Here is a 108,135-nt window from a genome sequence, read left to right on the forward strand (position 1 = left end):
TTTGGGAAGCTAAGATCCCACAAGCCACTAGGCACTGCCGAAAAAGAGTCAGGATTCTTTGATGGATACAGAATAAGCCACTCTGACAAGATTAGGCAGAGAAAGTATTTATTACAGCAAATAATGTAGCTGACAGAATGGACGAGGGTGCTGTAAAAACAGTCCTAAAGCAATGTCCAGATCTGGCTGATTCTGTGTAAGAAATGCTAGCAACAGGATTTTTCTACAGCTGCTGGCTGTCAGGAAGTCTAGAAAGCTACTGCTAAACTGCACCCCCAGAAGCTGTACATGTCTGGTGCCACACTGCCAGTAAAAATGGGAACAATGCGGAAGCAGCTCCCACGTGTTACTCATCTCCAAGTGATCAGAGGGTTGATATATAACTGACCTAAACCATAAAAGGACAATTCTGACTGCTGGAAGGAGAACATAATGCAGGGTCAGGGGAGGAAGCAAGCAGACTGCTGGGGAGATCATCACCATATTCCAGGTGAGAGGTAAAGATTGACGGGTGAGAAGTGGTTGAACTCTGGGTGTATTTCAAGGGTGACTCCTATATCTTGACCTGAGAATGTGGAGGCCTCGGCTGTAGCATAACTGAGACAGGAAAGATCGTAGGTAGAAATCATAATCGAGCAATGTGCTGGGGTGTCCGCAGTGCAGAAAGTCAAACTCTGATGACAGGTGTTTGCGGCAAACTTCCCTGGTGGCTCAGACAGCAAAGCGTCTGCCTACAATGCGGGAGACCTGGGTTCAATCCCTGGGTCGGGAAGATTTCCTGGAGAAGGAAATGGCAACCCACTCCAGTATTCTTGCCTGGAAAATCCCATGGACGGAGGAACCTGGTGGGCTACAGTCCATGGGGTTGCAAAGAGTAGGACACGACTGAGTAACTTCACTTTCACTTTCAAGGGTTTATTGCAAGTTGACTTTGCAGAGCTGTGTGGTCTTATGTAAGGCAGTTGTGGGCAATTGACAGTGAAGTGTGAGTTACTAATCTAATTTGATATGGTTTGCTCTGCTTGAGGAAGAAAACACTGGTATCTTGGGAGGAAGCAGTCTACATTGTTGTCAGCTGCCTCTCTCCCTAATCAATTTGATCTGTTGGTCTCCAACATTTGTACCAGCTGCTGCTGCTAAGTCACTTCAGTCGTGTCCGACTCTGTGCGACCCCATAGAGGGCAGCCCACCAGGCTCCCCCGTCCCTGGGATTCTCCAGGCAAGAACAATGGAGTGGGTTGCCATTTCCTTCTCCAATTCATGAAAGTGAAAAGTGAAAGTGAAGTCGCTCAGTCGTGTCCGACTCTTCGCGACCCCATGGACTGCAGCCTACCAGGCTCCTCCGTCCATGGGATTTTCGAGGCAACAGTACTGGAGTGGGGTACCATTGCCTTCTCCGATTTGTATGAGAGCAGATGTCAAATGAAGTCTTTCTCTTGAAATGTGTACCCAAGGCTCAAGCCCCTGAAGTCTGGTCGCCGTCTAGGTAGTGGGGGAGGGCTTGGTATGGTCCCTTTCAAGGAGATCAAGAGCAGTCTTTGTTCTTACAGGTTCCAAATCAGAAGTGTGGGGGAAAAGTCAGAACCATTAGTTTGGAGAATCCAGACATCTGAGGAAATTAGAATTCAGGATTCAGTCCAGTTTACAGGTACATACAAAGTCTCAAAGACAAAATTAACAGGATTAGAATCTAATAGAAAGATACAAACATAAATTTTCTCTATACTATCATCCCCATTTTTTATCAAAAATAATCCTAGTAAAACTAATTTGTTTTCACTAAAGTTAGCCTGATAATTTATAATGACTATATAAGATCTTTTTAAGACTGCTTTGCTGAAGCAAGGTGCTGGGTTGACTTTTCCAAGAAGCTTTATTGGCTCCATTAAGTGAAAGTGAAAGTGAAGTCACTCAGTTGTGTCCTACTCTTTGCGACACCGTGGACTGCAGCCTACCAGGCTCCTCTCTCCATGGGATTTCCCAGGCAAGAATACTGGAGTGGGTTGCCATTTCCTTCTCCAGGGGATCTTCCCAACCCAGGGATCAAACCCAGGTCTCCCTCATTGCAGGCAGACGCTTTAACCTCTGAGCCACTTTATTGGCTCCATAAAGCTAACCTCAATTCCTTAAAGCTGTCTGGTCATATCTGAGTTTATGCTTCTCTCTCTCGAGTATGACAATCCAGTCAAACCCTTGGTAATTAAACCACTTGGGTCATTTCAGGGGCTCTGAAAAGTTCTGGTACTGTGGTCCTTTATGTCTCAGTGCAGAAAAGAAATCAGAGGGAGGCAAAGTGATAGATAAGAAGTGATTTATTAGAGCAGAATGCTTGTGAGGTTTACAACTGCCACGCCCTGAGAACTTACCAGGCTATAGTTTTATAATCAAAGGAAAAGTGGGGAGGGGAGGAGGCCTTCTTTGTCTTTCTTTTTTTTTTCTTTGTCTTTCTTGAGCAGAAGTCATGCTTTCATTAACAGCTCCTCCTCCTGATTGAGCAGAGGCGTTTTCTTTTCTGCACATGTTGAAGTTAGGTCCACAAAGTATCGTTTATCATGTGTGCAGAGAGCATGTCCCAGGGATCATTAACTTACTGAGCTCACTGGGCAGGATGTGGGTCTTGCCACCATTGCGTTATTGTTTGGGGTCACGTCTCATGCTTCCTTTGCGTGGTTTCGTTGCTAAGCAAGCCCGCTTGGTTGTGTGGTAAAGCAAGCCTGCTCTCTCGAGCCATCGTTTAACTTACAGGTAAACTTTTCTACTTATAGGCCCCTGATGGGATTAACTAATCACCTACTTTGTCCCTTTACTCTGTCCTTGTCAGTAATACAGCAAATATTTCCAACTGTGTCCTGTTAGAAAAGACCAGATGCTTAATGAACTTATGCAAATAACTTAACTCTATTGCCATGAAAAGAATACTTAAGGGTTTCCAAATTCAAGAGGGATCAGGTAGAGAGAAAAAGTAAATATTTCATCTTTGTTTACTAGGGTATACTTTACCAAAATGCTGCAAGACATAGATAGCTTGAGAGAAGTTTCCTTAACTTTGGAAAAGCATAATATAAAAGAACTGGCAAAGTTTAAAACAAAATGTCATAAAAATTATAATCATCCTCCCAGTTTGCTCAGTCTGATGTAATTAATACTTGTTCTGCTTGAATCTGGTTTTTTCATTAGTTCTGGCAAGTTTAACCCAATTTAATTTTATGATCTTAAGCTTCACAGAAGCCAGTACCTGTCAAAATCCTTTCCATGAATTTCTCTGAAGATGAAGTATTTTTGCAGAAACACTTTTACAAAAGCACCTGAGTAAAACAGTAACTTTCTGTAAATGACAAAAGACTTTGGGTGCATTATAATGGAATTTGGAGGGTATTTTGTTTTTTCGGTGACACGTTTATGATAATATCTGATCAATTCTCCCTAGATGGTTGTTCACTTGCGCTCTGTACATCCCCTGCTCTATCAGTCTCTGCTTTACCTTCACCCTACTCACAGGACTGATCTTTCCTCTTGCTGCTAGATCCTAATCCGTGCAAGCCTACATACTTGCCCCAGGCCCAGACTATGATAGCTCTAAAGATTAGGAATACCTTATCCAAAGGACAAAGAGAGGTGCTCCTCTGCTGGTTTCCCTGGTAACCAAAGAGCCAACCTGAGGTCAGTTCCCTTTATAACTGGTAACTTCTCCTCCTCCCACCAATCCCTCACCATCCCATAGCAAAGACTACTGCCATGTCTTGCCTTCTGTCTGTCACACAGGGTGGAGTATTGCTCCAGGATTTTGCTTCAGACATGTAAGATCCCCCTTTAAAGAATGTCTCTGTCACTGACTCTGAAATAAGGAAGAAATCTTGTTTGCTATTTCAAGTTAATCATGAAAGTAATGTTGCTTATCAGCTTGAATTATACAAAATAGCCCGTCTCTGGGAACTTTGCCTCTCAGAAAACATCATGGCCAGGCCCAGCTGTGAATGACTGCAGGTGCAAAGAAATGAACGCACTCCCTCCGGAGGCTGGTGGGAACTAGGAAATGCTCGACTTCACTCCCCCGCCTTTCAGCAGAAAGAGGTCTGAATTCTAACTCAGGCAAGATGGTCCTGTGGAGACAGGAGCTCACCATTTTCTCTCTGCTGGTTCTCCAAATAAAGTCACCATTCCTTGCACTAACAGTTCCTCTTTTGATTTTTTTGCCCTGTTCTGTGACAAACAGTACGACCTTGGACTAGGTAACAAATGTTGGTACAGCCAGCCAGAATCCTTGCTACTCTTTGGCTAGCCAGCCTGGCTTGGGAATTTTCTGGTAAGGTCCTAGCAGATGCCAGGACCTCCTATCCTGAGGATCTCATCTTCAAAATCCCCCAAAGCAGCACTGGCTGCCCCCACATTTGGCAGCGGGAACAGGGCAGTGGTATCTCTTTAAACTTTAGTTCCCTCATTTATTAGTTTTTTGGTCATGCCATGAGGCATGTGGGATCTTAGTTCCCCAACCAGGGAACAAGCCCATGCCCTCAGCACTGGAAGCACGGAGTCTTAACCACTGCACTGCCAGGGAAGTCCCTGGCAGGTGGAATAAGGAATCAGCATACGGGAGCGGCCACAGGCTTCATACAGAAGGGCAGGTCACTCCGGTGTTTACAGATAGAGATTTTATTTCCTCTTCATTTGGGCCTTTTTCTTCAGACTGCCTTTACTTGAGTTGGGTATCCTGTTGGAGAGTGGAAAGAGTTGCTGGACTTTTACAGCTCGGTTTGTGACCTGGTTTATCTGTTTCTTTGGATGCTAGGATTTGTGTGTGCAGTTTGTGTTTTGTCTGTCTTGAATTTCTGTCTTTGAAAACAGATAATGTTTCTATGATCTCTAAAGAAAGCCTTCTAAGGCACATTTTGGATAAGTGACCTGATTACAGCTGTGAACATGGGTGAGATGAAGATGCTATATTGTATAATAACAACGTGTGACCACAGTACTTGTTAGGATCTCTACAAGTGGTTTGGGCAGGATTATGTGAGGACCCTGTGGGATGCGTACTGATCTTCTTGCTCAGTTATTTATGTTGCTTATGGTTTCCTGTGTCATTGGTATCTGTAAAACCCAAGACCAAAGTTGAGGGTTCATTTAGGATTTTCTGTTTGACTGTGGTCCTTTAGGTCCTTTTGAGGTTTTCATTTTATTTTGTTTAGTATGCTTTCTCCATGCGTTCATGTCAGTCGCTCAGTTGTGTCCGATTCTTTGTGACCCTAGGTACTGTAGCCTGCTAGCCTCCTCTGTCCATGGGGTTTTCCCAGCAAGAATACTGGAGCGGGTTGCCATTTCCTCCTCCAGGGTATCTTCCAACCCAGGAATTGAACCCACATCTCCTACATTGCTTGCGGATTCTTTTCACTGAGCCACCCAGAAAGCATGTTTCTTCATATACACTCAATTTAGTTCTGTGATATTTAAAATATTTATTGATGTCACATGGAGGGAAAGAACAGGAAAAAAACAAAACCAAACCTGTTCTTATCCCAGAGTGAGACATTTCCAGGAAGAAAGTCTCCAGTTGGTTCCTAAAAATCAGCTAAAACTACAAATAGAAATGGACATGCCTTTCCCATGTTGCTGCTGCTGCTGCTGCTAAGTCACTTCAGTTGTGTCCGACTCTGTGCGACCCCATAGACAGCAGCCCACCAGGCTCCTCCGTCCCTGGGATTCTCCAGGCAAGAACACTGGAGTGGCTTGCCATTTCCTTCTCCAATGCGTAAAAGTGAAAAGTGAAAAGGAAGTCGTTCAGTCATGTCCGACTCTTTGCGAACCCATGGACTGCAGTCTACCAGGCTCCTCTGTCCATGGGATTTTCCAGGCAAGAGTACTGGAGTGGCGTGCCATTGCCTTCTCCGAGATTGCCTCTAGGCTAACATAGAAACAATAAAAGCCTCTCCTGTGGCAGAAACAGGAACCTGAAGGGAAGAAGCCTGGGAGCTTCCTTAGACTTGAGACACCAATTCCCCGTAGGAGCCCCACTTAAAACTTACAGAGAAAGAGCCCGTTGTCCTTCCTGATGTCTTCCATCAGGACAGCTTGACATCAGAGTCTAAAAATAACCCCAGAATTGCTTTAGAACCTCCCAAGGTGGGAACTCAACACAGAGGAAACTGCCCCACCAAGGACTGGAAAATAGACTTTACTCAAATGCTTTGAGCTGCAGGAAATTTTGGATAACCTTCTAGTGTTTGTGGATTCTTGTTCAGAATGTGTGTGTGTGCTTTATGGTTGAGTTGTGTCCGACTCTTTGTGACCCCATGGACTGTAGCCTGCCAGGCTCCTCTATCCATGGGAATTCTCCAGGCAAGAATACCAGAGTGGGTTGCCATGCCCTTCTCCAGGGGATCTTCCCAACCCAGGGATCGAACCCAGAACTCCTGTATTGTGGATTCTTTATGATCTGAAGCACCCTCCTCCAGGGAAGACCAAGAATACTAGAGTGGGTAGTCTGTGCCTTCCCTAGGGGATCTTCCTGACCCAGGAATCCAACCGGGGTCTTCTTCATTGCTGGTGGATTCTTTAACAGCTGAGCTACCAGGGAAACCCTTTTTTTGGATAGTGAGAAGCATATCCCACTGGACAGAAAGTCTGAAGTCATTAAAGTCCTCTGAAGAGAAATTTGGGCTTCCCTGGTGGCTCAGAGGTTAAAACGTCTGCCTGCAGTGTGGGAGACCTGGGTACCATCCAAGGGGTCACAAAGAGTCAGACATGACTGAGCAACTTCACTTTCACTTTTCAAGAGAAATTATCCCCTGATTGGGGTTAAGGCATTGAAACTACTTTCATCCCAGAGACCACAATCAACAGGAAGAGCTATGAAACTGAATTATACATTTAAAAAGGAACATCTCTAAAACACGTCCAGACTAAAGTAACTTGGGATGAGGCCTTCCCAGTTCCCTGACTACAGATCGGTGGGTCCAGGAAGCAGGCTTCAATTAAGCCGCTTTGAAATACTATATGGTAGGCCATTTCCAGGTGTCTGCCCAAGCAAGAGAATCCATAGACACTCTAAGACAGTGGTCCCAACCTTTTTGGTACCAGGGACCAGTTTTGTGAAAGATGATTTTTCCACAGATCGGGGTGGAGGGGTAGGTTTAGGTGATGATGCAATTGATGGGGAGCTGCAGACACTCGCTGGCCCAGCCCTCACCCACGCTGTGCCACCTGGTTCCTAAAAGGTGGTGGACCAGTCTATAGCCCAGGGGTTGGGGACCGCTGTTGTAGGATACCCAGCAGTTGCCTATTATATTAAACTTTGGGCACAATACTAACCTCTTCATGAGTTTGCCTCCAACAGGTCTGCCTATCTACATGAAGTAGGTGGTAATTTCTCTGTAGCTGGAGTAAGAGTCAATCAATTTTTTTTGTTTATGTCTAACTAAATAGCATAGGAATTTACTACATGTATTGGGAACTGGAACTCAAGCCCCAAGTTCAACTATGAATTAGACAACTAAGTGCCAAGAGGATTCATCTGCTTCAGGCAGTTGTAGCTAAAAAGGAACAGACTAAGGAGACTAAAGAATATTCATTCCTTCCATTCAGCAGCAAGTAGACAGAAAGTTTATCGCCCCTTTCCCCACAAGATGACGGAATGGGCATCGATAGTAGGAAATTGTAATAGGGACAAATGTTTTGTATTTCAAGTTAATCACCAAAGGGCTTTTGCCTATCAGCTTAAGTTATACATAAGGGTCCATCTATGAGAACTTTGCCTCCAAGTAATGAGCATTAGGGGCTTCCCAGGTGGCGCTAGTGGTAAAGAACCCAGCTGCCAATGCAGGAGACATAAGAGACTTGAATTCAATCCCAGGGTCCGGAAGATCCCTGAAGCAGGACATGGCAACCCAGTCCAGTATTCTTGCCTGGAGAATCCCATGGACACAGTCCTTTATGGAGGGCTACAGTCCATAGGATCACAAAGAGTCAGACACAACTGAAATGACTAGCACAAATGCACGCAATGAGCATTAAGCAAAAATACCTTTGTTTACCTCACAAAACTCCCTGACCAGGCCCATCTGTCAGACAGGAAGACATGAACATATCACCTCTGGAGGCTGATAGGAACCAGGAAATGCTTGACTTACTCCCTCCCCTTTTTGTATAAAAGAAACCTGAATTTTAACTCAGGCAAGATGGTTCTTTGAGACACAAACACACCATCTTGGTTTTCTGGCGTTCCAGATGAAGTCACTATTCCTTGCCCCAACAACTTGTCTCCCAAGTTGGCCTGCCATATGGTATACAACAAAAAAGAAACAGTGAGCCGTATAACTTAGACTGGGTACAACTCTGGGCTCTTTCTTTGGTCTTGAGGCTGCACAAGTACAGGGCTTGCAGGCCTGTGGATTGCAGCCTAATAGACAGTAACTGAAATTAGGTCTAACAGTATTCAGTTGAGCCACTCAGTCCTGTCTGGCTCTTTGTGACCCCATGGACTGCAGCACACCAGGCTTTCTTGTCCATCACCAACTCGCAGGGCTTGCTCAAACTCATGTCCATCCAGTCGGTGATGCCATCAAACCATTTCATCCTCTGTCATCTCCTTCTCCTCCCACCTTTGATCTCTCCCAGCATCAGGGACTTTTCCAATGAGTCAACCCTTTGCATCAGGTGGCCAAAGTATTGGAGCTTCAGCATCAGTCCTTCCAATGAATATTCAGGGTTGATTGCCTTTAGGATTGACTGGTTTGGTCTTCTTGCAGTCCAAGGAACTCTCAAGAGTCTTCTCCAACACCACAGTTCAAAAACATCAATTGTTTGGCATTCAGCTTTCTTTATGGTCCAATTCTTACATCCATACATGACTACTGGAAAAACAAAAGCTTTGACTAGATGGACCTTTTTTGGCAAAGTACTATCTCTGTTTTTTAATATGCTGTCTAGGTTTGCAATAGCTTTTCTTCCAAGGAGCAAGTGTCTTAATTTCATGGGTGCAGTCACCATCTGCAGTGATTTTGGAGTCCAAGAAAATAAAGTTTGTCACTGTTTCCACTGTTTCCCCATCTGTTTGCTATGAAGTGACAGGACCAGATGCCATGATCTTCATTTTTTGAATGTTGAGTTTTAAGTCAACTTTTTCACTCTCCTCTTTCATCTTCATCAAGAGACTCTTTAGTTCTTCTTCACTTTCTGCCATAAGGGTGGGGTATCTGCATATCTGAGGTTATTGATATTTTTCCCAGAAATCTTGATTACAGCTTGAGCTTCATCCAGCCCAGAATTTCACATGATGCACTCTCCGTTCAGTTGAGTTCAGTTCAGTTGCTCAGTCTTGTCCGACTCTTTGCGACCCCATGAATTGCAGCACGCCAGCCCTCCCTGTCCATCACCACATCCATCGAGTCAGTGATGCCATCCAGCCATCTCATCCTCTGTCATCCCCTTCTCCTCCTGCCCCCAATCCCTCCCAGCATCAGAGACTTTTCCAATGAGTCAACTCTTCGCATGAGGTGGCCAAAGTACTGGAGTTTCAGCTTTAGCATCATTCCTTCCAAAGAAATCCCAGGGCTGATCTCCTTCAGAATGGACTGGTTGGATCTCCTTGCAGTCCAAGGGACTCTCAAGAGTCTTCTCCAACACCACAGTTCAAAAGCATCAATTCCTCGGCGCTCAGCCTTCTTCACAGTCCAACTCTCACATCCATACATGACCACTGGAAAAACCATAGCCTTGATTAGACGAACCTTTGTTGGCAAAGTAATGTCTCTGCTTTTGAATATGCTATCTAGGTTGGTCATAACTTTCCTTCCAAGGAGTAAGGGTCTTTTAATTTCATGGCTGCAGTCACCATCTGCAGTGATTTTGGAGCCCCAAAAATAAAGTCTGACACTGTTTCCACTGTTTCCCCATCTATTTCCCATGAAGTGATGGGGCCAGATGCCATGATCTTCGTTTTCTGAATGTTGAGCTTTAAGCCAACTTTTTCACTCTCCTCTTTCACTTTCATCAAGACACTTCTTAGTTCCTCCTCACTTTCTGCCATAAGGGTGGTGTCATCTGCATATCTGAAGTTATTGATATTTCTCCCGGCAATCTTGATTCCAGCTTGTGCTTCTTTCAGTTCAGTGTTTCTCATGATGTACTCTGCATCCAAGTTAAATAAGCAGGGTGATAATATACAGCCTTGATGTACTCCTTTTCCTATTTGGAAAAAGTCTGTTGTTCCATATCCAGTTCTAACTGTTGCTTCCTGACCTGCATACAAATTTCTCAAGAGGCAGATCAGATGGTCTGGTATTCCCATCTCTTTCAGAATTTTCCACAGTTTATTGTGATCCACACAGACAAAGGCTTTGGCATAGTCAAGAAAGCAGAAATAGATGTTTTTCTGGAACTCTCTTGCTTTTTCCATGATCCAGTGGATGTTGGCAATTTGATCTCTGGTTCCTCTGCCTTTTCTAAAACCAGCTTGAACATCAGGAAGTTCATGGTTCACATATTGCTGAAGCCTGGCTTGGAGAATTTTGAGCATTACTTTACTAGCGTGTGAGATGAGTGCAATTATGTGGTAGTTTGAGCATTCTTTGGCATTGCCTTTCTTTGGGATTGGAATGAAAACTGACCTTTTCCAGTCCTGTGGCCACTGCTGAGTTTTCCAAATGTGCTGGCATATTGAGTGCAGCACTTTCACAGCATCATCTTTCAGGATTTGGAATAGCTCAACTGGAATTCCATCACCTCCACTAGCTTTGTTTGTAGTGATGCTTTCTAAGGCCCACTTGACTTCACATTTCAGGATGTCTGGCTCTAGGTCAATGATCACACCATCGTGATTATCTAGGTCGTGAGGATCTTTTTTGTACAGTTCTTCTGTGTATTCTTGCCATCTCTTCTTAATATCTTCTGCTTCTGTTAGGTCCATACCATTTCTGTCCTTTACTGAGCCCATCTTTGTGTAAAATGTTCCTTTGGTATCTCTAATTTTCTTGAAGAGATCCCTAGTCTTTCACATTCTGTTGTTTTCCTCTACTTCTTTGCATTGTTCGCTGAAGAAGGCTTTCTTATCTCTTCTTGCTATTCTTTGGAACTCTGCGTTCAGATGCTTATATCTTTCCTTTTCTCCTTTGCTTTTCATTTCTCTTCTTTTCACAGCTATTTGTAAGGCCTCCCCATACAGCCATTTTGCTTTTTTGCATTTCTTTTCCATGGGGATAGTCTTGATCCCTGTCTCCTGTACAACATTATGAACCTCCATCCATAGTTCATCAGGCACTCTGTCTATCAGATCTAGTCCCTCAAATCTATTTCTCACTTCCACTGTATAATCATAAGGGATTTGATTTAGGTCATCCCTGAATGGTCTAGTGGTTTTCCCTACTTTCTTCAATTTAAGTCTGAATTTGCCAATAAGGAGTTCATGATCTGAGCCACAGTCAGCTCCTGGTCTTGTTTTTGCTGACTGCATAGAGCTTCTCCATCTTTGGCAGCAAAGAATATAATCAATCTGATTTCGGTGTTGACCATCTGGTGATGTCCATGTATAGAGTCTTCTCTTGTGTTTTTGGAAGAGGGTGTTTGCTATGACCAGTGTGTTCTCTTGGCAAAACTCTATTAGTCTTTGCCCTGCTTCATTCCGTATTCCAAGGCCAAATTTGCCTGTTACTCCAGGTGTTTCTTGACTTCCTACTTTTGCATTGCAGTCCCCTATAATGAAAAGGACATCTTTTTTGGGTGTTAGTTCTAAAAGGTGTTGTAGGTCTTCATAGAACCATTCAACTTCAGCTTCTTCAGCATTACTGGTTGGGGCATAGACTTGGAGTACTGTGATATTGTATGGTTTGCCTTGGAAACGAACAGAGATCATTCTGTCGTTTTTGAGATTGCATCCAAGTACTGCATTTCGGACTCTTTTGTTGACCATGATGGCTACTCCATTTCTTCTGAGGGATTCCTGCCTGCAGTAGTAGATATAATGGTCATCTGAGTTAAATTCACCCATTCCAGTCCATTTCAGTTCGCTGATTCCTAGAATGTTGACATTCACTCTTGCCATCTCTTGTTTGACCACTTCCAATTTGCCTTGATTCATGGACCTGACATTCCAGGTTCAAGCAGATTAAGAGGACAAAATCAAGTTTAATATGTACATATGGGGAATGCACATAGCATAAGAAACTGCAAAGATAGAAGGCAAGGTGAGGTATATAAGTCATCTTGGACCTAGGAGAAGGAGGTAGAGGTCTAAGACTTCTAGGAGAAGTAAGATAATCCACATGAAGACAAAAAGAGTTAATGCATGATCAACAAGTGTTTGCTGGGCCATCTAGAGACAGTGGGACTCAAGAGAGGACAGTGATCAAACAGACCTTGTTATGTTCTTTCCTGTCTACCATACCTAGCTTACAACATACTGTAGTTATTTATCAAGCTCCCGGAGATGGTGAAGGACAGGGAAGCCCGGCATGCTATAGCCCTTGGGGTGGCAAAGAGTCCACAATGACTGAGTGACTGAACAGCACCAAGAGTTATCTATGGTGATAACTCCTTCCTAGAATGGGCCTTCTATCTGAAAGTCTCTAGGCAATTAGGACAGTCAAATGTTCTTTCTGAGTCTTTTGGGCCTTGCTTGTTTTCAGTATGAATTAATCTGCATGCCAGATATGCATCTTGGGGCAGCCTTCCTGGAACCCCATCAGTTCCCTCTAATGAAACTTCCTTAATAATTTCATATGTGAAAAACTGACCTGGTGACTGTACAGAAAAAAGTAAGTAATAAATTGGTAAAATTGCAAAGAAAGAAAAGAACATAGTTTAGAATAATATTGTTGTTCATTCACTCAGTCACGTCTGACTCTTTGCGAACCCATGGACTGCAGCACGCCAGGCTTCCCTGTCCATCGCCAACTCCCAGAGTATACTCAAACTCATGTCAGTGATGCTATCTCACCATCTCATCCTCCATCATCCCCTTCTCCTCCTGCCTTCAACCTTTCCCAGCATCAAAGTCTTTTCTAATGAGTCAACTCTTTGCATCAGGTGGCCACAGTATTGGAGCTTCAGTATCTGTCCTTCCAATAAATATTCAGGGTTGGTTGCCTTTAGGATTGACTGGTTTGATCTCCTTGCAGTTCAAGGCATACTCAAGAGTCTTCTCCAACACCACAGTTCAAAAGTATCAATTCTTCAGTGCTCAGTTGGATCATAAAGAAGGCTGAGTGCTGAAGATTTGATGCTTTTGAACTGTGGTGCTAGAGAAAATTCTTGAGTCTCTTGGACAGCAAGGAGATCAAACCAGTCGATCCTAAAGGAAATGAACCCTGAATATTCACATCCATACATGACTACTGGAAAAACCATAGCTTTGACTAGACGGACCTTTATTGGCAAAATAGTGCCTCTGCTTTTAAATATGCTGTCTAGGTTGGTCATAGCTTTTCTTCCAAGGAGCAAGCATCTTTTAATTTCATGGCTACAGTCACCATCTGCAGTGATTTTGGAGCCCAAGAAAATAAAGTCTGTCACTGTTTCCATTGTCTCCCCATCTATTTTCCATGAAGTGATGGGACCGGATACCATGATCTTAGTTTTTTGAATGTTGAGCTTTAAACCAACTTTTTCACTCTCCTTTTCCACTTTCATCAAGAGGCTCTTTAGTTCTTCACTTTCTGCCATAAGGGTGGTGTCATCCACGCTGGGGTGGTGCATATCTGTGGTTATTGATATTTCTCCCAGCAATCTTGATTCCAACTTGGGCTTCATTCAGCCCAGCATTTCTCATGATATACTCTGCATATAAGTCAAATAATCAAGGTGACAGTATATAGCCTTGACATGCTCTTTTCCCAGTTTGGAACCAGTCCTTTGTTCCATGTCTGGGTCTGTTGCTTCTTGACCTGCATAAACATTTCTCAGCAGACAGGTAAGGTGTTCTGGTATTCCATCTCTTTAAGAATTGTCCACAGTTTCCTGCAATCCACATAGTCAAAGGGGCTTCCAGGTAGAGCTAGTGCTAAAGAACCCACTTGCCAATGCAGGAGACATAGAGATGTGGGTTCCATTCCTGGGAAGGGAAGATCCCCTGGAGGAAGGCATGGCAACTCACTCCAATATTCTTGTCTGGAGAATTTCCATGGACAGAGGAGCCTGGCAGGCTGCAATCCATAGGGTTGCACAGAGTTGGACATGACAGTAGTGACTTAGCATGCATGCATGCACACAGTCAAAGGTGTTAGCATAGTCAGTGAAGCAGAAGTAGACCTTTTTCTGAAATTCTCTTGCTTTTTCTATGATCCAGTGGATGTTGGCGATTTGATCTCTAGTTCCTCTGCTGCTGCTGCTGCTGTTAAGTCGCTTCAGTCGTGTCTGACTCTGTGCGACCCCATAGATGGCAGCCCACCAGGCTCCCCCGTCCCTGGGATTCTCCAGGCAAGAACACTGGAGTGGGTTGCCATTTCCTTCTCCAATGCATGAAAGTGAAAAGTGAAAGTGAAGTCGCTCAGTTGTGTCCGACTCTTCGAGACCCCATGGACTGCAGCCCCACCAGGCTCCTCCGTCCATGGGATTTTCCAGGCAAGAGTACTGGAGTGGGTTGCCATTGCCTTCTCCTCTGCCTTTTCTAAATCCAGCTTATACATCTGGAAGTTCTCGGTTCATATATTGTTGAAGCTTGAAGGATTTTGAGCATGATTCTGCTAGCATGTGAAATGAGTGCAATTGTATGGTAGTTTGAACATTCTTTGCCATTGCCCTTCTTTGGGATTTGAATGAAAACTGACCTTTTCCAGTCCTGTGGCCACTGTGGAGTTTTCCAAATTTGCTGGCATATTGAGTGCAGCACTTTCACAGCATCATCTTTTAGGATTTGAAATAGCTCAGCTGGAATTCCATCACCTCCATTAGCATTGTTCATAGTAATGCCTCCTAAGGCCCACTGGACTTCATACTTTAGGATGTCTGGCTCTAGGTGAGTGATCACACCATCGTGGTTATCTGGGTCATTTAGATCTTTTTTGTATAGTTCATCTGTGTATTCTTGCCACTCCTTCTTAATATCTTCTGCTTCTGTTAGGTCCATACCATTTCTATCCTTTATTGAGCCCATCTTTGCATGAAATGTTCCCTTGGTATCTCTGATTTTCTTGAAGAGTTCTCTAGTCTTTCCCATTCTACTATTTTCCTCTATTTCTTTGCATTGTTCACTTCAGAAGACTTTTTTTTATCTCTTCTTGCTATTCTTTGGAACTCTGCATTAAGATGGATATATCTTTCCTTTTCTCCTTTGCCATTTCCTTCTCTTTTCTCAGCTATTTGTAAGGCTTCCTCAGACAACCATTTTGCCTTTTTGTATTTCTTTTTCTTGAGTATGGTTTTGGTCCCCGCCTCCTGTACAGTGTTATGAATCTCTATCCATAGTTCTTCAGGCACTCTGTCTATCAGATCTAATCCCTTGAATCTATTTTGTCGCTTCCACTGTATAATAGTAAGGGATTTGATTTAGGTCATACCTGAATGACATAGCGGTTTTCCCTACTTTCTTCTATTTAAGTCTGAATTTTGCAGTAAGGAGTTCATGATCTTAGCCACAGTCAGCTCCTAGTCTTGTTTTTGTGACTGTAGCTCAGATCATGAACTCCTTATTGCAAAATTGAAGATAAACAAACAGAAAATGAAGTTGAACAAGCAGAAAAGAACCAACTGGGCAACGTTTCTCTACATCCTGTTACATAAGTTCCCCAACGCTGGGACTGAAAGGTTTTTGCTATAAGTCACGTGCAATGCCAGGATTCATGGCCTCTGGAGGACAGGAATTCGATCCAGTGCCAGAGACAAGGATTGCTTGATTGCTCTTGATTGCTCAGAGCTTACTGTGTAATAAAGTCTTTTTAAAGTGTATAGGAGACAGAGAAACCTTCTGACATAGACATCAGAAGGGGACAAAAAGAGTGCCCCCTTGCTAGTTTTTAGCAAGGAGTTACATACCTACTAGCAAGCTGCTAATTAGAGGAAGGAAACACCTCAAAATTGAGATTTACACCAGGCCCCTCCCCCACAACATGCATTTTGAGGTAGCACGGGCACAGGATGAGTCATCCCTGGCCACAAAACGACTGGCACGAATCTTGAAGAAACCAGATTCCCAAGCAAATACATAGTTCATTAATATAGCTTAAGAAAACATTTCCAAGAAAAGCACAGTGGTTAACTCAAGGTTTGAGACAAAGTTCAGTTCAGGTGGAACCAGATGTCGCCATGACAATGCAGGATTAGAAGAGAAAAGAAAAAGCCGTCTGCCACTTGTAGTGAATTTGCTCCTGCCACCTGGAGACCTCTGACTTCCCTACTGAAGCTATTAACACTCTCAGGACTTTGTCCAGAAAAACTGTTAAACTTCTTTTAGCACATGTGAATTAGATATTATTTGCCCTGCTGGATTCACAAAAAGCGCTATTTTTCAACAGTGATTGCACAAGGTCCTCCTTGCTGAATATCAGTGCATTTAGGGCACGTTGATTTTAGAGTACCACAAAGGCTAAGCTAGTAACTTCTGAGTGTAGTATTTTCAAGGTTTGCATAGCAGTATTGAAGTCTTTTTCTATTACTGTGAAAAGATTTTTAAGACTGCTTTTTCCAATGTACAGTCTTTAAAGCTTGGGAATAAGATCCTCGGTGCTGAAAAGACCTTGAAATTGTGATATATGGCAGATTCTCTGTGATTTCTCAGCTAGTGTGCTTATCTGGCACAAGTTTATGAGCAAAGTAACTTTTGTTTATAATTTGGCTGGCATTTGCGGTGCGGTATTTGGTCACAGAAGGACCCTGGCATCCAAACCCACATCATCCTGAACATTTGGGTGGGAACCTTTACACATGTGGTTGTCACAGTAAAAAGACAAGAGTGGTTTACAAACAAGGTTAGCTTGTTGTGGTTGTTATTGTTGTTGTTCAGTCAATAAGTCATGTCTGACTTCTTGCAACCCCATGGACTGCAGCACGCTAGGCTTCCCTGTCCTTCACTCTCTGAGCGTTGGCGCAAGTTGTCAGTCATGTCTGACTCTTTGCGACCCCATGGACTCTTCACTCCATGGAATTCTCCAGGCCAGAATACTGGAGTGGGTAGCTGTTGCCTTCTCCAGGGGATCTTCCCAACCCAGGAATCAAACCCAGGTCTCCTGCATTATAGACAGATTCTTTACCAGCTGAGCCACCAGGAAACTCTGAGTTCACTTAAACTCGTATTCGTTGAGTTGATGATGCCATCCAACCATCTCATCCTCTGTTGCCCCCTTCTCCTGCTGCCCTCAATCTTTACCTGCATTAGGGTCTTTTCCAATGAGTCAGCTCTTTACATCAGGTGGCCAAAGAATTGGAGCTTCAGCATCAACATTCTAATGAGTATTCAGGACTGATTTCCTTCAGGATTGACTGGTTTGATCTTGCAGTCCAAGGGGCTCTCAAGAGTTTTCTCCAGCACCACAGTTCAAAAGCATCAGTTCTTCAGTGCTCAGCCTTTCTTATGGTCCAACTCTCACATCCATACATGATGACTGGAAAAACCAAAGTTTTGACTATATGGACCTTTGTCAGCAAAGTGACAAATGGGTTTTAATACACCATCTAGGTCTATTATAGCTTTTCTTCCAAGGAGCAAACATCTTTTAATTTCATGGCTGCAATCACCATCCACAGTGATTTTGGAGTTCAAGAAAATAAAGTCGATCACTCTTTCCATTGTTTCCCCATCTATTTGCCCTGACGTGATGGGGCCAGATGCCATGATCTTAGTTTTTTGAATGTGTCTATGAGATCTAATTCCTTGAATCTATGCATCACCTCCACTGTATCATCATAAGGAATTGATTTAGGTCATACCTGAGTGGCCTAGCTGTTTTCCCTACTTTCTTCAGGTTAAGCCTGAATTTTACATTAAGGAGCTTATGATCTGAGCCACAGTAAGCTCCAAGTCTTGTTTCACTGACTTATATAGAGGTTCTCCATCTTTGGCTGCCAAGAATATAATCAATCTGATTCTGGTACTGACCATCTGGTGATGTCTATGTATAGAGTCCTCTCTTGTGTTGTTGGAAGTGGGCGACCATTTTAAGTGGTGCTAAGAACTGACGCTAAAGCTGAAACTCCAATTCGAAGAGTTGACTCATTGGAAGAGACTCTGATTCTGGGAGGGATTGGGGGCAGGAGGAGAAGGGGATGACAGAGGATGAGATGGCTGGATGGCATCACCGACTCGATGCACATGAGTTTGGGTGAACTCCGGGAGTTGCTGATAGACAGGGAGGCCTGGCGTGCTGCGATTCATGGGGTCTCAAAGAGTCAGACACGACTGAGCGGCTGAACTGAACTGAGCTGATAGTGTCCAAACACCTCCATTCTCCATGTGCTCCTGTCAGTCTGTGAGAGAGAAAGCGAGAAAAAAATAACTGATATAAGAGGTCGATAGTTTGGTTTTGGCAGCTATAAAGCTTATTTGTCACCTAACCAAGTAAGTTTAGATTTTTGATCCACCCAAATATAGTTTATGGTTTGGGGCAGCCTTATCATGGGGACAGCTGCAGTAGCCCAAAGTATACAAGGGTCTTTATTTTATTTTTTGGTTGTGCTGGGTCTTAGTTGTGACATAAGAGATCTTGTATCTTCCTTACAGAATGCAGGATCTTCTGCGGCAGGTAGGATCTAGCTCCCATCCCAGGCCACCTGCACTGACGGTGCGGTTTTAGCCCTGGACCAGGGAAGTCCGGCAGGTGACTTTTGAGACAGCCAGGACAAGTGGTGATTTGACAGACATTTGTGCCCAAAAGGGAGATGCTAGAGTCCCTTACAACTTCCTTAGGAGACTCAAAGATTACACCTGTGGAATCAAACCACACAATTTGCTTTGCGATTTTGTCCTGGTAGGTTACCCAGGAAAGAGACAGTGTCATGTTCGTTTTCAAAGCAAAAGGAAAGCTTTTCACCTGTTATCTTTATCTGGATAAGGGACAGTCCTTGGGCTTCTGGAGTTTTTCTGGGGCCCAAATGACTCACTAAAGAGAGGCAGAGTGGTGGTTTTCTTGTGGATATCGTACCCGGCCACTCATCCCCCTTCTGTACTTGGCCCACTTTGTGTTCACAGTAGTAGGAACAAAGACTAGTGGAGGCTATTTTGCACCCCCTGGGTGTTGACATAATCAATAGACTGATTAGTTTACATGGCCAGGGTTCGGTAAATTAGCATAAGGTTTACCCCCTTATGAGAGGGTTAGTAAGAGCAAGACACAAGTTGAAAATGAGCCCACAGTGGAGACTTAGTGGACAAATAGGATAGAAAGAGAAAAGCGTTCTCCAGCTAGGCTTCCAATAAATGCTTAGAACGCATGGAGAAAGGATTCATTAATAAGAAAATGGGGTTTTCTGTTGTTTTTTCTCTTTAGTGGGTGTATACAGGGAGTCTTAAAAGCAGGGATGGGAAAATAAATGAAAGTGAGGTTTCTTGATGTGTGATCTTGGGAAACTGTCCGCTTCATGATGCTGGCTACTTCTGGGACCTGGGAATTGGCCCTGGAGATCCTTAAACTGATCTGGAATATCTGTCTCCTCCAGCTGTCTTGAGAGGGATGTTCTGGGCCTGTTTTGGCATGGTTTACGTGGATCCAAGAGGGTTCTCCTTTGGGGAGCAGTGTAGGTGGTTCTTAGTACCTCATAAGGTCCTTCCCATGGAGGTAACACCACGTGTTCTCTTCCAAAGAGCTTGATGTACACTTGGGCTCCTGGTTGAAAGAATGGCGAGGCTTGTCAGTTGGCAGAGGTCAAGCCCTGTGACCTGTTGGCAATATGTCTCAAGTACACTCATTTTTGAACATAGCTAATCATAACTAATCAGATTGTTCACTTAAGTTCCCATCATCTTCACTTAACCCAGAAGTGGAAGGTTTAGAGATGCCAATTGACATTGGGTATCCAGAGACCATTTCAAAAGGGTTCAATCCATGTGCCCTATTCAGAGTATTCTGGCTCTTTAAAAGGGCCGTCAGCACAGATTCTGGCCATTAAAGTCCAGTTTCTGGATCTTTCCTAAAGTTTTTTCTTGTCTAGATTTTCACATTCCACTCTCCTTGACAACTGAGGATGATATGGAGCATGAAATTTTAAAGAGTACCCCAGAGTTTTTGCAAGCAAGTGGTTTATGTTTGTAAAATTAGCTCCTCAATCTGATTTAATCCATAAAGGAATGCCACAGTGAGGAATAACCTCAGTTATGAACGTCTTTACCACATGTAAGTCAAATAGGATTCAGTCCATCCCTGAAACATGCAGACGGCAGCAAAATAGTGAAAATAGCCTAAAGCTGGGGGAAACCCATAAAATTCATTTGGAGTGTCCCAAAGGAGAAGTGGCATTGAAGGATTTCCTGGGATATCCCAGGAATTTCTCAGAAGTGTGGGGAGGTTTACAAGGAGTGCACAGGGAAATAATTTGGTCAGAAATTTTATGGATGCCGAGGCAAAACCAACTTTTTTGTTCCTTATCTCTCCCCCATCTGCACATTTATCTCACTTGATGGGATATCAGTCAAAAGATTAAAGGAAAAGAGGCTACAGAAAGTCCATTTGACCTGATGTATCCATCTGGTAATTTTTTGGCACCCTTTTGTGTTCATTTGTCTTCTTCAGACTGTGGGACATTTGCTTAATGGTTGATAATATCAGTCAAGAATAAAGCAAATGGGGACACTTTACACCCTCCCAGTGTCATGCTGAGAGCTTTGTACTTTTTTCTCTAAAATAAATCCTATTCGCTTGCTACTGTGAAAAAAATAAAAGAATAAAAGCAATGAACCTATGGTTGTTGTCGGGGAAGGGTCGGGGGAAGGGATAATTAGGGAGTTTGGGATGGACATGTACACTCTACTGTATTTAAAATGGATAATCAGCAAGGTCCTACTCTATAGCACAGGGAGCTCTGCTCAATATTATGTGGCAGCCTGGATGGGAGGGGGTTTGGGGGAGAATGGATACACGGCCAGGGCTTCCCCCATGGCTCGGTGGTAAAGCATCTGCCTGCCAACATAGGAAACTTGCAGGAGACAAGGGTTCTATCACTGGGTAATAGAAGGAAGATCCCCTGGAGGAGGAAATGGCAACCCACTCCAGTATTCTTGCCTGGAAAATTCCATGGACAGAGGAACTTGGAGGTAACAATCCATGGGGTCGTGAAGAGTCGGACACAACTGAGCGCACATACCCTATATCTGAAGTAAGGACTTCAATTGTTCCGTGTGATTTAAATGGTCAAGTCCCTTTGCTGTCCACCTGAAATTATCACAACATTAATAGTTAATCAGCTATTACTCCAATATAAAATTAAAAATTTTTTTAATAAAATTTTTTTAAATTGGGTAGAGAAGGAATAAGGGTGTCCATTTGGAGCTTGATGTTTGCTGCTACTGCTGCTAAGTCACTTCAGTCATGTCCGACTCTGTGCAACCCCATAGACGGCAGCCCACCAGGCTCCCCTGTCCCTGGGATTCTCCAGGCAAGAACACTGGAGTGGGTTGCCATTTCCTTCTCCAATGCATGAAAGTGAAAAGTGAAAGGGAAGTCGTTCAGTCATGTCCAACTCTTAGCGACCCCATGGGCTGCAGCCTACCAGGCTCCTCTGTCCAAGGGATTTTCCAGGCAAAAGTACTGGAGTGGGGTGCCATCGCCTTCTCCAAGCTTGATGTTTAGCAACCCCTTTAGCCTGATCATTTTCTTAAAGATATAGCACTTCCTTGGTATGAGCTGAACCATGAACAGTAGCAGTTTTAGAAGGGAGATGATATCTTGTAATAAGGAAGCCAGCATATGGCCATTACCAGTAAGAGTATAGCTACAGAGGTTAAGAATTCATATTTCCAAATGTGCCAAGAGGATGACTTGTCCAAAAGCACATCTGAAGTCTGTGAATAGTGGCCATTTTCCCTTCTGCTGGGGTACAAGCTCCAGGAAGAGCTATGAGTTCAGCAGCCTGGGCCGATTGTTACTGTGGCTAAAGAAGAAGCCTCAGGAGTCTCAGAGGAGAAACTGTGGCATCACCAATTAGTATGTTTCCCCAGAAATCTCATTGACAGTCACCACCACAAAATAGAAGTCAGTCTGGGTTATCTAAAGGGGTGTCTGGGAGAGCAACTTATGGCTTTGAGACCATTTCTGCAGCTGCAAAGCAATCACGTGGGGTAGAGCAGGACTCCCTATCATCAGGGAGGGGTAGGGAAGTTGCTGAATTCAAAAGTATTAGCAACCATGTGAGAGGATGAAAGATCCAGCACGTGAGTAGTCTGTCATCACGCGGAGAGGTGTTACATCCTGTGAACTTAGAGACTAGCTGACCCCGCCTGGGGAGCGTGGAGATGAAGTGGGGAGCCTAACATATGCGTTCTGGCTTTGTCAATCAAGGCAGCGGCTGCAGCCACCCATGTAAGCAAGAGGGCACACTTGACTCCACAGGATCTGATTGCATGAGAAACAAGCTTTAGGATGTGTCTGAGAGACAAACATTGCCCTAGCATGCCTGCAGCAGTCCCACTATTTTCATGACAATACATTGCATTAGCTAAGAAGTTTGTTTGGGTTTTTCCATAATATCTTGCAGCAAAACCCGAATGAACTTTTGGGCCAACAGTAGATGAACAAGATTGTCAAAAGCCAGGAATTCAGAGCGTGGACAAAGCTAAGGTTGAAGTTTCAAAGGAGATTATTGCCTTCAAAGGGCCAGGAAATAGGCTCTGGACTGTTATCTGGGGGGAAGAGCATACAGAGGTTTAGCAAGGGCTGCAAAAGTAGGAATCCATTGGCAGTTGTAGTAGCCAGATGCCTCTAAAAATTTACATAACTTTTTTTTTTTCATTTGGTGGTGGGGGATCAACAAAATCAACTCATTCCCATCACATTCACCACTGTGAGTGAATTCTAGGTCCAGTGATGATGTTTACCAGATATTCTAACCACAGTGTGCTGATTTGACTCCAGAAAAAATGTTTTTAAGTATTTTGCAAGACATTTAATGAAATAAGAGATATGTTTTTATTTCACCACCAGAACCTCTTTAAAAATTGAGACTATTATTTCTGGAGATTCCAGAATTTCCTTTGGAAACATCCTCCAACTCAAATGAAAGTCTGGTGTAGTCTCTTAAAAATCCATGTTGCAATAGGTGCTCTGTCACTGAGAATCACCGAAAAGACGGGGTTAAGGCCACAAAATGAGCCACAAACCATATATGGAGAAATGGTTTTCTGCAAACTTGTGGTGAACTCATGTTTTGCTTCCCGTTTTCTCAAAGCTGAAGTCTGCTGTGCTTTGCAAAGCTGACTCACACACCCTTGGAACCTACAGTGTTTCTGGATTCCAGCCCCTGGGGCACCATGTCAGACAGTCTGAGCAGGCGAGTCACATTTGCTGTGACAGCCTGGATGCTATCTGTGGTCTCCAGTTCTTCCACTCCAGCAAATACTTTGCCAGATATCGAAAACGAAGATTTTATCAAAGACTGTGTTCGAATGCACAACAAGTTCCGATCATCAGTAACTCCAGCAGCCAGTGATATGCTGTACATGGTAAGAAAACTTCAGTGCTTGTGGCCGAAGTCAGTCAAAAACAAGGGATGTGGATTGCTTTGGGTGGTGAATGCTTGGTAACCCTGGGATCATTTTCTTCTGTGATGAAATTGTGCAGTAGTTTCACCACCTCTGATCAAAGCAAACCCAGTTTTGCTCTGCCTTCTCAATTCTTGTTATAAGGAAGTTCAGCTAGTATGTTTTACTTCTCTTTTAGGGCACTTCCTTTCCTCGGGTCTCAGGTGGAATTTAGTTCTCTCTCTCTCTCTCTTTTTTTTTTTTTTTTTGGTCTGTTAATTTTTGTGAAGTTTTGTTGTTTCATTGTTCAACTTCTTTTGTTATTGCTGGCAGAGTGCTGGCTTTCTCAGGAGGGCAGCAGGGGATCCAAGGGAAAGGCTAGGATTTTCATCAGGCTTGAGTTTAAATCCTGGGTCTACGGTTTTGGCCTGGTTTTTAACCTCTTAGTAGAGCCTGATAGTAGAGGGGCTATTTGGGGTATGAAAATTGCAGAAAATATGTGAAACCAGCATATATTATTTTGCAACATAATTGGCCTTGAGATGTTGGTCTGTGTCACTCTCTTTGATTCTAAATTCCTTGATACCAGATTATCATGTCTCCCACGAACCCTAGTGAAAACTTAAAGACTATAATACAATCCTCCACAAGTGGATGAACTCCGTCTCTATGGTCCTTCTCCTTTCCGGACATGGCATCTCGCCTCCCATGCAAATTCCCGCTCTGGTTGCAGTGTTGTATGAATTGCAGGCTTGACCCTCCTACTCTTTCCTATTTATTTCTGCAGACATGGGACCCACTACTGGCTCAGATTGCAAAAGCATGGGCAAGCCATTGTGAGTTTGCACACAACAAACGGTTGAAACCACCCTACAAGCTGCACCCAAATTTCACTTCACTGGGAGAAAACCTCTGGACTGGGTCTCTATCCATTTTTTCTGTGTCTTCAGCCATCACAGACTGGTATGATGAAGTTAAATACTATGATTTCAAGACTCGGAAATGCAACAAAGTCTGTGGCCATTACACTCAGGTACGTATCTGACCTAAATTCTCTAGAAATGGTCATCTCATGGGTGAGGGGAAAACTGGAATCTGATGTGAAGAAAATAGAGTATACTAATGTCCCCATCAGAGGAGGCGATGGCACCTCACTCCAGTACTCTTGCCTGGAAAATCCCATGGACGGAGGAGCGTGGTAGGCTGCAATCCATGGGTTCTCGAAGAGTCGGACACGACTGAGCGACTTCACTTTCCCTTTTCACTTTCATGCATTGGAGAAGGAAATGGCAACCCACTCCAGTGTTCTTGCCTGGAGAATCCCAGGGACGGGGGAGCCTGGTGGGCTGCCGTCTATGGGGTCGCACAGAGTCAGACACAACTGAAGCAACTTAGCAGCAGCAAGCAGTGTCCCTACAAATATGAGAGAGTAGGGATGACAGGCTGTCTTCAAAAATAAATAAATGGAACAGAGTTCAATACCAGAGGAAATGGTGCTTGAAGAGTGTATGACGTGGACAGACATTAAATGTGAGGCCCACCAATCTGGACAGCCTTTGATTAATTCTGATAACACCCTTCTGCCCATGGTACTTTGTTCCCTTGTGAACAATCAAAGGGCCTTACGAGTGAGTAGATTTATTTCCAGGCCCAGGTGTTGCAGTGGTAAAAGAATCTGCTTGCCAATGCCGGAAACACAAGAGACATGGATTCGATCCTTGGGTCGGGAAGATCCCCTGGAGGAGGAAATGGCAAACGGCTCTAGTTTTCTTGCCTCAAAAATGTCCATGGATACGGGAGCCTGATGGACTGCATACAGTCCATGGGGTTTCAGAGTCAGACACGACTGAACAACTGAGCACACACGAACAAGTCCTCTAGGAAATTTGAGGTAGCTGTTCGGGGACTATAAAATTAGGAGAAGTAAGCCTCTCAGACAGAAACATCAACAAGAACTGGCTCTTCTTTATCCTCGTAGTCTTTCAAACAGGGACTAAATATCTATGATGTAAAGAGGAAGAAAAAAACCCACAGTCCCAGCCTCAATGGAAAGACCAACATGAAAACTTGTACAGACAATCCTGCAGCTATCCTGCCCACAAATCTACAGTATAAGTCTTGATAGCTACATTCAGAGTCTCTCAATGAGATTGTATTTTAAAAAGTCAAGCTGTTTTTGGCTTCCTAATCCTAACTCATATTTGCAGCATGATGGAAACAAATCCCTAGGAGGCATCTTCTACAGTCTTTTTAATATACTGCCTCCGTATACTGGCCACATCTTGTTCATTTACTTTTATTTTCTGTCAGTCCTTGACAAATAACTAAAGGCAGTGAACCTATGTATGACTGATTTTAATGTAGAAAAAAACTGTTGAAATGATGAAAGTGAAAGTGGCTCAGTTGTGTCCAACTCTTTGTGACTTCATGGACTATACAGTCCATGGAATTCTCCAGGCCAGAACACTGGAGTGGGTAGCCTTTCCCTTTCCCAGGGGATCTTCCCAAACCAGGGATCGAACCCAGGTCTCCCACATTGCAGGTGGATTCTTTACCAGTTGAGCCACAAAGGGAAGCCCAAGAATACTGGAGTGGGTGGCCTATCCCTTCTCTAAAGGATCTCCCTCAGACAAGAATCAAACCATGGTCTCTTGCATTGTAGGCAGATTCTTTACCAACTGAGCTATCAGGGAAATAATGTCTGAGAGCAAAAACATTTCTAACAAGCCAGTGAAGGTGCAACAGTAGATGTTTTTGTTTTTTTATTTCCATATTTATTTGGCTGTGCTGGTCTTAGTTGCAGCATGCAGGATCTTCTGTCTTCACTGCAGCATGCAAGCTCTTGGTTGTGGCATGTAGGATCTAGTCCTCTGACCAGAGATCAGGACCCCAACCTCCTGCGTTGGGAGCAAGGAAACTTAGCCACTAGGCCACCAGGAAAGTCTGAAGGTGTTTTTAAAGAGCCAAATATTCATAGAAAAAGTCTCAATATATTTCAGTCGTAAAAAAGATTCTGATTGCATTGGTCTCGTTATAGGTGAAACACATTTGGCACAGTTACAGGCGATTGTTGTGATGAAAGGGAAAGGGCTGATTTCAGTGAAATCTTCATCTGAAGTTTACTGTAATCAAGGAGGAGCTATCAAATCATCAGTAGCCTTGGTCTCTCTCTTGGAAATATAAATAAGATCTCCTCTAGACTGAACCATTAATTTTGGCTTATGTTAACCAATGAATTTAACCAGAAAACAAGTTTCACTGGATTCCCCCAAATCCCTAAAGGACAAGAAAACTAGATCCAGATTGCCTACAGTGTCATGTGGTGCTATTATGCATCGGGGTGTTAATCTCCAGAAATCACTGTCAGTTTGAAGGTGCTGACTCTCAATATTTAAGCTTCTCACCTATACCAAGTACTTTGTAAAGTATGGGTCACATATTTTAGTTCAGACTCCTAAGAAACAGAGCCTGACATAACAGTTTATTTGCAAGATTTTATTAGACTACAATCGCAGAGAAGTGGGAGGGAGGAGAAATGGGGAGCGTGGTGGGAAATGAGGGCCACATCTGGGAATGGCCCCCAGCCCTTGTTGTTCTCATTCAGTCACTCAGTCGTGTCTGACTCTTTGCGACCCCATGAACTGCAGCACGTCAGGCTTCCCTGTCCTTCAGTATCTCCCAGAGCTTTCTCAGACTCATGTCCATTGAGTCAGTGATGCCATCCAACCATCTCATCCTCTGTCGCCTCCTTCTCCTCCTGCCCTCAGTCTTTCCCAGCATCAGAGTCTTTTCCACTGAGTCATCTCCTAGCCCTTAGGAGTTGACTTTCTTTGGGAAAAGACCTGTGTAAGTGGATGTGTTACAGCATATGGCTAGTGCAGTTCGAAGAAGCTGACAATATGCCATGTGAGCGATGCGGACAGAGCAGCTTACTTGGCCAAAGGGAAGCATGGAGACATAGGATTTGTTCACACAGCAGGAGATATATGAGTGGTTCTGAAACTGAACAAGACTGTCAAATGAAAAAGAATGCAAAGAGAATGACAGGCAAAATTAACAAGATAAAGAAGATGTACAATGTGCACAAATGAGCTTGGTATTTCAGAAAAATGGCAAGCAACCTAGCCTGTCAAATACATAATAATACAAAGACTGTTAAATTGACAAGACTCCTAAAGTTTGCAGATTAAGAGACAACTTCATGTCCATCATTCTAGGAAGACAATACAGGAGGAAACTTCATTATACATCACAGAGAACTAAGATTTCAGAGATGGCCCTCCCCAGATTAACTGAACTTAATTGTAAATTTTCCTCTTGTAGCTAGGAGGGGAAAGGAGGGCTAGTATTTGGGACATAAAACAGTTCCTAAATCCACTTCTGTGTAGAAAGGTAGCAGAGCCCAAACTGAGTGATCCTAACCTGCTCTTTTAAAGAGACAACTACAGTCTTTGCCCACCTCAGATGATGGAGAGGCAGTCCAGGGCCTCCCTGGGTCTGGGAAGATGCAGCACCAGCAACTACTGTTTTAAGTGAATACATAAAATATATAACCTTTTAAGGTATGTAGCTCTCTGCATTTAAGATCTCATTCAACTCTCACTATACACTTCTAAGAGATGCTGTTATCCATAGATGGATAAACAGGCTCAGACAGATCAAGAAGTCGTTATCCCAGTGCCATTTAGCTAGTAAGAGGAAGAGTCAGGAGTCAGATATGATATGCTGCAAAGATTAAAAAATATAATGTGTGTAAATCACCTAGTAAAGTACTATTGTTTAGTAGTCATTGAACAAAGTTTAGATTTGTTCCATGAGTTATTTTTCCACCAATTATATTGGAAGAAGGCTCTGACAGCTTGGTCAAAGAATTCCTGTTTTTATCCTTGCAAGAAACCTTGCTAGGGTGTTCAGGATTACTCAGCTGCCATTTTAAAATCATGCTGGAAATGACCTTGAGTGGGTATTTCTAACTTCCCACTTAGCCTCATCTTTTAGATTTTGGTTGGTGAGCAGTGGCTTACAGAGTAAAGGCAATAGATAAAGATTCGTTATTACTTCATGAAAGTGTGTTATTTCTGGACATGTTAACACTTTAGTTCTGTCTTCACTAGAGATAAATTTGAACTGTGGAAGAATTTGGCTATATTCATATGGAAGATTATTCAAATTAGATATTTTGTTGCCAACAGATTTGCTCTAAGTTTCTGAATGCTGCTAAGTCACGTCAGTCGTGTCCAACTCTGTGCGACCCCATAGATGGCAGCCCACCAGGCTCCCCGTCCCTGGGATTCTCCAGGCAACAATCCTGGAGTGGGTTGCCATTTCCTTCTCCAGTGCATGAAAGTGAAAAGTGAAAGTGAAGTCACTCAGTCGAGTCCGACTCTTCACGACCCCATGGACTGTAGCCTACCAGGCTCCTCCATCCGTGGGATTTCCCAGGCAAGAGTACTGGAGTGGGTTGCCACTGCCTTCTCCTAAGTTTCTGAATAGTTAGATTTAAATAGCTGGGAAGGCAGCAGCTCAGGTTTGATAGTTCTAACAGTGTCCACTAGAAGGCACTATTGATCTCATTTCTGGTTTTATTCCCCCCACCCCACCCCTGACACACACACCTTTAAATTTTAATTTTTACACCCTTGAAGAACTGATGGAAAGTATGATGTCTCAGTTTGTGTGGCTGATTTTATATATGTTGTATATTATTGATAATAAGTCAGATGAACTGAGACTTGAAAGGAGAAGGTAAAAGGGAATTGTCAAGATGAGACATGCCTGCTCTCACTTGGCTGAGTTCCCCAGAGGCGATGTTTTTGTTAAGTGTAAATTCCTAATTCTGCTAAAAAGGAACACACTCCGGAAGCATCTTGTTTAGGGCATGGACCGTCTTTGTACTTCGTGGTCAAGTAGAATTAGGTTCCACCCCTCATCTATAAAAATCGGGGCAATGCCTATTTATTGATTTGTTATGTGATTACATGTGCTGAACACTATCGTGGCGCTAGGGAAATTCTCAATGTGTAGCTCTTATTTTTTTATTTTTGTTTAACATATTAAAAGAAATGAAAACATGCAACCAGAATCTGCCTGATAAAAAAATTTTCAAAAGTTTTAAAGCAAAACAAAATTAGTCAAAAGAGAATAAAACATGAACATTTGCTGAGAGCTTGCTATGTTTCAGAAGCTGTTTCAAGTGCTTTCTTCTAAGCCCATTTAAATTGTCACAATAAGCCTATTGAGCACCTTTGTTATCCTATTTAATAGACAAGGAAGCTGAGATCTAGGTCACACACTGAGTGGCTGAGCTGGAATATGAACTTGGTCTTTGTAGTCCTAGAGCCTACAAAGTTGCACCCCAAACCTGGATGCCCATGAAGCTATTAAAAAGAGACCAACATGAATGGATAAATAAACCTGATATATCCTGCAGTATTATTCAGCAATGAAAAGGACAGTGACTCTTCATGAATTGAATAACATAATGGATTTCAAATGCTTGTACTTAGTGAAAAAAGTCAGACTGAAAAGTCTACATTTAAACTGATTCCATTTATATAATATTCTGCAAAAAAGCAAAACTACAGAAAACAGATTAGTGATTGCCTGGGAGTAGGGATAAGAACTGACCACAAAGGCACACAAGGGAGCTTTGGGGGAAATGTTCTAGATCTTGAATATGGTAGCAGATGCACAACTGCACGCTTTTGTCAAAATTCATAGAACTATGCACCTAAAAAGATGTCTTTTATGTTAACTACAACCTGACCTAGAGACCAACAGGCTTCCCAGGTGGCATTAGTGGTAAAGAACCCACCTGCCAATAATAACAAGACAAAAAAAATAGCATATAGCATTAAAGGTGTGTGGGGGAGGAATACAAAGATTAAGACTACTCAAGATACAGCACTATCAAGAGGTGTTCGAAGACAAAAGGATAAAAATATAAAACGTGAGACTCGGGTGATAGTTCATACAACATTGCCAGTTACCATGAAATAAGAATTCCCCTGAGGAACTTGTTAAAATAAGCTTTTTTAAAAAACTTTATTTTTATTGGAGTACTGTTGCTGTTCAGTTGCTCAGTCCTGTCTGACTCTTTGCAACCCCATTGACTGCAGCGTGCCGGGCTTCCCTGTCCTTCACTATCTATCTCCCGGAGTTTGCTCAGACTCATGCCCGTTAAATCAGTCATGCCATCCAACCATCTTATCCTCTGTCGTTCCCTTCTCCTCCTGCCTTCACTCTTTCCCAGCATCAGGGTCTTTCCTAATGAGTCAGCTCTTCACATCAGGTGGCCAAAGTATTGGAGATTCAGCTTCAGCATCAGCCCTTCCAATGAATATTCAGGACTGATTCCTTTAGGATCGACTGATTTGATCTCCTTGAAGTCCAAGGGACTCTCAAGAGTCTTCTCCAACACCACAGTTCAAAAGCATCAATTGTTTGGTTCTCAGCCTTCTTTGTGGTCTAGCTCTCACATCCTACATCCATACATGACCACTGGAAAAACCATATCTTTGACTATATGGATCTTTATCAGCAAAGCGATGTCTCTGGTTTGTAATAGCTTTTCTTCCAAGAAGCAAGCATCTTTTAATTTCATGGCTGCAGTCACCACCTGCAGTGATTTTGGAGCCCAAGAAAATCAAGTCACTGTTTTCATTATTTCCCCATCTATTTGCCATGAAGTGATGAGACTGGATGTCATGATCTCAGTTTTCAGAATGTTGAGTTCTAAGCCAGCTTTTTCAGTCTCCTCTTTCACCTTCATCAAGAGGCTCTTTAGTTCCATTGCCATTAGGGTGGTGTCATCTGCATATCTGAGGTTGTTATGGTATTTCTCCCTGCAATCTTGATTCCAGTTTGTGCTCCATCCAGCCCAACATTTCCCATGAACTGCTCTATGTAAAAGTTAAATAAGTAGGGTGACAATATTCAGCCTTGACATACTCCTTTCCCAATTTGGAACCAGTCCATTGTTCCATGTTCAGTTCTAACTGTTGCTTCTTGACCTGCATACAGGTTTCTCAGGAGGCAGGTAAGGTGATCTGGTATTCCTGTCTCTTTAAGAATTTCCCACAGTTTGTTGTGATCCACACAGTCAAAGGCTTTAGTGTAGTCAATGAAGCAGAAGTAGATGTTTTTCTGGAATTCCTTTGCTTTTTCTATGATCCAGCAGCTGTTGGCAATTTAATCTCTAGTTCCTCTGCTTTGTCTAAATCCATCTTGAACATGTGGAAGTTTTTGGTTCACATATTGTTGAAGCCTAGCTTGAAGGGTTTTAAGCATGATCTTGCTAGCATGTGAAATGAGTGCAATTTTGCTGTAGTTTGAGCATTCTTTGGCATTGCCCTTCTTTGGGATTGGAATGAAAACTGACCTTTTCCAGTCCTGTGGCCACTGCTGAGTTTTCAAAATTTGCTGGCATGTTGAGTGCAGCACTTTCACAGCATCATTAGAGTATAGCTGATTAAAAATGTTATGATAGTTTCAGGTGACAGCAAAGGGACTCAGCCAGACATAAATATGTATCCATTCTTCCCCAAACCCCCCTCCCAATAACAAGTTTTTTAGGCTGAATAATATTCCAGATTGTGTGTATATATACACCACGTTTTCCTTAAGGAAATGCTGTCATTTGCAACAACATGGACAGATCTAGAGGGTATTGTGCTAAGTAAAATAAGTCAGAGAGAGAGAAACACCATATGATCTCACTCATGTGTGGGATCTAAAAAAATAAGCACTTAGAAAACAGATCGGCAGTTGCCAAAGGGGGCAGGTAGGTGAAATGGGTGAACAGGGTCAAAACTTGCAGTTATAAATAAGTCCTGGGGAGGTAATGCGTAGCATGGTGGCTACACTTAACAATCCTGTATTGTGTATTTGAAAGTTGCTAAAAGAATGTGAGAAACACAGTCACCAGCCCAAAACCAAGGGATGGACTCGGAGACACGAAGCACAGCAAAAGCAAAACTTCTACTGAATGTCTTGCAAGAGCCGGTGTCTGGCGGCAGGCACACCAGGGACGGTTGCAGCGAGCACTTCTACTCCCTGGAGCACGAATGCCTCCCCGGTTCCCCATTGGCTGAGTACCATGGGGTTACAATCTTCCCAGACTGCACTGCTTCTCATAGGGTATTCTTTCTTCTCCCTTCCCATCCTAAGTTCACAGTTCTCAACTAGGACTTTTGTTTATCCCTTCCCAAGCATCCTGTTAGCTTAGAGACTCTCCAGTTGTAAGCTGTTAGGTAAGACTAGCTTGCTAGTAATTTTTCAAGACAAAATTAGCTAGCTCTGAGTGGAAAACCATTTGTTAATAATTTTCCACCCAAGGCCAGCTGCTTTGTTCCGAAAACGGACCACTTCAAGTTCCATTTCTTACAGAGACTATATCTTAAAAGTTCTCATCACAAGAAAAGAAGTTGTAACCATGTGTAGTAATAGGTATTAACCAGACACTGTGGTGACCATTTTGCAATATATACAAATACTGAATCATTATGTTGTACATGGGAAATTAATATAATTTTATGTCAGTTACAGCTCAATTTTTAAAAAAATCAGATTTCAAGGACAATTCCAGAGATTCTCATGTAGTAGAACTGAGATGGGCCCAGAAATCTGCATTTTAAACAAAGCACTCAAAGAGAAGTCAATTTGAGATGCAGTGATAGAAATGAAGAAATTTTAAAAGTAAACACAAAAATAATTGAGAAATTAAAGTACAAGAATCAAACCTGAAAATGAATGGCTAGGTGCTCTCAGGAAGAGAGAGAGGCTTAATTCACTTGGTTACCTGGAGTTCCCTGCAAGGGATTCTAGGGTGAGAGGTGGGAAGGGGAACACCCCACTTGGATCTGGGAGCAGTGAAGGGGTCATCTTTCACCAAAGGAGATCACTGCTCCTCTGGGAGACCAGTACCTGCCTCCCTAGCTCCTCCCTAGTTGTCACACAAAGAGAAGGCGGAATGCAAAGTGCCCCCCACAGGCCTTCCACCACCTCCTACTCCGTCAACAGGGGCTTCCCTTGTGGCTCAGCTGGTAAAGAATCTGCCTGCAATGCGGGAGACCTGGGTTCGATCCCTGGGTTGGGAAGATCCCCTGGAAAAGGGAAAGGCTACCCACTCCAGTATTCTGGCCTGGAGAATTCCATGAACTGTATAGTCCATTGGGTCGCTAAGAGTTGGACACAACTGAGCGACTTTCACTTCACTTCACTCCATCAATAAGCGTTGGAAACACTCAGTCTCCATTCCAATTCTCTACCCTCATGCTATACTCTCTCCCCAGAGAGCTGTTCTTAACTGATTGTTTTCCTTTTCTTTTTTTTTTTTTTAAGTAAATTTGGCTTTTTCCTGGGTCAAACCGGCACACAGGCCTTGGTTCTGTGAGTCTTTCCCACCTCAGGGTTGGTTCCCCAGGGATGCCCTCTGCTGGGAGACTTCTCCTTGCTCCCAGGCCAGCTCACTTCCGCATCAGCCTCACTCACGCAGAACAGGGTCCCTGCTACAAACTCCGGAAGCACCCTCTGCTTCCTCTTCACAGACCTCAAAACCTGTGTGCAATGGTTTCTGGACTGCTGCTCTCCACATTTAGTGAAGGCACACACTGGTTCCAGGGCTTCGCCTTTCTAAACCCCCTATTTGGCAAAACTAGTCCCAGAATTTGGAGAAGGAAATGCCAACCCACTCTGGTACTCTTGACTGGAAAATCCCAAGGACCGAGAAGCCTGGTAGCCACAGTCTATGGGCTCGAAAAGAGTTGGACACGACTGAGCGACTTCACTTTCACTCTCAGTCCCAGAATTTATATATATATACATATATATATATATTATAGAGAGAGAGTTGGTGTTTTATATATATGTATGTAACCAAGAAGGGTTAATTTGAAATGTACACTGGATCTGCTTCTGCGACTCTGACCCTTTTTTGCTATTATAAACATACATCATGGCCCAACTCAGGGAGATAACCTGAGCTGCCCACCTGTGAAGCACTGTAAGGAAGGGAAACAACACATTCCCCTGCCGGAGGCCTGGCATTCTAGGGGACATTTGCAAGGATTGAACAGTCTTTTTACTTTGTTTCCACGCTTCCTCTCTATCTCTGATTTATAAAAGAACCTGGCAACCAGGCTCTGACAAGATAGTTATTTCGAGATGCTCCCCTGCCATCTTCTGGGTCAGCCAGCTCCCAGTTAAAGTCTCTTCATTGCCTCGACCCCTCAGATTCATTGGCCTGTCATGTGGCAGCAGAGCAAGCTTGGATGAGGTAAAATTTAGCTGAGCCAGCCAGGAGCCGCGCTGCTCGTAGCTAGCCGGCCCTGATCAGGGAATATTGGGGCAAGACCCAGCAGCTGCTGAGACCATTTGTCCTGAGGTTCTTTCCTTCAAGAGTCCCTGAAGTGGCACCGGCTACCTCCAACACTTGGCCATTGAGACAAGGAACCCCCAGATTTCTATAGAGTCCATGGACTCAATTTGTCTACCCAAATCGATAGCTGGTTCAGCTGGTTCGCTTGCTTTGTGTGCCCTTTTGTGTTATGAATGGACAAGCTCAGTTTTGGAGGGTAAGTTGCTCCAGTGTGCACACCAGGAACATTTTTTCCCCCTCAATGTAGGCTCTTCCTTTACAGGAGAAGCCACTATGGTTGGGGTACCCTGTTGGAGAGGGTGAGTATTGTTGGACTCTACCCTGATCTGGTTCATTTAGAGAACTAGTTATTGTGGGGCAAGACCACCCTGGTTGGAATTAGCCCATTTGTTTTGTAGGGTACATTTATGTATCTGATTTGGGAATCAGTTCAGTTGGAACCGGTTCATTGGGGAGCTAGTTCTTGTGAAGGTGGGCAGCCTAGCTGGAATTAGTTCGTTTGTTTTGTAAGGTAAACCTATTTACCTAATTGGGGAAATCGGGTCATCTGTGCAATGATGCTGAAATTTGTGCTATTTTTCTTGGAATTCATCTGCGTCTTTTGTGTTTTGGTGTTATAAAGTTTATAAAAATGGGAAATATTTCATCTGTCCCAAAGGAAAGATTTTTAAATATTAAATATGTTAAGATCAGAACAATGGCCCCTGAATGGCTCACAATTAAGCAATCTGGTGGTCAGAAGCACTTTACAAAGGAGAGGAACACCCATATTGAATAGGCCCAGGGGCTCTTTTGGACTTGAGGCATCCAATACTAACTTCTTCTACAGGAGCCCCAGGTAACTTTGATAGTGGGGGACAAGTTGATTGACTCTCTAAAAGAAATTACTCTCTTTTGTAAGTTAAACACGCAAATTACCTTTTCCCCAGAACCACGTGATATCAAGGTTCTACCACGGCCTTTTTGACCAATCTGGGGTACGTTGCCTCCAATTTAGGGTGTTCTCCCTGTGAAGGGAAACTGCATTTATGAGGTGCTTTGGGGAAGGTCACTAGTCTAATGGGACTGTGAGGTCATGTTAATATGACTTTCCAGCTTATTCTGGTTACTTTGGTAATGTGCAAACATCTGGTAATACGAGTTTCCTCCAAGGCTTCCTTTATGGTTTTCTCATTTCTTTCTCCTCAAGCCCACTATGAACAGCTGAGCGGCTGTGGGAACAACTGAGGAACTGTGGCCAGGCTTATTCTCTAGCTGTTTTTCAGTCGCTCGGTTGTGTCCGACTCTTTGTGACCCCATGGACTGTAGCACTGCAGGCTTCCCTGTCCTTCACCATCTGCTGTAACTTGGTGAAACCCATGTCCATTGAATTGGTGATGCCATCTTGTCCTCTGTTGTCTCCTTATCCTCCTGCCTTCAATCTTTGCCCGCATAAGGATTTTTCCAGAGTCTGCTTTTCACATCAAGTGGCCAAGTACTGGAGCTATAGCTTCAGCATCATTTATGTTTTGGTGTTATAAAGTTTATAAAAATGGGACATATTTCATTTCAATTGCCCTGCTTCATTGGAAGATCTTTGGGGTCCATATTAGATATGTTAAGATCAGAAGAACAATGGCCCCTGAAAGGCTCACAATTAAGCAATCTTCCCCAAAGATCCTTCCAATGAATATTCAGGGCTGATTTCCTTTAGGATTGACTGGTTTAATCTCCTTGTAGTCCAGGGGACTCTCAAGAGTCTTCTCCAGTGCCACAGTTGATCACACCATCATGGTTATATGGGTCATTGAGATCTTTATGGTATAGTTCTTCTGTGTATTCTTGCCAGCTCTTCTAATATCTTCTGCTTCTATTAGGTCCATACCATTTCTGTCCTTTATTGTGCCCAACTTTGCATGACATGTTCCCTTGGTATCTCTAATTTTCTTGAATAAATCTCTCGCCTTTCCCATTCTATCATTTTCTTCTCTCTCTTTGTGTTGTTCACTTACAAAGGTTTATTTATCTCTCCTTGTATTCTTTGGAACTCTGCATTCAGATGGATATTTCCTTCCCTTTCTCCTTTGCATTTCATGTCTCTTCTTTACTCAGCTATTTGTAAGGCCTCCTCAGACAATCATTTTGCCTTTCTTTTTTCTTGGGGATGGTTTTAATCACTGCTTCCTGTACAGTGTTACAAACCTCTGTCCATAGTTCTTCAGGCACTCTGTCTATCAGATCTAACCCCTGATTCTATCTGTCACTTCTGCTGTATAATTATAAAGGATGATTTGGGTCATACTTGAATGTCCTAGTTATTTCCCCTTTCTTCAGTTGAAGTCTGAATTTTCAAAAAGGAGATATGATCTGAGCTACAGTCAGCTTCCAGTCTTGTTTTTACTGACTTTATAGAGCTTCTCCATCTTTGGCTGCAAAGAATATAATCAATCTGATTTCAGTGTTGACCAGCTGGTGATGTCTATGTGTATAGTCATGTCTTACACTGTTCGAAGAACATGTTTGCTATGACCAGTGTGTTCTCTTGGCAAAACTCTGTTAGCCTTTGCCCTGCTTCATCTTGTACTCCAAGGCCAAGCTTGCCTGTTACTCCAGGTATCTCTTGATTTCCAACTTTTGCATTCCAGTCCCCTAGGATGAAAAGGACATTCTTTTTTGGTGCTAGTTCTAGAAGTTCTTGTAGGTTTTCTTAGAACCATTCAACTTTAGCTTCTTTGGCATTAGTGGTTGGGGCATAGACTTGGATTACTCTGATGGTGAATGCTTTGCCTTGGAAATGAACTGAGATCATTCTGTTGTTTCTGAGATTGCACCCAAATACTGCATTTCACACTCTTTTTTTGATTTTGAGAGCTAACCCATTTCTTCTAAGGGATTCTTGCCCACAGTAGTAGATATAATGGTCATCTGAATTAAATTTGCCCGTTTGCATCCATTTTAGTTCACTGATTGCTAAAATGTTGATGTTCACTCTCACCATCTCCTGTTTGACCACTTCCAATTTACCCTGATTCATGGACCTGACATTCCAGGTTTCTATGCAATATTGTTCTTTGCAGCATCTGACTTTACTTCCATCACCAGTCACAACCACAGCTGGGCATTGTTTTCACTTTGGCTCCATCTCTTCATTCTTTCTTGAGTTATTTCTGTACTCTTCTCCAGGAGCATATTTAGCACCTCCCAGCCTGGGGAGTTCATCTTTCAGTGTTACATCTTTTTGCCTTTTCATACTGTTCATGGGGTTCTCCAGGCAAGAATTCTGAAATGGTTTGCCATCGCATTATCTAGTTGACTGCATTTTGTCAGAACTCTCCACCGTGACCTGTCCGTCTTGGGTGGCCCTACATGGCATGGCTCATAGTTTCATTGAGTTAGACAAGGCTGTGGTCCGTGTGATCAGTTTGGTTAGTTTTCTGTGATTGTGGTTTTCATTCTATCTGCCCTCTGATGGATAACGATAAGAGGCTTGTACTTATCCTCTTGAGGATACTGGCTGTGGGGAAAACTGGGTCTTGCTCTGGTGGGTAAGGTCATGCTCAGTAAATCTTTAATCCAACTTTTGTGCTGATGGGTGTGGCTGTGTTCCCTCCCTGAATTTGGCCTTAGGCGAAAGTATGGTAGGGGTAATGGTGACCTCCTCCAAAAGGGCTTATGCCAGCATGCCATGCCTTCCAGGACTGCTGCGGTTAATGTCCCTGACCCTGAGACTAGGTCAACCCCTGACCCCACTGGAGACTCCTGGGCACTCACAGGCAGGTCTGACGCAGTCTCTTGTGGGGTCCCTGCTCCTTTCTCCTGGGTCCTGCTGCACAAGGTCTTGTTTGTGCCCTCCAAGAGTCTCTGTTTCCCCAGTCCTGTGGAAGTTCTGGAATCAAATCCCACTGGCCTTCAAAGTCAGATTTCCTGGAGATTCTCAGTCCCTTTGCCGGATCCCCTGGTTGGGAAGTCTGCTGTGGGCCCTAGAACTTTGCAATGCTATGAGAACTTCTTTGGTGCAATTGTTCTCCAGTTTGTGGGTTGGTTGCCTGCTCAGCGGCTCTATAGTGGGGCCAATGGCAACCTCTTCCCAGAGAACTTAAGCTGCGCGCTGTGCCTCCCAAGACTGCTGCTGCCAGAGCCCCCATCCCTGAAGGCAGGCCACCACAGGAGACGCAGGGCAGCAGCGCTTGCTCTCTGGCGTGTTCCAAAGTCCCACAGCCCCCTGTGCTATCTCGGCAGGAGAGAGCCCTCCTTGCCTCTCCTCCCTGGCTGCTTGGATCACAGGGCGGACCCCTCAGTCTGTCTTCCCTCTGTCTTCTGTTCCCTTTGCCTCTTTCCCCCTCGGTCCAGATTGATTTGCTGGAGCCCAGGTGTTGCCTCTGAGCCTTCCAGAGGGGCCTTCTCCCTCAGGCTAGAGGGAAGGGTGAAGCTTTCCAACATGGGTAGATAGATGTGTCAGTCCTGCTTGGGGAGGCCACCCAATTCTTTGGGGAAAGGATGGAAAAACAAAACTGTCTTTGGTTTACAAATGTAATCTTAACAGACCAGAAAGGTGATTCCAAAAATCCTTTCACCACCCCCAAACCTTCCCTGTTCATCTCATGAAGGAAGTGTTATTCACTCAGTCGTGTCTGACTCTTTGCAACCCCATGGACTGTGGCCTGCCAGGCTCCCCTGCCCATGGGATTTTCCAGGCAAAAACACTGGAGTGGGTTGCCATGCCCTTCTCCAGGGGATCTTCCTGACCCAGGGATGAAACTCTGCAGGCAGATTCTTTACCAACTGAGCTACCATAGAAGCTTCATCTTATGAAGTTTGTAAATGTTAAACAAAGGGGAAACAAAATAACCCTAGAAAGAATTTGCCTGTATCTTTGAGAGGCAAATGTCCTCACAGGTCTTCTCAGAAACCTTTATTTCTGCTGTCTTTTTAATGGAAATTTTAGAAAGGGTAAAATAATTTAGAAGCTGGCTTGTCCAAGGTAATTAAAAGTTGCTTTTCCTACAGATATTAATATTTAGCCATCTATCCAAGTGAGCCTGACTTGGTTCCTCTGTGAGAACCCCAAATTTAATCCTACCTTGTTATAAACTAATGGGCTTTATATTACTGTACCTGACTCAGGATTGAAATAAGAACTGAGGCCTCACTGTATGTACATGTCTGTATGTGTCTTTTTTTTTTTTTTTTAATCACATTGCCGCAGTTAATATGAGTTGCAGGTTCACGTGAACTGGGACATATTTAATATTAAATTTGTACCTAGTATTAATGTTTAAGTTTGCTTATCTAATAATAATAGTATAGAGATGTCTTGAGTCATCAACATGTTAAATACAATGTTAAGTATACTTTCATTGTGCCTAGGTTTAACAGAAATAAAATATTATATTTGTTAGAGATTTGTCAGCCAAAATATACCTCAGTGTGGAAAAAACTTTAAGAAAACTAAGATACGTGTTTTCAGTAGGAGTGAAGAATAAAAAAAAAAAAAAACATATTGAAGACCTATGCATGATCAGGATTTCATAAGAGTAGATTGAATTTGGTTGGGTGAATGAGTCTTGGTGAATGAATCTTGTTTGGGAGTAAGCTAAGACTTGGATTTGACTTTTGTTTCTGTTCAGGGAAAACCTTTCTTGGAATGCCATTTTGATGACAGATTATATGACCTTTTTGCCTTCAAGTAATGTGTATTCACTTTTGAGGTCTCTGGTTATTTTGGTTGTTTTTGTTGTTTGGTTGTTATGTCCTGTCCAACTTTTGTGATCCCATGAACGGCAGCATGCCAGGCTTCCCTGTCCTTCACTATCTCCCAGAGCTTGCTAAAACTCATGTCCATTAAATCAGTGATGCCATCCAACTATCTCATCCTCTGTCATCCCCTTCATCTGCCCTCAATCTTCCCCAGCATCAGGGTCTTTTCCAATGAGTTGGCTCTTTACATCAGGTGGCCAAAGTATTGGAGCTTCAGCTTCAACATCAGTCCTTCCAATGAACACCCAGGACTGATCTCCTTTAGGATGTACTGGTTGGATCTCCTTGCAGTCCAAGTGACTCTCAAGAGTCTTATCCAGCATGACATTTTGAAAGCATCATTTCTTCAGTGCTCAGCCTTCTTTATGGTCCAACTCCCACATCCATACATGACTGTTGGAAAAATCATAGCTTTCACTATATGGATTTTTGTTGGCAAAGTGATGTCTCTTCTTTTTAATATGCAGTTTAGGTTTGTCACAGCTTTTCCTCCAAGAAGAAAGCGTCTTTTAATTGTGCGGCTACAGTCTCCATCTGCAGTGATTTTGGAGCCCAAGAAAATGAAATTCATTAAGTTTCCACTTTTTCCCCTTCTGTTTGCCATGAAGTGATGGGACTGGATGCCTTGATTTTAGTTTTTTGAATGTTGAGTTTTAAGCCAATTTTTTCACTCTCCTCTTTCACTTTAATCAAGAGGCTCTTTAGTTCTTCTTCACTTTCTGTCATAAGGGTGGTGTCATCTGCATATCTGAGGTTGTTGATGTTTCTCTTGCAATCTTGATTCCAGCTTGTGCTTCTTCCAGCCCAGCGTTCCTCATGATGTACTCTGCGTATAAGTTAAATGAGCAGGGTGACAGTACACAGCCTCAACATACTCCTTTCCCAGGTTTGAACCAGTCCATTGTTCCATGTGTGGTTCTAACTGCTGCTTCTTGACTGCATGCAGGTTTCTCAGGAGGCAAATAAGGTGGTCTGATATTCCCATTTCTTTAATAATTTTCCACAGTTTGTTGTGATGCACACAGTCAAAGGCTTTAACATAGTCAATGAAACAGAAGTAGATGTGTTTTCTGGAACTGCCTTGCCTTTTCTATGATTCAGCGAATGTTGGCGATTTGATCTCTGGTTCCTCTGCCTTTTCTAAATTCAGCTTGTACATCTGGATCTTCTTGGTTCATGTGTTATTGAAGCCTGGTTAAGAAATAAGTATTATCCAAACCCCATTGTCAACTGATCAAATATTTAACCATGACTTTTAAATCTTATGTCATTAAGATACTTCTGTACTCTGATGATGTACACAAAGGACTTCCTTATCAAGGAGATTCACAGGAAGGCTATAGAAATAATTCTAGCAGTTCCACATCAAAACGATGACTGTTTATTTGAGGATTCCAGCCCACACCGATTGAAACAAGGAGCTGTCCTGCCCCTGGCGCCCCTAGACTAGGTATCCTGAGGTTTTTGCTCCATGACAGGCAGGGTTGACACTGTACTCAAGCTTGAAGCAATTACAGAAGATAGATCTTCACCCGTATGTTTCCCATAAAAATATGGGGATAAAATCTGAGGGGGGAAATGACACAGAAGGAAAGGGCGCAGGGAACAGTCTTTGAAAGAATCACATAACCCAAGGACATTATATAGTCTACATATAAGCAAATAGGTCCAGGATGGTGGACTTAGTCAGTTCCCACTAGACCTTGAACCTCAATATACACTCTTACTCTTTGGAACACAACAAGCCAAGTGATACAAGTGGGTGGAGGCCCAATTGAATGTAAAGAAACATAGAAATATATGTTTCAGGATCTCTCTAGATATCTACAACTTAAAAATAAGTGATGAAAGGGTTTTGTACATGGTCAGTCAGGATTGACTAAGGTTTAAAACAAGTTTGAGTAAATGAAACTATAAGCTAATATAAAATATAAGTTGGCCTCTCTTAAAAGAGACAAATTTTCTGACAATGCTAAACTGCCTTTTGGTAACCGAGTTTAAGCTTATTTAATCTGTATTTGCCTTCAAAATATTTTATTGTTGCTTTGGTTCAGTTTCACAGTGACCCATGGTCCAGTTGTATTTTAACATGTTACTTGGTGCTCCTTTGACAAGGCTTCCCAAATCAAATTATAATAAAGTTCCTTTGAACTCCAGCTAACTTTGGGGTGCTTCAAAGGGGTCTCTGAGGGATCCAAAGGGAGATATTAAACTAATCAGGTTCATATGGTATCTTAAACTAGAAGGGAAGTGTTGTCAAATGAATAATAAACTCTAAATTATATTATATGGTAATTGGTACAGATATTCTAGAGATTATAGGGAATTCCTCAGAATTTTATATGTCCTGATAGAATATTATGAGTCATAATTGTAGTTATGAAGGTGTTCTATGTCACAGCAGTAACTGGGTTTAAACTTAGCCTTCTTTAAGTCTTTTGTTACTATACACAGTTACGGTTTTGCTGATGCCTTTGTAAAAATACCTCCTCTTCAAAAAATTTAGGAAAAGGACTTTCAGATACATACAAGTTTCTGACTTTCAGACAATAATACTGAACTGAATAAAAAATAAATAAATTGAAGAATTCTAATGAGAAACCTAATGACTTCATAAAGCTGTTAACAAAAGGGATTAGTTACATAGAACTGAGTAAACTGGTAATCAGGCTGTAATTTTTGTGGTCTCTATCTCAAAGGATTACTGGTTTAAATCTGTTGTAAAAAAAAAAACAAAAAAACAACTTCTCCTTCAATTAATCAAGACTTGCAATAAATAGTTTGGTAGATTATGCCTTTGGGAACATTTACTTTTTCTCTCTGCCTGGTTGATCCTGCCAGTAACATATGCTTGTCTCAAAGATTAAACTGTGCCTAGGTGTGCATGGCCAGTACAATGAAACTGTAGACAGCTCACTAAATCAGTTATGGTGGTTATTATAACTAGTTATACTAATCATTGGAGAAGGCAATGGCACCCCCACTCCAGTACTTTGGCCTGGAGAATCCCATGGACGGAGGAGCCTGGTGGGCTGCAGTCCATGGGTCACTAAGTGTTGGACACAACTGAGCGACTTCACTTTCACTTTTCACTTTCATGCATTGGAGAAGGAAATGGCAACCCACTCCAGTGTTCTTGCCTGGAGAATCCCAGGGACGGGGGAGCCTGGTGGGCCGCCGTCTATGGGGTCATGCAGAGTCGGACACGACTGAAGTGATTTAGCAGCAGCATACTAATCATTGGTTAAATCTGCTCTTTGTTTTCCAATCCTGCTTTGTGTCTCTGTGCTGCCCATGTTGTCTGCGTTATATCCTGTCTAATCTGTAAGATTGTTGTCTCTTACAGTAACCAGTGTGTAAAGCAGGCCTCCAACAAAACTTCTATGACTAAGCACTTTTGAGGAAATAATAGTAATAGCATGATACTAGATATGGAAAGAAGCAACAAGAGAAAATATCTCTTGGATTATAGTTAGACACAATCCAGAGAATTTTAATTATTGATGAGCCCTGGTTCAAAACTTAACACCTGGAGCGACATATCAAGAATATTTTGACTGAACTGGGATGAGCCTCCCAATGCCATGGGACAAAAGTTGATCATGAAATGTTTCCCAGATAATGGTCATTCATGACCAAGAGGGGAAGACCTGAGAGACGGAGTCAGCAATTGCAGCCCTTTCATGGGAGCCAGGGAGCCCTGGGAAAAGGGAATGCCTGCCTCCTGGCAGTCCTTAGACGGCTGCCACTCCAACTACTCCCTGTGGTGAACCCAGAGGAAACACTAAGAAAGCAGAATGACAGGCCCCAAGTAGCTAAGATGTACAAAATAGGATTTAATGAGCCCTGACTCTTGCACCTTCCCATGCATAGCAAAGCACTAAATTTCCTAACTTGAGATGCCCTCTTACGTTTGAAGTTCAGTATTTCTAAGTATACAGGCATAAAATAGGCACTTTTCCGAGAGGAACAGAGGAAGACGGGTCTTAATCATTTAAAAACCCCAGCACCAGAGGGGGCCGTTTTGCTTGTCAGACGGGGGGACTCCCAGGAAGATCCATCTGACAAGCAGAATGGCCCCCTTGCTCGCACGGGACTGTGGGCTGAACACTGAAAGGAGGCAGTTGTAACCCAGAAGGCGAATTTTATGTTTACACTGGGTCTGCTTCTGTGGCTTTCACCCTGTTTTAGTTGTTATAAACACACATCCTGGCCTGCCTCAGGGAGATCGCCTAAGCCACCAACCAGTGAAGGACTGTTGTTGCTCAGTCCTGTCTGACTTTTCGTGACCCCTTGACTGCTAGACTATAAGGAAGGGAAACTAGCACACTGCCCTGCCCGAGGCTCGCCATCCAAGGGGACATTTGCAAGAATTGAATAGTCTTTTCACTTTGTTTCCTCACCTCCTCTGTATCTCTGATCCATAAAAGAACCTGGCAACCAGGCCCTGACAACAGAGCTCTTTTGAGGCGCTAGCCTGCCATCTGCTCTCAGCTGGCTCCCCCATTAAAGTTTCTCCCTTGCCTCAACCCCTCATCTCTCGGATGCATTGGCCTGTTTTGTAGCAAGCAGAGTGAGCTAGGACTGGTAACCTATATATGTAAAAACGATTCCAAATGCAATTTGGTATCACTGGAAAAAGGAGTGCATTAAATTGCTAGCACTAGCAATCTAGTAATCCACTTGCTAGATATTTTAAATACCTCAGATACTTTCTTCTTTAGGTTTCTATTACAGCAAACAGTGTCAGGATAAGCTGTATACTTTTGTGGCTGAATGCAAAATGAAAATGTGGATGCCCTTTCTCAAAAATCGGGAGGAAAGTGCCACTAAAAATGCATTAATGTGTGACAGCACGGAATTAAGCCAAGCACAGGGCCCTTCTGATGATGGGGTCCAGTGGGACAGCACGGTCCTGCTCCCGGCGGCTGGTCCTGTTCTTGGTCTCCCTCCTAGGCCACTGCTTTTCTTTCTTTCTTTCTTTTTTTCTCGCATGCTCTCACTTACATGTATACCCCTGGTCATCTGATGGGCATCTCAGGAGCAACAGGAGCTGAACACAACCCCTTGTCCCTGTTCCTACCCACCTCCTTCTTCACTAATTTTCCTCCTCTTGGTAAATGTTGTTTAGACCCAAACATTAACCTGATTTTTATCCTCCCCTCTTACCCCACTCTCAACACAAAAGCAAATTCTCCAGCTTTACATAGAAGATGAAGCATGTGTGGTATGTTGTGCTAAGCAAACATCAGTTGTGTCCAACTCTTTGCAGCCCTGTGGACTGCCAGGCTTCTCTGTCTATGGGGATTTTCCAGGCGAGAATACTGGAATGGGTTGCCTGCCCTGCCCTCATCCAGATCTTTCCGACCCAGGGATCTCCTTGCATTGGCAGTAGGTCCTTTACCACTAGCGCCACCTGGCGAACCTGGTTAATTCCAGGAACCCTCACTACCGGCAGCCAAGTGGGAGTCACCATCTGCTCTCTCCAGGGCCAGTGAAGCAGCCTCCCAACCCCCCCTGCTCTTTTCGCCCTTGTTCTTCTCAGTCCCTTTGGTATGTGACAGCCAGCGGGCCTTCCTGAGACTTGGTAAAGGGCTGTCCCTCCCTCCACTGCAAGACTTCCCAGGCGCTGCCCCTGTCTCTGACCTCGCAGCCTGCCGCTCGCCCCAGCCTTAGTCCTGCCGCCCTTGCATGCCAGCAGACTCGGTCCCAGGGCCTCTGCCCCAGGGCTCCCGCTGCACCGTCTGCTCCTCCTCCAGCCTTTAGTTCTCCTGTGCTGCCTCTTCCCCACTCAGGCCTCAGCTCAAAGGCCTCCTCCACACTCCAGAGACAGCGTCCCTGCAGGGGAAGCCCCTTCCTCCGCAGCAGTCACACTCTATCCTGTTATCCTGCTTAATTTCCTCATTGCACTAGCTATCAGAATGCCTTACTGTTTATATGTTTATTTCACACACGCATACATGCACACACACACGCACGATTTGTTTCCAACCAAATTCTGACTGCATAACACTTCCCTGGTAGGAAGTGCTTTATCTCACTAGAGTTACTGTACCTCACCATGTTTAGGAAGGCCTAATCATACTTCCGTGTCCATTTTATTGTCTCTCTTCTTCATATCAGTCCGTGTTTTCTTTCAGGTTGTCTGGGCAGATAGTTACAAAGTTGGCTGTGCAGTACACTTTTGTCCTCGAGTTTCTGGCTTCGGAGCTCTTCTCAATGGAGCACATTTTATATGCAACTACGGACCACCGTAAGTGCTGAAATTTATTACTTTGTGGAAAAAAGAACTATTTTAGAGGTATTTATCCTCATTAAATAGATGCAGAAGATAGATTTGGGTAATATAATAAAGCGAAAAGAGAAAAGGAATGTTACCCTTAATTCCTCTGTCCAATTTTCTCTGTATGTTTGCTTGTGGTGTGTGTATACACACCTTTATAAACACTACGTCAGTGCACACACACAGAGACACGTATGTATAAGGGTAGCGAGACTAATGTGTTTTCAGGGACATAGATTAATTGGATATGGTAATAATATACAAGAGGGGAAGATATTCTCTAATGTTCTACTATATTAATTTATTATAAATTTCTCAAAACAAAAAAAACAAAAAACCCACTCTGAATGGAACTCCTCAATCTGTATAACTTACTCACTTACTTTTGACAGTTTCATTTTTGAAAGACATAATTTTTCTCCTTTTGAAAAATGGGAAGACATATGACATCTCCCCCAACTTCCTTTAAATGTATATATGCGTTCTTTTGCATCATATACAAACTTAGAAAACAGAGACCATAAAGGAAATACATGCTTTTCTAGTTTTTACTTACAATTATGTATGCACATTTTCCATGGCATTAAAGTTTTTTAATGGATTACAGTAATTAAAAACAATGAGGTAATAATTGTATAAAGCTTACCGTGTGCTAAGCGCTGTTTTAAGCGCTTCACCTATATTAAAGGTATTTAATCTTCGTACAGAGTCTGTGATATAGGTCCTACTCTTAGCCCTGTTTTGTAGACAAGACAGCTGAAGCCCTGACAGTGACTGGCCTACAGTTAGTGAATGTCAGAGCTGGACTGTGACTTGGGAGCTCTGGCTCCAGAGTCTGTTTTCTTGTTAGGAACAGCTCACTTTATTGAAGAGCTGAGATTGTTCCCTGTGTTTTCTTTTACTTGTTTATTTATTTTTATTGAAGTCTAGTTGATTTACATTATTGTGTTGGTTTTAGGTGTACAGCACATTCAGTTCTATGTATATGCATATTTTCTTTTTCAAATTCTTTTCTCTTATAGAGAGAGATATATAAATAATATTGAGTATAGTCCATGTGCTGTACAATAGGTCTTAGTTGATTATCTATTTTATATGTATTATTATATGCATTATATCCATGTAACATCTATTTTATATTTTATACGTAGTAGTCTCTATGTGTTAGTCCCAAACTCTTAATTTATCCCTCCTCCATCCCTTTCCCTTTGGTGGCTATAAGTTTATTTTCTATATCTTTGGGTCTATTTCTGTTTTGTGTAAATAAGTACCATTCTTTTTATTCCACATGTAAGTGATATCACATGACATTTGTCTTTGTCTGGCTTACTTTGCTTAGTGTGATAATCTCCAGGTCCATCCCTGTTGCTGCAAATAGCATTATTTCATTCTTTTTTTATGACTGAGTAATAATCTAGAGGTTGTTTCCATGTCTTGGTTATTGTAGATAGTAATGCTATGAACATTAGGGTGCATGCGTCTTTTTGAATTAGAATTTTCTTGGGTTATATGCCCTGGAGTGGGATTGCAGGATCAAATGGCAACTCTACTTCTAGTTTTCCAGACAAATCTCCATACTGTTCTCCATAGTGGCTGTACCAACTCACATTCTCATCAACAGTGTAGGAGGGTTACTTTTTCCCTACAACCTCTCCAATCTTTATTATTGGTAGACATTTTATGATGGCCATTCTGATTGGTGTGAAGCGACAATTTCTCAGATACAAATGTGTTGAGCATTTGCATGTGATATTGAGTATCTTTTCATGTGCCATTTGGCCATCTGTATGTCTTCTTTGGAGAAATGTTTATTTAGATCTTCTGCCCATTTTTTAATTGGGTTGTTTGTTTTGGTTTGTTTGTTTGTTTTTATACTGAGTTGTATGAACTGTTTCTTTATTTTTGAAATTAATCCCTTGTCAGATCCATCATTTGCAATTATTTTCTCCTATTCCATAGGTTGTATTTCTGTTTATGATTTGCTATGCAGACGTTTTTGGGTGTCTCCTGAGGAGGTACGGGTCAGCAGTGGACTGCTGCAGGGCAGGGGCTCTGGGTGCAGCGGACCTGGGTATGGCATAAGCCCTCTTGGAGGAGGTCACCATTAACCCACCATAGAGCCGCCAGAACTTACACAGGACTGGGAAACAGACTCTGGGAGGGCAGAAGCAGAACCTTGTGCACACCAGGACCCATGAGAAAGGAGCAGTGACCCCACAAGAGACTGACCCAGACTTGCCCGTGAGTGTCCACGAGTCTCTGGCAGAGGAGTGGGTTGGCAGTGGCCTGCTGCAGGGTTGGGGCACTGAGTGTAGCAGTGCCTGCATGGGACCTTCTGAAGGAGGTCACCATTATCTTCATTATCTCCATCATAGTTTGGCCTCAGGTCAAATAACAAGGAGGGAACACAGCCCCACCCTTCAATAGAAAGTTGGATTAAAGATTTACTGAGTGTGCCCTACCCATCAGAACAAGACCCAGTTTCCCCCTCAGTCAGTCTCTCCCATCTGGGAGCTTCCATGAGCCTCTTATCCTCTCCATCAGAGGGCAGATAGACTGAAAACCACAATCACAGAAAACTAACCAATCTGATCACATGGACCACAGCCTTGTCTAACTCAATGAAACTATGAGCCATGCCATGTAAGGCCACCCAAGATGGACAGGTCATGATGGAGAGTTCTGACAAAACATGGTCCAATGGAGAAGGGAATGGCAAACCACTTCAGTATTCTTGCATTGAGAACCCCCTGAACAGTATGAAAAGGCAAAAAGATAGGACACTGAAAGATGAACTCCTGAGGTCAGTAGGTATCCAATATGCAACTGGAGATCTCTGGAGCACTAACTCCAGAAAGAATGAAGAGACAGAGCCAAAGCAAAAACACCCAGTTGTGGATGTGATTGGTGATGAAAATAAGTCCGATGCTGTAAAGAGCAATATTAAATACGAACATGGAATGTTAGGTCCATGTGTCACGCGAGTATATGTTCCTCGGTTCTTTGTCTTGTCACAACAAAGATTTGGAGCGACAGACATTAAAGCCCTCGGTGCATCACAGCTCTCAGGTCTTGGACAAACTGTGCTATAGCTCTTAGGCAAATCAGTGTTACAGCTGCATTTTATTTAGAAGATAGCAGGAGAATCCATCCTCAAAGCGTGAGGGCATGCCAACCCAAAGACTCAAAGAGAAGAGAGTGGAGGAGCACAGGGGGCAGGAGGGGGGAGAGAGAGAGAGTGAGAGAGGGAGAGAGAGAGAAAGAGCACACGCACGTGGGAGAGAAAGAGAGAGAGAGCACTTTGGCTCCTCCTTTTATATGTTTTTTCCTCCACCTGGACCTGCCCTACGCAAATTGGGCTTAGCCAGGACTGCTGTTTGTTCTGCCTGAAGTCTTCACTCTGGTCCTCTGACCTTCCTTTGACCTTCCTTGTCTTTTAGCCACAGCCATTTTGGACTCCTTTTCCCTATTCTACCTACCTAACACATGAATCATGGCATATTAGAAGTGGTCAAACAAGAGATGGCAGGAGTGAACATTGACATTTTAGGAATCAGAGAAATAAAATGGACTAGAATGGCTGAATTTAACTCAGATAACCATAATATCTACTACTGTGGGACAGAATCCCTTAGAATAAATGGAGTAGCCATCATAGTCAACAAGAGTCCAAAATGCAGTAGTTGGATGCAATCTCAAAAACGACAGAATGATCTCTTTTCATTTCCAAGGCAAATCATTCAATATCATGGTAATCCAAGTCTATGCCCTGACCAATAAAGATGAAGAAGCTGAAGTTGAATGGTTCTATGAAGACCTACAAGATCTTCTAGAGATAACACCCAAATAAGATGTCCTTTTCATTATAGGGGACTAGAATGCAAAAGTAGGAAGTTAAGAAACACCTGGAGCAATGGGAAAGTTTGGCCTTGGAGTACAGAATGAAGCAGGGCAAAGGCTATCAGAGTTTTGCCAAGAGAATACAGTGGTCACAGCAAACACCCTCTTCCGACAACATAAGAGAAGACTCTACACATGGACATCACCAGATGGTCAACACCGAAATCAGATTGATTATATTCTTTGCAGCCAAAGATGGAGAAGCTCTATACAGTCAGCAAAAACAAGACCAGGAGCTGACTGTGGCTCAGATCATGAACTCCTTATTGCAAATTCAGACTTAAATTGAAGACAGTAGAGAAAACCACTAGACCATTCAGGTATGACCTAAATTAAATCCCTTACGACTAAACAGTGGAAGTGACAAATAGATTCAAGGGATTAGATATCTGATAGACAGAGTTCCTGAAGAGCTATGGATGAAGGTTCATAACGTTGTACAGGTGGCAGTGATCAAAACCATCCCCAAGAAAAAGAAATGCAAAAAGGCAAAATGGTTATTATACTGCATTTGCCATTTTGTCTGAGGAAGCCTTATAACCAGCTATGAAAACAAGAAAGCAAAAGGAAAAGGAGAAAAAGAAAGAATGCCCATTTGAATGCAGCATTCCAAAGGATAACAAGGAGAGATAAGAAAGCCTTCCTCAGTAATCAATGCAAAGAAATAGAGGAAAACAATAGAATGGGAAAGACTAGAGATCTCTTCAAGAAAATTAGGGATACCAAGGGAATATTTCATGCAAAGATGGGCACAATAAAGATAGAAATGGCATGGACCTAACAGAAGAAGAAGATATTAAGAAGAGGTGGCAAGAACACACAGAAGAACTATACAAAAAAGATCTTCACGACCCAGATAATCATGATGGTGTGATCACTCACCTAGAGCCAGACATCCTGGAATGCGAAGTCAAGTGGGCCTTAGAAAGCATCACTATGAACAAAGCTAGGGAATTCTAGTTGAGCTATTTCAAATCCCAAAAGATGATGCTGTGAAAGTGCTCCACTCAATATGCTAGCAAATTTGGAAAACTCAGCAGTGGCCACAGGACTAGAAAAGGTCAGTTTTCATTCCTATCCCAAAGAAAGGTAATGCCAAAGAATGCTCAAACTACCACACAATTACACTCCTCTCACACACTAGTAAAGTAATGCTCAAAATTCTCCAAGCTAGGCTTCAACAGTACATGAACCGTGAACTTCCAAATGTTCAAGCTGGTTTTAGAAAAGGCAGAGGAACCAGAGATCAAATTACCAACATCCATTGAATCATCAAAAAAGCAAGAGAGTTCCAGAAAAATATCTACTTCTGCTTATAGACTATGCCAAAGCCTTTGACTGTGTGGATCACTAAAAACTGTGGGAAATTCCTATCTCTTTAAGAAAGAGATAGGAATACCAGACCACCTGACCTGCCGCCTGAGAAATCTGTATGCAGGTCAAGAAGCAACAGTTAGAACTGGACATGGAACAACAGACTAGTTCCAAATCAGGAAAGGAGTATGTCAAGGCTGTACATTGTCACCGTGCTTATTTAACTCATATGCAGAGTACATCATGAGAAATGCCAAGGACAATAAAGCACAAGCTGGAATCAAGATTGCCAGGAGAAATGTCAATAACCTCAAATATGCAGATGACACCACCCTTATGGCAGAAAGCAAAGAAGAACTAAAGAGCCTCTTGATGAAAGTGAAAGAGAAATAAAAGCAAAAATAAACAAATGGGACCTAATTAAAATTAAAAGCTTCTGCACAACAAAGGAAACTATAAGCAAGGTGAAAAGGCAGCCTTCAGAATGGGAGAAAATAATAGCAAATGAAGCAACCGACAAACAACTAATCTCAAAAATATACAAGGAACTCCTGCAGCTCAATTCCAGAAAAATAAATGACCCAATCAAAAAGTGGGCCAAAGAACTAAACAGATATTTCTCCAAAGAAGACATACAGATGGCTAACAAACATATGAAAAGATGCTCAACATCACTCATGATCAGAGAAATGCAAATCAAAACCACAATGAGGTACCATTTCACGCCAGTCAGAATGGCTGCGATCCAAAAGTCTACAAATAATAAATGCTGGAGAGGGTGTGGAGAAAAGGGAACCCTCTTACACTGTTGGTGGGAATGCAAACTAGTACAGCCACTATGGAGAATAGTGTGGAGATTCCTTACAAAACTGGAAATAGAACCGTCATATGACCCAGCAATCCCACTGCTGGGCATACACACCGAAGAAACCAGAATTGAAAGAGACACGTGTACCCCAATGTTCATCGCAGCACTGTTTATAATAGCCAGGACATGGAAGCAACCTAGATGTCCATCAGCAGATGAATGGATAAGAAAGCTGTGGTACATATACACAATGGAGTATTACTCAGCCATTAAAAAGAATACATTTGAATCAGTTCTAATGAAGTAGATGAAACTGGAGCCTATTATACAGAGTGAAGTAAGCCAGAAGGAAAAACACCAATACAGTATACTAACACATATATATGGAATTTAGAAAGATAGTAACGATAAGCCTGTATGTGAGACAGCAAAAGAGACACAGATGTACAGAACAGTCTTTGGACTCTGTGTGAGAGGGCGAGGGTGGGATGATTTGGGAGAATGGCATTGAAACATGTATAATATCATATGTGAAACGAATCACCAGACCAGATTCGATGCATGATACAGGATGCTCGGGGCTGGTGCACTGGGATGACCCAGAGGGATGGTACGGGGAGGGACGTGGGAGGGGGGTTCAGGATGGGGAACACATGTACATCCGTGGCGGATTCATGTTGATGTATGGCAAAACCAATACAATACTGTAAAGTAATTAGCCTTCAACTTAAATAAATAAGTTTATATTTTAAAAAAAGAAAAAGTGAAAGAGGAGAGTGAAAATGTGGCTTAAAGCTCAACATTGAGAAAACTAAGATCATGGCATCTGGTCCCATCACTTCATGGCACATAGATGGGGAAACAGTTGAAACAGTGTCAGACTTTATTTGGGGGGCTCCAAAATCACTGTAGATGGTGATTGCAGCCATGAAATTAAAAGACGCTTGCTCCTTGGAAGAAAAGGACCAACCTAGATAGTTTATTAAAAAGCAAAGACATTACTTTGCCCACAAAGGTCTGTCTAGTCAAAGCTATGGTTTTTCCAGTAGTCATGTACAGATGTGGGAGTTGGACTACAAAGAAAGCTGAGCACCGAAGAATTGATGCTATGGTGTTGGAGAAGACTTTTGAGGCAGCAAGGAGATCCAACCAGTCCATCCTAAAGGAAATTAGTCCTGAATATTTATTGGATGGACTGATACTGAAGCTGAAACTTCAATACTTTGGCCACCTGATGCGAAGAACTGACTTTACTGGAAAAGACCCTGATGCTGAGAGAGATCGAAGGACGGAGGAGAAGGGGATGACAGAGGATGAGATGGTTGGATGGCATCACCAACTCAATGGAGATGAGTTTGAGTAAACTCCAGGAGTTGGTGATGGACAGGGAGGCCTGGTGTGCTGTGGTTCATGGGGTCGCAAAGAGTCAGACACGACTGAGCAACTGAACTGAACTGAACTGATGCAGAAATTTTTAAGTAGTTCCCACTTGTTTATTTCATTTCCTTTACTCTAGGAGACCGATCCAAAAACATCTTGCTGCAATTTATGTCAGATTGTTCTGCTATGTTTTCCTCTAGGAGTTTTATAGTATCCCATCCTATATTTAGGGCATCTCTGTATTTTCTTTTCATGGATGATGCACAGTCTTATAAAAATCTTTGGTCATATCTGTTTCCTTCAGTTCCTAGAATGATACTACTAGGTAAAAGTGTGATCACTTTATGTTCTGTAAAATTACATATTGCCAAATATCCTCTACCGTTATTACATCAATTTATACTTCTTCATCAGTACTGGATATAATTTTTCAGGATTTTCTAATTGCTAGAAAATTATATTGCATGTTTTCTTTTGTATCTTTGCTCCTAGTGATTTTCATTTCTCACCTGATTGCCTACTTAGATTTCTTCTTTTGTGAATCATATGCTCTGCCCATATTTCTACTAGAATAATTTTGATTTAAAGTTTTTAACTTTGTCATAATATGACAATTTGTGATTTTTTTGTCCTTGAATTTTGTTTGGATTTTACCAATCTTCAGGCCCCAGAAGACTTGTTATAGAAACCTCTCTCTCTGTCCCTGAAGTCAGAAAATGTGTTGACTACTCTGAGCATGAGTGGAAGTGAGGTGACCAAAATGGGTCTTGTTCAGAAAATAACAGATTTCACTTAAAGTCTTAGAGACAGAAAATGAGGGAAACCCAGGAAAAACTAGCCAAGCCATGAGTCAGACAGCAGTAACCTTTCATGACATTTGTATATCTTAGTGTTTGGGATGTAGGCTCCTAAGACCACCCAACTTACTTCATTTACTGTGTGACTTTGAATAAGTCACAGATATCTCTCTGAATCTATTTCCTAAGTAAAAGATCAATATAAGCACCTACTGCTTAAGAGTAGCTCTGAAAATTATACAAGAAAATTATGTAAATGCAATGACAGGCCATGGTGATTGTTTGAGAAGTATTCATAATTACCATTATAATTGTTGTTGTTCAGTTGTTCAGTTGTGTCCAACTCTTTGAGTACCATGGACTGCAGCATGCCAGGCTTCCCTGTCCTTCACTATCTCCCAGAGTTTGCTCATGTCCATTGAGTCAATGACGTCATCCAACCATCTCATCCTCCGTTGCCCGCTTCTCCTCTTGCCTGCAATCTTTCCCAGCATCAGGGTCTTTTCTGATGAGTTGGCTCTTTGCATCAGGTGGCCAAAGTATTGGAGCTTCAGCTTTAGCATTGGTGCTTCTGATGAATAATCAGGGTTGATTTCCTTCAGCATTGACTGGTTTGATCTTCTTGCAGTCCAAGGGACTCTCAAGAGTTCTCCAACACCACAGTTTGAAAACATCAATTCTTCAATGCTCAGCTTTCTTTATGGTCCACTCACACATCTATACGTGATAACTGGAAAAACTATAGCTATGACTATATGGACCTTTGTCAGCAATGTGATGTCTCTGCTTTTTAATATAATGTCTAGGTTTGTCATAGCTTTTCTCCAGGGAGCAAGCATCTTTTAATTTTGTGGCTGCGGTTACTGTCTGCAGTGATTTTGAAGCCCAGAAAATAAAGTCTGTCACTGTTTTCATTTTTTTCCCAATACATTTGTCATGAAGTGATGGGATCCGATGCCATGATCTTAGTTTTTTGAATGTTGAGCTTTAAGCCAGCTTTTCACTCTCCTCTTTTACCTTCATCAAGATGCTCTTTAGTTCCTCTTTGCTTTCTGCCATTAGAGTGATGTCATCTGCATATCTGAGGTTATTGATATTTCTCCCAGCAATCTTCATTCCAGCATGAGCTTCATCCAGCCCATGTACAGCATTTCACATGATGTACACAGTCTTTAAGTTAAATAAGCAGGGTGACAATATTCAGCCTTGACATACTCTTTTCCCAATTTTGAACCAGTCCATTGTTCTATGTCCGGTTCTAACTGTCGCTTCTTGACCTGTATATAGGTTTCTCAGGAGGCAGGTAAGGTGGTCTGGTATTCCCATCTCTTGAAGAATTTTCCACAGTTTTTAGTGATCCACACAGTCAAAGGCTTTAGCATAGTCAATGAAGCAGAAGTAGATGTTTTTCTGGGATTGCTTTGTTTTTCTATGATCCAAAAGATGTTGGCAACTTGTTCTCTGATTCCTCTGCCTTTTCTAAATCCAGCTTGAACATCTGGAAGTTCTCAGTTCATGTACTGCTGAAGCCTAGATTGAAGGATTTTGAGCATTACCTTCTAGCATGTGAAAGTGCAATTGTGCTATAGTTTGAGCATTCTTTGGCATTGCCCTTCTTTGGGATTGAAATGAAAACTGACTTTTCCAGTCCTGTGGCCACTGCTGAGTTTTCCAAATTTGCTGGCAAGTTGCGTGCAGCACTTTCACAGCATCACCTTTTAGGATTTGAAATAACTCAGCTAGAATTCCATCACCTCCACTAGCCTTGTTCATAGTGATGCTTTCTAAGGCCCACTTGACTTCACACTCTTGGATGTCTGGCTCTAGGTGACACCATCATGGTAATTTGATCATTAAGACCATTTTTGCACAGTTCTTCTGTGTATTCTTACCATCACCTCTTCTTAATATCTTCTGCTTCTGGTAGGTTCATACCATTTCTGCCCTTTATTGTGCCCGTCCTTGCATGAAATGTTCCCTTGGTATCTCTAATTTTCTTAAAGAGATCTCTAGTCTTTCCCATTCTGTTGTTTTCCTCTATTTCTTTATATTGATCACTTAGAATGGCTTTCTTATCTCTCTCTGTTATTCTTTGCAACTCTGCATTCAGATGGGTATATCTTTCCTTTCCTTAGTTGCCTTTCACTTCTCTTCTTTTTGCAGCTATTTTTAAGGTCTCCTTAGACAACTATTTTGCCTTTTTGCATTTATCCCATGGATGGAAGAACCTAGTAGGCTGCAGTCCTACCAGAGTCGGACATGACTGAGTGACTTCACTTTCACTTTTCACTTTCATGCATTAGAGAAGGAAATGGCAACCCACTCCAGTATTCTTGCCTGGAGAATCCCAGGGATGGGGGAGCCTGGTGGGCTGCCATCTATGGGGTCACACAGAGTCGGACACGACGGAAGCGACTTAGCAGCAGCAGCAGCAGGGATGGTTTTGATCAGTGCCTCCTATACAATGTTACGAACCTCCATCCATAGCTCTTCAGGTGCTCTGTTTATCAGATCAAATCCCTTGAATCTATTTGTCACTTCTACTGTATAATCATAAGGAATTTGACTTAGGTCATACCTGAATGGTCTAGTGGTTTTCCCTACTTTCTTCAAGTCTGAATTTGGCAATAAGAAGTTCATGATCTGAGCCACAGTCAGCTCCCAGTTTTGTTTTTGCTGACTGTATAGAGCTTCTCCATCTTCAGGTACAAAGAATATAATCAATCTGATTTTGGTGTTGACCATCTGGTGATGTCCATGTATACAGTCTTCTCTTGTGTTGTTGAAAGAGGGTGTTTGCTATGACCAGTGCATTCTCTTAGCAAAACTCTGTTGGTCTTGTTACTCCAGGTATTTCTTGACTGAGAAGGACATATTTTTTTTGATGTTAGTTCTAGAATGTCTTGTAGGTCTTCATAGCATCGTTCAACTTCAGCTTCTTTGACACTAGTGGTTGGGGCATAGAGTTGTATTACTGGGATTTTGAATGACTTGTCTAGGAAACAGACATCATTCTGTCATTTTGAGATTGCACCCAAGTACTGCATTTCAGATTCTTTTGTTGAATATGAGGGCTAATCCATTTCTTCTAAGGAATTCTTGCCCACAATAATAGATATAATGGTCATCTGAATCAAATTCATCCATTTCTGTCCTTTTTAGCTCACTGATTCCTAAAATGTCAATGTTCACTCTTGCCATCTCCTGTTTGACTACTTCCAATTCACCTCGATTCATGGACCTGACATTCCAGGTTCCTATGCAGTATTGCTCTTTACAGGATCAGACTTTACTTCCATCACCAGTCACATCCACAACTGGGCATTGTTTCTGCTTTCGCTCAGCCTTTCATTCCTTCTGGAGCTATTTCTCCCACTCTTCTCCAGTAGCCTATGGGCACACAACCCGGGGAGTTCATTTTTCAGCGTCATATCTCTTTTGCCTTTTCATACTGTTCATGGGGTTCTCAGGGCAAGAATATTGAAGATGTTTGCCATTCCCTTCCCCAGTGAACCACATTTTGTTGGAACTCTCCACTATGACACATCCATCTTGGGTTGCTCTACACAGCATGACTTGCAGTTTCATTAAGTTACACAAGGTTGTGATCCATGTGATCATTTTGGCTAGTTTTCTGTGATTGTGGTTTTCATTCTGTCTGCCCTCTGATGGATGAAGATAAGAGGCTTCTGGAAGCTTCCTGATGGGAGGAACTGGCTGTGGGGAAAACTGGGTCTTGCTCTGGTGAGCAAGGCCAGGCTCAGTAAGTCTTTAACCCAATTTTCATGCTGATAGTTGGGGTGTGTTCCCTCCCTGTATTTGAGCTGAGTCAAAAGTATGGTAGGGGTAAGGGTGACCTCCTCCAAAAGGTCATGCCCTCTTGATGCACCTCCCAGAACTGTTGCTGTCAGTGCCCCTGACCCCGAGGCAGGCCACGGTCAACCCATGCCTCCCCCGGAGACTCTCAAACACTCACAGGCAAGAATGGCTCAGTCATTTGTGGGGTCCCTCTTCCTTTTTCCTGAGTCCTGGTGTGCACAGGTTTTGGTTTTGCCCTCCAGGAGTCTTGCTTTCCCTAGTCTTGTGGAAGCTCCATAATCAAATCCTGCTGACCTTCAAAGTCAGATCCCTGGAAGATTCTCGGTCCCTTTGTAGGATCCCCAGATTGAGAAGTCTGTTTTGGGGCCTAGAACTTTCACAACACAGTGAGAACTTCTTTGGCATAATTGTTCTCCATTTTGTGGGTCATCTGCCTGACAGCTTAAGGGGGACTAACGGCGACCTCCTTCGAGAGGATTCATGCCACACACCGCACCTCCCAGGATTGCTGCTGCCAGAGCCCCTGTCCCTATGGCAGGCCACTGCTGACCTGTGCCTCCTCAGGAAACACTCCAAGGCAGGTCTGCTGCTCGTTTCCCTGGGTCCTGGTATGCACAAGGTTTTGTTAGTGCCCCCGACCCCCCACCAAGCACCTCTGGTGGGAATGAGATTTGACTTTAAATGTAATTGTGCTCCCCCCCCCCCCCCGTCGGGTTGCGGCTTTTTTTTTGCCCTTTAATGTGGTGTATATTTTGGGGTGGGTTCCAACGTTCTCCTGTTGATGATTCTTTGGCAACTAGTTGTGATTCTGGTGTTCTCGCAAGAGAAGAGAAGGCACACGTCCTTCTACTCTGCCATTAGTATCATCCTGCTGAAGCAGCTTCTTTGTCTTTGGGTGTGGGATAATTTTTTTCGTGGGTTCCAGGTCCTCTTGTCAATGGTTGTTCAGCTAGTTGCAATTTTGTTGTTTTCGCAGGAGGTGAGATGAGTGCACGTCCTTAATAATAAGGTACAAAAGTGAGTTCTCTTGGTTTCAACTCCCTTTTCTTGATTTCAGAGATATAAACAATACTAAGTTGTAAAACTTGTAAGCCAATTCATATTTGGGCTTCCCTGGTGGCTCAGATGGTGAAGAATTTGCCTGCAGTGTGGAAGACCTGGGTTCACTCCCTGCGTTGGGAAGATACCCTGGAGGAGAGCATGACAACCCATGCCAGTATCTCCATGGGTAGAGGAGCCTGGTGGGATACAGTCCACGTGGTTGCTAAGAGTTGGACACGACTAAGCACAGCACATTACATAATGTTTCTATGAACACTGAGTAACATTCATTTATTCATACAAATAAAAGCATATGTTCATTCAATTATTCAAAAAATATGTGTTCACTCAACTTCATAGGACAACAAGCCAGACACAGTCCCTGCCCCTTTGGAGTTTATTGTCTGTGGCATTCAGACAATAAAAGTACAGAGAAAATAACTGCATGATGACAGGAGCCATGCTGGAAATAGAAATAATGCTGTAATTCACTATGAGTAGGCAGGGCCCTTGTTTGAGATAAAATGCTCAGGGAAGGGCTTTCTGCGACATATTTAAGCTTAGGCGTGAAGAGTGAGAAGGAACCAGACATGTGAAGGATCTCAGAAACAGTTAGATATTCAGTTGTGAAAACAAAAGACCAGCTCCTGTGGAAAGGATGACAGAACAGACAGAAGACCAGGGTGCTTGGACCGTGAATGAGATGAAGCTGGGGGAGGAGGGAGCGCAGATCACCCAGGGCCTTGTAGACCACTGCAGCTTCACTTTACCCACCTCACAAGCTGAAGCCATCCAGGTATTTTAAGCAGAAGGTGACAAGACTTGCCTTAAATTTGGAGTTCACTGGGCATGCCTGTGGGGAAAGGATTGGAAGGGGAGTGGAGGGGAGCCCAGGGACCAGTGAAGAGGGTCCTCGTGTCCATCTGAGCCTGTTTTTCCTTCTCTACACAAGAACTTCCATGTAATTCTGAAAAGCGAGTCCCTCCCCAGTGTTTCTGAAATTCCCTCAGAATGGGCTCTGGGCAGTTAGTTCTCCAGTCCTGCGGTGCTCAGCTCTGGACTCCTGCCCTTGGCCCATGTTGACTCCTCCCCTCCCGGTCACCTCGAGTCTCCCTGATCTGCAGCATCCTGACACAGACTCTTCTTCATCAAGTGGGCCCCACCTCCACGCAGATGGCTGAAGAGACGATTATACCACAGAAGTGGAAACAACCGCTTCCATAAGCAGACCGTACAGGAGCCAGTGTACTTTGGCCATCACTGCCTTGGGGACTGTTACTCATCTCTAAGCTTTTCTTTATAAAGACCTTTCTTTCCTCTTCACCAGAGTCCCAGGGCCCCAACCCTCAGGCAACCAGGGGAACACTGAAACCTCCTACTTCTCCATTGGGCAGAATACTTAGGCTCCCTTGTCTCTTTGTATAAAATTTTACTTTATTGAAGTATAGTTGATTTACAGTGTTGTATTAGTTTCCGGTATACAGCAGTGATTCCATTGTTCAGCCACTAAATCATGTCTGACTCTTGCAGCCCCATGGTCTGCAGCCTGCTATGTTCTTCCGTCTATGGGGTTTTCCAGGCAAAAAATACTGGAGTGGGTTGCCATTTCCTTCTCCCAGGAATCTTCCTGACCCAGGGATTGAACCTACATCTCCCACACTGGCAGGCAGATTCTTTACCACTGAGCCACCAGGGAAGCCCAATGCACTTATATATATAGAACAGTTTGATTTGCTAATCCCAAATTCCTAATCCACCCCTCCCCGACCTTATCCTTTGGCAGCCACAAGTTTGTTCTCTATATTTGTTTCTGTTTTATAGATAAATTCGTGTCATATTTTAGATTTCACATTTACGTGATAGCATATGGTATTTGTCTTTCTTACTTCACCTAGTGTAATTATTAGGTCTATCCGTCTTGCTGCCAATAGCATTATTTCATTCTTTTCTGTGGTCAGTTATATCCCATATATATATATATATACACATTGGGCTTATATTGGGCTTCCCTCATAGCTTAGTTGGTAAAGAATCTTCCTGCAGTGCAGGAGACCTGGGTTCAATTCCTGTGTTGGGAAGATCCCCTGGAGAAGGAAATGGCAACCCACTCATTTTCTTGCCTGGAGAATCCCATGGACAGAGGAGCCTGGCGGGCTACAGTCCATGGGGTCACAGAGTCGGACATGACTTAAGGACTAAACCACCACCATATTCCATATATATTCCCTTTACTTCACACCCTCTCCAGCATTTATTTGTAGACACTTTAACGATGGCCATTCTGACCAGTGTGAGGTGGTACTTCACTACAGTTTTTATTTACATCTGTCTAGTAATTAGTGTTGGAGAAGGCAATGGCACCCCACTCCAGTACTCTTGCCTGGAAAATCCCATGGATGGAGGAGCCTGGTGGGCTGCAGTCCATGGGGTCGCTGAGGGTCGGACACGACTGAGCAACTTCACTTTCACTTTTCACTTTCATGCATTGGAGAAGGAAACGGCAACCCACTCCAGTGTTCTTGCCTGGAGAATCCCAGGGACGGGGGAGCCTGGTGGGCTGCCATCTACAGGGTTGCACAGAGTTGGGCACGACTTTAGCGACTTAGCATCAGCAGCAGTAATTAGTGATGTTGAGCATCTTTTCATGTGCCTGTCGGCCATTTGCATGTCTTCTTTGGGTTAATGTCTATTTAGATCTTCTATCCATTTTTTGATTGGTTTATTTGTTATTGAGCTATATGTGCTATTTGTATATTTTAGAAATTAAGCCTTGTGGGTCACACCATTTGCACATATTTTCTCCCAGTTCATAGGTTGTCTTTTCATTTTATCTGTGGTTTCCCTTTGCTGTGCAAAAGCTTGTAAGTTTGATTAGGTTCTGTTTATTTTTGCTTTTATTTCTATTGCATAGAGTCTGTAGGTCTCTTAGTCTTAATCATTGCCTTCTAGACAAAATCCAGGTCTTTGCAGAGCATGTTTTTCCCAAGGTGAATTTTGCCATTTCACTGCAAGTCACAACTGCCTTACTTTTAGCTTGTTTTTGAAGTAGCAATTTTTTCCTCTTAATAGTACAGAATGCACACTTAAACAAAGTATGACGTAGTATAAGTGATTGCATTAAAAACATTCTAGAACTTAACTCAAAGAGTGCTGTGCTTTTTAACAATGAAAGATAGCCCAAGGACTAATGTCTATTTTGGACATCTTCCATAGTTGTTATCAGAACCTCTACTATATTCCTTAGACTATTTTCCACAGTGTAGAGTAAGCATGGGGCTAAATTTAATTTCTGAAACAACCTAAATTAACTTGGAGTCAAAGAATTTGAACATGTATTTTTAGTTGGAATTGAGGTGTTAGTAAAAAGTAATGTCTCTAAAGGGGGGAGTTCTTATTTTCTTTGAAAATAAATGTATAGCATTAGAGGATAGGAGTCCATGAATTTGAATTAGAAAAAAGTCACATCTTTTTCACTAACTTCTATAGAAAATAATATTTTTTGTGAATTAACATTCCAGTCATATCAGCAATACTTATGATTGGACAGTACTACCTGTGTCTTTATAAATGTCAGATATGCTCATATCACATTCTAGTTGTAGTTCTCTCAAAATATAGTTTGTATTCATCTCTAAAATTACTGTTAATTATTAGGCTCCCTGCTGTGCTGTGCAGGGAGTTTCGTCAGTAGTGTCCGACTCCTTGCAACCCCATCCATGGATTATAGCCCACCAGGCTACTCTGTCCATGGGATTCTCCAGGAAAGAATACTGGAGTGGGTTGCTGTTTCCTTCTCCAGGGGATCTTCCTGGCCCAGGGATCAAACCCCCATCTCTTATGTCTCCTGCCCTGGCAGCAGGTTCTTTTCCACTAGAGCAACCTGGGATGCCAGACTCCTTGCTAGCTCTCATCTAATACACAGAGAAGTATGTCTGTATATCACAAGTATTTTTAACATGTTAATAATTATTTCAATTTAATTGGCTTACTTTGTAATCCTATGAATTTTATTTTAGCTATTTTAAAACTGTTTTGAGAAAGAACCTATAGGCTCCCCCAGGCTGCCAAAGGGTCCATGACATGAAAAAGTCAAGAACTCCTTTCCAAAAGCAGAGTTCCAAAAAAAGCTTAGTGCAATGGCAAGTTCATTGAAATAAATGTACAGCCTCTCATCATTACTACTCCAAAGTTGTTTATGGAGATGTAAATTGTTTGGATATTATTTCACTTTCTAAGCTGATCTTGGTCAGTTACTTAACAGAGTGTTAAGCCTCTAGCTATGGGGATTAAAAAAATTAGTGTCTTCCCCATTGGGTTATTGTGAAGATTGATTAATTCAAGGACACTTAGAACAGTGCCTAGTACATGAGTATTCGGTAATTATTATGTTACCCGTGTCACATCCTTTATGTGAAAACAAACTGCACTTTAGGAACTCCCTCATAGCTCTTGTGATTTTCTTTTGGAAGACCCTCACCCCAGCCAAATGGCTCCTATCCAATAATAACCATGGAGGTTTGCTGGACTAAGAACAAAAACGTGGGTCATGAGAGCTTTTCTAAGATGGACAGTTTTATGGATGGCAGTGATCACACAGGCCAGACATTAACTAGAGGGAACATTTCTTTAAAATCAAACCTAGGTCTCATTGACTGGTATCTGTACATTGTGGTTTTTGGTAACTTAATCTTTGAGCTGTAGTTTCCTTACCTGTAAAACAGAAATAAAAATAACTTTCTCCCAGAGTTGTCTCAGGAATTAACTGAGATGATTAAGACAAAGGTTCCTAAACACAGGCACTTAGAGTGAGTTTGGCAAATATTAGCAGGTTTCCACTTCTGCTTCCCTCTCTCCACTTCTCTCATTAATCTTCTGAATTTGTGGACTTCAATCCTAGGATTTAGCCAAAAAGAAGACAGCACTCAGTCGTGTTTGACTCTCGTGATCTCATAAACCATAGCCCACCAGGCTCCTCTATCCATGGGATTCCCCAGGCAAGAATACTGGAGTGGGTTGCCATTTCCTTCTCCAGGGGATCTTCCCAACCCAGGAATTGAACCCATGTCTCCCACATTGCAGGCAGATGCTTTACCAACTGAGCTATGTGGAAAGTTCAGTGTTTAGCCAAGGACCATGATAAATTGCAATTGGTTGGTGGGGGGAGGGGGGAGGGGGTAGAAAAACTTCCTAATGGATACTTTTCTTCTTCACAGAGGCAATTACCCAACCTGGCCATATAAAAAAGGATCCACGTGCAGTGCCTGCCCCAGGAATGACAAATGTTTGGACAATCTTTGCAGTGAGTAAAAGGAACAATCTACCAATAATACAATGTGTTCAAAACTCCTGTAACTTTCTAGAGATCAGTCCTGAATATTCATTGAATGACTGATGCTGAAGCTCAAACTCCAAAACTTTGGCCACCTGATGTGAAGAACTTATTCATTTGAAAAGACCCTGATGCTGGGAAAGATTCAAGGTGGGAGAAGGAGACGACAGAGGATGAAATGGTTGGATGGTATCATCTACTCAATGGATATGAGTTTGAGTCAACTTCGGGAGTTGGTGATGGACAGGGAAGCCCGGTGTGCTGCAGTCCATGGGGTCGCAGAGTTGGACAAGACTGAGCAACTGAACTGAAATGAAAACATTTGTTTTATCCTAATAGCTCTTTTCAGGAAAAGGGGCATCAGGTAGCAATCAAAGCAATGACTTACTGTCCTAGGAATGAATATATGTTCAAGAGAAATTTAAAGAAGCAAATATCCTTTATAGTTAGCACTAATCAGAACAACAAATGACTGATTATGGGAAACTGTAGACCCAAGATTTGCTAAGTTCAGCAATATAAAAATAGTAACAAAGTTAACCAAAAGAATTCTGAATTGTGTTCAGGTAGAATTCTACCTGTCCAAAGCATTCAAGACTTAAATGTTCATCTATAGAACTGAATGAAATAAAGGCTGCAGTGTAGCACTTTTCACTAGTTCAGTTCAGTTCAGTTCAGTCAGTCATGTCCGACTCTTTGCGACCCCATGAATCGCAGCACGCCAGGCCTCCCTGTCCATCACCAACTCCCGGAGTTCACCCAGACTCACGTCCATCGAGTCAGTGATGCCATCCAGCCATCTCATCCTCTGTCATCCCCTTCTCCTCCTGCCCCCAATCCCTCCCAGCATCAGAGTCTTTTCCAATGAGTCAACTCTTCGCATGAGGTGGCCAAAGTACTGGAGTTTCAGCTTTAGCATCATTCCTTCCAAAGAACACCCAAGACTGATCTCCTTTAGAATGGACTGGTTGGATCTCCTTGCAGTCCATGGGACTCTCAAGAGTCTTCTCCAACACCACAGTTCAAAAGCATCAATTCTTCGGTGCTCAGCTTTCCTCACAGTCCAACTCTCACATCCATACATGACCACTGGAAAAACCACAGCCTTGACTAGACGGACATTTGTTGGCAAAGTAATGTCTCTGCTTTTGAATATGTTATCTAGGTTGGTCATAACTTTCCTTCCAAGGAGTAAGCGTCTTTTAATTTCATGGCTGCAATCACCATCTGCAGTGATTTTGGAGCCCAGAAAAATAAAAGTCTGACACTGTTTCCACTGTTTCCCCATCTATTTCCCATGAAGTGATGGGACCGGATGCCATGATCTTCGTTTTCTGAATGTTGAGCTTTAAGCCAACTTTTTCACTCTCCTCTTTCACTTTCATCAAGAGGTTTTTTAGTTCCTCTTCACTTTCTGCCATAAGGGTGGTGTCATCTGCATATCTGAGGTTATTGATATTTCTCCTGGCAATCTTGATTCCAGCTTTCACTAGTAAGACGGCATTTAATGAGGAACAGTGTAGAAGGTCAATGAAGATAACTTTCCAAGGATGTTTTACATCACTTTAAAGTATTAATACACAGTTGGCCAAGAGTCCATTTATGTTTTCTGTTCCAGACACATTCCTTTCCATCTTAGTTTTTTTTCACTTTTTGAACCGGTGTGAAACGAAACATCAATCAAGCTATTACAGTTGTGCAAATTCTCTACTACTTTTGTGCTTTTATCTGTAACCAACTGAACCTCTCAGGGCTGCAGGACTGGCGTGGGGTGGTCGAAGCAGGAGGAGGCTGGAATGGACTGAGTTTAACAGCATACATTTTTGTTTGGCCAAAGTGTTCTATTGCTTACATGTCTTCAAAGTCCCTCCTAGGTCTAAAACTATAAAATTCTTTTCAACTGTTTGTTCCCTTCTTCCTGATTTGTATACATTAAATTCTCATTTTCACTCCAGCCATATAGCAATACTTGACCACCTTTCTGAGCCAGTTATTTCTCTGCAGTTCAACCATTTTTTCTGAGAATCTGGAACAAGTGCCTGGCACACACTTTACAAATATTACCTACTATCCCCAAGTTCATCCTCCCTCTAATCTCAAATCTTGTTTGCTTTGGTATTCTGGTAGCATCTTTATGCCCAGTTTTAGATGTTTTTATGCTCAAACAATCCTCACAATGCTTCTTCAGAATCAGTGATGAGAAGAGACAATTAAATTATGTTGAGTAATTTTACTGTTGCTCCTGGTTAACTGTCTTTCCCACTAGACTGAATTCCAAACAGACAGAAGTTAAGCCTACCTAATTCACCTTTGTAACCAACCAAGGTGCCTAGTCTGGCTGACCAATTACCACTAATTTGACTGCATTTTTTAAAAAATCATATTTTGAAAGGTGTGCTGTGATTGGGTTGCAAAGAGTCAGACACGACTGAGCGATATTTTTTAAAATCTAGACAATTAGTAACAACAGCACCAGAACAATAACAAGGAGAAAACTTGTGGACTTTTAGCTTTTGATCTTGGAGATCTAGCTTGAAATGGTCTCTAATCTTGTGGGATAAAATTCAGAAATTTAAGATTGCACTCCAACAATAATGAAAAACCCCTGGACTCTTAAGAAAGACAAAGGAAAACACAAGCTAACTTGCAGAGGGGTAAGGGTTGGAGGATAAAGGCTTTTATCTATCAGATTCCATCTCTGACAAATTATAGCAAACACTGGAGGAAAAAAAAAACCTCTGTGGTCTTCCAGATAACTATTCCATAAATACCAACGGAGGCCAAATTAGGATGGTTTTGCAAAATGCACTGGGAATACCAATGGTACACAAGCTGATCTGAGCTAGTGCTCGTTGTGGACGGCATCTGTTTCACTATTCAAAAGTTGGAGGTTTAACATTTAATATATATATATATATATATATGTAAGAAAAAATATAACTAGCACATCACACCTTGATTTCATGGAAGTAAGTGCCAAGAAAAGTTAAAGCAGCTGAAGCTTCGATGGCAGGTCACCACAGACAATGCCCAGTCACAGGTATGACGGCCAGAGATGCTCACAAGCAGGCCGAGGATCAGCTCCTTTATGGATTCCACCACAGGAGTCCAGGATCGGCTCCTTTATGGATTCCACACCACAGGGGTCCAGGATCGGCTCCTTTATGGATTCCACCACAGGGGTCCAGGATCGGCTCCTTTATGGATTTCACACCACAGGGGTCCAGGATCGGCTCCTTTATGGATTCCACACCACAGGGGTCCAGGATCGGCTCCTTTATGGATTCCACCACAGGGGTCCTGGATCGGCTCCTTTATGGATTCCACCACAGGGGTCCAGGATCGGCTCCTTTATGGATTCCACCACAGGAGTCCAGGATAGGCTCCTTTATGGATTCCACCACAGGAGTCCAGGATCGACTGCTTTATGGATTCCACCACAGGAGTCCAGCAGCAGCTGGCCTGGAACCAGTGTAGAAAAGGTGTTTAACCATTTATAAAAAGTATAAGAAGGCTATGGCAGATGTGGATTTTTTTCCTCATAACTACTTGGAATGTCAAGTGGTTATGACCTTTGATAGCCAAATGCCCTATTAATAAGTTAATGACAGACTAGAACAGATCAGAGGACACTCTTCACTACTGACTGATTATAGGATGATTCTTCTCAGGGAGAAACTTATTTTCAGGAAAATATTTTAACAAACTGACCACACTGATTACTACTAATACTTATTTTTAATTGCAATGTCTTATTTTTATTACATTTATTTTAGCTTATGTAAAATGACTTTCCATTTACAGTAGTGGTATATAAAAAGTTTTATATAAACAAGACGATTTTAAAATATCAAGTTATTACCATAAGTACAAAAAAATCTTGAATAATTAACCTTTGAAAATCACTGCAGTAAAGCCAAAGCAACAGTCATTGGTTATAATTAAGAGACTTGGCTCTTAAAAAGAAAAGCCTCACCAGTACCTATTCTTTTAATTTTTGTTTTCTTTCTTCTGATTTTACAGCTAACCCACAACGAGACAAAGTGACACGTATGTATATAAACCTTAAATTGTTTAAGATCTATGTGAGCTGTGTTACTGCATTATGGGTAACAACATTAACGAGAGTATTTCATGTCTGTTTCACAGGTTACTACTCTACTGTGTTTCCAGACTGGCCGATATTTCCACGTGACAGACACACATCTCTTTTTCTCATAATTATTCCACCAATCCTAATACTGAGTGTTATAATTATCATTTGGGCCAAGGGCAAATACCCTCATTTATTTACTTTGAAATAATACAATCCAGGGAGGAAAAAAATCCTCATTCAAACACGGTGTTTTGTTTTTGTTTTAGTAACAACTGAGTGTATTTCTGATTTGCAGCAAACCCCTACTCAAAAGAAGAAATGGTTCATCTTCCTAGCATTATAGGAAGACTCATCTTTACATTCCACTTTTTAAGAAGCAGCACTGTTTCCAAGCTGCCACAGCTGTGACTTGCAGTGAGTAAGCTCTATCTGCCGTACGCCTCAGCTTCTGAATATGTAAAGTGAGAGAGCTAGATTTAGGTGAGTCTGAGAAACTGCACCGGCCCTCACGAGTGAAAACACTCCGATATAACCTGGTGCACGCTGCTCCAACTCTACGTATCTGGTTTTCCACTTTCTCTTGGAATTTGATATGGTTTACTACTTCCTCAGACTCAGACTGGAATAGTAATTAGGGAATTAATTTAAAAGGCCTCGCTCTTTTGGATTATGCATTAATTTTGGAACAAAATGTAAATGAGATTACATTAGAGCACTTCCTCAAAACCAAATGCTGGGACATGATTATATTTAAAGTCTAAACAACCTTAAAAATTACCCCTAAAATCATGCTTAGGTAAAACCTGCCTGGAATAGATTAGATACAATGCATATAAACACATATATACCACTCTCTAGTATAAAATTTTTCAAAAAACATATGGATGATACAATAATTTATAAAGAAAAGTTGTTTATATTAACACTGTAATTAAGCACAAACTCAGAAAAAAGTGATCAGGATAAGGCAACTAATGTTGCCAACTACAGTATTTCAAAATCCTTTACAAAAGGAGATAGCTTAATAAATTTTAGTTCAGAGTTTGTGTTACTTTTTCTTCTTTTTCTTTTCATCTGCTTCCATTTTAAGCTTAACTTCTTCAGCTGTAAGAGCTCCCAGTTTCTTATTCTTTGCTTTCTTAACCTTTTCCTTGAGGGCAGCCACATCAATTTTAGTTTCAGTAGAAGCTAAATAAATTAAAAAAAACAATACATGTAATTCCTTAGATTTTACCAAATAAAACAAAGATTACATAAATATGAATAATTTTAGAGTACTATTGTGATTGAAAGGTCATGTTATAAAATACAAAATACCTGCTAAAAGGAAAGTTAGAAATTTTTTCAAACTAGGAGAAAACAAAGTACTTAAACAGACTAGTAAGAATATACATGAAAATGACATTATACTTTAACTATCTGAATGAATTATTGGATTCAACTATGTTGAAATTACATTTTTCAACATAAAATGTTGAAATTTTAAATTGTTTGAAATTATTATTTTTATTTGTTTCCATATTCTGGAACTTTACAGTACTCTTTAAAAAACTTAGTTTTCCAAATATTAGTTCAATTAATGATTAGTATTATTTCATTTAACAAGATTTTGGTAATAAAGACAATCTGAGAGTATCTGGAGGTCCTAACAGAACCAAACCATGTAGCTAACACCAAAAGTCTGAACAAAATAGAGGAAAGCAGCAGCAAAAAATGGCAAATTTTCTTATCATTTAAAGAACAGTATTCAGGACATAAAGAACCACAAGATAAAATGTCATCATACAAACACCCCAGCAACTTGAGAGCAGACTTCAAGTCTCCACTACAATGGAACAGCTACACTTTATCCAGTATTAAACTGAGGTTAAACTACTATTTGAACACCTTGAGAGTACAAAACTGACCGACTAAAAATTATGATGCTTATGATATTTTTAACTTTTATATAACCAATGATCTAAGAAGTAGAATACAGTATTTTTTAAGTTATTAACACTGATATATATTAAGAAAATAGTAACATTACACCCGGCTTAGACCAATAGGTGATGTACAATACTGGAACTTTATAATACTGGCGACCTCCCTCCCCTCATTATGCCACTGACCACTTCGGAGAGTTACTTTACAGAAGAGTACAAGGGCTACTAGTGGAAAAGAAAATGTAAAAGAGAAGGTAGGTCAAAACAAGGCCAGGAATAATGTTTTCTCTGAGTGTCTTTTTAATAGCCTCTGAGTAAGAAAAATATTCCTGCTATTCTGCTGGTGTTTTAGCCCAAGGTCATGAGAAATCCATGTTAACAATATAAGCATCAAGTTCTAAGTCACAGATTATACAAGAAAGTATAAATTTGATAAGCTCTTTAAGGGGCATGACAGCAGACCTCAGGGATCTTCCCGCTCTATTTCTATAGAGGATTCACTGCTCTGGTTTCTATCTTTCAAAACAGAGAGTCCTTCCTTAGCACAGCAGAGATCAGGAAGTGACTGTCAATCTAGGATACTCTCAAATAGGCACTGAAAGTGGAAGTGAAGTCGCTCAGTTGTGTCCGACTCTTTGCGACCCTGTGGACTGTAGCCTACCAGGCTCCTCTCTCCATGGGAATCCCCAGGCAAGAATACTGGAGTGGGCTGCCATTTCCTTCTCCAAGGGATCTTCCCGACGAGCTGGTACTAAATTATGGGTTATCTCAGTCACCTCGTCCCGAGGACTTGTGAGTAATGACACGCTGAGAGAACTGATGAAAGATGTGGTTATTTCTTAACATGAACTCAGAGATTCAACAAATTCACTATGGGTTTACTTTTCCTCTAACAGACTTCAACATCATAACAAGACTTAGAAAACAGCATTACCTTCCTTAGGTTTCTTTAGGTGAACTGGTTTTTCTTTAGGTGGAATAAAAGCTTTGTTTCTTTCCTCTTGTCTCTTACTAAGAGCTTCTGCTTGTTTAGCCTACATGATTAACAAAGTTTTCAGTTAAGTAAGAATCCAAAGTATCCATGCACTTTGCAGTTAATGTTGCAAGCTAGACACAGTCTTACCTTTATTGCTTCCATTTTCTGTCTCTTCTTTTGACTTGCCTTCAAAAAGTATTCACCACTAGCCAATTCTTTATCAATCTGTTGAAATGAGTATTTACAATTACTTCAGAAATCATGTAGATGGGAAGTCAATTCCTAAGAAATTCACAATGACCCTGAGGTAAAGACAGTAGGGTCGAAGCTCTTATGTAAGGTAGTGGCCTAAAAAGAAGGAAATGTACTCTAAGCTGACAAGAATATACATACACAAAAGCTCGCAGGTAGGAAAGTAGGTGATGTGTACATGGAATACTCAACAGACTGCTTTAGGGGAGGTAGAAGGTCAATGACTCAGGAAAGTGAGGTAAGACACTTGGAAAGAGTTTGGGACATGAAGAAACATGAATAAGGGAGGTGGGATGGGATTTAGAAATGACTGAAGCTTCCTGAGAAGAGTGAAGAGAGCAAAGTAACACTTTATAAAAGGAACAGAAAAAAGGAGATAAAACCCTGTTTGTTTTTTTTTTAAGTTTCATTTTGTTCATCATACAAAATGAAAAGCAAGAATTATCAGGATGTAGCGACTTCACTTTCCCTTTTCACTTTCATGCATTGGAGAAGGAAATGGCAACCCACTCCAATATTCTTGCCTGGAGAATCCCAGGGACGGGGGAGCCTGGTGGGCTGCTGTCTATGGGGTCGCACAGAGTTGGACACGACTGAAGCGACTTAGCAGCAGCAGCAGCGACTAAATACTAATTAGAGCAAGTAACAACTCATTCATTAAATAGTTAACATACAACTGATCTATCTAAGGCAACGCTCTAAACTATTACTACGCTCTCTACAATGACTAACTCTGCCACTTATTTGCTATGTTCAGTTGCTCAGTCGCGTCTGACTCTTTGCGACCCCATGGACTGCAGCACGCCACTCTTCCCTGTCCATCACGCCACTCTTCCCTGTCCATCACCAATTCCCGAAGCATGCTCAAACTCATATCCATCGAGTCAGTGATACCATCCCACCATCTCATCCTCTGTCGTCCCCTTCTCCTCCTGCCTTCAGTCTCTCCCAGACAATTCTCAAATTCTCATAGACAATTCTTTGAGACAGGTATGATCATCATCCTCATTTTATGTCCGAAGAAACTGGGGGCACAGATGTGTTAAATTATGCTAATTAACATAACCCCAGACATGCAGATGACACCACGCTTATGGCAGAAAGCGAAGAGGAACTGAAGAGCCTCTTGATGAAAGTGAGAGAGAAGTGAAAAATCTGGCTTAAAACTCAACATTCATAAAACTAAGATCATGGCATCCAGTCCCATAACTTCATGGCACATAGATGGGGAAACAGTGACAGACTTGATTTTCTTGGGCTCCAAAATCACTGCAGATGGTGACTGCAGCCATGAAATTAAAAGACGCTTACTCCTTGAGGAAAAAAGCTATGGCAAACCTAGACAGCATGTTAAAAAGCAGAACCATTACTTTGTCAACAAAGGTCTGTCTAGTCAAAGCTATGGTTTTTCCAGTAGTCATGCATGGATGTGAGAGGTGGACCATAAAGAAAGCTGAGTGCCAAAGAATTGATGCTTTTGAACTGTGGTGTCGGAGAAGACTCTTGAGAGTCCCTTGGACTGCTAGGAGATCCAACCAGTGCATCCTAAAGGAGATCAGTCTTGAATATTCACTGGAAGGACTGATGCGAAAACTGAAGCTCCAATCCTTTGGCCACCTGATGCAAAGCACTGACTCATTGGGAAAGACCCTGATGCTGAGAGAGACTGAAGGCAGGAGGAGAAGGGGACGAGAGAGGATGAGATGGTGGAATGGTATCACTGACTCGATGGATATGAGTTTGAGCATGCTTCGGGAATTGGTGATGGACAGGGAAGAGTGGCGTGCTGCAGTCCATGGGGTTGCAAAGAGTCAGACGCGACTGAGCAACTGAACATAGCAAATAAGTGGCAGAGTTAAGTCAATCGAGACACTGCTGATTCAAGAAGCTTACAGTCAGAGAAGAGGAAGACAACTAGTGAGTACAGGACAGGGCTACATGGAATACACCAGGTGTTACAGAAGCGTGCTTTAGTACCTGGGTCACTCACTACTTTTCCCCAACTAACACTTTCTTTCTGGCTTCACTTTACTTTCCAATGTAGAGCTCAAGATCCAACACTTACACATTTTTTTTTTTTTTTACAATGATGATCATCATCCCTTTTTTACCTCTGACCTTTCATCAAACCTTCCCTGAAAAACTGCAAACACAGGGCTGTGGGGAAGACAAGATAGTATAAAGAAAAAAAAGGGTTAAAGGAAAAACTTCAACATACACCCAAGGGAGGGAATAATGAAGAAAGATCCTCCAGCAGACAGGTGAAGAAAGAACTCAACGAACAAGCAAAGAATGGACTGATGCAGATGGGAAAAAAAATTGTGAGCTAAGAGCAAGCTGAAAGAGTTTTTGCCTGGTAATCTCAAATATTTGAGGGGAAAAAAAGCAATGTCATCTACGGGGAGTGGAAGAGTGGCGAAAGAATTAAGAGGACACAAAGCAGCCAGAGAATACTGCTGAAGACCATCTGAGGCTGGACATGGGAGTTTTTAACGGATATAATCCAAAGATCTGACTTTCTTCAGCTATGTTTAGTAGCCACACTGTGGGAAAAGAAGTCAAGTTTTAGGACTGATGCAAATTTCAGGGCTGTTCTGTCAGACAAGTGTGACAGAAAAAGGGAGTATGAAAGGAAACAGCGACAGGCAAGAGAGAAAAGAAATTATGCCAGAAGACAGTAGACAGAATGAGAGGCATTCACATCTTAAAAAAAAAAGCAGATATTAGAAGTTAAGATTTCAAATCCAGAGCAAAATATATAGTACATGTCACACGAATGAGGCCAAAGCAGAACTGAAAGCACTGTGGGCTGCGTCACTGACACTTTTTAACCGTGGAACATTCACAGTGGCTACAGGTACAGACACACAACCAACATCACCCACTGTGATGTCACTTTACTCTCACAACATGAAGCTTCCACTCCCCACCTCCATATAGTTAGTTCAAAATAAGTGTATTTACACTTACCTTCGGATTCTTGCATCTCTACACACCCAAACACCCACAGAAATCCCACCTAAAATACCCTCAAAGTTTCTGAAAAAATAGATTAAAACGGTTTCCCTCTCATGTAACAAAATTCCACATTTAATACTGACCTGACTTTCTGGCTGTGGTGGTGGGAATGGTGTATACTCTTTCTTAACAGTTTTCTTCTTTGGTTCCTTGCGTTTATTCACATTTTTGTGCTTGAACTGTGGCAAAAACCTTTCCCAACTTTGTGATCTTAACTCAGAGTCCTTCGCCAGCTCTCGTTTAATCATTAAGGTCTTGGGTCATGGTAATATACGAACAAAGTAAACACTTTTAATTTTAGAAGTGACATGTTTCTCACCCTAAGACATTATAAACAATGTTCCTATAAATAATAAAGTTAAAAGGAACAACTCTTAGCCGCTTCAGTAGATCAAATCAATTCTGTAAAGAAAAAGCATATAATCTCAAATATGCATAACTAACCAAGCATCAGAAAACCATTAGAAATTTAGATTAAGAAACAGAATCATTAAAATAGAGATGAAAATAAGACTAAGTTTTTCATTAAAACCCTTGAAATTCAACTTCATTATACAGAGAGAGTGCTTAATTGTGAAGTTTCCTACAAGCAGGAAGCTTTCAGTAGCACATGAAATATCATTATCATAGAGAAATAAAAAACTAAAGTTTCTCATGATCAATGAACCAGTGTTTTCACACTTCCCCCAACTCCACCTGAATTTTATCGACACTGAAACATCACAGGATGCAAAGTAGGCATCAGATGCAAGACATGCTCTCTTTAATGTCCCAATGAAACCCAAAATCATTTTTTCACCCTAATCTAAGAGTGACTTTTCAAATTCATCAAAGTCAAGGACTGTTTAACAAATATCCATCATAAAACATCATATACCATGGTTATGTCTCCAAGACAATCACTGAATGTTATGCATACAGGGATATACTCTCTCAATGGGCCTATAATTTGAGTGTTAAATTCCAAAACAAGTTTTAATGCAATCTGAATTATTCCAGACTTACAGAAAATGGCAGAATTCTAAAAGACCACACTTATAAATACAGTCTGTGGGCTCATCAGACTAAGAAAACTGAACTGGTACCCTCTACAACAAACTCCATGAAGCATATTTTATTTGCATCAGAACTGAATCACTACATTACAGAGCCCCCTTCAACAGCTTTCTTTCACACTAACTCCTCAGAGACCTAAGCTTTCAAGGAAAGAACTATAGGACTGGGATAGGGTTGAATGGGCTGAACTCTACCCAAATAGTTCTGCCTTATCTGTTTTGTATATTAGACTTTCATAAAAGATTTATTTTTAAGAAAAGTTTCTGTAGCTAAAAACAATTCGATAACCACTGTTATACTAATGAACAGTGAACACTCACTTTAATATTGTAAATTGGATGAATATTCTTCATAGTGTCCAGGACTACTTTTCGAACCTGAAATTTGCAAAGAAAAATGAATCAGTTATTTATAATGAAGACTTTAGTGAACTAGGTAGAAGAGGATTAATAGATTGCAAAATAACCTATGAACCAGGCAATGGCTACCAAATTGAATATAGTAGTCCCTTCAACTGTTCTGAGTGGCTTCTGGATCTTTCATAACAGTTAACTTCACTTGGATACAATGAAGTCTCTCAATTTACACAGCAGTCTGGAGCTGTGTAATTTAGCGGAAAGAGAGATGGATTTAGAGTTAGAAAATATGTCAGCAAATGCTGAGACTTCATAGGGGAAAGTCACTTAATTTTCCTCCCGACTTCAGCTTTTGAATTCTGTAATACATTTGAAATAAAACCACCTTAAGGATCTGTTGTAAGAATTAAATAATATACTTAGACTCTACAAAACTATGAAATACTCAAAACACCTAAGTTGTTATTGTGCCATAACAACTTATGAGATATTGAGTTATCTCATAAGATTGAGTTATCTCATGATAACTTACGAGAAAGAAGTCTAAAAGAAGTATTATTAAAGGCCCTGAAAAGGAAGTAAGAGCTCACAGCCAGATACACACAACAAAAGCCTCAAAAGGAGCTTACAGAAACAGTATGTGCTCTGTAGATTTTCTAATAACATGTGACAAACTAATATTCATGAAACATTAAGTTAACATATTAAAACTCAAAGAAAATACATCTTAAAGGAAGTTTTCTGACCCTGACCTCTACTGGCTGTATCTGTTACTGCAAAGAACAAGATCTGCTCAATTCTCCAATCATTTAAACCCATGTGTTTTCTAATGTTTGCTACAGACTGAGACCTTAAAATACCCACTTAAAACCTGTAGTAGGGGAAGTAATGATGAACAGACCTTCTAATTCAGAAATGAATCTCTCTGTAGTTACCAAAAGTTGGCCATGATATGTTAAGGTTCAGGAATGGCTATTACCTCAAATTACATGAAGAATTTACTAATGAAAATCAAACAAAGCACAATTTTTTAAAATTATGAAACAATATATTATGCAATGAACTATTATAGTACACCCATATTCTTTCATTTATTCTCTGCTAAAACTAATTTAAGAGCGTAAACCTCACCTCCTTCAAGCCACTAAAAGGTCCAATGGCTGAAACCGTGTTTCCCTGAACCATAATGTAACAGTTTGTCAAGAGTTCCAACGCCTATATCAAAAGAGCACAAAGTTGAATTTCAGTACACTGAAAAACTAACAATAGAGGAAGACATACTTTTTCACTAATAAAAAGTACCTTCAGAGTAGATCCTTTGGGACCAATAAGACGTTGTCTTCTTTTTACAAATCTCTCTTTATTTCTTACTAAAGAACCTATTTTAATGATGTCACATGCAACATCATCCTGAAGAATTCGTATTGCCTTTTGGGAAAATAAAGAAAATAGCTCATCAACATTCTTTACAAGTACAAATGTTTTCCAAGCCAAGAAATTTAAGCACAAAAATAAAAACGTTTTAGGGGGGAGGGTGGTGGCGGCAATGATATATGTTGTCTTTAATGTTGATGCAAATAAAGCAAAGTCTAAATTTAATTCTAAATTTACCTGTTCAAATGAAACACTCCTTGCTAACAGTTTGATTAGGTCTCTGGCCCTAATGATGATATATGGATCAAATGTCTTCTTGGTAGTACAGACAGTCATGCTGCCCTCAATCAGGTCCAGGGTTGCATTAATATGCTACAAAAAGAGCAAACAGCAGTTATCTGAAAATGATTTCAATTTTAGATGATTACAGAGCCTATCCTGGCCTAACTATTAATTTCTGTGCCATTAAGATATCTCAAAATCCTTTAACTCTCTTCTTGAAGAAGCTGGAAAGTTAATGTAAATAAGGAATACTTGATTACATTTACATTTCAAAGAGTATAAGAGACTCAGGTAATTAAAAACATTTATAGTTGGCTTTAGGATAATTTACATTTTTTGGAATAAATATTACCTCCAGTCTAAAAAATCACATCAATCAAAATGAGGTCATATTTAAGACTTAAGGTAAAAATGTAAAGCTTATAATTTCCCTACCCTGGCTAGATGTTGCTCTAATCTAAAATCTTCTCCCTAGAGTGAAAATAGACTTTCCCTTTCAAACTCTCCCCTGGTAGCTCAGCGGTGAAAAATCTGCCCATCAATACAGGAGATGCAAGAGATGCAGGTTCCATCTCTGGGGTGGGAAGATCCCCAGGAGAAGGAAATGGCAACTCACTCCAGTATTCTTGCCTGGGAAATCTCATGGACAGAGAAGCCTGGAGGACTACAGTCCATGGACACAATGGAGCGACTAAACAACAACAACATTAGCTAAATACAAAGTAAAAACAAACTGTCATAGGTTTAAAAATAAAAGCAATAACTAGAGAATCTGTGCGTTAACTTTCAAAAGAACCAGACTTCAACAAAGCAAATAAAAATGCTATTTTCTAACTGTGAGCATGACCTCAAGAATATTTCAATACAGTGAATGATGAACAATTAAACATAAGGTTAGGTGTCTATCAGTTTAAACACACACACAGAAACAAATTGGGTCTAATCCCAGATGTGGACAGCTGTAAAATACGGCCTGGTGTGCTAACCACCCTCATGCCTAGTGGGCACAAATGACTCTAGAGCAGTCCCACAGCTGAGAAAGAGATTTTCTATCACAACCTAGTGTGTACACAAACACAGAGACAAACCAAAAGCTTCAGAAAATGATACTTATCCTTACCACATGTGATATGTTTTTTTCCTAAGGCTCACTATGGCCATTAAATTCACTTCCTGATTCTCTAAGGGGGTCTCAATCCAGTTTGAAAAATAAAATCAAATGCACTGCTCTAGGAGCATGGCAGGAGCAACAAACAGGAAAGTTGGTCACATCCATCATCTTTCATTTACAATAAGATGTTAAACAATGCCAGGAGCATGCCTCAGCTCCAAACCGTACAGGTTGATGGCAACCATCACAGCAGAGACTACACATTCTGAAATCTGGAGTTTCCAAACGAGTTTCAGACACCCCTACAAATTTAAATCCCCTAAAAATGTAAAAGCATGTCAATTTTTCCGAGTAATCTGTTATTCACAAAACTAAGAACAAATGAACAGTAAGGATAATGCTTACCTAGTCTGTTTAAAATACCAAATGAATCAAATTAAACAGCTATGCTAGCACCTTTACATAGAAATCCATCATCACACATTCACTTACTCAAAAGATATAAGCAATAACAATATCAGAGAAATACATAAAACATGCATACATGTTCATTCAAGGCTTTCTGTACCAATGGCCAGCACTCTTTCAAGTAAGCCTCTCTGTATTTCGGAAACAAAGTTGCAAAACTGCTCTCCTCCAGAAGTCCTCTGGGATTGTCCTCTTTGGAGAAAGCTGGCTCCTTCCAACCATCTGGAACAGTGAGGAGTTCAGATTCATCTACAGAGGAGGAAAAATCTACACATCAGATTAAACTTCTTTTGAAGATTTTTGAACACTTGTACGCATACATGCACAAGTGTCCCAATACTCTCATGCATTTCCTTCTTCCCTGCTTTTTATATTATTCAACAGCCCAAGAACATGCCTCTGTCATTATCAACATACTGTATTAGAATTATCTGCAGTGTGTGTTCCAGTCGCGTCACAGACAAAGCTCCTTGAGGGCAGGGACTCTGCTCCTTGGGTCCTCAGTTACTGGCATACACCTGGCATATAGCGGGTTCTCACAAACTTCTACCGCACTACACTATTTTAGAGTTGAGGATCCAAATACTATTTGGTTTACACTACTATTTTAAATAAAGTAACATTTCAGACTCAACTCAAGTGGAGCCTATGTGTATATATATTTGTATGTGTGTATACATAAAGTTTTCAAAAACTGATTGCAGTGTATACTTTCAGTTAATATTCACTACTGTAGGGTTTTAGGTTTTCCTAAGAGCTTTCATGTGACTTCCTTCTGTATACTCTCATCAAAGCTATGAAAGGAAGAACTGGTATTATTATTTCCACTTTAGAAAAGATATTCCATTCAAAGCGTTCAAGTGACTAGTGTAAGGGATATTAAGCTGCCTCAGTCTAGGTCTCCTCTCATTACAGCAAAATGCCTCCTAAGGCCATAAATTGTCTCCTATATCACTTATTAAAACTCCTGGTCCTGGATTTACCTCTTAAATCTAACGGCTGTATCTTAACTCACTGTTACACAAAGGTCTGATCCATGGGCCTGCAGCACAGGCATAAATTGGGAGTCTGTCAGAAATGCAATTCTTGCGTTCCATCCAGACCTATTAAATGTGAACCTCTGAGATGAAGCCCAGAAATCTGTCTTAATGGTGTCATGAGGAGACTCTTGTGCATACTGAAGTTTAAGAAGCAGGTCTTCACGGTCCATTGTAGCCATCCCAGTCAGATATATTTGCTTTCTGTTTCTTTTACTCACACCCACCTTGTTATTTAGGGCTCAAGTCACAGAGAATTAGTCTTCATTTACCATTTACTCCTCAATATCCTGAAAAAAATCCTCAAATTCTGCAATACTGACTACTTAAAATGCATATCTGGGCTTCCCTCCTAGCTCAGTTGGTAAAGAATATGGCTGCAATCTTGATCCCTGGCGTCAGGAAGATGCCCTGGAGAAGGAAATGGCAACCCACTCCAGTATTCTTGCCTGGAGAATCCCACGGACAGAGGAGCCTGGCAGGCTACAGTCCGTGCGGTCGGAAAAGTTGGACATGACTTAGTGACTAAATCACCACAAAAACCTATCTGACCAAGATTCTACCAAACAACTCGTTGGTTGTGAATTTAAAAAAAAAAAAAGAAAAGAAAAAGAAGAAAACCTGGCTAAGGAGATAGTTTAGTTTCACAATAAAAGAACAACAAATAAACCCCAAACATGTGTAAAGACGTATAATCTCATTAGCAATCAGGATAGTTTGAAGTAAAACCACAATATGATTTCATACTTAACAAAACAACAAATTTAAAATTCAGATAACAGCCAGTGTTAGCGCTCCTACTACTTCTGGAAGTATAAAGTGCCACAGCTTCTTTGGAAAATATTATTATTTGCACATGCTCTACCCTACACTACAAAGATTCCAATCCCATGTAATGTACATAAACAGAGAAACTCCAGAATACATTAACCAGGAGAAATGTATGAAGATGTTTATAATAACAAACAATGGGGACAGTCCAAAAGTCCAGCAACATTAAAATGAAAATTTACATTACGGTGTATTCATACAAGGGAACATCATACAGTAGCGAAAAGAATAAATTACAGCTACAACTATTGCCCTAACTGAATAACAACAAAGTTTAGCCTAAGAAGCAAGACACAAAAAAATACCTACAATCCTTTTTCATTCATGTAAAATTCAAAATCGGACAAAATTGAAACATTTTGGGCATAGGTGGTAAGGATTATGAAGAAAGGAAACAATACTCAACATGATTCAGAATGGTTACTTTAAGTCCCTAAAGTAAAAGAATGATCTGAGATGTGCACGTAGCGGGTTTTGAAGATATGGTTGGTAATGCTCTATTCTTCTTAATGCTCTGACGAGCTGCTTTTCACCTGTTGGTGTTATTCTTTAAGCTGTATATGCACCGGCCTCTGCCATACCCTTAATTAAAACAACAAAACACTTTTAATCTCTAATGCCTATAGAATCGAAGTTTGAGGTTTTTTAATAATTGCAGTAAGTCTGGCTGAGCAGGCCCCCAGCTATTTCTCTGTCTACCACACTGAAGATAATGGATAAAACAAGAGCGCGAGCGCAAAGCAAGAGAGCAATTTAAAAACAACGCAGTTGAAAGAGTAGGCGCTGGGTTGGCTGATAACTTCAGCAACCGGACAAATAGGAATAACAACAAACGTTCCCAAATTTTTTCAATGGCTGACAAGTTGACGCTAAGGGCACGCCGGTTACCTCCTTCTATCACTACAGCTGTCTTAGTCCTTCATTATCACTACCAGTCGTTCACTCATATGCATAACCACCACTTTCTCCCACCTCATTCCTCATTCCGCCAACAATTTCCAAACACCGCCGCGAGTTTAAGGTCCTGAAGCGCCCTCCTCAATTTCTTAATCCTCATATTTTTACAGAACACGCATTCAGCAACATCTCTACTTTGGAAAGCAATAAATTAGGAACACGTGGCTGGCACCATACAGGCCGGTCAGTCCTCAAGTCTGGTCAACAACCCTCCAGATCGGCAATTACAGGTACACAAACTCACAGAACAAGACCAAGGCGGCGTTACACGTGCCTAGCCAGCGAAAGCAAAAAAAAAAAAAAAAAAAAAAACACCAACTAAAAATCCACAAACTCCAGGCTTCGGTTTTTAGACAACCTCACCTCGGTTCTCCGACGTCGGCTTCGGGCTACGAAGCTCACTTTTCCCCGACGCTGTAGTCGGCCCATTCTGCTTAGAGGACGCCATCTTCAAGCTGCTTCCGGTCCTACCGGAAGCGAAACCTCCGTAAATCCTCCCGGCTGTAATCCGCGTACTCAAATTGAGTTCCACCGAACTCAGAGGAGGAGCTCTGCGCAGTTTCTGCGCGTGCGCAAGCTAGAGCCCGCGTATTTGCATAAACTTTTGCTCTACTCCCGCGTAGCGAAAGGAGAGTTGGAGACTGCTTTGACCTGGCGCGGGTAACTACGGAGTTCTATTGCGTGTTGGGAATTAGTAGTTTAGCACTGGCAGCAAGTCGGAGAAGGTTTTTATCCTTCGTTTTCTCATGCACTCAGGGTCTAACGCGAAAAGCAAGACTCGAAGCTTTAACTAGAGTGCAACTTGAATCTCAGTGCTATCACTCCTTCACTCATTCGAATGAAATATTTATATGACTGTCCAATATGTGCTAGGCGTTGGGAGGTGGTACAGATATGAGAATATATGAGCCTTGACAGCAAGGAGTGACAGTAATAGATACCATTTATTGTGAGACTATTTTGTCGGAGGGTATTTATTTAACATTATTTCTAATCCTTGAAACAAAGACGAAGTTAAAGCAAAGCTCTTTAAGATTGATTTTTTTTTTTTTTTGGACAGTATTAATAAGTTTTCAAAGTCATTGTTTCTGATGATTACTGTCTACGGTCCTGGCATTTCTAAGCAGAGATATAGTAATTAAGCGACAATTCTGAAGTTTTTCACCTAGCCTGTTCAGTCTGACAAGTCCAACTCTTTGTGACCCCATGGACTGTAGCCCGGCAGGCTTCTCTGTGCAAGGGATTTTCTAGGCAAGAATACTGGAATGGGTTACCCGTTTCCTTCTCCAAGAGATCTTCTGGAACCACGGATCCAATGGCAGGGGCTGGGGGCGTGGGGGTTGACGGGGCGGGGGTGGGGGGGCGGTGGGGAGGGGAGGACTCCTGCATTAGTAGGCGGATTCTCTACTGCTGAGAGGCTGGGAAAATGACTTAACTCCTACCTACCCCAACAGTATACATGGCTGATGTCACGATGTCCTTACTATGACTCTACACTGTGAGGAACCTAAAAGTTCTTACACACGACAAAGATGATACTTTGTTGGTTAAATTGTCTTATTGCTATACATTTTTAAATTTTTCTGCAGCACAGATAGAGAAAGCATTTGACAGGTTGGATTTCTCACATTAATGAAATGGGGAACATTTATTGGACGTCCGGCCTCCTGTATCTTCTATAAAAGATACTCGTTTATAAGGTTCAGGTATAAATCAATTACTTGGGGACAGAAGATCAAAAGACACATGATTATGTAAAGATTTCTGCTTTAATTTTGTGTGTCTTCTAAATGACAGGCACTGATCTTTAAACAAGCCCCTGTGTCCTGTCTTCCAAAGTAAACTGGCTCACGAGTTAATGATTGGGAAATGTGAAGATGTCAAAAGGAAGAAAAGCTGTTGGGCTAGAAAACTGATTACAGCTTAGACTATAATCCTGCCACGTATGGACTCACCATGGCTCACTGGTCCCTGAAAGATATAAAGGCCTGATCCACATTCCTAAGTTGTTTTTACAGGAAGCAGACCCCCTCTAAATGAAAATTGCTGACCGTAAGAACATAGACCCTACACGGGTTGAAACAAGGAGGTTGATGATGCTTAAACTTTACCTCAATGCCAGCCAGTCCCAGAATTGTCCAGGAGCTGGTCACACCCTGCTCCATAAACACTGTGAAAGCGCTCCCTGTCCCCTCCAGGGTGGCTCACACAATATTGAGGGCATCAACCCCCTGTGGCCCCCTTTGTCTGGCAAAGCAATAAAAGCTACTCTTCTACTTCACCCAAACTCTCTCTGCTTTTCTGTTTGGAACCAATGAACAGAGGCCAAGTTTCAGCAACAATTTCATATATTATTAACAATTTATTGAAAAATAAAAGACAATCCCTAAAATAGAACAAATAACAGATGAAAGTTACAAAGTGAGAAGCTTTCGAAGAAGCTCTATGAAGCAGGGTTTTGAGAGCCTTACTTGAAGGAACTCAAATCAGTAATAAGTGAAGAGCTAGACTTCACGTCCGGGCAGTCTGAACTTTAATAGCTCCAGAAAGGCTACCATACCCAAAGGGTTAGTTGTTGCAAATGTGTTGGCAGGAGAGCTGGGTCTTCAGCCTCAGAGTCTTTGGACTTGGACAGCAGCATCAACTGTTCCAGCCTGCTGGCCCACCCTGCCCCAAAGCCCACATTTTGGACCTTCCAGGCCTCCATAATCACCTAAGTAATTATATATTCTGTGTCTCTGGAGAACCCTCATACAGCAGTTTACAGTAGAGCAAATCTGAACAGCTGATATATCACACTCAACCTTACTGCTGTCTGAAAAGCACAGAGACATAACAATGAAATCACACCCTTCACATTGGTTAAAAATACGTGTGTAGTATTTTTAAATGATAATCTCTTGAAGAAAAGGGCACTCTCATATATTGTTTTGATGGAAATGTAAACTGTTACACTCTTTTTGCAAAGCAGTCTATCAATATGAAATGTACACATTCTTTCACTCCTGGGAAACTGTCAACTAGAAATAAGGCACCATTCTATTAAGATGCAAGTACAGTTGTGCTGACAACTGCTCTGTATAGAACTAGTTCCATGAAAGGTACCTTGGAGCCACACTGACTAGTTTGCCAGACTGACTAGTTCACCATCTACTGGCTATACAGCCTTAGGAAAGTTTCTTAATCTACTGTTCAGTTTCCTGTAATGGAGAGAATAATCTTAATTTAGTGACTTTATACATATAAAGTGCTTGCAGAAAAGTGCTTTGTCTGTGGAACACAACAGGTGTTAGCTGTTATTTTTTATAGTAACAAATTCATCTTGACTATCAATTAGGGATATAGTTAAATAAGTTGGTGTTGTCTTTATAACTGAGCTATTATGCAACCATTCATAAGAATTAATTAAATCTATATGGAGAGATTACCTAGAGGCTTTGAGGGATAAATGCCAGATACAGAAAGATGGGATAATTATATATATGGAATAATTATTATAATAATTATATATACATGCATGTAATTATCCCACTTTTATGAAGCAAACCATTCATTCATTTAATAAATATTGAGTATCTATAATGCTGCAGACACTGTTTTAAATACTTGGTTCTGTTCTATGTTCTGCACATAATAATAATTATGTGTGTGGGTATGTGATTATACAATGAGAAAAGATTTGGAAGGATATACATTAAACTTTCAAGGCTGGCTACTTTAGGGATGAAGGTGATTAGAAAAGAAAAACGAAGTAGGCAAAAAGGCTTTAAAAAATAGATGTCCATGATAAGACAGCAGGCATATGAATCTATTTATGTAAAACTGTCTGTATGTGTGTATGCTCCTGTGTGTCCATAAGAAAGTCTATGGAAACCCAGCCACCAAAATGTTGACTGTTGCCTCTTCATAGACATTTCAAAGGATGACAACTTAAGTAACAATACAGTTGTAAATTAGTCATGAATGTATATCATTTAACTTCCTTAGAAATCTGGATATAAATATGTACTCAGATCTGCAGTGTGATTTCCAGAAATCGCACAAATCGCCCTAAAAGAGGAGGAAGAATGCTCTCTCCAGAGTTTCTTGGCACTAGCAGGGGGGAAAGTCCTGCAGGCAGGCCTGCTTGGTTGAGATTTCTCCCCTCCTTGGCCTGTTAAGCAACTTAGACCCACATGCAGCCATCTCCCTATAGATGATGACTTTGCCAGCTCTCACCCTGCTCATTTATTTTCCCATGAAAAGCAAGTTGGCCTCAACTCTCCTTTGGAATTAAAGGCCTTAATTCCCACAAAATTAACCCAGAAGGTGGTGGGCAGAGAAGTCAGGGTGTGGCTTAACAATATCACGGCTGTGCTTATTTTAAAAAGAAAAAAGTGAGCAAATAAGTGTGTTATTTTCCATTTAACATTCTACACTCATTTATCAGAGATAAAAAACAGTTCTTTTCCACAGTAATCTTTTGTGGCTTTTTTCACTAATTTTTAAAAAAATAAGCAATCGAGGAGGGTTTCCCACATACAAAGGGTTGGCATATTTTATTTTCTAACACAGATAAACTGTTTTCTATTTCTGTGAACCTCATAGACAGGTTTAAAATCTGAAATCAACATTTATCTATCAACATGAATGACAGTAATAATAACTGTGACTATAAAAATAAGGCCTCTTCTAACTCCAAATGATTGCATATTAAAAAGGGATCTCATGATAACAGTTAAAAAAAAAAAAATAAAGAAGCCCAGCTGTAAACTAATCATGTTATTACCCTATCTCTTACAAAGTGACGTCAATAAAAATAAGGTATTCTGGATGAAAGCCTGGGAAACCTGGGATCCACGACTGTGCGTGCGTGCTCAGTCCTGACTGACCCTTTGTGACCCCATGGACTGTGGCCCACCAGGCTCGTCTGTCCATGAAATTTTCCAGGTAAGAATACTGGAGTGTGTTGCCATTTTCCACTCCAGGGGATCTTCCCAACTCAGGCACTGAACGCTTGTGTCGGCAGGCACATTCTTTACTGTTGCACCACCTGGGAATCCAGAAGAGGGACCAATTTTGAGAAACATACTCGGCCAGTCCTGGAACGCTTTCTGCAGTGCAGCAGGATGTCTCACGTGTCAGGCTTCAGGGAAACACCTTTGCAGGATTTCCACCTCTTCCTGCAAGGCCATGCTTAGCAAACTCTCTGGAGTTGTGGTTTACTGCTGGGGCTGCTAACAAGTTTGGATCCTGAGTAGCATTTACTCAACCTCTGATTCTTTGATTGTGAAATAAAGGAATTGAGTTAGATTACTATTTCTTTTTCTGCTGCATCGCACAGCCCCTACAGCCCGCAGGATCTTGGTTCCCTGACCAGAGATTGAACCCCGCCGCCTACAGTGGTAGCTCAGAGTCTTAACCACCAAGGAAGCCCAGATTACTGTTTCTTAAACCTTAGCCAATTTCAGAATCACATGGAGGGGTGTGTGCATGCTCAGTCGCTCAGCTGTGTTCTATTCTTTGTGACCCCGTGGAGTGTAACCCGCCAGGCTCCTCTGTCCATGGGATTTTTTAGGCAAGTATAGTGGAGTGGGTTGCCATTTCCTTCTCCAGGGGATCTTCCCGACCCAGGGACTGAAACTGTGTCTTCTGCATCTCCTGCATTGGCAGGTGGGTTCCTTACCACTGAGCCACCTGAGAAGCCCATGTACAGTAGATAATTGGGGTCTAAAGACACTCATTACCACTAGAATATTAGTCACTCCAAACCCCAGGCCCACAAGACATCAATATTTCACTGGGAATCTAATCTAGACTTTCCCACTGTTTCCAGGGCAATCTTCCCTCTTTCTCTTCCTGATTGTTCTTGTTGATAAGCAATAGCTTTTGATTTAATTTTCAGTTATAATATTCTCTCTAAAGGAAAGCTGGAGCACATTTCACAATATGAGGTTCCACCGTAGCAACAGAAGGCTTTTTAATGCATGCATGAATATTCAAGATCTGCTCAGTGGCGTGTGAATGTATTGGTACTACTAAGAATTATTATTTTATGCAGATAGAACAAGCAGACTACAGTCTTTTATTTGTTTACATGACACTTGGGGGGATATTTGAACTTTTCCAGGGAGCAATTTCTAGCCATTTTTTAAATCTATAAGCCTCTTCCATCCTTCAGATAGTGGTAACCGCAGATGGCCCACAATGAAATGAACTTTCAGATGAAGTATTTTAAACATCAGATGGATTTTTATTTAAACAAGTCATTTCATGGTGTTAATAAGATGGTGACATTGCTTCTCCAGTCTAATTGAAAAGTCTAGCTACCTGACACACTTCGAGTCATGGAAACTCAGGCTTCAACACTATACTTTGCCTTTAATCATCTAGTAGAGATCTACCCTCTTGTTTTACCAGTCCCTTTACTAATGTGATGAAATCTACGTATCTTTTCCCCAGAAAAGTGCATGTATTTGTGTACACATAACTTTTTAGCTACAATTTGATGGGATGTTCACATGCCTGTCACACTCTACACAGAACCCCAGGGAGATCAAGTTATTAGGTTAAGGACCCTTGCTTTAAAGCAGCATGGAAGGAGTGTCTCAGAAGCCTGGATTTGGGGACTTCGTTGGTGGTCCGGTGGTTAAAAGTCCACCTTTCAACTCGGGTTGCAAGTTTGAGACATAGTCATAGAACTGAGATCCCCCATACCGTGGGGCAGCTAAGCCCATGTGCTGCAACTGCTGAGCCTTTGCACTCGGAAACCCACACACCACAACTAAAGAGAAGCCTGCACACCACAGCGAAGGTCCTGAGTGCCGCAACTAAGACCCAATGCAACCAAAGAAAGAAGAAGAAGCCGGGATCCAATCTCATGAGCTCTCCAGTTCCCTACTCTTAAAAGCTCCCTAGGAGGGGCATGGGGTTGGAGGGGCCCCTTTACCTTAAATAGGCAATGCCTTCCAGAGTTATAGTTTTAGGACACTTTAGTACACTTGTATATAGGTATAAGGTATACTTTACAACATTCCTTTGACTGCAGGTCATAGGGACTCAAAGTAACAAATGAAAAAAGGATTTATTGCCCTACCTACCTGGAAACTAGATCTAGGACCTCAACAATGCCATGGAGACATTCATGCTTTTCTCAGTCATGATCTCGAAATGTCTGTCTCTCTTGTACTCCTACCCGCCCCTTCCCCCAAGCCACCAGCCTTATCTTCAGCACCCCCACAGATACACATGGGGAGGAACTGAAACCTCCAGCTATCAGCCTCCTAAGAGAGATTGGAAGCACATCTTCTCTGTTCGATTCAGTTCAGTCACTCAGTCGTGTGCAACTCTTTGCGACCCCATGGACTACAGCACACCAGGCTTCCCTGTCCATCACCAAATCCTGGAGCTTACTCAAACTCATGTCCATCGAGTCAATGATGCCATCCAACCATCTCATCCTTTGTCGTGCCCTTCTCTTTCCACCTTCAATCTTTTCCAGCATCAGGGTCTTTTCCAATGAGTTAGTTCTTCGCATCAGGTGGCCAAAGTATTTGAGCTTCAGCTTCAGCATCAGTCCTTCCAATGAGTATTCAGGACTGATTCCCTTTAGGATGGACTGGTTGGATCTCCTTGCAGCCACAGGGCGCTCAGCTTTATTTATAGTCCAACTCTTACATCCATACATGACTACTGGAAAAATCATAGCTTTGACTAGATGGACCTTTGTTGGTAAAGTAATGTCTCTGCTTTTTAATATGCCACCTAGGTTGGTCGTAGCTTTTCTTCCAAGGAGCAAGCATCTTTTCATTTCATGGCTGCAGTCACCATCTGCAGTGATTTTGGAGCCAAAAAAATTAAAGTCTCTGTTTCCATTGTTTCCCCATCTATTTGCCATGAAGTGATGGGACCAGATGTCTTGATTTTAGTTTTCTGAATGTTGAGTTTTAAGCCAAGTTTTTCACTCTCCTAGTGTGGGCAAACTCTCCAGTGAGCGCCGTTCTGGTTGACAAATTGGATTGCAACCTCCTAAGAGACGCTGAGCCACAGGCACCCAGCTAAGCTGCTCACAAATTCCTGATCCCCAAAGAAACTGTATGTTTGTTGTTTCCAATGGCTAATTTGGGGGGTGGTAATTTTTTTTTGCATTATACAACTAGAACAATATTGCAGCAAGTCTAAGCATTCATCAAAACACGTTTTGATGGACAGTGAGCATGAAACTTTCTCCCAGGAGGAATGGTTTTCTTTGATTCTTGCCACTAGAGGGCAAAATAGTCACAAATGATGGCTTCAGGAAAGAACTGAAAGATTTCTCTTTCCAGGGAGCCACCTAAGTCAGACATGCAAAAAACCTTAGCGATCATCTGGTTCAGTTCTGTTGGGTCACAGAGGAGGCTTCTAATGGCTAGAGATTAATTGAATGGTCCAAGGTTACACAGACTCAGCTGCATATAACATGCAGACCAGGTAACTGTTCATCAATTCTGTTGTTTTAAAAAATCACTATGTATTTAATAGAGAAAGTTTTTTTTAAAAATCTTCTCTATTTAAACTAACCTATTAATCCCCTAAGGCCAAAAAAAGTATGATTCAGTATCTATTATGAGCCATCTACCATACATTATGTGCTGCTGCTGCTGCTGCTAAGTTGCTTCAGTCATGTCCGACTCCGTGCAACCCCATAGACAGCAGCCCATCAGGCTCCACCATCCCTGGGAGTCTCCAGGCAAGAACAGTGGAGCGGGTTGCCATTTCCTTCTCCAATGCATGAAAGTGAAAAGGGAAAGTGAAGTTGCTCAGTCGTGTCTGACTCTACCAGGCTCCTCCATCCATGGGACTTTCCAGGCAAGAGTACTGGAGTGGGGTGCCATTGCCTTCTCCAACATTATGTGCTACAATGCAAGCTTTTCATTTAATCTGCACAACAAACCTTTAAAACTTACACTTATCAGTACATGAGGAGCAGTACTTTTCAAGGACATATAGCTAGAAAGAAGAAAAACAAATCTGAATCTGATACAATTTGAATCTGATAAAATTATTACAATAATTTTGGCAGGAGGTAAGGGGACAACACTTTGTATCAGAAGTTTGTTGCTTCTGGAAATGTCTTAGTATGTTAAGATAACTTAGTGAAGTGAGTAAAAGTTGCTCAGTCTTGTCCGACTCTTTGCAACCCATGGACTATATAGTCCATGGAATTCTCTAGGCCAGAGTACTGGAGTGGGTAGCCTTTCCCTTCTCTAGAGGATCTTCCCAACCCAGGGATCAAAGCTAGGTCTCCCGCTTTGCAGGCAGATTCTTTACCAGCTGAGCCACAGGGAAAGCATTAAAGAGAAAAGAATAATTTTGATGATGCTCCATTATTTCCCAGAGGACATACACACACTCTCACTCTCCTCTCTCTCCTCCCTTGCATCTTCCCTTCTTTCTACCTGACCAGCTTTGTGAGCTTGGTAACCTTCCAGGGCTTCATTTTGTTGCACCTCTTTCTTTTTTTTTTTTTTTCTAATTTTATTTTATTTTTAAACTTTACATAATTGTATTAGTTTTGCCAAATATCAAAATGAATCCGCCACAGGTATACATGTGTTCCCCATCCCGAACCCTCCTCCCTCCTCCCTCCCCATACCATCCCTCTGGGCCGTCCCAGTGCACCAGCCCCAAGCATCCAGCATCGTGCATCGAACCTGGACTGGCAACTCGTTTCCTACAAGATATTTTACATGTTTCATTGCCATTCTCCCAAATCCTCCCACCCTCTCCCTCTCCCACAGAGTCCATACGACTGTTCTATACATCAGTGTCTCTTTTGCTGTCTCGTACACCGGGTTATTGTTACCATCTTTCTAAATTCCATATATATGCGTTAGTATACTGTATTTATGTTTTTCCTTCTGGCTTACTTCACTCTGTATAATAGGCTCCAGTTTCATCCACCTCATTAGAACTGATTCAAATGTATTCTTTTTAATGGCTGAGTAATACTCCATTGTGTATATGTACCATAGCTTTCTTATCCATTCATCTGCTGATGGACATCTAGGTTGCTTCCATGTCCTGGCTATTATAAACAGTGCTGCACCTCTTTCATTTCCAAAATGAGAGTACACCTACCTCCTTCAAACTCTCAACAGGGATGCTGTGATGATTCATGAGGAAGTCTTTACAAATCTCAATTGATTTTGCAGAAGACGGTTGTTTAGTAAAGATGAAGAATCATTATAATGGTAATTAGTCATATTTTAAGGCAGATGGAGAGGTGTCTGGCAGCAGTGACTTGGAGCTGTCGCCACACCAAAGCAATGAGGTGATGTTAACGTGTAGTTGCATCAAGTAAGAAGCAGTGTGTGACCAGCTCACACACTGCCTTGGTCATCATCCCTAAAGGGCACATTCTGATGCACAGTCACGACAGTCACAGGGCAGCCAGGCCACCCTGGAAGAACCACCTGAGTGTTCTGATAGAATCTGGTCTCCAGGGAGAGCTGCCATCGAGGGCTTCATGCCTTATTGATGCACGCCATTCCTCACACCAAGAGACTGAGCCTATTTCTCCTCCCCTTGAATCTGGACCGGCCCTGTGACTGACTTAGACCAGTCGGTTGCTCTGGCTGCTGCTGCTGCTGCTGCTGCTGCTAAGTCGCTTCAGTCGTGTCTGACTCTGTGCGACCCCGTAGACGGCAGCCCACAAGGCTCCCCCGTCCCTGGGATTCTCCAGGCAAGAACACTGGAGTGGGTTGCCATTTCCTTCTCCAATGCATGAAAGTGAAAAGGGAAAGTGAAGTCGCTCAGTCATGTCCGACTCCTAGCGACCCCATGGACTGTAGCCTATGAGGCTCCTACGTCCATGGGATTTGCCAGGCAAGAGTACTGGAGCAGGGTGCCATCGCCTTCTCCGTTGCTCTGGCTATGACTCTACTAATACCAGGTCAAGGCTTCAGGAGGGTGGGAGCTTCTGCTTCCTCTCTCTTGGAAGAGAGCTGCAGTGTGGGGAGTCCAGCTGCCTTGGGACCATGTCACTAGGAGGAAGCCTGAGCTGGCCAAGTGGAGAGACAGAGATAGGGAGGCGCCAGTCAGCTCTCAGATGTTCCAAGCATCACAGCTGATTCTGTAGATGTGAGGAGTAAAGAAGCAACCTTAACATTTCAGCTCTAGTAGACAACGTGAAACGAAAGAACTGTCCACCCCAGAAATAGGAAAATTAATACACATTTGGTATTGAGGAGTCATCATGTTCTCAGGATGTTTGTTATCCAGCAATAGATATTTGAAATACCTTTTACCACTTAAAATAGGGTCATATACCTTTTGACCCTCTCTCTTTGCCAAAGGAAATAGAATAGTCCTTCAGAGAAATGAAATGAGAAAAAAAGTTACAGTTTGATAAAATGGGGTGCGCTAATTTCTTTTTAGAGGATACAGTTTTTAGCCTCATAAAAGTTCTGATAAAATAGAGCATTCCTTCCTCCCTTCACACTCAATGTATCTTTGTTGAATAAATTTATTGTCTGTAGTGTATCTCGTACAATTCTGGGCGTGGAGTACTTAGTGCTAAATGAGACACATACAGTGCTAACACCCTAACTAGTGAAGAGAAACAATCGTTACAAAAGATTATTGCAGCCAATGATAATGCAATTGAGAAAGGGTAAAGTGGTAGCATCATCGTAATCTTTCCAAGGGTTTCTTCCTCATGTATCTGTAATAGAGAGAGAGGGAAAGAAAGCAAGCAAGTGTTCCCCCCCGAGTTTCTAATACAGTTTAATTGTCTGCACACTAATCGGCAGTTTCTTGGTATACAATTCAGGATCTTCCCAGTTTAGACTTCACATCTGTAGCTTTGCTAACACTGAAGCAGATCTGGTAAGGAATTTTTTTTTTTTTTTTTTTTTGCTAGCTTATCACTTTGGGGAAGGTGAAGGTGGGATGTGCCAGTCCTGAAGGAATAGGTGCTTCAAGGCCCGCGGCCTGGGGCCCCAGCTGGTCTCTTAACACAGTCTCTGAGTCACGGTCACTCCTGCACTCAAGGAAAATAAGTCTGAATTAGGAAAGAAAAGAGCTAGATATTTGAGAGTCCTGAATTGCTGGGAGGCTTAACTTACTGATTTTCTTCTGAAGGAAGGGCATTTTTCATTAGAGAATTCAAGTGAAGAAATGATTCTTCTTTTACACACGATGTGGCTCCCTGTGCTATCCTGTGAGTCTGTTGCTAGGCACTTCCTTATTCTTTTAAAGGGCCTCCCAGGAGGCTCTAGTGGTAAGGAACACGCCTGCCAACGTGGAGATGTAAGAGATGCTGATTCGATTCCTGGGTTGGGAAGATCCCCTGGAGAAGAAAATGACAACCCACTCCAGTATTCCTGCCTCAAGAGTCCCATGGGCAGAGGAGCCTGGTGGGCTACAGTCCATAGGGTCACAAAGAGTCAGACAGGACTGAAGCAAATTAGCACACAGCACATATTCTTTTAAAAGTAGCAGTGACTTCTTTGAAAACTTACTTTCTTTGCTCCTTCAGTCTTTCACATACTATTCCTCTCATAGTACATGCTTAACAGATATTTGTTGAATGAACAGATACTGGAAAAAGAGACCAAGGTCTGCATTTGAATCCTACCTTCTCATCCTACTAGCAGGGTGACTTTGGACAAGTTATTTAATTTCTCTGCATTTCCATTCTCTCAATTGTAAAGTAGGAAAAATAACACTTTACATAATTGGTTGTAATAAAAATTACATACATATGTAATTACATATGCAATTAACACAGAGGTTACATGTGGTTGAAGTTAATTAAATGTAGTTCCTCCCCAAAGAGGTTATTTGGCTTTAGGTAAAATCTGGGAAAAGTAGACATCACTGCTATGATCCGAATGTTTCTGTCCCTGCCTCCCTCCCCATTTGTATGTTGAATCCTCACCCCCATGTTAATGGTATTAGAGGTGAGGCCTTTGCGAGGTGATTAGGTGGATGGGATGGGAGTTAGTGCCCTTCAAAAAGATGCCAGAGAAAGCTCCTCTGCCACCTCCTGCCATGCGAAGACAAAGCAAAAAGAGCTGGAGAATTCCATGGACTATACAGTCTGTACAGTGCATGGGGCCGCAAAGAGTCGGACATGACTGAGCGGCTTTCGTTTCACTTCACTTCACTTCATGAACCAGAAAGCTAGCTCTGAGCAGTCACTAAATCTGCAAGAGCCCTGATCGTGGGCTCCCCAGCCTCCACCACTGTGAGGAACCGATGGCTGTTGCCAGAGGCCACCCCATCTGTGGTGTGATGCTATGGCAATCTGAATGGGCCAGAACAATCACTATTGCTAGAATTCAATTTGAGTGCCATTTTTATTTAAATGGTGACTTTTCAAATCCTGCTTTCAAATAAGGTAACTTCATTTGGCCACTATGAGCTGGCAACATCTAGCATTATTATACTGTTTTGAGTCACTGTTTTGGAAATGATAATACTGTATTTTAAGTGGATGATATAGCAATCAAAGTTTGCCAAGACAGAAGTCAGAAAAACTGAGAAAAAAGAGCTGCAAGCTTGACTCCTTTTATAAACTATAGTCTAATACCTGGAGAAGGCAATGGCACCCCACTCCAGTACTCTTGCCTGGAAAATCCCATGGACGGAGGAGCCTGGTAGGCTGCAGTCCATGGGATCGAGAAGAGTCAGACACGACTGAGCGACTTCACTTTCACTTTTCACTTTCATGCATAGGAGAAGGCGATGGCAACCCACTCCAGTGTTCTTGCCTGGAGAATCCCAGGGACACGGGAGCCTGGTGGGCTGCCATCTATGGGGTCGCACAGAGTCGGACACACTGAAGTGATTTAGCAGCAGCAGCAGTCTAATACCAGATGAGCTAATCCTCAAATGTCTGTTTATGGGAAATGCATTGTAAAGTCCCATGATGTTAATAGGAGAGGTGCTACATCTTTGCCAAAAAGAGACCTGGGCAGATAGTTTGAGAAAAAAAATTTTTTTCCTTCATAGAAAGCTATTACCTATAAAGAAAAAAGCAACACAGATAATTTTTGTCATTTTTTGATGTTTATCACCTATTTGTGGAATAGGTGGATAAAAACTATTGATACAAAATTTTTAAAAATTCAAATGAGGGGTTTATTATAATTTTTAGGGAATCAGCTTGATTTGGTAAGATGAAAATAGTTGAGACCCACCAGTATTTTAAAATGAATGATAATGAGAAAAAATTATGAGTGGGATAATCAGTTTAACATTAAGAGCTATTTGGTTTAGACTGTAACTTAGCAGGAAACAAAGCAATGATATTCAATTTACAGTGTGTAAGAGGATTCAAATCTTTTCTCTAACCACTAGGGAGAGACTTATCTGTGCTTAAGAATTAACTGAAATAAGCCAATTCTGACTTTTCAAAGTCTGTATGATTGCTAATTTCATGGTACTTCATCCTACATGAACATAAGAGTTGGTAAATAAATTTAGAGAGAACAAGTGATTTGTCTTCCTAGTAACACATTCTTACCTTGCATAACAAATAGCTGAAAGATTTCCAACTACTCGCGTGCCTTGCTGACTTGGCAATCTGCAATCAGAGCACAGACTCTGGCCCTTGGCGTTCTAGACATCATCTCTGTTTAGGAGGAAGTTAGAGCAATTACCTCTGTAACTTTAAAAACACTTTGCCATCTCCCAGAAGCAATCAGTTGGAAACATAAGATAAACAACAGACCCCAACAATATGGCAAAAATAAAATATGGTGTTTTTATCACTGGGCTCCAACTGGATACAGCATGCAAGCTAGAAGATTCTGTGATCTGGTTGTATATTCCATATCACACCAGCCAGACCAGTGAAGGTTCTTTAGGATTTACTGTGACATGTCTGTTTTTTTTATAATATCTAACTCTGGACTTAAAGGTATATATTTGGTTTAATTTCTACCCAGAATTTCTAGGTCTATACCATTGTCAGGTAAGCCCTATTTTCTCTGTGAAAGGAACATTTTCCTGAAGATCTATTTTCCTTCAAAAACCAGGGAGTTATAAATACCCTTCAGTCCTGGGAAAGTGGATGATGAGGAGGGTTAGGAACAGAATAGGTAGGAGAATCTTCCCTAGTCTAACTTCGTGTTGACTCTTTACCCAATTTATGACCTGAATGATTCTGGCCTTGAAAATACTGGTAGTCAGGGGGGAAAAAAGATTACAACCTCTGTCCGGTGTAGATCGTCTAGTCTTCCATTTTCTCATTCCATAAAAATACATCGTGTCCCAAAGTTGTATCGGATCTTCGAAAAATACTGCATTGAATAAGATGGACATAGATCACACCTGATGAGAGTTTACGGTGTAGTGAAAAGTGTTAGTCACTTAATCGTGTCCAACTCTTTGGGACCCCATGGACTGTAGCCCACCAGGATCCTCTGTCCATGGGATTGTCCAGGCAAGAATACTGGAGTGTGTTGCCATTCCCTTCTCCAAGGGAATCTTCCTAACCCAGGGATCAAACCCAGGGTCTCCTGCATTGCACGCAGATTCTTTACCATCTGAGCCACTAGGGAAGGCCACAGTGTAGAAATGAAAGAAACTAGACAGATGTGTGCAGGTCAGTGTTACCTGTGGGTAGTTCGAGTGCTGTGGTAATATACTATGGGGGTGTTCCTACTTCTTCCAAGTGGTAGAAGAGTAAAGGACACCAGTGACCCTCATCTGGGTTTTGCAGTGCAAATAATTTCATGGGATTCTATTTCCTCAGATGAACATAAGAGGGCATGGGCTAAATGAATTCTAAAGGTTGCTTCCAGGGATAAGGTGCGAGAATTCTATTCAAATCTCTTCAGTCTCAGTGGTATGTTCATATTCATTTCTCTGAAAGGATAACTTGAGAAATTCTTGGGAACTGAGTATAAACAACAGTTATGTCTTTGGTCATCACTAGGGTGGCCACAATGAAGCTCCAAGGGCCCCCTGGTACCCAATATGGCCTTACTGTCTGTTTCCCACAGGCCCCCTTTTCTGCATGTGTATACCAAGCCAGGTGGGGATACTATACTCTGCTGGTTCATAGTGAGCTGTTACATGCCCCAAAGGTGCCACCTCAAAAGGCTGTGCCCTATCATTTTCTCCCTGAAGTAACCAAGTGGATTGCAAAGAAGATAATTACCAAATTATCTTCTTAGGCCTTTCATTACCAAAATAAGTGATGAGTCACACAAACAGACATAGAAACCATCCCTAGCTTTTCCATAGTTTCCAAGGTAAATATGCAAATGACTTCCATAGTCAATGTCATTGCAAGGCTCTTCCAATATCTTTTCCAACCCTTCCCTCTTGTTTTACCCACTATTGAGACTAAGAAACAAATGTGTTCAACTCCCAACCTTTCTCTCAGCTAAGAGTAGCTATGTAGCTCAGTAAGAGCTTATGAAATGTAGACGGAAGCCCCTGGGGACTAGGAGGGCTTTTTATTGCTTTGTTTTCCCTATTCTTCCTGCTTGAAACAAGCCTGTGATGGCTGGAAGTACAGCAGCTATCATGATACTATGAGAATGGAAGTCATCACTAAGGTTGATGGAGTAGAAAGAGATAGAAATTTAGTTCTCTGAAGACATTTTACAGATACCACCTCAGCCTTGGACCATCTACAGTAAAACTGATATTTTAACTGTTTATTGGGTTTTTGTTTCTCACAGATGAATATCATCCTAACTTATAATGCTTACTAAAATGCTGATTATATCCAGAAGGGTCACGTATAGAAATGTCAGAGCGGCCTGGTTAGCAGGAGCCTGAAATTGATCAGAACATGCCTGCCTGTGTTTGAATGGTGTAAAATCATCTAGGTTCTTTCATAGTGCTTTGTCTTTTAAGTACGAGATTTTAATCAATAAACATTGGAATATCTGAATTGGATGGAAACAAAGCTACTAGTTCCAACCTATCTCAACAAGAAGATAAAATTCCTTCCAATTTTGAGAAGTCCAGAGTGACCACTCTGAATGGTCATGCTGTGCCCCATTTGAAAGAAGAGTCTGAGCCTGAAAATATGTGTTTTTAAAAAATGCAAGACTGCCACAAGCTGCATCTTATGGGACATGCTGAACACAAGTTTCCACTCTGGAGAAGACATTTCACAAGTATTTAAACATCTGAGGATATGAGCAGTTCCTTGTGTCCTATTAAACAAAAAGGGTTTTGAAAATATTTTCACCCTAGGCTCTTGAGTCAGACTGCTGCTGCTGCTGCTGCTGCTGCTAAGTCGCTTTAGTCGTGTCTGACTCTGTGCGACCCCATAGACGGCAGCCCACCAGGCTACCCCCTCCCTGGGATTCTTCAGGCAAGAACACTGGAGTGGGTTGCCATTTCCTTCTCCAATGCACGAAAGTGAAAAGTGAAAGTGAAGTCACTCAGTTGTGTCCGACTCTTAGCGACCCCATGGACTGCAGCCTACCAGGCTCCTCCATCCATGGGATTTTCCAGGTAAGAGTACTGGAATAGGGTGCCATTGCCTTCTCCTGAGTCAGACTACCTGTGTCAAATCCTTGTTTAAATTCTCATCGGTGATGTGATTTTGGATAAGTAGTGGAACTTTAGTAATGCCCAGTTTCCTTATTTGTGTAGAGGAGTAATAACAGCAGTTACCTCCTAAGACTTGTACACGCTGTACAGTGAACTAAATGCTTGTGTTCCTCCAAAATTCATATGTTGAAATTCCATTCCCAATCATGACGGTATTAGGAGATGGGTCTCTGGAAGACGTGAAGCCTGTATGGGTAGGATTGTTATTGTTGCTTAGTTGGTAAGTCATGTACAACTCTTTTGTGACCCCCACGGACTGCAGCCCACTAGGCTTCCTTGTTCATAGGATTTCCCAGGCAAGAATACTGGAATGGGTTGGCCATTTCCTTTTCCAGGGGATCTTTCCGACCCAGGGATCAAACTCACCCATGTCTCCTGCATTGGCAGGCATATTCTTTACCACTGAGTCATGTGGGAAGCCCATGGGTAGGATTAGCATCTTCATAAAAGGGACCCCAGAGAGGTTTATTAACCTCTTTCCATCAAGTGAGGATTCAAGAAGACAGCCATCTGCAGCCTGGATCCTCACAGAACCCCACTTCTGTTGGCATCCCATTCTTGGTCTTCCAAGCTTCCAGAACGACAATAAATAAATCCCTGTTGTTTATAAACCACCCAGTCTACTGTACTTTGTTGTAACAGCATAAACTGGCAACGAGACATTGGATAGAGGTTGATGTCCAAGTATTATATATTATTATAATTGTCAGGATAGAAGCTAACTTTGCAGGTTTGTCTGTTTCATTTTAGATTGCTATACAATTTCTTTTCATGTGTTTAAGGTATATCAGTCTTTATGGGTATGTGGTCATCGGTAATATTTTTTCATAGATGAAATATAAGCCCTCTACACTTGCTGAAGTTATTGGAACTCTTTGGAGCCAAGAAATATTTCGTCCAGTGTCAAACATGATGTTTGGCACATAGTAGGCTTGTAACAAACATTTGTTAAATAATCAAGTAGGATTGCTAGGAAAGAAGGTAAGAGGAATAGGCAATTTTTATCGTGTTACATTTCTGAAGGGCCAAATACAAGAGCTGTCATTAAAGCATCAAGCCCCCAGTGTCTTTGTGGACTAACTTCTGAGTTCCCAGAACTTGTTTTCAGCTATAGTATTGTTAGCATCATGAGAACATCTCAAATTGTCTGGTATCTCTTTGTTATTTATTTATTAGTGCTGTTTGGTTTGTTCAAGAGAGATAGCAGTGATATGGGAATTAACTTTAAGCCACTGAACTATTCATTAAAATCTAATATTCTCAGGTGGGGGAAAACAGAACAAGAAACAAATTTCATCAGCTCTCAATAAGCTATTTTGGGGTTGCTACTGACACGACACATAGAACTTAGGCATCTTGTTAACAATAGATTAATACTTTAGACAACAGTAATATAAACAGAAACTCTTAAAAATAAAAAACCAAAAATCATAAAAACATTATTTGATAAGCCACAGGCCTTCTATGGAATGTTTAGGTGACAGTTGTCTGGTATTCATTGTTCATGAACACAGTCTATAATTATGGATGAAAATATAAACTGATAAGAGAAGTGAGCTCAACCATTGACCCTGATTACCATAGGCATGCTGGGCTCAGCCAGAAATTCTTGCAAAGAGACAATAAGATGATGATTTCAGATTCTGTTTACTAGAGAGCTGGAAGACTAAAGAAATGCCTGAAGATACTGAATTGTAATTTTCTGAGCTTCAGGTTAGATAAAACGCTGACGTCTGGGGCTTCCCTGGTGGCTCAGTGGTAAAGAATCTGCCTGCCAATGTAGGAGACATGGGTTCAATCTCTGATCCAGGAGGACTCCACATGTGTGGAGCAACGAAACCCTGCGTCACAACCATTGAGCCTGTGCTCTCGAGCCCGGGAGCCACGAATACTGAGCCCCATGCTGCTACTGAAGCCTGTGCGCCCTAGAGCCCGTGCTCCGCAAAAAAAGAAGACACGGCAGTGAGAAGCCCATACACTGCAGCTAGAGAGTAGCCCCTGCTCTCCAGAACTTGAGAAAAGTTCATGAAGCAAAAAAGACCCAGCACAGTTCAGTCACTCAGTCCCCTTCTCCTCCTGCCCCCAATCCCTCCCAGCATCAGAGTCTTTTCCAATGAGTCAACTCTTTGCATGAGGTTGATGTCTGCCAATTTGTTGACACAGGACATATTCTTAGGTACTCTATACATTCTTCAGTTCAGTTGTTTAGTCGCTCAGTTGTGTCCAACTCTTTGCCACACCATGGATTGCAGCATACCAGGCTTCCCTGTCCACCACCAACTCCCAGAGTTTATTCAAACTCATGTTTATTGAGTCAGTGATGCCATCCAACCATCTCATCCTTTGTCATCCCCTTCTTCTCCTGCCTTCAATCTTTCCCAACATCAGGGTCTTTTCCAATGAGTCAGTTCTTTGAATCAGGTTACCAAAGTATTGGAGTTTCAGCTTCAGCTGTTATCAGTCCTTCCAATTCAGGACTGATTTTCTTTAGGATGGACTGGTTGGACCTTCTTGCAGTCCAAGGGACTCTCAAGAGTCTTTTCCAACACCACAGTTCAAAAGCATCAATTCTTCGGTGCTCAGCTTTCTTTATAGTCCAACTCTCATATCCATACATGACTACTGGAAAAACCATAGCTTTGACTAGATGGACCTTTGTTGGCAAAGTAATGTTTCTGCTTTTTAATATGCTGTCTAGCTATACATTCTTAATTACATTAATTTTCTTTGGTTACAAGTTTTAAAGTAACCTCAAAGAGTCACAGCCTACACTAGATAGTTAATTTCTCTTTCCTATAAAGGAATTCAGAGTGAAACAGTCCTAGATTGGAGTAGACATCCTTGATAAACATTTTATCTCCAAGGCTAGGAAGAAACTCATGCACTTTACACAGAATTCTGACAGATTTGGGAGATCCCATGTGATGGCTTTTGTATGTTTTGATTAAGATAAACTCTAAGTGTGGCTTTTAGCTAATTCCAAAGTTCACATTCACCCTTAAAATAACAAAATTTTGTCACAATTTAAAATATCTTTTAAAAGTAATACAGAAATGTTAAAGTGAAAGTGTTCGTCTTTCAGTCATGTCCGAATTTTTTCATCCCCATGGATGTAGCCTGTCAACCTCTGTCCATGGAATTCTCCAGGTAAGAATGCTGGAATGGGTAGCTATTCCCTTCTCCAGGGGATCTTCCTGACCCAGGGATTAAACCTGAGTCTCCTACATTGCAGGCAGATTCTTCATCTGAAAATCTAAGCCATCAGGAAGCCCTTAAATAACAAAACTGTCACAATTTAGAATATTTTTTAAAAGTAATAGAGAATGCTACATCAATTTAAGGAAGGTGTAACAGAGATATTAATATAAAACAAAAGCAATTTCAAAAATATTTTCAGTGTGTGTGTTCCAGGATCACTAAATTGGAATAGACAAAGGCATTTTGAATATGTAATCCTATAATTTCTTTTATTGTAGGCATTCAACAGATATATTTTTCCTTAAACATCGTAGGCCCACAGAGAGCAAGTCACCTGCACACTTTAAGATGTAGTTCTGGCCCTAAGTGAATTCGCTTGGTCACGTCCGACTCTTTGTGACCCCATGGACTGTAGCCTACTGGGCTCCTCCATCCATGGGATTTTCCAGGCATGAATACTGGAGTGAGGTGCCATTTCCTTCTCCAGGGGAACTTCCCGACCTAGGGATTGAACCCGGGTCTCCCGCATTGTAGGCAGGTTCTTTACCATCTGAGCCACAGGGAAGCCCAGTTCTGGCCCTAAAGGGGCCACAAATCATAAACACAGAATCCGAAGACGTATGCTATGTTCGAAGTGTCAAGGGTTATCCCAGGAGTAAACACAGATTGTGGGGGTAGTGGGAGTACCAGGGAATCCAGAGGGGCTTGTGGCTTTCCTTGCGAGGAGCTGGAGAGAGACAAAGGCTGCAGAGGAGGGGAACTGGCAGAGCTTGAGAGTCTTGTGCCAAATGGTGGAGAACCTTGCAGCCATAATTTTAATTCAGGCAGATCTGGTCTTTAATTGGCTTAGCCAGCAGTACCTCAGGCAGCTCAGTCACCCTCATAGAAAGAATTCCTAAATCTGGTTTGTGGGAAGTGAATAGGAAAAGCTCATTAGTGTTTAGCAGCCAAACACCTCTTCAGCAAGCGTGCAAGGCTAGAACATCACTGCCAAACAAGAGGCAGCAGGGTGTGACAGAGAGAGACAAAAATATTGAAACAGCCCTGTTCTTCATGCCCTCTTCTGCAGCCTCATCTAAAAGAGAAATTAGACTCGGCCATCCACAACTTCTTGCTTTATGCTGGATTTTCTAATGTTATTAAGTTATGCCTATGCCCTTTGACATGTTCAGTAATTCAATTTATTAGGAGACTAGATTTATCTACCTCCAATTTTCAATTCCATTCTGACCATCTTCCGTACACTCATTATCTTCAGAGAGAGCATCACACAGGGATACAGATGTGCCCCCAGACTGAAAACATGGTTTGTCCACTCTTCTACCAATCAAAGCTGGTTACTCAGGGTCATTGTAACACTTGGGTAATGTATGTAATGGGCTTCCCAAGTGGCGCTAGTGGTAAAGAACCTGCCCGCAGTGCAGGAGACAAAAGAGATGGGTTTGATCCCTGGTTGGGGAGATCCCCTGGAGGAGGGTATGACAACCCACTCCAGTATTCATGCCTAGAGAATCCCATGGACAGAGGAGTCCATAGGGTCGCCCAGATTAAGGCATAAGACTTTTATAAGAATAATATTGCCATTGTTTCTTAAAAAATCCAATACAAGGACTTCCCTGTGGTCCAGTGATTAAGAATCCAGTTGCCAATGCGTGGGACTTGGGTTCAATCCCTGGTCCTGGAAGATCCCACATGCCTCAGGGTAACTAAACTCATGTGTCGCAACTACAAAGCCCATGCTCTGCAACAAGAAAAGCGCTGGGAGGAGAAACCCACGCACCACAGCTAGAGAAAGCCTATACACGGCAACAAAGACCCACTGCAGCCAAATAAATAAATCTTTTTAAAAGGGGAAAAAAAAATACAATGTTAATAGAAGTATCACACACTGTTTTTAAATATCCTCTGATTAATCAAATATATGCCCACATGTGCCTACATATTTTTCATTTAGAAGTCAAGCCTTGTTTAGATTTTGTTGAATTATGAGATGTTTTAGGTACACAGAAAAATTACAGAAAAAATGAAATTGTTACCTAGTACCCGCTACCTAGAATAACACTTTGTCATTTTGGTTTTCAGATTGCTTAATCCTTCGTGCCCAATGATTATCACTGTCCTAAGGTTGGCAAGTGTCTTTTCCATGCACATCTTTACACTTTTACAATATACAAATGGACTTCCCTGGTAGCTAAGATGGTAGAGTCTGCTTGCTATGCAGGACACCCAGCTTTGATCCCTGATTCGGGAAGAGCCCCTGGAGAAGGAAACGGCAACCCATTCCAGTAAATATACTTGTAACACCATACAGTATTGTTTTGTGCAATTTTAATGAATATAAGTATTATACTGAACATATTTTACAACATGCTTTTTTCTCAATATACATCCTCATCAACATTTTACCTGATAGTCACCACATAGTATTACATTGTACTGCAAACAACTTCTTCCAATATATAGCTTTTCTTTTCACATTTTTGTGACATCCTTTGATAAATAGACATTTAAAATTTCAGTACAATCTAATTTGTAACACTCTTCCTTTATGATTTGCAATATTTGTGTCTTATTTGAAGATTTTCTCTCCATGATTATAAAATATTCTCATTTTTTTTCCCACTCCTATAGCTTCAGGGTTTCAGGGTTTTATTTTTACATTTTTGTCTTAATTCAGCTTGAATTAATTTTTCTGTGTAGTATAAAGTGGGAATCAAATTGTATTATTTCCAAATGGAAAACCATTTGTCCCAGGACTATTGATTAAAACTGTCCTTTCCTGTGGCTTTGCAATGTTTCCTGTGTCATAGATCAAGTTTCCATACATGGGCTTTCTAGTCTGTTTCACTGCTTTACTTAACTGCTGCTGCTGCTGCTGCTAAGTCGCTTCAGTCGTGTCCGACTCTGTGCGACCCCATAGACGGCAGCCTACTAGGCTCCTCTGTCCCAGGATTCTCCAGGCAAGAACACTGGAGTGGGTTGCCATTTCCTTCTCCAATGCATGAAAGTGAAAAGTGAAAGTGAAGTCGCTCAGTCGTGCCCGACTCTTCGGGACCTCATGGACTGCAGCCTACCAGGCTCCTCCGTCCATGGGATTTTCCAGGCAAGAGTACTGGAGTGGGGTGCCATTGCCTTCTCCGGTACTAATGCTATGCTTGTTAAAAAAGTATAAATAACAATATGTAGTAATGAGATTCTCTGCAGCGCAATCCTTTAAAAAAAAATTTGCCTGGGCTATTCTTGTCTCTTTTTTGGTTAACTGAATGTTTAGAATCAGTTGTCTAGTTACACACACACATTGGGATTTTATTGTGATTGAAGTGAATTTAAAATTAATGGATAGAACTGACATCTTTATATATTGAATTTTTTAATCTATTTGCATTTTATAATCTTCCCATTTACTTGTCTCCTTTAAGATCTTTCCATAATATCTCATACACTTCTGCATATTTTAAGAGGTATTCCAAAGTACCAGCAATTGTGTTCTTATTTTAAATGGTATCTTTTAAAATCACATTTCCTATATTATAGATCATTAAGAATATAACTTCTGCTGCTGCTAAGTCACTTCAGTCGTCTCCAACTCTGTGTGACCCCAGAGGCGGAATCCCCGTCTCTAGGATTCTCCAGACAAAAACACTGGAGCGGGTTGCCATTTCCTTCTCCAATGCATGAAAGTGAAAAACGAAAGGGAAGTCGCTCAGTCGTGTCCGACTCTTCGTGACCCCATGGACTGCAGCCTACCAGGCTCCTCCATCCATGGGATTTGCCAGGCACTTTAATATATTACTAATGTATGTAGCAAGCATTCAGGACACTCATATATTCTATTTGTAGATTCTTGTGGGATTTTTACATAATCAATAAGAAAATCTCTGTATAGTTGTAGTTTTGTCTCTTTCTTCCCAATTTAACCTTCTATTTCTCACCATGCCTGAGGGGACACTCAATATAATGTTGAATAGAGGTATCACACACTGTTTCAAAATATACTCCAATTATCCAAATATAACACACACACATACATACATATTTAAAGTTACAACTTATTTAGATCTAATTATGTGTTTACTATTTCTTTGCTCCCTGCTGCCACATCCACACTGCAGATTCAGTTCCTTTCTCACCAAAATGTATCTTTGAGTAATTCAGCGTGGGTGTGTGAGTGCTGAATGCTACCTCTTAGCCTTCTTTGGAAATGTCTTTATTCTGTTCTCACTCTTCGAGAAATTCCCTGGGGTATAGAATTCCGAGTTTACATACTTTAGCATTTTTATGGATAT

The 108,135-nt window shown here is 41.8% G+C and overlaps 2 protein-coding genes across 11 annotated transcripts; one reads left to right on the forward strand and one right to left on the reverse strand.

The window, feature by feature from the left end:
• The first annotated feature begins 384 nt into the window (after positions 1–384).
• GLIPR1 (GLI pathogenesis related 1) lies at positions 385–69,703 on the forward strand. Of its 10 annotated transcripts, none has more exons than XR_009736271.1 (8): positions 385–490; positions 23,290–23,563; positions 24,369–24,614; positions 46,835–46,947; positions 59,437–59,576; positions 59,972–60,012; positions 65,250–65,335; positions 69,389–69,703. XR_009736271.1 is itself a non-coding variant. In XM_061415554.1 (8 exons), exons 3-8 carry the CDS (start codon positions 23,372–23,374, stop codon positions 69,667–69,669), a joined length of 819 nt encoding a protein of 272 aa, XP_061271538.1. In that variant the 5' UTR covers positions 407–490; positions 1,551–1,648; positions 23,290–23,371; the 3' UTR covers positions 69,670–69,703. The 10 variants fall into 10 exon arrangements, 6 of the variants coding, with proteins under 6 accessions (XP_061271536.1, XP_061271532.1, XP_061271537.1 ...); XR_009736270.1 differs by having other exon boundaries at positions 59,972–60,004; XR_009736273.1 differs by having other exon boundaries at positions 59,437–59,572.
• On the reverse strand, positions 69,085–83,593 carry KRR1 (KRR1 small subunit processome component homolog). The gene is made up of 10 exons (XM_061415547.1): positions 83,468–83,593; positions 80,356–80,528; positions 78,656–78,790; positions 78,347–78,472; positions 78,176–78,259; positions 77,009–77,065; positions 75,716–75,886; positions 72,510–72,587; positions 72,321–72,420; positions 69,085–70,649 (listed from the first exon to the last, which is right to left on the reverse strand). Exons 1-10 carry the CDS (start codon positions 83,550–83,552, stop codon positions 70,510–70,512), a joined length of 1,149 nt encoding a protein of 382 aa, XP_061271531.1. The 5' UTR covers positions 83,553–83,593; the 3' UTR covers positions 69,085–70,509.
• Positions 83,594–108,135: the final 24,542 nt, after the last annotated feature.

The sequence above is a fragment of the Bos javanicus genome, chromosome 5 (genome assembly GCF_032452875.1).
Source record: "Bos javanicus breed banteng chromosome 5, ARS-OSU_banteng_1.0, whole genome shotgun sequence".
NCBI lineage: Eukaryota > Metazoa > Chordata > Mammalia > Artiodactyla > Bovidae > Bos > Bos javanicus.

What these genes read in the sequence shown, in the direction of transcription:
- GLIPR1 (XM_061415548.1), top strand. Translation starts at nt 23,372, where the DNA reads ATGTCAGACAGTCTGAGCAGGCGAGTCACATTTGCTGTGACAGCCTGG. An exon ending in TCTGTGGCCATTACACTCAG is followed by an intron (nt 24,615 to 46,834) that starts GTACGTATCTGA and finishes GTTTTCTTTCAG; the next exon opens with GTTGTCTGGGCAGATAGTTA. An exon ending in ATATGCAACTACGGACCACC is followed by an intron (nt 46,948 to 65,249) that starts GTAAGTGCTGAA and finishes TCTTCTTCACAG; the next exon opens with AGGCAATTACCCAACCTGGC.
- KRR1 (XM_061415547.1), bottom strand. Translation starts at nt 83,552, where the DNA reads ATGGCGTCCTCTAAGCAGAATGGGCCGACTACAGCGTCGGGGAAAAGT. An exon ending in GCCGACGTCGGAGAACCGAG is followed by an intron (nt 80,529 to 83,467) that starts GTGAGGTTGTCT and finishes CCTCCTCTGTAG; the next exon opens with ATGAATCTGAACTCCTCACT. An exon ending in CACCACAGCCAGAAAGTCAG is followed by an intron (nt 72,588 to 75,715) that starts GTCAGTATTAAA and finishes TCATTTCAACAG; the next exon opens with ATTGATAAAGAATTGGCTAG.